The following is a 143,012-nucleotide window of genomic DNA, read 5'->3' as shown; positions in this document are numbered from 1 at the left end:
CTTCGCCAGGGCGATGTCTGCTCGCCTTGGTGCCGTGCTGGACCACATGATCCACCCCGACCAGTCATACACGGTCCCGGGCCGGACAATCCACGATAACATCCATCTGGTCCGGGACCTCATCCATTGTTCCCAGGAGGCTGGTCTGTCGGTCGCCTTCCTATCCCTCGACCAAGAGAAGGCGTTCGACAGGGTGGATCACGACTATCTGCTCGGAACTCTGCGCGCTTTCGGGTTCGGGATGCATTTCGTCGCGCGGATCCGACTTTTGTACGCCGCCGCGGAGTGTCTGAGTAAGGTTAACGGGTCCTTGACGGCGCCCCTTCGCTTTAGGAGTGGGGTGCGCCAGGGATGCCCCATGTCCGGCCAGTTATACGCCGTTTGCGTGGAGCCTTTCCCGCGCCTCTTGCGGACGAGGTTGATGGGACTGGCACTGCAAGGGCCGGGCGTGGAGGTCGTCCTCTCGGCTTACGCCGATGACGTGCTCCTCGCGGTAGAGGATCCCGCTGACCTGCGGAGGATGCGTGAGTGCCAGGAGATTTACTCGGCCGCGTCCTCCGCCAGGATCAACTGGGAGAAATGTTCCGGACTCCTGGTGGGTCAGTGGCGGGTAGACTCCCTGCCGGAGGAGCTCAGGCCTTTTGCCTGGAGCACGACCCATCTCCTCTATCTGGGAGTCTACCTTAGCCCCGACGAGGGAGCCTGGCCGGCGAACTAGCAGGAGCTGGAGGCCAAGGTCGCCGCTCGCCTAGGGCGCTGGACAGGACTGCTCCGAGTGCTGTCCTACAGGGGTCGAGCGCTAGTCATAAACCAGCTGGTGGCCGCAATGCTGTGGTACCGGCTGGTCACTTTGACCCCTCCCCCTGCGTTTGTCGCCAAGATACAGAAGAAGCTGGTGGACTTCTTCTGGAACAACAGGAAGCACTGGGTCTCTGCCGCGGTCTTGAGTCTCCCGCTTGAGGAGGGCGGTCAGTCGTTGGTGTGCGTCAGCGCCCAGCTCGCGACTTTCCGTCTTCAGACCCTGCAGAGATACCTTTACGTCGAGCCCCCTCCTAGGTAGTGCGCTCTGGCGAGGTATTTCTTCCGCCAGCAGCTCGACCTCAATTATGACACGCAGCTCCTGTTTGTGAACTTGGGGGTGCCAGGACCGCCCTCCGGGAGCTGCCTGTCTTTTACAGGGAACTCATCAGGGTCTGGAACAAAGTCTCCACCAAGCGCAGCTCTCCGCCGGCTGGAGTGGCTGCCGTCCTGCAGGAACCGCTGCTCGGGAATCCGTACCTCCACGGCCGAGGCTTTATGTGGCGGTCGGAAGAGAGGGCTGTGGCTGGTGAGGTGACCAGGGTCAGGGACCTGCTCGATGGCGGAGGAGCGGGCTGGATGGCGCCAGACACGCTGGCGCGGCGCCTAAATTCTGCCAACGTCCGTCACGCGGCCGATGCCATCGAGTCGCTAAAAACAGCTCTGGGCCCTGACTCCGTTAGGTGCATCGAGGAGGCTCAAGCACGTGGGGAGATCCCGTCCGAACTGACCCCCGTCCGGACGGAATTCCTCATCGGCGCCAAACCCCGGAACCTCCCTCGGGGGCCGGCGCCTCACAACTTGAGCCGCCTCGGGGAAATCCCCTCCGTGCCTTTCAGTTCCGCGCGGAGGGGTTTCCTGTACGGGCTGCTCCTGCACACCCTCAACTTTGCCATCCTCGCCGGCCGTCCGGACACGCCATGGCGTACCATCTTGCCGTCCGGAGGAGGCGGGGGTCCCCGATGGAGGGCACTCTACGCAGGGGTCCTCCCACTATTCATCGGGGACTTGGCCTGGAGGGTGGTGCACGGAGCAGTGCCGTGCAACAAATTTTTAAGCCGGTTCACGGACTCCCAGGCCGCCTGCAATTTCTGCGGTCTGGAGGAGTCCGTGTTCCATGTTTTTATTGAATGCACAAGGTTGCAGCCCCTGTTCCACTATTTGAAGGGGCTGTTCCTGAAATTCTGGCTGCACTTCAGTCCCACTCTCCTGATCTTTGGGCACCCTGTGCGGAGGGGAGCGGGTAGGTCCGAAGGCCTCCTCGTAGGACTGCTCCTGGGCACGGCCAAGGGTGCCATCAGCCGGTCCAGGCAGCGGGCGGTCGAGGGGGTCGTTCAACCTGACTGCCTGCCTCTCTTCCGCTCTTACATCCGGTCCAGGGTGTCCTTGGAGATGGAGCACACGGTGTCCACCGGTACGCTCACGGCCTTCCGCGAGAGGTGGGCACCGGAGGGACTGGAGTGCATCATCACGCCCGGCAACCAAATTTTAATTTGATTTTACGTTTTAAAGTTTAATTTGTTTTAATTGCCGGTGCTTTTAGTGTCCCCCTCCCCTTTTATAGGGGGCACTGGGAAAATTTGATTTTAGCGTTAAAAAAAAAAAAAAAAAAAAAAGGGCCTTGAAAATGTCTGCTGTGTCACCCAGGTCGGGTGGCATGGTCTTAATGTTTTATGTTTTGCAGGTAAACTCAAAAGAGTTTCATGCACAAGGAACCAATCGTGGAGCTGTGGAGGCGTGTCCTGCACATTTGGAGCTGTGAGCAGTGAGTGGAGCTGCTAGCAACTTGAGCTCCTGCCTGGAGAGCCCTGAGACCAGCCCAGGAAGAGAAGGAGGGAAGGGGCTTCAACACCAACTTCGATCCACAGGGAGAGGAGGAGAACAGAAAACATTTAACATCTTTTTACCATTCTGCAAGGAGTTGGAGAGAGGGGGAAAAGACCAAAACAACATCCAGTGTGGAAGGAGGGAGACTCTACATTTCAACAGGTGGGTGTTGGTGCATTTCCCAAAAAGACTTTGTTGTATCGGTGGGGGGAGGAAAGAAGACCACTGAGGGCCGGAACATCGCGGGGGGTGTGTGTGTGTGTGGCAGTGTGTGTGGGGGCCGTGCTTACAACTAGGCCCCCCCCCACAATTGGAACCCCCCCCCCACCCCCCCACATTTGCCTAGCCTGGGATAGCTGGAGCTACCAGGCTGAAGATTTTCATTAATCACCCTGTTAAAGATCGTTTAGGAGTGTGTGCCTGGTGGCTCTAGCTACCCCAGGTGAAGACGTCTTCTCCCCCCACCTGAAGACCACCCCAAAGACTTTTTGTTTTGCCATCTGGGGAGTGCACCCACCCACAGCTGCGAGGGGAGACCTGCCCTCGCAGTCCCCCCCCCCTTCCCACCCCCCTCTCTCTTTCTCTGTTACTCTGTTTCTCCCCTCTCTCTCTGAGGCCTCTTTCTTCCAAATTAATAAAAAAAGAAACAATTAAGACAACTGAGCAGAGGGAGCAAGGCCCCTCCCCAATTGCCAACTAGGGGAGAGGTACCTCATTAAGGGCTCCTCTGCTCAGTTTATATACGAGGCCTAATTAAGACCATTAAGGCCTGTGACTTTGGGGTGGGTGTGGCCCTTAAAGGGACCCCGTGATGGCGACCCCATCCACGCCGGTGGCAGGGCCAGCAAGGACGTATGCGCAGGCGGTGTCCACGTCCACGGCACCTCCTGCGCCACCCGCTGCCCTGCCACCTTTTACACTTATAAGCAGGAAACACGGGGTCAAGAGCTACACTCACCCCACAATGACCATCGAGGAGTGCGTGCGGGCGATGGCTGGGGTAGTCGGCCCCTCGGCCATTGTCGCAGCCTCCAAGATGTCTGGGAAGGCCGTGTTCTTCCTGGGGTCGGAGCGGGCGGTGTCCCTGGCCCTTGAAAAGGGGCTCACGGTGGGCGGGACGTTCCTGCCGGTGGACCGTCTCGAGGCCACCGCGCAGAGGGTCATCGTGTCAAACGTCCCGCCCTTTGTTTCCGCTGAGCTCCTCCTCCCTCACCGACAACAACTGGGGGAGGTAAGGTCAGGGATCAACCCCATACCGCTCGGCCTCAGGGAGAACAGCCTGCGCCACGTGTTCTCCTTCCGCCGCCAGCTCTTTGTCCGGCTGGCGCGGGAGGAGACGACGGAGGGATCTTTTAATGTGGTGCACGAGGGGACTGCCTACCGCGTCTTCTGGACGTCGGACGGCGTGCGGTGCCATGCCTGCAAGGAGGTGGGGCACGTTCGCATGAACTGGCCGCCTCCAAGGCTGCCAAACCACCGAAGGCGGCCAAGGCTGGCGCCGCCGCCACCCCTCCCCCTAGCTGCGTCCGCGTGCCGGGAGCCATGGGTGCGCGGGCATCGTCGGAGGCCTTTGTTTTCAGGGCCTCCGGCGGGGGGGAGGGAGAGCGTCCGACCGGAAGGAAGGCGCGGAAGAAGAGAAAACATCCAGAGGCGGGTCCCCTCGGTGCGCCAGACAATTTGACCACCGCGCTCAGCCCAACCCAGTCACCGGCGAGCGCGGGGTGCCCCGAGCCCGTGCCCGGGCCCTTGAATAACACCACAGAGGGGCCCGGGCGCGGGCAAGAAAAGGAAAAGGGGGGGGCGGAGCGGGAGGCCTCGGCAGACATGGGGGTCTCCCTGCCTCCGCGCGCCCCCAGGAACAAAAGGAGGCGCGGCTCCGATGAGGCGGAGGGGGAACAACATCCCTCCGCGGAGGAGTCGGTGCCCGCCGCGTGTCCCGCGTCCCCCACCAGCGCTCCCAAATTGCGCTGCAGGCGCGAAGAGTCTGTCCCCGGGGAGGGTGAGGCAGTCGAGGCTGCCCAGCCGCTGCCTCCTGGGGATGGAGTGGAAGATCTGCCTGTCATGGGGGGCGTGGGGCCAGCGGAAGAATGCATTGCCGCCGGGCCGGGCGTCCCGGGGACTGAGGCGGGCGGGGCCGAAAAGGCCGAACCTGAGCCCGCCCAGCCAATACCCAACTTCCCCCGGGAGTCGCTCGACCCGGCAGAAACACGAACTGATTTTAATGAAACTGTAGATGCTGGGCCGGGGGGTGGCAGTGGGGAGGGGGAGGAACACCCACCCTCGCCCCTTACTTTGGAGCTGGTGCACTTGGGGAGCCTGGGGATTTCCCATGGCCGGGTCTCTCCTTGTTCCCCGGTTTCTGGGGCGGAGGGGGAACCCCTTCCGCTGTCATTTCCCGGCCCAGCACCATTTTTAAAAGAGCCCAGTGGGGACTCCTCTGCCGACGATCCTGGGGGTGGGATCGGGGCAGTGCCAGGGCCGGTTGGAGCGGCCGGTTCATTTGCCGTACCTTGTGCGGTCGATGGGCTGGCTGCTGGCGGCCACCTCCCGGAGGAGGACGGCGACTCGGTGGGGGACGCGGGTGAAGACCTAGAGACCACCGCCAGTGAGGCGGTGGATCTGCTCGCGGCCGCCGCTGAGGCCCTCCTCATTCCTGCAAAGGAACTCCGGGACTTTTTGGCCCAGAGCCGGGGTCGCCGCGACCAAGCCCGACTGGCCCTGGAAAAATGGTCCGAGCCAGAGCTGATCAAGGGGTCCGTCCGCGCCGCCGTTAAAACCTTGGCCGCGGGCGGGCCCTTGACAAAGGAGCAGCACCTTGAGCTGCGCGAGCTCGAGGGACTCCTCGCTGGGCTGCGGAGGGAGCGGAGTTCAACAAAAGACTCCGCTCCCTCCCCCACAATAGGTTAAGGTAGATGTTGCACTATGCTTTTGCCATGAAGATAACCATAGCCAGCCTCAACATCAACGGCGGCAGAGGGGCACGCCGTAGATTTGACAATTTTTCGCTCCTGCGGGAGGGGAAATATGCGGTGTGCTTCCTGCAAGAAACCCACACCGTTCCGACAGACGAAGCCACGTGGCTCCTGGAATGGCAAGGAGAGGTCCGCATGAGCCACCTCACCGCCATTTCTAGTGGGGTGGCCATCTTGCTGGGCCCGCATTTTCAGCCGGAGATCTTGGGGGTCGAGGAGCCCGTGCCAGGCCGCTTGCTGCACGTAACGGTTCGCCTGGGGGACGTGCCGCTCCATCTCGTGAACGTGTACGCCCCTCATCCCGGCCCGCAGCAGACGCGCTTCTTTGAAGAGGTGTCCGCTCTTCTTGGCTCCGTCGACGTCGGCGACTGCATTGTCCTCGGGGGGGATTTTAACTGCACCCTCGAGGCGAGGGACCGCTCCGGTGTCCCGCAGTGCATGACGGCGATGGAGAAGTTGAGGGACCTGGTCGGGTCCTTCGACTTGGTGGACGTCTGGCGAAATCTCCACCCCGACTCCAGCGCCTTTACTTGGGTGAGGCCTGGAGTTGGATGGTCTAGAGTCGACCGCCTTTACGTGTCTCGGGCGTATGTTACCTGCGTCCCGGCGGCCTCCATGCGGCCGGTGCCGTGTTCAGACCACCACCTGGTGTGGGCGGAGCTCGCTTCACTCTGCGCGAGGACGGGGTCCGCGTACTGGCACTTTAACAACCGGTTGCTGGAGGACGTGAGGTTCCAGGACTCGTTCCATCGATTCTGGTCCGACTGGAGAAGGAAGCAGGGGGGCTTCCCCTCCTTGAGGCTATGGTGGGACGTGGGCAAGGCTCAAGTCCGCGTCTTCTGTCAAGAGTACGCGAGGGGGTCGACCAAGAGGTGGGCGGCCAGAATCGGGCGCCGAGAAAAAGAGGTGCTCGACCTGGAAGCCCGTCTCGGTCAAGTCGTCCAGGACCCGGCCCTGCGGACGGTGTACGAAGCGAAGAAGGCCGCGCTGAAGGACCTGCAGCTCGTCGGGTCCCGAGGCGCGTTCGTGAGGTCGCGGATCCGGTTCCTGCGGGATCTGGACCGCGGCTCCCCCTTCTTCTACTCGCTGGAAAAAAGGCAGAGTGTCCGTAAGCAGCTCTTGACGCTGCTGGCCGACGACGGCTCTCTCGTCTCGGATCCGGAGGGCGTCAACAACAGGGTCCGTGAATATTACGGGGCTCTGTTCTCTCCGGATCCGTCCAGCGAGGAAGCGCATAGAGTTTTGTGGGAGGACCTGCCGAAGGTCAGCCCGGAGGGCGCCGAAAATCTGGAAGCTCCGCTAAGCCTGGCGGAGCTGACCGGTGCCCTCGCCCGGCTCTCGAGGGGAAAATCCCCGGGGCTGGACGGGCTGACCGTGGAGTTCCACAGGGCGTTCTGGGACGTCCTGGGGAGCGACTACGCACGGGTCCTGGGGGAAAGTCTGGCGACCGGGGAGATGCCCCTCTCTTGGCGCAGGGCAGTCATCGTCCTGCTGCCTAAGAAGGGCGATCTCCGCCTCCTTAAGAACTGGCGCCCGGTCTCCCTCCTCAGCACGGACTACAAAATCTTCGCCAGGGCGATGTCTGCTCGCCTTGGTGCCGTGCTGGACCACATGATCCACCCCGACCAGTCCTACACGGTCCCGGGCCGGACATTCCACGATAACATCCATCTGGTCCGGGACCTCATCCATTGTTCCCAGGAGGCTGGTCTGTCGGTCGCCTTCCTATCCCTCGACCAAGAGAAGGCGTTCGACAGGGTGGATCACGACTATCTGCTCGGAACTCTGCGCGCTTTCGGGTTCGGGACGCATTTCGTCGCCCAGATCCGACTTTTGTACGCCGCCGCGGAGTGTCTGATTAAGGTTAACGGGTCCTTGACGGCGCCCCTTCGCTTTAGGAGAGGGGTGCGCCAGGGATGCCCCATGTCCGGCCAGTTATACGCCGTTTGCGTGGAGCCTTTCCTGCGCCTCTTGCGGACGAGGTTGACGGGACTGGCTCTGCAAGGGCCGGGCGTGGAGGTCGTCCTCTCGGCTTACGTCGATGACGTGCTCCTCGCGGTAGAGTATCCCGCTGACCTGCGGAGGATGCGTGAGTGCCAGGAGATTTACTCGGCCGCGTCCTCCGCCAGGATCAACTGGGAGAAATGTTCCGGACTCCTGGTGGGTCATTGGCGGGTGGACTCCCTGCCGGAGGAGCTCAGGCCTTTTGCCTGGAGCACGACCCATCTCCTCTATCTGGGAGTCTACCTTAGCCCCGACGAGGGAGCCTGGCCGGCGAACTGGCAGTAGCTGGAGGCCAAGGTCGCCGCTCGCCTAGGGCGCTGGACAGGACTGCTCCGAGTGCTGTCCTACAGGGGTCGAGCGCTAGTCATAAACCAGCTGGTGGCCGCAATGTTGTGGTACCGGCTGGTCACTTTGACCCCTCCCCCTGCGTTTGTCGCCAAGATACAGAAGAAGCTGGTGGACTTCTTCTGGAACAACAGGAAGCACTGGGTCTCTGCCGCGGTCTTGAGTCTCCCGCTTGAGGAGGGCGGTCAGTCGTTGGTGTGCGTCAGCGCCCAGCTCGCGACTTTCCGCCTTCAGACCCTGCAGAGATACCTTTACGTCGAGCCCCCTCCTAGGTGGTGCGCTCTGGCGAGGTATTTCTTCCGCCAGCAGCTCGACCTCAATTATGACACGCAGCTCCTGTTTGTGAACTTGGGGGGTGCCAGGACCGCCCTCCGGGAGCTGCCTGTCTTTTACAGGGAACTCATCAGGGTCTGGAACAAAATCTCCACCAAGCGCAGCTCTCCGCCGGCTGGAGTGGCGGCCGTCCTGCAGGAGCCGCTGCTCGGGAATCCGTACCTCCACGGCCGAGGTTTCATGTGGCGGTCGGATGAGAGGGCTGTGGCTGGTGAGGTGACCAGGGTCAGGGACCTGCTCGATGGCGGAGGAGCGGGCTGGATGGCGCCAGACACGCTGGCGCGGCGCCTAAATTCTGCCAACGTCCGCCACGCGGCCGATGCCATCGAGTCGCTAAAAACAGCTCTGGGCCCTGACTCCGTTAGGTGCATCGAGGAGGCTCAAGCACGTGGGGAGATCCCGTCCGAACTGACCCCCGTCCGGACGGAATTCCTCATCGGCGCCAAACCCCGGAACCTCCCTCGGGGACCGGCGCCTCACAACTTGAGCCGCCTCGGGGAAATCCCCTCCGTGCCTTTCAGTTCCGCGCGGAGGGGTTTCCTGTACGGGCTGCTCCTGCACACCCTCAACTTTGCCATCCTCGCCGGCCGTCCGGACACGCCATGGCGTACCATCTTGCCGTCCGGAGGAGGCGGGGGTCCCCGATGGAGGGCACTCTACGCAGGGGTCCTCCCACTAGTCATCGGGGACTTGGCCTGGAGGGTGGTGCACGGAGCAGTGCCGTGCAACAAATTTTTAAGCCGGTTCACGGACTCCCAGGCTGCCTGCAATTTCTGCGGTCTGGAGGAGTCCGTGTTCCATGTTTTTATTGAATGCACAAGGTTGCAGCCCCTGTTCCACTATTTGAAGGGGCTGCTCCTGAAATTCTGGCTGCACTTCAGTCCCACTCTCCTGATCTTTGGGCACCCTGTGCGGAGGGGAGCGGGTAGGTCCGAAGGCCTCCTCGTAGGACTGCTCCTGGGCACGGCCAAGGGTGCCATCAGCCGGTCCAGGCAGCGGGCGGTCGAGGGGGTCGTTCAACCTGACTGCCTGCCTCTCTTCCGCTCTTACATCCGGTCCAGGGTGTCCTTGGAGATGGAGCACGCGGTGTCCACCGGTACGCTCGCGGCCTTCCGCGAGAGGTGGGCACCGGAGGGACTGGAGTGCATCATCACGCCCGGCAACCAAATTTTAATTTGATTTTACGTTTTTAAGTTTAATTTGTTTTAATTGCCGGTGCTTTTAGTGTCCCCCTTCCCTTTTATAGGGGGCACTGGGGAAAATTTGATTTTAGCGCCCCAAAAAAAAAACAAAAAAAAATAATTTAAAAAAAAAAAGGGGCCTTGAAAATGTCTGCTGTGTCACCCAGGTCGGGTGGCATGGTCTTAATGTTTTATGTTTTGCAGGTAAACTCAAAAGAGTTTCATGCACAAGGAACCAATCGTGGAGTTGTGGAGGCGTGTCCTGCACATTTGGAGCTGTGAGCAGTGAGTGGAGCTGCTAGCAACTTGAGCTCCTGCCTGGAGAGCCCTGAGACCAGCCCAGGAAGAGAAGGAAGGAAGGGGTTTCAACACCAACTTTTATCCAGAGGGAGAGGAGGAGAACAGAAAACTTTAACAACTTTTACCATTCTGCAAAGAGTTGGAGAGAGGGGGAAAAGACCAAAACAACATCCAGTGTGGAAGGAGGGAGACTCTACATCTTCTACAGGTGGGTGTGGGTGCATTTCCCAAAAAGACTTTGTTGTATCGGTGGGGGGAGGAAAGAAGACCACTGAGGGCCGGAACATCGCGGGGGGTGTGTGTGTGTGTGGTAGTGTGTGTGGGGGCCTTGCTTACAACTGGGCCCCCCCCACAATTGGAACCCCCCCCACCCCCCCCCCCCAATTGCCTAGCCTGGGATAGCTGGAGCTACCAGGCTGAAGATTGTTGTTTTTCTTAATCACCCAATTAAAGATCGTTAGGAGTGCCTGGTGGCTCCAGCTACCCCAGGTGAAGACATCTTCTCCCCCCACCTGAAGACCACCCCAAAGACTTTTGTGTTTTGCCATCTGGGGAGTGCACCCACCCACAACTGCGAGGGGAGACCTGCCCTCGCAGCCCCCCCCCCTTCCCACCCCCCTCTCTCTTTCTCCGTTACCCTCTGTTTATCCCCTCTCTCTCTGAGGCCCCTTTCTTCCTAATTTTAAAAAACAAAACCCAATTAAGACAACTGAGCAGAGGGAGCAAGGCCTCTCCCCAATTGTCAACGAGGGGAGAGGTGCCTCGTTAAGGGCTCCTCTGCTCAGTTAATATACGAGGCCATTAAAGACCATTAAGGCCTGTGACTTTGGGGTGGGTGTAGCCCTTAAAGGGACCCCGTGATGGCGACCCCATCCACGCCGGTGGCAGGGCCAGCAAGGACGTATGCGCAGGTGGCAACCGCTTCCACGGCACCTCCTGCGCCACCCGCTGCCCTGCCACCTTTCAGACTCATTACTAAAAAACACGGGGTCAAGAGCTACACTCACCCCACAATGACCATCGAGGAGTGCGTGCGGGCGATGGCTGGGGTAGTCGGCCCCTCTGCCATTGTCGCAGCCTCCAAGATGTCTGGGAAGGCCGTGTTCTTCCTGGGGTCGGAGCGGGCGGTGTCCCTGGCCCTTGAAAAGGGACTCACGGTGGGCGGGACGTTCCTGCCGGTGGATCCTCTCGAGGCCACCGCGCAGAGGGTCATCATTTCAAACGTCCCGCCCTTTGTTCCCGCTGAGCTCCTCCTCCCTCACCTACACCAACTGGGGGAGGTAAGGTCGGGGATCAACCCCATACCGCTCGGCCTCAGGGAGAACAGCCTGCGCCACGTGTTCTCCTTCCGTGGCCAGCTCTTTGTCCGGCTGGCGCGGGAGGACACGACGGAGGGGAATTTTAATGTGGTGCACGAGGGGACTGCCTACCGCGTCTTCTGGACGTCGGACGGCGTGCGGTGCCATGCCTGCAGGGAGGTGGGGCATGTTCGTAAGAACTGCCCCGCCTCCAAGGCCGCCAAACCACCGAAGGCGGCCAAGGCTGGCGCCGCCGCCACCCCTCCCCCTAGTTGCGTCCGCGTGCCGGGAGCCATGGGTGCGCGGGCATCGTCGGAGGCCTTTGTTTTCAGGGCCTCCGGCGGGGGGGAGGGAGAGCGTCCGACCGGAAAGAAGGCGCGGAAGAAGGCAAAACATCTAGAGGCGGGTCCCCTCGGTGCGCCAGATAATTTGACCACCGCGCTCAGCCCAACCCAGTCACCGGCGAGCGCGTGGTGCCCCGAGCCCGTGCCCGAGCCAATGAATAACACCACAGAGGGGCCCGGGCGCGGGAAAGGAAAGGAAAAGGGGGGGGCGGAGCGGGAGGCCTCGGCAGACATGGGGGTCTCCCTGCCTCCGCGCACCTCCAGGAACAAAAGGAGGCGCGGCTCCGATGAGGCGGAGGGGGAACAACATCCCTCCGCGGAGGAGTCGGTGCCCGCCGCATGTCCCGCGTCCCCCACCAGCGCTCCCAAATTGCGCTGCAGGCGCGAAGAGTCTGTCCCCGGAGAGGGTGAGGCAGTCGAGGCTGCCCAGCCGCTGCCTCCTGGGGATGGAGTGGAAGATCTGCCTGTCGTGGGGGGCGTGGGGCCAGCGGAAGAATGCATTGCCGCCGGGCCGGGCGTCCCGGGGACTGAGGCGGGCGGGGCCGAAAAGGCCGAACCTGAGCCCGCCCAGCCAATACCCAACTTCCCCCGGGAGTCGCTCGACCCGGCAGAAACACAAACTGATTTTAATGAAACTGTAGATGCTGGGCCGGGGGGTGGCAGCGGGGAGGGGGAGGAACACCCACCCTCGCCTCTTACTTTGGAGCTGGAGCACTTGGGGAGCCTGGGGATCTCCTATGGCCGGGTCTCTCCTTGTTCTCCGGTTCCTGGGGCGGAGGGGGAACCCCTTCCGCTGTCATTTCCCGACCCAGCACCATTTTTAAAAGAGCCCAGTGGGGACTCCTCTGCCGACGATCCTGGGGGTGGGATCGGGGCAGTGCCAGGGCCGGTTGGAGCGGCCGGTTCATTTGCTGTACCTTGTGCGGTCGATGGGCCGGCTGCTGGCGGCCACCTCCCGGAGGAGGACGGGGACTCGGTGGGGGACGCGGGTGAAGACCTAGAGACCACCGCCAGTGAGGCGGTGGATCCGCTCGCGGCCGCCGCTGAGGCCCTCCTCATTCCTGCAAAGGAACTCCGGGACTTTTTGGCCCAGAGCCGGGGTCGCCGCGACCAAGCCCGACTGGCCCTGGAAAAATGGTCCGAGCCGGAGCTGATCAAGGGGTCCGTCCGCGCCGCCGTTAAAACCTTGGCCGCGGGCGGGCCCTTGACAAAGGAGCAGCACCTTGAGCTGCGCGAGCTCGAGGGACTCCTCGCTGGGCTGCGGAGGGAGCGGAGTTCAACAAAAGACTCCGCTCCCTCCCCCACAATAGGTTAAGGTAGAGGTTGCACTATGCTTTTGCCATGAAGATAACCATAGCCAGCCTCAACATCAACGGCGGCAGAGGGTCACGCCGTAGATTTGACAATTTTTCGCTCCTGCGGGAGGGGAAATATGCGGTGTGCTTCCTGCAAGAAACCCACACCGTTCCGGGAGACGAAGCCACGTGGCTCCTGGAATGGCAAGGAGAGGTCCGCATGAGCCACCTCACCGCCATTTCTAGTGGGGTGGCCATCTTGCTGGGCCCGCATTTTCAGCCGGAGATCTTGGGGGTCGAGGAGCCCGTGCCAGGCCGCTTGCTGCACGTAACGGTTCGCCTGGGGGACGTGCCGCTCCATCTCGTGAACGTGTACGCCCCTCATCCCGGCCCGCAGCAGACGCGCTTCTTTGAAGAGGTGTCCGCTCATCTTGGCTCCGTCGACGTCGGCGACTGCATTGTCCTCGGGGGGGATTTTAACTGCACCCTCGAGGCGAGGGACCGCTCCGGTGCCCCGCAGTGCATGACGGCGATGGAGAAGTTGAGGGACCTGGTCGGGTCCTTCGACTTGGTGGACGTCTGGCGAAATCTCCACCCCGACTCCAGCGCCTTTACTTGGGTGAGGCCTGGAGTTGGATGGTCTAGAGTCGACCGCCTTTATGTGTCTCGGGCGTACGTTTCCTGCGTCCCGGCGGCCTCCATGCGGCCGGTGCCGTGTTCGGACCACCACCTGGTGTGGGCGGAGCTCGCTTCGCTCCGCGCGAGGACGGGGTCCGCGTACTGGCACTTTAACAACCGGCTGCTGGAGGACATGCGGTTCCAGGACTCGTTCCGTCGATTCTGGTCCGACTGGAGAAGGAAGCAGGGGGGCTTCCCCTCCTTGAGGCTATGGTGGGACGTGGGCAAGGCTCACGTCCGCGTCTTCTGTCAAGAGTACGCGAGGGGGTCGACCAAGAGGAGGGCGGCCAGAGTCGGGCGCCTAGAAAAAGAGGTGCTCGACCTGGAAGCCCGTCTCGGTCAAGTCGTCCAGGACCCGGCCCTGCGGACGGTGTACGAAGCGAAGAAGGCCGCGCTGAAGGACCTGCAGCTCGTCGGGTCCCGAGGCGCGTTCGTGAGGTCGCGGATCCGGTTCCTGCGGGATCTGGACCGCGGCTCCCCCTTCTTCTACTCGCTGGAAAAAAGGCAGAGTGTCCGTAAGCAGCTCTTGACGCTGCTGGCCGACGACGGCTCTCTCATCTCGGATCCGGAGGGCGTCAACAACAGGGTCCGTGAATATTACGGGGCTCTGTTCTCTCCGCATCCGTCCAGCGAGGAAGCGCATAGAGTTTTGTGGGAGGACCTGCCGAAGGTCAGCCCGGAGGGCGCCGAAAATCTGGAAGCTCCGCTAAGCCTGGCGGAGCTGACCGGTGCCCTCGCCCGGCTCTCAAGGGGAAAATCCCCGGGGCTGGACGGGCTGACCGTGGAGTTCCACAGGGCGTTCTGGGACGTCCTGGGGAGCGACTACGCACGGGTCCTGGGGGAAAGTCTGGCGACCGGGGAGATGCCCCTCTCTTGGCGCAGGGCAGTCATCGTCCTGCTGCCTAAGAAGGGCGATCTCCGCCTCCTTAAGAACTGGCGCCCGGTCTCCCTCCTCAGCACGGACTACAAAATCTTCGCCAGGGCGATGTCTGCTCGCCTTGGTGCCGTGCTGGACCACATGATCCACCCCGACCAGTCCTACACGGTCCCGGGCCGGACATTCCACGATAACATCCATCTGGTCCGGGACCTCATCCATTGTTCCCAGGAGGCTGGTCTGTCGGTCGCCTTCCTATCCCTCGACCAAGAGAAGGCGTTCGACAGGGTGGATCACGACTATCTGCTCGGAACTCTGCGCGCTTTCGGGTTCGGGACGCATTTCGTCGCCCGGATCCGACTTTTGTACGCCGCCGCGGAGTGTCTGATTAAGGTTAACGGGTCCTTGACGGCGCCCCTTCGCTTTAGGAGAGGGGTGCGCCAGGGATGCCCCATGTCCGGCCAGTTATACGCCGTTTGCATGGAGCCTTTCCTGCGCCTCTTGCGGACGAGGTTGACGGGACTGGCTCTGCAAGGGCCGGGCGTGGAGGTCGTCCTCTCGGCTTACGCCGATGACGTGCTCCTCGCGATAGAGGATCCCGCTGACCTGCGGAGGATGCGTGAGTGCCAGGAGATTTACTCGGCCGCGTCCTCCGCCAGGATCAACTGGGAGAAATGTTCCGGACTCCTGGTGGGTCATTGGCGGGTGGACTCCCTGCCGGAGGAGCTCAGGCCTTTTGCCTGGAGCACGACCCATCTCCTCTATCTGGGAGTCTACCTTAGCCCCGACGAGGGAGCCTGGCCGGCGAACTGGCAGTAGCTGGAGGCCAAGGTCGCCGCTCGCCTAGGGCGCTGGACAGGACTGCTCCGAGTGCTGTCCTACAGGGGTCGAGCGCTAGTCATAAACCAGCTGGTGGCCGCAATGTTGTGGTACCGGCTGGTCACTTTGACCCCTCCCCCTGCGTTTGTCGCCAAGATACAGAAGAAGATGGTGGACTTCTTCTGGAACAACAGGAAGCACTGGGTCTCTGCCGCGGTCTTGAGTCTCCCGCTTGAGGAGGGCGGTCAGTCGTTGGTGTGCGTCAGCGCCCAGCTCGCGACTTTCCGTCTTCAGACCCTGCAGAGATACCTTTACGTCGAGCCCCCTCCTAGGTGGTGCGCTCTGGCGAGGTATTTCTTCCGCCAGCAGCTCGACCTCAATTATGACACGCAGCTCCTGTTTGTGAACTTTGGGGGTGCCAGGACCGCCCTCCGGGAGCTGCCTGTCTTTTACAGGGAACTCATCAGGGTCTGGAACAAAGTCTCCACCAAGCGCAGCTCTCCACCGGCTGGAGTGGCGGCCGTCCTGCAGGAGCCGCTGCTCGGGAATCCGTACCTCCACAGCCGAGGTTTCATGTGGCGGTCGGAAGAGAGGGCTGTGGCTGGTGAGGTGACCAGGGTCAGGGACCTGCTCGATGGCGGAGGAGCGGGCTGGATGGCGCCAGACACGCTGGCGCGGCGCCTAAACTCTGCCAACGTCCGCCACGCGGCCGATGCCATCGAGTCGCTCAAAACAGCTCTGGCCCCTGACTCCGTTAGGTGCATCGAGGAGGCTCAAGCACGTGGGGAGATCCCGTCCGAACTGACCCCCGTCCGGACGGAATTCCTCATCGGCGCCAAACCCCGGAACCTCCCTCGGGGGCCGGCGCCGCACAACTTGAGCCGCCTCGGGGAAATCTCCTCCGTGCCTTTCAGTTCCGCGCGGAGGGGTTTCCTGTACGGGCTGCTCCTGCACACCCTCAACTTTGCCATCCTGGCCGGCCGTCCGGACACGCCATGGCGTACCATCTTGCCGTCCGGAGGAGGCGGGGGTCCGCGATGGAGGGCACTCTACGCAGGGGTCCTCCCACTATTCATCGGGGACTTGGCCTGGAGGGTGGTGCACGGAGCAGTGCCGTGCAACAAATTTTTAAGCCGGTTCACGGACTCCCAGGCCGGCTGCAATTTCTGCGGTCTAGAGGAGTCCGTGTTCCATGTTTTTATTGAGTGCGCAAGGTTGCAGCCCCTGTTCCATTATTTGACGGGGCTGCTCCTGAAATTCTGACTGCACTTCAGTCCCACTCTCCTGATCTTTGGGCACCCTGTGCGGAGGGGAGCGGGTAGGTCCGAGGGCCTCCTCGTAGGACTGCTCCTGGGCACGGCCAAGGGTGCCATCAGCCGGTCCAGGCAGCGGGCGGTCGAGGGGGTCGTTCAACCTGACTGCCTGCCTCTCTTCCGCTCTTACATCCGGTCCAGGGTGTCCTTGGAGATGGAGCACGCGGTGTCCACCGGTACGCTCGCGGCCTTCCGCGAGAGGTGGGCACCGGAGGGACTGGAGTGCATCATCACGCCCGGCAACCAAATTTTAATTTGATTTTACGTTTTAAAGTTAATTTGTTTTAATTGCCGGTGCTTTTAGTGTCCCCTTCCCTTTTATAGGGGGCACTGGGGAAAAATTGTGATTTTAGTGCCCAAAAAAGAAAAACACAAAAAAAAAACAAAAAAAAGGGGGGAAAAAAAAAAAGGGCCTTGTAAATGTCTGGAGTGTCACCCAGGTCGGGTGGCACCGTTTAATGTTTTATGTTTTGCAGGTGAACTCCAAAAAGAGTTTCATGCACAAGGAACCAATGGTAGAGCAGTGGAGGCGTGTCCTGCTCAGTTGGAGCTGTGAGCAGTGAGGAGAGCAGCTAGCAACTTGTGCTCCTGCCTGGAGAGCCCTGAGACCAGCCCAGGAAGAGAAGGAAGGAAGGGGCTTCACTACCACTTTTACCCAGAGGGAGAGGAGGAGAAAAGAAAACATTTCAACTTTTTTTTACCATTCTGCAAGGAGTTGGAGAGAGGGGGAAAAACCAACAACATCCAGTGTGGAAGGAGGGAGACTCTACATCTTCTACAGGTGGGTGTGGGTGCATTTCCCAAAAAGACTTTGTTGTATTGGTGGGGGGAGGAAAGAAGACCACTGAGGGCCGGAACATCGCGGGGGGTGTGTGTGTGTGTGGTAGTGTGCGTGGGGGCCGTGCTTACAACTAGGCCCCCCCCACAATTGGAACCTCCCCACCCCCCACATTTGCCTAGCCTGGGATAGCTGGAGCTACCAGGCTGAAGATTTACCCAATTAACATCGTTAGGAGTGCGTGCCTGGTGGCTCTAGCTACCCCAGGTGAAGACATCTTCTCCCCCCACCTGAAGACCAACCCAAAGACTGTGCTTGTGTGTTTTGCCATCTGGAGAGTGCACCCACCCACAGCTGCGAGGGGAGACCTGCCCTCGCAGTCCCCCCGCCGCTTCCCACCCCCCTCTCTCTTTCTCTGCTACTCTGTTTCTCCCCTCTCTTTCTGAGGCCTCTTTCTTCCAAATTAATAAAAAAAAAAACAATTAAGACAACTGAGCAGAGGGAGCAAGTCCCCTCCCCAATTACCAACTAGGGGAGAGGTGCCTCGTTAAGGGCTCCTCTGCTCAGTTAATATACGAGGCCTAATTAAGAACATTAAGGCCTGTGACTTTGGGGTGGGTGTAGCCCTTAAAGGGACCCCGTGATGGCGACCCCATCCACGCCGGTGGCAGGGCCAGCAAGGACGTATGCGCAGGTGGCAACCGCTTCCACGGCACCTCCTGCGCCACCCGCTGCCCTGCCAACTTTCAGACTTATAACCAGGAAACACGGGGTCAAGAGCTGCACTCACCCCACAATGAGCATCGAGGAGTGCGTGCGGGCGATGGCTGGGGTAGTCGGCCCCTCGGCCATTGTCGCAGACTCCAAGATGTCTGGGAAGGCTGTGTTCTTCCTGGGGTCGGAGCGAGCGGTGTCCCTGGCCCTCGAAAGGGGGCTCACGGTGGGCGGGACGTTCCTGCCGGTGGATCCTCTCGAGGCCACCGCGCAGAGGGTCATCGTGTCGAACGTCCCGCCCTTTGTTCCCACTGGGCTCCTCCTCCCTCACCTACACCAACTGGGGGAGGTAAGGTCGGGGATCAACCACATACCGCTCGGCCTCAGGGAGAGCAGCTTGCGCCACGTGTTCTCCTTCCGCCGCCAGCTCTTTGTCCGGCTGGCGCGGGAGGAGACGACGGAGGGAAGTTTTAATGTGGTGCACGAGGGGACTGCCTACCGCGTCTTTTGGACGTCGGACGGCGTGCGGTGCCATGCCTGAAAGGAGGTGGGGCACGTTCGTAAGAACTGCCCCGCCTCCAAGGCCGCCAAACCACCGAAGGCTGCCAAGGCTGGCGCCGCCGCCACCCCTCCCCCTAGTTGCGTCCGCATGCCGGGAGCCGTAGGTGCGCGGGCATCGTCGGAGGCCTTTGTTTTCAGGGCCTCCGGCGGGGGGGAGGGAGAGCGTCCGACCGTTAAGAAGGCGCGGAAGAAGGCAAAACATCAAGAGGCGGGTCCCCTCAGTGCGCCAGATAATTTGACCACCGCGCTCAGCCCAACCCCGTCACCGGCGAGCGCGGGGTGCCCCGAGCCCGTGCCCGAGCCCTTGAACAACACCACAGAGGGGCCCGGGCGCGGGCAAGAAAAGAAAAAGGGGGGGGCGGAGCGGGAGGCCTCGGCAGACATAGAGGTCTCCCTGCCTCAGCGCACCTCCAGCAACAAAAGGAGGCGCCGCTCCGTTGAGGCGGAGGGGGAACAACATCCCTCCGCGGAGGAGTCGGTGCCCGCCGCGTGTCCCGCGTCCCCCACCAGCGCCCCCAAGCAGCGCCGTAGGCGGGAGGAGTCTGTCCCCGGGGAGGGTGAGACAGTCGAGGCTGCCCAGCCTCTGCCTCCCGGGGATGGCATGGAAGATCTGCCTGTCGTGGGGGGCGTGGGGACAGCGGAGGAATGCATTGCCGCCGGGCCGGGCGTCCCGGGGACTGAGGCGGGTGGGGCCGAAAAGGCCGAACCTGAGCCCGCCCAGCCAATACACAACTTCCCCCGGGAGTCGCTCGACCCGGCAGAAACACAATTTATTGATTTTAATGAAACTGTAGATGCTGGGCCGGGGGGTGGCAGCGGGGAGGGTGAGGAACACCCACCCTCGCCTCTTGCTGTGGAGCTGGGGCACTTGGAGAGCCTGGGGATTTCCTATGGCCGGGTCTCTCCTTGTTCCCCGGTTCCTGGGGCGGAGGGGGAACCCCTTCCGCTGTCATTTCCCGACCCAGCACCATTTTTAAAAGAGCCCAGTGGGGACTCCTCTGCCGACGATCCTGGGGGTGGGATCGGGGCAGAGCCAGGGCCGGTTGGAGCGGCCGGTTCATTTGCCGTACCTTGTGCGGTCGATGGGCCGGCTGCTGGCGGCCACCTCCCGGAGGAGGACGGGGACTCGGTGGGGGACGCGGGTGAAGACCTAGAGACCACCGCCAGCGAGGCGGTGGATCTGCTCGCGGCCGCCGCCGAGGCCATCCTCATTCCTGCAAAGGAACTCCGGGACATTTTGGCCCAGAGCCGCGGTCGCTGCAACCAAGCCCGACTGGCCCTGGAAAAATGGTCCGAGCCAGAGCTGATCAAGGGGTCCGTCCGCACCGCCGTCAAAACCTTGGCCGCGGGCGGGCCTTTGACAAAGGCGCAACACCTTGAGCTGCGCGAGCTCGAGGGACTCCTCGCTGGGCTGCGGAGGGAGCGGAGTTCAATAAAAGACTCCGCTCCCTCCCCCACAATAGGTTAAGGTAGAGGTTGCACTATGCTTTTGCCATGAAGATAACCATAGCCAGCCTCAACATCAACGGCGGCAGAGGGGCACGCCGTAGATTTGACAATTTTTCGCTCCTGCGGGAGGGGAAATATGCGGTGTGCTTCCTGCAAGAAACCCACACCGTTCCGGGAGACGAAGCCATGTGGCTCCTGGAATGGCAAGGAGAGGTCCGCATGAGCCACCTCACCTCCATTTCTAGTGGGGTGGCCATCTTGCTGGGCCCGCATTTTCAGCCGGAGATATTGGGGGTCGAGGAGCCCGTGCCAGGCCGCTTGCTGCACGTAACGGTTCGCCTGGGGGACGTGCCCCTCCATCTCGTGAACGTGTACGCCCCTCATCCCGGCCCGCAGCAAACGCGCTTCTTTGAAGAGGTGTCCGCTCTTCTTGGCTCCGTCGACGTCGGCGACTGCATTGTCCTCGGGGGGGATTTTAACTGCACCCTCGAGGCGAGGGACCGCTCCGGTGCCCCGCAGAGCATGACGGCGATGGAGAAGTTGAGGGACCTGGTCGGGTCCTTCGACTTGGTGGACGTCTGGCGAAATCTCCACCCCGACTCCAGCGCCTATACTTGGGTGAGGCCTGGAGTTGGATGGTCTAGAGTCGATGCCTTTACGTGTCTCGGGCGTACGTTTCCTGCGTCCCGGCGGCCTCCATGCGGCCGGTGCCATGTTCGGACCACCACCTGGTGTGGGCGGAGCTCGCTTCGCTCCGCGCGAGGACGGGGTCCGCGTACTGGCACTTTAACAACCGGCTGCTGGAGGACGTGCGGTTCCAGGACTCGTTCCGTCGATTCTGGTCCGACTGGAGAAGGAAGCAGGGGGGCTTCCCCTCCTTGAGGCTATGGTGGGACGTGGGCAAGGCTCACGTCCGCGTCTTCTGTCAAGAGTACGCGAGGGGGTCGACCAAGAGGCGGGCGGCCAGAGTCGGGCGCCTAGAAAAAGAGGTGCTCGACCTGGTAGCCCGTCTCGGTCAAGTCGTCCAGGACCCGGCCCTGCGGACGGTGTACGAAGCGAAGAAGGCCGCGCTGAAGGACCTGCAGCTCGTCGGGTCCCGAGGCGCGTTCGTGAGGTCGCGGATCCGGTTCCTGCGGGATCTGGACCGCGGCTCCCCCTTCTTCTACTCGCTGGAAAAAAGGCAGAGTGTCCGTAAGCAGCTCTTGACGCTGCTGGCCGACGACGGCTCTCTCGTCTCGGATCCGGAGGGCGTCAACAACAGGGTCCGTGAATATTACGGGGCTCTATTCTCTCCGGATCCGTCCAGCGAGGAAGCGCGTAGAGTTTTGTGGGAGGACCTGCCGAAGGTCAGCCCGGAGGGCGCCGAAAATCTGGAAGCTCCGCTAAGCCTGGCGGAGCTGACCGGTGCCCTCGCCCGGCTCTCGAGGAGAAAATCCCCGGGGCTGGACGGGCTGACCGTGGAGTTCCACAGGGCGTTCTGGGACGTCCTGGGGAGCGACTACGCGCGGGTCCTGGGGGAAAGTCTGGCGACCGGGGAGATGCCCCTCTCTTGGCGCAGGGCAGTCATCGTCCTGCTGCCTAAGAAGGGCGATCTCCACCTCCTTAAGAACTGGCGCCCGGTCTCCCTCCTCAGCACGGACTACAAAATCTTCGCCAGGGCGATGTCTGCTCGCCTTGGTGCCGTGCTGGACCACATGATCCACCCCGACCAGTCATACACGGTCCCGGGCCGGACAATCCACGATAACATCCATCTGGTCCGGGACCTCATCCATTGTTCCCAGGAGGCTGGTCTGTCGGTCGCCTTCCTATCCCTCGACCAAGAGAAGGCGTTCGACAGGGTGGATCACGACTATCTGCTCGGAACTCTGCGCGCTTTCGGGTTCGGGACGCATTTCGTCGCCCAGATCCGACTTTTGTACGCCGCCGCGGAGTGTCTGATTAAGGTTAACGGGTCCTTGACGGCGCCCCTTCGCTTTAGGAGAGGGGTGCGCCAGGGATGCCCCATGTCCGGCCAGTTATATGCTGTTTGCGTGGAGCCTTTCCTGCGCCTCTTGCGGACGAGGTTGACGGGACTGGCTCTGCAAGGGCCGGGCGTGGAGGTCGTCCTCTCGGCTTACGCCGATGACGTGCTCCTCGCGGTAGAGGATCCCGCTGACCTGCGGAGGATGCGTGAGTGCCAGGAGATTTACTCGGCAGCGTCCTCCGCCAGGATCAACTGGGAGAAATGTTCCGGACTCCTGGTGGGTCAGTGGCGGGTGGACTCCCTGCCGGAGGAGCTCAGGCCTTTTGCCTGGAGCACGACCCATCTCCTCTATCTGGGAGTCTACCTTAGCCCCGACGAGGGAGCCTGGCCGGCGAACTGGCAGGAGCTGGAGGCCAAGGTCGCCGCTCGCCTAGGGCGCTGGACAGGACTGCTCCGAGTGCTGTCCTACAGGGGTCGAGCGCTAGTCATAAACCAGCTGGTGGCCGCAATGCTGTGACCCCTCCCCCTGCGTTTGTCGCCAAGATACAGAAGAAGCTGGTGGACTTCTTCTGGAACAACAGGCAGCACTGGGTCTCTGCTGCGGTCTTGAGTCTCCCGCTTGAGGAGGGCGGTCAGTCGTTGGTGCGCGTCAGCGCCCAGCTCGCGACTTTCCGTCTTCAGACCCTGCAGAGATACCTTTACGTCGAACCCCTCCTAGGTGGTGTGCTCTGGCGAGGTATTTCTTCCGCCAGCAGCTCGACCTCAATTATGACACGCAGCTCCTGTTTGTGAACTTGGGGGGTGCCAGGACCGCCCTCCGGGAGCTGCCTGTCTTTTACAGGGAACTCATCAGGGTCTGGAACAAAGTTTCCACCAAGCGCAGCTCTCCGCCGGCTGGAGTGGCGGCCGTCCTGCAGGAACCGCTGCTCGGGAATCCGTACCTCCACGGCCGAGGCTTTATGTGGCGGTCGGAAGAGAGGGCTGTGGCTGGTGAGGTGACCAGGGTCAGGGACCTGCTCGATGGCGGAGGAGCGGGCTGGATGGCGCCAGACACGCTGGCGCGGCGCCTAAATTCTGCCAACGTCCGCCACGCGGCCGATGCCATCGAGTCGCTAAAAACAGCTCTGGGCCCTGACTCCATTAGGTGCATCGAGGAGGCTCAGGCACGTGGGGAGATCCCGTCCGAACTGACCCCCGTCCGGACGGAATTCCTCATCGGTGCCAAACCCCGGAACCTCCCTCGGGGGCCGGCGCCTCACAACTTGAGCCGCCTCGGGGAAATCCCCTCCGTGCCTTTCAGTTCCGCGCGGAGGGGTTTCCTGTACGGGCTGCTCCTGCACACCCTCAACTTTGCCATCCTCGCCGGCCATCCGGACACACCATGGCGTACCGTCTTGCCGTCCGGAGGAGGCGGGGGTCCCCGATGGAGGGCACTCTACGCAGGGGTCCTCCCACTATTCATCAGGGACTTGGCCTGGAGGGTGGTGCACGGAGCAGTGCCGTGCAATAAATTTTTAAGCCGGTTCACGGACTCCCAGGCCGCCTGCAATTTCTGCGGTCTGGAGGAATAAGTGTTCCATGTTTTTATTGAATGCACAAGGTTGCAGCCCCTGTTCCACTATTTGAAGGGGCTGCTCCTGAAATTCTGGCTGCACTTCAGTCCCACTCTCCTGATCTTTGGGGAGCGGGTAGGTCCGAAGGCCTCCTCGTAGGACTGCTCCTGGGCACGGCCAAGGGTGCCATCAGCCGGTCCAGGCAGCGGGCGGTCGAGGGGGTGGTTCAACCTGACTGCCTGCCTCTCTTCCGCTCTTACATCCGGTCCAGGGTGTCCTTGGAGATGGAGCACACGGTGTCCACCGGTACGCTCGCGGTCTTCCACGAGTGGTGGGCACCGGAGGGACTGGAGTGCATCATCACGCCCGGCAACCAAATTTTAATTTGATTTTACGTTTTTTAAGTTTAATTTGTTTTAATTGCCGGTGCTTTTAGTGTCCCCCTCTCCTTTTATAGGGGGCACTGGAAAAAAGGAAAAATTTGATTTTAGTGCCCCAAAAAAAAAAAAAAAAAAGGGCCTTGTGTGTGTCATCCAGGTCGGGTGGCACGGATACATGTTTTATGTTTTCGCAGGTAAACTCAAAAGAGTTTCATGCACAAGGAACCAATGGTAGAGCAGTGGAGGCGTGTCCTGCTCAGTTGGAGCTGTAAGCAGTGAGGAGAGCAGCTAGCAACTTTTGCTCCTGCCTGAGAGAGCCCTGAGACCAGCCCAGGAAGAGAAGGAAGAAAGGGGCTTCACCTTCAACTTTTATCCAGAGGGAGAGGAGGAGAACAGAAAACATTTAACATCTTTTTACCATTCTGCAAGGAGTTGGAGAGAGGGGGAAAAGACAAACAACATCCAGTGTGGAAGGAGGGAGACTCTACATTTCAACAGGTGGGTGTTGGTGCATTTCCCAAAAAGACTTTGTTGTATCGGTGGGGGGAGGAAAGAAGACCACTGAGGGCCGGAGCATCGCGGGGGGTGTGTGTGTGTGTGGAAGTGTGCGTGGGGGCCGTGCTTACAACTAGGCCCCCCCCACAATTGGAACCCCCCCCACCCCCCACATTTGCCTAGCCTGGGATAGCTGGAGCTACCAGGCTGAAGATAGTTTTCTTAATCACCCAATTAAAGATCGTTAGTAGTGTGTGCCTGGTGGCTCCAGCTACCCCAGGTGTAGACATCTTCTCCCCCCACCTGAAGACCGCCCCAAAGACTTTGTGTTTTGCCATCTGGGGAGTGCACCCACCCACAGCTGCGAGGGGAGACCTGCCCTTGCAGCCCCCTCCCCTTCCCACCCCCATCTCTCTCTCTCCGTTACCCTCTGTTTCTCCCCTCTCTCTCTGAGAACCCTTTCCTTCCTAATTTCTAAAAAAAAAACAATTAAGACAACTGAGCAGAGGGAGCAAGGCCTCTCCCCAATTGCCAACGAGGGGAGAGGTGCCTCGTTAAGGGCTCCTCTGCTCAGTTAATATACGAGGCCATTAAAGACCATTAAGGCCTGTGACTTTGGGGTGGGTGTAGCCCTTAAAGGGACCCCGTGATGGCGACCCCATCCACGCCGGTGGCAGGGCCAGCAAGGACGTATGCGCAGGCGGTGTCCACATCCACGGCACCTCCTGCGCCACCCGCTGCCCTGCCACCATTTAGATTAATTACTAAAAAACACGGGGTCAAGAGCTACACTCACCCCACAATGAGCATCGAGGAGTGCGTGCGGGCGATGGCTGGGGTAGTCGGCCCCTCGGCCATTGTCGCAGCCTCCAAGATGTCTGGGAAGGCCGTGTTCTTCCTGGGGTCGTGGCGGGCGGTGTCCCTGGCCCTTGAAAAGGGGCTCACGGTGGGCGGGACGTTCCTGCTGGTGGACACTCTCGAGGCCACCGCGCAGAGTGTCATCATTTCAAACGTCCCGCCCTTTGTTCCCGCTGAGCTCCTCCTCCCTCACCTACACCAACTGGGGGAGGTAAGGTCGGGGATCAACCCCATACCGCTCGGCCTCAGGGAGAACAGCCTGCGCCACGTGTTCTCCTTCCGCCGCCAGCTCTTTGTCCGGCTGGCGCGGGAGGAGACGACGGAGGGGAACTTTAATGTGGTGCACGAGGGGACTGACTACCGCGTCTTTTGGACGTCGGACGGCGTGCGGTGCCATGCCTGCAGGGAGGTGGGGCACGTTCGCAAGAACTGCCCCGCCTCCAAGGCCGCCAAACCACCGAAGGCGGCCAAGGCTGGCGCCGCCGCCACCCCTCCCCCTAGTTGCGTCCGCGTGCCGGGAGCCATCGGTGCGCGGGCATCGTCGGAGGCCTTTGTTTTCAGGGCCTCCGGCGGGGGGGAGGGAGAGCGTCCGAGCGGAAAGAAGGCGCGGAAGAAGGAGAAACATCTAGAGGCGGGTCCCCTCGGTGCGCCGGAAAGTTTGACCACCGCGCTCAGCCCAACCCAGTCACCGGCGAGCGCGGGGTGCCCCGAGCCCGTGCCCGGGCCCTTGAATAACACAACAGAGGGGCCCAGGTGCGGGCAAGAAAAGAAAAAGTGGGGGCGGAGCGGGAGGCCTCGGCAGACATGGGGATCTCCCTGCCTCCGCGCGCCCCCAGGAACAAAAGGAGGCACGGCTCCGATGAGACGGAGGGGGAACAACATCCCTCCGTGGAGGAGTTGGTGCCCGCCGCGTGTCCCGCGTCCCCAACCAGCGCCCCCAAGCAGCGCCGTAGGCGGGAGGAGTCTGTCCCCGGGGAGGGTGAAACAGTTGAGGCTGCCCAGCCTCTGCCTCCCGGGGATGGAGTGCAAGATCTGCCTGTCGTGGGGGGCGTGGGGACCGCGGAGGAATGCGTAGCCGCCGGGCCGGGCGTCCCGGGGACTGAGGCGGGCGAGGCCGAAAAGGCCGAACCTGAGTCCGCCCAGCCAATACCCAACTTCCCCCGGGAGTCGCTCGACCCGGCAGAAACACAAACTATTAAATATGACACTGTAAATGCTGGGCCGGGGGGTGGCAGCGGGGAGGGGGAGGAACACCCACCCTCGCCTCTTGCTGTGGAGCTGGATCACTTGGAGAGCCTGGGGATTTCCTATGGCCGGGTCTCTCCTTGTTCTCCGGTTCCTGGGGCTGGGGGTGGAACCCCTTCCGCTGTCATTTCCCGACCCAGCACCATTTTTAAAAGAGCCCAGTGGGGACTCCTCTGCCGACGATCCTGGGGGTGGGATCGGGGCAGTGCCAGGGCCGGTTGGAGCGGCCGGTTCATTTGCCGTACCTTGTGCGGTCGATGGGCTGGAGGCTGGCGGCCACCTCCCGGAGGAGGACGGGGACTCGGTGGGGGACGCGGGTGAAGACCTAGAGACCACCGCCAGCGAGGCGGTGGATCTGCTCGCGGCCGCCGCCGAGACCATCCTCATTCCTGCAAAGGAACTCCGGGACTTTTTGGCACAGAGCCGGGGTCGCCGCGACCAAGCCCGACTGGCCCTGGAAAAATGGTCCGAGCCGGAGCTGATCAAGTGGTCCGTCCGCGCAGCCGTTAAAACCTTGGCCGCGGGCGGGCCCTTGACAAAGGAGCAGCACCTTGAGCTGCGCGAGCTCGAGGGACTCCTCGCTGGGCTGCGGAGGGAGCGGAGTTCAACAAAAGTCTCCGCTCCCTCCCCCACAATAGGTTAAGGTAGAGGTTGCACTATGCTTTTGCCATGAAGATAACCATAGCCAGCCTCAACATCAACGGCGGCAGAGGGGCACGCCGTAGATTTGACAATTTTTCGCTCCTGCGGGAGGGGAAATATGCGGTGTGCTTCCTGCAAGAAACCCACACCGTTCCGGGAGACGAAGCCACGTGGCTCCTGGAATGGCAAGGAGAGGTCCGCATGAGCCACCTCACCACCATTTCTAGTGGGGTGGCCATCTTGCTGGGCCCGCATTTTCAGCCGGAGATCTTGGGGGTCGAGGAGCCCGTGCCAGGCCGCTTGCTGCACGTAACGGTTCGCCTGGGGGACGTGCCGCTCCATCTCGTGAACGTGTACGCCCCTCATCCCGGCCCGCAGCAGACGCGCTTCTCTGAAGAGGTGTCCGCTCTTCTTGGCTCCGTCGACGTCGGCGACTGCATTGTCCTCGGGGGGGATTTTAACTGCACCCTCGAGGCGAGGGACCGCTCCGGTGCCCCGCAGTGCATGACGGCGATGGAGAAGTTGAGGGACCTGGTCGGGTCCTTCGACTTGGTGGACGTCTGGCGAAATCTCCTCCCTGACTCCAGCGCCTTTACTTGGGTGAGGCCTGGAGTTGGATGGTCGAGAGTCGACCGATTTTACGTGTCTCGGGCGTACGTTTCCTGCGTCCCGGCGGCCTCCATGCGGCCGGTGCCGTGTTCGGACCACCACCTGGTGTGGGCGGAGCTCGCTTCGCTCCTCGCGAGGACGGGGTCCGCGTACTGGCACTTTAACAACCGGCTGCTGGAGGACGTGCGGTTCCAGGACTCGTTCCGTCGATTCTGGTCCGACTGGAGAAGGAAGCAGTGGGGCTTCCCCTCCTTGAGGCTATGGTGGGACGTGGGCAAGGCTCACGTCCGCGTCTTCTGTCAAGAGTACGCGAGGGGGTCGACCAAGAGGCGGGCGGCCAGAATCGGGCGCCTAGAAAAAGAGGTGCTCGACCTGGAAGCCCGTCTCGGTCAAGTCGTCCAGGACCCGGCCCTGCGGACGGTGTACGAAGCGAAGAAGGCCGCGCTGAAGGATCTGCAGCTCGTCGGGTCCCGAGGCGCGTTCATGAGGTCGCGGATCCGGTTCCTGCGGGATCTGGACCGTGGCTCCCCCTTCTTCTACTCGCTGGAAAAAAGGCAGAGTGTCCGTAAGCAGCACTTGACGCTGCTGGCCGACGACGGCTCTCTCGTCTCGGATCCGGAGGGCGTCAACAACAGGGTCCGTGAATATTACGGGGCTCTGTTCTCTCCGGATCCGTCCAGCGAGGAAGCGCGTAGAGTTTTGTGGGAGGACCTGCCGAAGGTCAGCCCGGAGGGCGCCGAAAATCTGGAAGCTCCGCTAAGCCTGGCGGAGCTGACCGGTGCCCTCGCCTGGCTCTCGAGGGGAAAATCCCCGGGGCTGGACGGGCTGACCGTGGAGTTCCACAGGGCGTTCTCGGACGTCCTGGGGAGCGAATACGCGCGGGTCCTGGGGGAAAGTCTGGCGACCGGGGAGATGCCCCTCTCTTGGCGCAGGGCAGTCATCGTCCTGCTGCCTAAGAAGAGCGATCTCCGGCTCCTTAAGAAATGGCGCCCGGTCTCCCTCCTCAGCACGGACTACAAAATCTTCGCCAGGGCGATGTCTGCTCGCCTTGGTGCCGTGCTGGACCACATGATCCACCCCGACCAGTCCTACACGGTCCCGGGCCGGACAATCCACGATAACATCCATCTGGTCCGGGACCTCATCCATTGTTCCCAGGAGGCTGGTCTGTCGGTCGCCTTCCTATCCCTCGACCAAGAGAAGGCGTTCGACAGGGTGGATCACGACTATCTACTCGGAACTCTGCGCCCTTTCGGGTTCGGGACGCATTTCGTCGCCCGGATCCGACTTTTGTACGCCGCCGCGGAGTGTCTGATTAAGGTTAACGGGTCCTTGACGGCGCCCCTTCGCTTTAGGAGAGGGGTGCGCCAGGGATGCCCCATGTCCGGCCAGTTATACGCCGTTTGCGTGGAGCCTTTCCTGCGCCTCTTGCGGACGAGGTTGACGGGACTGGCTCTGCAAGGGCCGGGCGTGGAGGTCGTCCTCTCGGCTTACGCCGATGACGTGCTCCTCGCGATAGAGGATCCCGCTGACCTGCGGAGGATGCGTGAGTGCCAGGAGATTTACTCGGCCGCGTCCTCCGCCAGGATCAACTGGGAGAAATGTTCCGGACTCCTGGTGGGTCAGTGGCGGGTGGACTCCCTGCCGGAGGAGCTCAGGCCTTTTGCCTGGAGCACGACCCATCTCCTCTATCTGGGAGTCTACCTTAGCCCCGACGAGGGAGCCTGGCCGGCGAACTGGCAGGAGCTGGAGGCCAAGGTCGCCGCTCGCCTAGGGCGCTGGACAGGACTGCTCCGAGTGCTGTCCTACAGGGGTCGAGCGCTAGTCATAAACCAGCTGGTGGCCGCAATGCTGTGGTACCGGCTGGTCACTTTGACCCCTCCCCCTGCGTTTGTCGCCAAGATACAGAAGAAGCTGGTGGACTTCTTCTGGAACAACAGGAAGCACTGGGTCTCTGCCGCGGTCTTGAGTCTCCCGCTTGAGGAGGGCGGTCAGTCGTTGGTGTGCGTCAGCGCCCAGCTCGCGACTTTCCGTCTTCAGACCCTGCAGAGATACCTTTACGTCGAGCCCCCTCCTAGGTGGTGCGCTCTGGCGAGGTATTGCTTCCGCCAGCAGCTCGACCTCAATTATGACACGCAGCTCCTGTTTGTGAACTTGGGGGATGCCAGGACCGCCCTCTGGGAGCTGCCTGTCTTTTACAGGGAACTCATCAGGGTCTGGAACAAAGTCTCCACCAAGCGCAGCTCTCCGCCGGCTGGAGTGGCGGCCGTCCTGCAGGAACCGCTGCTCGGGAATCCGTAGCTCCACGTCCGAGGCTTTATGTGGCGGTCGGAAGAGAGGGCTGTGGCTGGTGAGGTGACCAGGGTCAGGGACCTGCTCGATGGCGGAGGAGCGGGCTGGATGGCGCCAGACACGCTGGCGCGGCGCCTAAACTCTGCCAACGTCCGCCACGCGGCCGATGCCATCGAGTCGCTAAAAACAGCTCTGGGCCCTGACTCCGTTAGGTGCATCGAGCAGGCTCAAGCACGTGGGGAGATCCCGTCCGAACTGACCCCCGTCCGGACGGAATTCCTCATCGGCGCCAAACCCCGGAACCTCCCTCGGGGACCGGCGCCTCACAACTTGAGCCGCCTCGGGGAAATCCCCTCCGTGCCTTTCAGTTCCACGCGGAGGGGTTTCCTGTACGGGCTGCTCCTGCACACCCTCAACTTTGCCATCCTCGCCGGCCGTCCGGACACGCCATGGCGTAACATCTTGCCGTCCGGAGGAGGTGGGGGTCCCCGATGGAGGGCACTCTACGCAGGGGTCCTCCCACTATTCATCGGGGACTTGGCCTGGAGGGTGGTGCACGGAGCAGTGCCGTGCAACAAATTTTTAAGCCGGTTCACGGACTCCCAGTCCGCCTGCAATTTCTGCGGTCTGGAGGAGTCCGTGTTCCATGTTTTTATGGAGTGCACAAGGTTGCAGCCCCTGTTCCACTATTTGAAGGGGCTGCTCCTGAAATTCTGGCTGCACTTCAGTCCCACTCTCCTGATCTTTGGGCACCATGTGCGGAGGGGAGCGGGTAGGTCCGAAGGCCTCCTCGTAGGACTGCTCCTGGGCACGGCCAAGGGTGCCATCAGCCGGTCCAGGCAGCGGGCGGTCGAGGGGGTCGTTCAACCTGACTGCCTGCCTCTCTTCCGCTCTTACATCCGGTCCAGGGTGTCCTTGGAGATGGAGCACGCGGTGTCCACCGGTACGCTCGCAGCCTTCCGCGAGAGGTGGGCACCGGAGGGACTGGAGTGCATCATCATGCCCGGCAACCAAATTTTAATTTGATTTTACGTTTTAAAGTTTAATTTGTTTTCATTGCCGGTGCTTTTAGTGTCCCCCTCCCCTTTTATAGGGGGCACTGGGAAAATTTGATTTTAGCGCCCCAAAAAAAAACAAATAAAATAATTAAAAAAAAAAAAAAGGGGCCTTGAAAATGTCTGCTGTGTCACCCAGGTCGGGTGGTATGGTCTTAATGTTTTATGTTTTGCAGGTAAACTCAAAAAAAAAAAAAAAAAGAGTTTCATGCACAAGGAACCAATGGTAGAGCAGTGGAGGCGTGTCCTGCTCAGTTGGAGCTGTGAGCAGTGAGGAGAGCAGCTGGCAACTTTTGCTCCTGCCTGAGAGAGCCCTGAGACCAGCCCAGGAAGAGAAGGACGAAAGGGGCTTCAACACCAACTTCTATCCAGAGGGAGAGGAGGAGAACAGCAAACTTTCAAACATTTTTACCATTTCTGCAAGGAGTTGGAGAGAGGGGGAAAAGACAAACAACATCCAGTGTGGAAGGAGGGAGACTCTACATTTCAACAGGTGGGTGTTGGTGCATTTCCCAAAAAGACTTTGTTGTATCGGTGGGGGGAGGAAAGAAGACCACTGAGGGCCGGAACATCGCGGGGGATGTGTGTGTGTGTGGTAGCGTGCGTGGGGGCCTTGCTTACAACTAGACCCCCCCCACAAATTAGAACCCCCCCCACATTTGCCTAGCCTGGGATAGCTGGAGCTACCAGGCTGAAGATTTACCCAATAAACATCGTTAGCAGTGCGTGCCTGGTGGCTCTAGCTACCCCAGGTGAAGATGTCTTCTCCCCCCACCTGAAGACCAACCCAAAGACTGTGCTTGTGTGTTTTGCCATCTGGGGAGTGCACCCACCCACAGCTGCGAGGGGAGACCTGCCCTCGCGCCCCCCCCACCTTCCCACCCCCCTCTCTCTTTCTCTGCTACTCTGTTTCTCCCCTCTCTCTCTGAGGCCTCTTTCTTCCAAATTAATAAAAAAAAAACAATTAAGACAACTGAGCAGAGGGAGCAAGGCCTCTCCCCAATTGCCAACGAGGGGAGAGGTGCCTCGTTAAGGGCTCCTCTGCTCAGTTTATATACGAGGCCTAATTAAGACCATTAAGGCCTGTGACTTTGGGGTGGGTGTAGCCCTTAAAGGGACCCCGTGATGGCGACCCCATCCACGCCGGTGGCAGGGCCAGCAAGGACGTATGCGCAGGCGGTGTCCACATCCACGGCACCTCCTGCGCCACCCGCTGCCCTGCCACCTTTTACACTTATAACCAGGAAACACGGGGTCAAGAGCTACACTCACCCCACAATGAGCATCGAGGAGTGCGTGCGGGCGATGGCTGGGGTAGTCGGCCCCTCGGCCATTGTCGCAGCCTCCAAGATGTCTGGGAAGGCCGTGTTCTTCCTGGGGTCGGAGCGGGCGGTGTCCCTGGCCCTTGAAAAGGGGCTCACGGTGGGCGGGACGTTCCTGCCGGTGGACCCTCTCGAGGCCACCGCGCAGAGGATCATCGTGTCAAACGTCCCGCCCTTTGTTTCCGCTGAGCTCCTCCTCCCTCACCTACAAGAACTGGGGGAGGTAAGGTCAGGGATCAACCCCATACCGCTCGGCCTCAGGGAGAACAGCCTGCGCCACGTGTTCTCCTTCCTGCGCCAGCTCTTTGTCCGGCTGGCACGGGAGGAGACGACGGAGGGATCATTTAATGTGGTGCACGAGGGGACTGCCTACCGCGTCTTCTGGACGTCGGACGGCGTGCGGTGCCATGCCTGCAAGGAGGTGGGGCACGTTCGCAAGAACTGCCCCGCCTCCAAGGCCGCCAAACCGACGAAGGCGGCCAAGGCTGGCGCCGCCGCCACCCCTCCCCCTAGCTGCGTCCGCGTGCCGGGAGCCATAGGTGCGCGGGCATCGTCGGAGGCCTTTGTTTTCAGGGCCTCCGGCGGGGGGGAGGGAGAGCGTCCGACCGGAAGGAAGGCGCGGAAGAAGACAAAACATCCAGAGGCGGGTCCCCTCGGTGCGCCAGAAAATTTGACCACCGCGCTCAGCCCAACCAAGTCACCGGCGAGCGCGTGGTGCCCCGAGCCCGTGCCCGGGCCCTTGAATAACACCACAGAGGGGCCCAGGCGCGGGCAAGAAAAGGAAAAGGGGGGGGCGGAGCGGGAGGCCTCGGCAGACATGGGGGTCTCCCTGCCTCCGCGCGCCCCCAGGAACAAAAGGAGGCGCGGCTCCGATGAGGCGGAGGGGGAACAACATCCCTCCGCGGAGGAGTCGGTGCCCGCCGCATGTCCCGCGTCCCCCACCAGCGCTCCCTAATTGCGCTGCAGGCGCGAAGAGTCTGTCCCCGGGGAGGGTGAGGCAGTCGACGCTGCCCAGCCGCTGCCTCCTGAGGATGGCATGGAAGATCTGCCTGTCGTGGGGGGCGTGGGGACCGCGGAGGAATGCGTAGCCGCCGGGCCGGGCGTCCCGAGGACTGAGGCGGGCGAGGCCGAAAAGGCCGAACCTGAGCCCGCCCAGCCAATACCCAACTTCCCCCGGGAGTCGCTCGACCCGGCAGAAACAGAATTTAGTGATTTTAATGACACTGTAGATGCTGGGCCGGGGGGTGGCAGCGGGGAGGGGGAGGAACACCCACCCTCGCCTCTTACTTTGGAGCTGGAGCACTTGGGGAGCCTGGGGATCTCCTATGGCCGGGTCTCTCCTTGTTCTCCGGTTCCTGGGGCGGAGGGGGAACCCCTTCCGCTGTCATTTCCCGGCCCAGCACCATTTTTAAAAGAGCCCAGTGGGGACTCCTCTGCCGACGGTCCTGGGGGTGGGATCGGGGCAGAGCCAGGGCCGGTTGGAGCGGCCGGTTCATTTGCCGTACCTTGTGCGGTCGATGGGCCGGCTGCTGGAGGCCACCTCCCGGAGGAGGACGGGGACTCGGTGGGGGACGCGGGAGAAGACCTAGAGACCACCGCCAGGGAGGCGGTGGATCTGCTCGCGGCCGCCGCTGAGGCCCTCCTCATTCGTGCAAAGGAACTCCGGGACTTTTTGACCCAGAGCCGGGGTCGCCGCGACCAAGCCCGACTGGCCCTGGAAAAATGGTCCGAGCCGGAGCTGATCAAGGGGTCCGTCCGCGCCGCCGTTAAAACCTTGGCCGCGGGCGGGCCCTTGACAAAGGAGCAGCACCTTGAGCTGCGCGAGTTCGAGGGACTCCTCGCTGGGCTGCGGAGGGAGCGGAGTTCAACAAAAGACTCCGCTCCCTCCCCCACAATAGGTTAAGGTAGAGGTTGCACTATGCTTTTGCCATGAAGATAACCATAGCCAGCCTCAACATCAACGGCGGCAGAGGGGCACGCCGTAGATTTGACAATTTTTCGCTCCTGCGGGAGGGGAAATATGCGGTGTGCTTCCTGCAAGAAACCCACACCGTTCCGGGAGACGAAGCCACGTGGATCCTGGAATGGCAAGGAGAGGTCCGCATGAGCCACCTCACCGCCATTTCTAGTGGGGTGGCCATCTTGCTGGGCCCGCATTTTCAGCCGGAGATCTTGGGGGTCGAGGGGCCCGTGCCAGGCCGCTTGCTGCACGTAACGGTTCGCCTGGGGGACGTGCCGCTCCATCTCGTGAACGTGTACGCCCCTCATCCCGGCCCGCAGCAAACGCGCTTCTTTGAAGAGGTGTCCGCTCTTCTTGGCTCCGTCGACGTCGGCGACTGCATTGTCCTCGGGGGGGATTTTAACTGCACCCTCGAGGCGAGGGACCGCTCCGGTGCCCCGCAGTGCATGACGGCGACGGAGAAGTTGAGGGACCTGGTCGGGTCCTTCGACTTGGTGGACGTCTGGCGAAATCTCCACCCCGACTCCAGCGCCTTTACTTGGGTGAGGCCTGGAGTAGAATGGTCTAGAGTCGACCGCCTTTACGTGTCTCGGGCGTACGTTTCCTGCGTCCCGGCGGCCTCCATGCGGCCGGTGCCGTGTTCGGACCACCACCTGGTGTGGGCGGAGTTCGCTTCGCTCCGCGCGAGGACGGGGTCCGCGTACTGGCACTTTAACAACCAGCTGCTGGAGGACGTGCGGTTCCAGGACTCGTTCCGTCGATTCTGGTCCGACTGGAGAAGGAAGCAGGGGGGCTTCCCCTCCTTGAGGCTATGGTGGGACGTGGGCAAGGCTCACGTCCGCGTCTTCTGTCAAGAGTACGCGAGGGGGTCGACCAAGAGGCGGGCGGCCAGAGTCGGGCACCTAGAAAAAGAGGTGCTCGACCTGGAAGCCCGTCTCGGTCAAGTCGTCCAGGACCCGGCCCTGCGGACGGTGTACGAAGCGAAGAAGGCCGCGCTGAAGGACCTGCAGCTCGTCGGGTCCCGAGGCGCGTTCGTGAGGTCGCGGATCCGGTTCCTGCGGGATCTGGACCGCGGCTCCCCCTTCTTCTACTCGCTGGAAAAAAGGCAGAGTGTCCGTAAGCAGCTCTTGACGCTGCTGGCCGACGACGGCTCTCTCGTCTCGGATCCGGAGGGCGTCAACAACAGGGTCCGTGAATATTACGGGGCTCTGTTCTCTCCGGATCCGTCCAGCGAGGAAGCGCGTAGAGTTTTGTGGGAGGACCTGCCGAAGGTCAGCCCAGAGGGCGCCGAAAATCTGGAAGCTCCGCTAAGCCTGGCGGAGCTGACCGGTGCCCTCGCCCGGCTCTCGAGGGGAAAATCCCCGGGGCTGGACGGGCTGACCGTGGAGTTCCACAGGGCGTTCTGGGACGTCCTGGGGAGCGACTACGCGCGGGTCCTGGGGGAAAGTCTGGCGACCGGGGAGATGCCCCTCTCTTGGCGCAGGGCAGTCATCGTCCTGTTGCCTAAGAAGGGCGATCTCCGCCTCCTTAAGAACTGGCGCCCGGTCTCCCTCCTCAGCACGGACTACAAAATCTTCGCCAGGGCGATGTCTGCTCGCCTTGGTGCCGTGCTGGACCACATGATCCACACCGACCAGTCCTACACGGTCCCGGGCCGGACAATCCACGATAACATCCATCTGGTCCGGGACCTCATCCATTGTTCCCAGGAGGCTGGTCTGTCGGTCGCCTTCCTATCCCTCGACCAAGAGAAGGCGTTCGACAGGGCGGATCACGACTATCTGCTCGGAACTCTGCGCGCTTTCGGGTTCGGGACGCATTTCGTCGCCCGGATCCGACTTTTGTACGCCGCCGCAGAGTGTCTGATTAAGGTTAACGGGTCCTTGACGGCGCCCCTTCGCTTTAGGAGAGGGGTGCGCCAGGGATGCCCCATGTCCGGCCAGTTATATGCTGTTTGCGTGGAGCCTTTCCTGCGCCTCTTGCGGACGAGGTTGACGGGACTGGCTCTGCAAGGGCCGGGCGTGGAGGTCGTCCTCTCGGCTTACGCCGATGACGTGCTCCTCGCGGTAGAGGATCCCGCTGACCTGCGGAGGATGCGTGAGTGCCAGGAGATTTACTCGGCCGCGTCCTCCGCCAGGATCAACTGGGAGAAATGTTCCGGACTCCTGGTGGGTCAGTGGCGGGTGGACTCCCTGCCGGAGGAGCTCAGGCCTTTTGCCTGGAGCACGACCCATCTCCTCTATCTGGGAGTCTACCTTAGCCCCGACGAGGGAGCCTGGCCGGCGAACTGGCAGGAGCTGGAGGCCAAGGTCGCCGCTCGCCTAGGGCGCTGGACAGGACTGCTCCGAGTGCTGTCCTACAGAAGTCGAGCGCTAGTCATAAACCAGCTGGTGGCCGCAATGTTGTGGTACCGGCTGGTCACTTTGACCCCTCCCCCTGCGTTTGTTGCCAAGGTACAGAAGAAGCTGGTGGACTTCTTCTGGAACAACAGGAAGCACTGGGTCTCTGCCGCGGTCCTGAGTCTCCCGCTTGAGGAGGGCGGTCAGTCGTTGGTGTGCGTCAGCGCCCAGCTCGCGACTTTCCGTCTTCAGACCCTGCAGAGATACCTTTACGTCGAGCCCCCTCCTAGGTGGTGTGCTCTGGCGAGGTATTTTTTCCGCCAGCAGCTCGACCTCAATTATGACACGCAGCTCCTGTTTGTGAACTTGGGGGGTGCCAGGACCGCCCTCCGGGAGCTGCCTGTCTTTAACAGGGAACTCATCAGGGTCTGGAACAAAGTCTCCACCAAGCGCAGCTCTCCGCCGGCTGGAGTGGCGGCCGTCCTGCAGGAACCGCTGCTCGGGAATCCGTACCTCCACGGCCGAGGCTTTATGTGGCGGTCGGAAGAGAGGGCTGTGGCTGGTGAGGTGACCAGGGTCAGGGACCTGCTCGATGGCGGAGGACCGGGCTGGATGGCGCCAGACACGCTGGCGCGGCGCCTAAATTCTGCCAACGTCCGCCACTCGGCCGATGCCATCGAGTCGCTAAAAACAGCTCTGGGCCCTGACTCCGTTAGGTGCATCGAGGAGGCTCAAGCACGTGGGGAGATCCCGTCCGAACTGACCCCCGTCCGGACGGAATTCCTCATCGGCGCCAAACCCCGGAACCTCCCTCGGGGGCCGGCGCCTCACAACTTGAGCCGCCTCGGGGAAATCCCCTCCGTGCCTTTCTGTTCCGCGCGGAGGGGTTTCCTGTACGGGCTGCTCCTGCACACCCTCAACTTTGCCATGCTCGCCGGCCGTCCGGACACGCCATGGCGTATCATCTTGCCGTCCGGAGGAGGCGGGGGTCCCCGATGGAGGGCACTCTACGCAGGGGTCCTCCCACTATTCATCGGGGACTTGGCCTGGAGGGTGGTGCACGGAGCAGTGCCGTGCAATACATTTTTAAGCCGGTTCACGGACTCCCAGGCCGCCTGCAATTTCTGCGGTCTGGACGAGTCCGTGTTCCATGTTTTTATTGAATGCACAAGGTTGCAGCCCCTGTTCCATTATTTGAAGGGGCTGCTCCTGAAATTCTGGCTGCACTTCAGTCCCACTCTCCTGATCTTTGGGCACCCTGTGCGGAGGGGAGCGGGTAGGTCCGAAGGCCTCCTCGTAGGACTGCTCCTGGGCACGGCCAAGGGGGCCATCAGCCGGTCCAGGCAGCGGGCGGTCGAGGGGGTCGTTCAACCTGACTGCCTGCCTCTCTTCCGCTCTTACATCCGGTCCAGGGTGTCCTTGGAGATGGAGCACGCGGTGTCCACCGGTACGCTCGCGGCCTTCATCACGCCCGGCAACCAAATTTTAATTTGATTTACGTTTTAAAGTTTAATTTGTTTTAATTGCCGGTGCTTTTAGTGTCCCCCTCTCCTTTTATAGGGGGCACTGGAAAAAGGAAAAATTTGATTTTAGTGCCCAAAAAAAAAAAAAAACTCAAAAAAAACCCCAAAAAAACAAAAAAAGGGCCTTGTAAATATCTTGTGTGTGTCATCCAGGTCGGGTGGCACGGATACATGTTTTATGTTTTGCAGGTTAACTCAAAAGAGTTTCATGCACAAGGAACCAATGGTAGAGCAGTGGAGGCGTGTCCTGCTCAGTAGGAGCTGAGCTGCAGAGAGGAGAGCAGCTAGCAACTTGACCTCCTGCCTGGAGAGCCCTGAGACCAGCCCAGGAAGAGAAGGAAGAAAGGGGCTTCAACACCAACTTTTATCCAGAGGGAGAGGAGGAAAAAGCAGAAAACTTTGAACAACTTTACCATTCTGCAAAGAGTTGGAGAGAGGGGGAAAAGACCAACAACATCCAGTGTGGAAGGAGGGAGACTCTACATTTCAACAGGTGGGTGTTGGTGCATTTCCCAAAAAGACTTTGTTGTATCGGTGGGGGGAGGAAAGAAGACCACTGAGGGCCGGAACATCGCGGGGGGTGTGTGTGTGTGTGGTAGTGTGTGTGGGGGCCGTGCTTACAACTAGGCCCCCCCCCACAATTGGAACCCCCCCCACCCCCCCACATTTGCCTAGCCTGGGATAGCTGGAGCTACCAGGCTGAAGTTTCTTTAAAATCACCAATTAACATCATTAGGAGTGTGTGCCTGGTGGCTCTAGCTACCCCAGGTGAAGACGTCTTCTCCCCCCACCTGAACATCAACCCAAAGACTGTGCTTGTGTGTTTTGCCATCTGGGGAGTGCACCCACCCACAGCTGCGAGGGGAGACCTGCCCTCGCAGTCCCCCCCCCCTTCCCACCCCCCTCTCTCTTTCTCCGTTACCCTCTGTTTCTCCCCTCTCTCTCTGAGAACCCTTTTCTTCCTAATTTAAAAAAAAAACAATTAAGACAACTGAGCAGAGGGAGCAAGGCCTCTCCCCAATTGCCAACGAGGGGAGAGGTGCCTCGTTAAGGGCTCCTCTGCTCAGTTAAATATACGAGGCCATTAAAGACCATTAAGGCCTGTGACTTTGGGGTGGGTGTAGCCCTTAAAGGGACCCCGTGATGCCGACCCCATCCACGCCGGTGGCAGGGCCAGCGAAGACGTATGCGCAGGTGGCAACCGCTTCCACGGCACCTCCTGCGCCACCCGCTGCCCTGCCACCTTTCAGATTAATTACCAAAAAACACGGGGTCAAGAGCTACACTCACCCCACAATGAGCATTGAGGAGTGCGTGCGGGCGATGGCTGGGGTAGTCGGCCCCTCGGCCATTGTCGCAGCCTCCAAGATGTCTGGGAAGGCCGTGTTCTTCCTGGGGTCGGAGCGGGCGGTGTCCCTGGCCCTCGAAAAGGGGCTCACGGTGGGCGGGACGTTCCTGCCGGTGGACCCTCTCGAGGCCACCGCGCAGAGCGTCATCATATCGAACCTCCCGCCCTTTGTTCCCGCTGAGCTCCTCCTCCCTCACCTACACCAACTGGGGGAGGTAAGGTCGGGGATCAACCCCATACCGCTCGGCCTCAGGGAGAGCAGCCTGCGCCACGTGTTCTCCTTCCGTCGCCAGCTCTTTGTCCGGCTGGCGCAGGAGGAGACGACGGAGGGGAACTTTAATGTGGTGCACGAGGGGACTGCCTACCGCATCTTTTGGACGTCGGACGGCGTGCGGTGACATGCCTGCAGGGAGGTGGGGCATGTTCATAACAACAGCCCCGCCTCCAAGGCCGCCAAACCACCGAAGGCGGCCAAGGCTGGCGCCGCCGTCACCCCTCCCTCTAGTTGCGTCCGCGTGCCGGGAGCCGTAGGTGCGCGGGCATCGTCGGAGGCCTTTGTTTTCAGGGCCTCCGGCGGGGGGGAGGGAGAGCGTCCGGCCGGAAAGAAGGCGCGGAAGAAGGCAAAACATCAAGAGGCGGGTCCCCTCGGTGCGCCAGATAATTTGACCACCGCGCTCAGCCCAACCCCGTCACCGGCGAGCGCGGGGTGCCCCGAGCCCGTGCCCGAGCCCTTGAATAACACCACAGAGGGGCCCGGGCGCGGGAAAGGAAAGGAAAAGGGTGGGGCGGTGCGGGAGGCCTCGGCAGACATGGGGGTCTCCCTGCCTCCGCGCGCCCCCAGGAACAAAAGGAGGCGCGGCTCCGATGAGGCGGAGGGGGAACAATATCCCTCCGCGGAGGAGTCGGTGCCCGCCGCGTGTCCCGCGTCCCCCACCAGCGCTCCCAAATTGCGCTGCAGGCGCGAAGAGTCTGTCCCCGGGGAGGGTGAGGCAGTCGAGGCTGCCCAGCCGCTGCCTCCTGGGGATGGAGTGGAAGATCTGCCTGTCGTGGGGGGCGTGGGGCCAGCGGAAGAATGCATTGCCGCCGGGACGGGCGTCCCGGGGACTGAGGCGGGCGGGGCCGAAAAGGCCGAACCTGAGCCCGCCCAGCCAATACCCAACTTCCCCCGGGAGTCGCTCAACCCGGCAGAAACACGAACTGATTTTAATGAAACTGTAGATGCTGGGCCGGGGGGTGGCAGCGGGGAGGGGGAGGAACACCCACCCTCGCCCCTTACTTTGGAGCTGGTGCACTTGGGGAGCCTGGGGATTTCCTGTGGCCGGGTCTCTCCTTGTTCCCCGGTTCCTGGGGCGGAGGGGGAACCCCTTCCGCTGTCATTTTCCGACCCAGCACCATTTTTAAAAGAGCCCAGTGGGGACTCCTCTGCCGACGATCCTGGGGGTGGGATCGGGGCAGTGCCAGGGCCGGTTGGAGCGGCCGGTTCATTTGCCGTACCTTGTGCGGTCGATGGGCCGGCTGCTGGCGGCCACCTCCCGGAGGAGGACGGGGACTCGGTGGGCGACGCGGGTGAAGACCGAGAGACCACCGCCAGCGAGGCGGTGGATCTGCTCGCCGCCGCCGCCGAGACCATCCTCATTCCTGCACGGGAACTCCGGGACCTTTTGGCCCAGAGCAGGGGTCGCTGCAACCATGCCCGACTGGCCCTGGAAAAATGGTCCAAGTCAGAGCTGATCAAGGGGTCCGTCCGCGCCACCGTCAAAATCTTGGCCGCGGGCGGGCCTTTGACAAAGGCGCAACACCTTGAGCTGCGCGAGCTCGAGGGACTCCTCGCTGGGCTGCGGAGGGAGCGGAGTTCAACAAAAGACTCCGCTCCCTCCCCCACAAGAGGTTCAGGTAGAGGTTGCACTGTGCTTTTGCCATGAAGATAACCATAGCCAGCCTCAACATCAACGGCGGCAGAGTGGCACGCCGTAGATTTGACAATTTTTCGCTCCTGCGGGAGGGGAAATATGCGGTGTGCTTCCTGCAAGAAACCCACACCGTTCCGGGAGACGAAGCCACGTGGCTCCTGGAATGGCAAGGAGAGGTCCGCATGAGCCACCTCACCGCCATTTCTAGTGGGGTGGCCATCTTGCTGGGCCCGCATTTTCAGCCGGAGATCTTGGAAGTCGAGGAGCCCGTGCCAGGCCACTTGCTGCACGTAACGGTTCGCCTGGGGGACGTGCCCCTCCATCTCGTGAACGTGTAAGCCCCTCAGCCCGGCCCGCAGCAAACGCGCTTCTTTGAAGAGGTGTCCGCTCTTCTTGGCTCCGTCGACGTCGGCGACTGCATTGTCCTCGGGGGGGATTTTAACTGAACCCTCGAGGCGAGGGACCGCTCCGGTGCCCCGCAGTGCATGACGGCGATGGAGAAGTTGAGGGACCTGGTCGTGTCCTTCGACTTGGTGGACGTCTGGCGAAATCTCCACCACGACTCCAGCGCCTTTACTTGGGTGAGGCCTGGAGTAGAATGGTCTAGAGTCGACCGCCTTTACGTGTCTCGGGCGTACGTTTCCTGCGTCCCGGCGGCCTCCATGCGGCCGGTGCCGTGTTCGGACCACCACCTGGTGTGGGCGGAGCTCGCTTCGCTCCGCGCGAGGACGGGGTCCGCGTACTGGCACTTTAACAACTGGCTGCTGGAGGACGTGCGGTTCCAGGACTTGTTCCGTCGATTCTGGTCCGACTGGAGAATGAAGCAGGGGGGCTTCCCCTCCTTGAGGCTATGGTGGGACGTGGGCATGGCTCACGTCCGCGTGTTCTGTCAAGAGTACGCGAGGGGGTCGACCAAGAGGCGGGCGGCCAGAGTCGGGCGCCTAGAAAAAGAGGTGCTCGACCTGGAAGCCCGTCTCGGTCAAGTCGTCCAGGACCCGGCCCTGCGGACGGTGTACGAAGCGAAGAAGGCCGCGCTGAAGGACCTGCAGCTCGGCGGGTCCCGAGGCGCGTTCGTGAGGTCGCGGATCCGGTTCCTGCGGGATCTGGACCGCGGCTCCCCCTTCTTCTACTCGCTGGAAAAAATGCAGAGTGTCCGTAAGCAGCTCTTGACGCTGCTGGCCGATGACGGCTCTCTCGTCTCGGATCCGGAGGGCGTCAACAACAGGGTCCGTGAATATTACGGGGCTCTGTTCTCTCCGGATCCGTCCAGCGAGGAAGCGCGTAGAGTTTTGTGGGAGGACCTGCCGAAGGTCAGCCCGGAGGGCGCCGAAAATCTGGAAGCTCCGCTAAGCCTGGCGGAGCTGAGCGGTGCCCTCGCCCGGCTCTCGAGGGGAAAATCCCCGGGGCTGGACGGGCTGACCGTGGAGTTCCACAGGGCGTTCTGGGATGTCCTGGGGGGCGACTACGCGCGGGTCCTGGGGGAAAGTCTGGCGACCGGGGAGATGCCCCTCTCTTGGCGCAGGGCAGTCATCGTCCTGCTGCCTAAGAAGCGCGATCTCCGCCTCCTTAAGAACTGGCACCCGGTCTCCCTCCTCAGCACGGACTACAAAATCTTCGCCAGGGCGATGTCTGCTCGCCTTGGTGCCGTGCTTGACCACATGATCCACCCCGACCAGTCATACACGGTCCCGGGCCGGACAATCCACGATAACATCCATCTGGTCCGGGACCTCATCCATTGTTCCCAGGAGGCTGGTCTGTCGGTCGCCTTCCTATCCCTCGACCAAGAGAAGGCGTTCGACAGGGCGGATCACGACTATCTGCTCGGAACTCTGCGCGCTTTCGGGTTCGGGACGCATTTCGTCGCCCGGATCCGACTTTTGTACGCCGCCGCGGAGTGTCTGATTAAGGTTAACGGGTCCTTGACGGCGCCCCTTCGCTTTAGGAGAGGGGTGCGCCAGGGATGCCCCATGTCCGGCCAGTTATATGCTGTTTGCGTGGAGCCTTTCCTGCGCCTCTTGCGGACGAGGTTGACGGGACTGGCTCTGCAAGGGCCGGGCGTGGAGGTCGTCCTCTCGGCTTACGCCGATGACGTGCTCCTCGCGGTAGAGGATCCCGCTGACCTGCGGAGGATGCGTGAGTGCCAGGAGATTTACTCGGCCGCGTCCTCCGCCAGGATCAACTGGGAGAAATGTTCCGGACTCCTGGTGGGTCAGTGGCGGGTGGACTCCCTGCCGGAGGAGCTCAGGCCTTTTGCCTGGAGCACGACCCATCTCCTCTATCTGGGAGTCTACCTTAGCCCCGACGAGGGAGCCTGGCCGGCGAACTGGCAGGACCTGGAGGCCAAGGTCGCCGCTCGCCTAGGGCGCTGGACAGGACTGCTCCGAGTGCTGTCCTACAGGGGTCGAGCGCTAGTCATAAACCAGCTGGTGGCCGCAATGTTGTGGTACCGGCTGGTTACTTTGACCCCTCCCCCTGCGTTTGTCGCCAAGATACAGAAGAAGCTGGTGGACTTCTTCTGGAACAAAAAGGAAGCACTGGGTCTCTGCTGCGGTCTTGAGTCTCCCACTTGAGGAGGGCGGTCAGTCGTTGGTGTGCGTCAGCGCCCAGCTCGCGACATTCCGTCTTCAGACCCTGCAGAGATACCTTTACGTCGAGCCCCCTCCTAGGTGGTGCGCTCTGGCGAGGTATTTCTTCCGCCAGCAGCGCGACCTCAATTATGACACGCAGCTCCTGTTTGTGAACTTGGGGGGTGCCAGGACCGCCCTCCGGGAGCTGCCTGTCTTTTACAGGGAACTCATCAGGGTCTGGAACAAAGTCTCCACCAAGCGCAGCTCTCCGCCGGCTGGAGTTGCGGCCGTCCTGCAGGAACCGCTGCTCGGGAATCCGTACCTCCACGGCCGAGGCTTTATGTGGCGGTCGGAAGAGAGGGCTGTGGCTGGTGAGGTGACCAGGATCAGGGACCTGCTCGATGGAGGAGGAGCGGGCTGGATGGCGCCAGACACGCTGGCGCGGCGCCTAAGTTCTGCCAACGTCCGCCACGTGGCCGATGCCATCGAGTCGATAAAAACAGCTCTGGGCCCTGACTCCGTTAGGTGCATCGAGGAGGCTCAAGCACGTGGGGAGATCCCGTCCGAACTGACCCCCGTCCGGACGTAATTCCTCATCGGCGCCAAACCCCGGAACCTCCCTCAGGGGCCGGCGCCTCACAACTTGAGCCGCCTCGGGGAAATCCCCTCCGTGCCTTTCAGTTCCGCGCGGAGGGGTTTCCTGTACGGGCTGCTCCTGCACACCCTCAACTTTGCCATCCTCGCCGGCCGTCCGGACACGCCATGGCGTACCATCTTGCCGTTCGGAGGAGGCGGGGGCCCCAGATGGAGGGCACTCTACGCAGGGGTCCTCCCACTATTCATCGGGGATTTGGCCTGGAGGGTGGTGCAAGGAGCAGTGCCGTGCAACAAATTTTTAAGCCGGTTCACGGACTCCCAGGCCACCTGCAATCTCTGCGGTCTGGAGGAGTCCGTGTTCCATGTTTTTATTGAGTGCACGAGGTTGCAGCCCCTGTTCCATTATTTGAAGGGGCTGCTCCTGAAATTCTGGCTGCACTTCAGTCCCACTCTCCTGGTCTTTGGGCACCCTGTGCGGAGGGGAGCGGGTAGGTCCGAGGGCCTCCTCGTAGGACTGCTCCTGGGCACGGCCAAGGGTGCCATCAGCCGGTCCAGGCAGCGGGCGATCGAGGGGGTCGTTCAACCTGACTGCCTGCCTCTCTTCCGCTCTTACATCCGGTCCAGGGTGTCCTTGGAGATGGAGCACGCGGTGTCCACCGGTACGCTCGCGGCCTTCCGCGAGAGGTGGGCACCGGAGGGACTGGAGTGCATCATCACGCCCGGCAACCAAATTTTAATTTGATTTTACATTTTAAAGTTTAATTTGTTTTCATTGCCGGTGCTTTTAGTGTCCCCCTTTCCTTTTATAGGGGGCACTGGGGAAAATTGTGATTTTAGTGCCCAAAAAAAAACCAAAAAAAGAAAAACACAAAGAAAAAACAAAAAAAAGGGGGGAAAAAAAAAGGGCCTTGTAAATGTCTGGAGTGTCACCCAGGTCGGGTGGCACCGTTTAATGTTTTATGTTTTCGCAGGTAAACTCAAAAGAGTTTCATGCACAAGGACCCCCAGGTCCCTCTGCACCGCAGCATGTTGCAATTTCTCCCCATTCAAATAATATTCACTTTTACTGTTTTGTTTTTCCCCCTAAGGTGGATGACCTCACATTTTCTGACATTGTATTCCATCTGCCAAATCTTAGCCCATTCGCTTAACCGATTTAAATCTCTTTGCAGCCTCTCTGTGTCCTCTGCACAACCCGCTTTCCCACTAATCTTTGTGTCATCCGCAAATTTTGTTCCACTGCACTCTGTCCCCTCTTCCATGTCATCTATGTATATTGTTAACAGTTGTGGTCCCAGCACCGATCCCTGTGTCGCACCACTAACCACCGATTTCCAACCCAAAAAGGACCCATTTATCCCGACTCTCTGCTTTCTGTTCGCCAGCCAATTCTCTATCCATGCTAATACATTTCCTCTGACTCCGCATACCTTTATCTTCTGCAGTAACCTTTTGTGTGGCACCTTATCGATTGCCTTTTGGAAATCTAAATACACCACATCCATCGGTACACCTCTATCCATCATGCTCGTTATATCCTCAAAGAATTCCAGTAAATTAGTTAAACATGATTTCCTCTTCATGAATCCATGTTGCGTCGGCTTGATTGCACTATTCCTATTTAGATGTCCCGCTATTTCTTCCTTAATGATAGCTTCAAGCATTTTCCCCACTACAGATGTTAAACTAACCGGCCTATGGTTACCTGCCTTTTGTCTGCCCCCTTTTTTTTAAACAGAGTCGTTACATTAGCTGCTTTCCAATCCGCTGGTACCTCCCCAGAGTCCAGAGAATTTTAGTAGATTATAACGAATGTATCTGCTATAACTTCCGCCATCTCTTTTAATATCCTGGGATGCATTTCATCCGGACCAGGGGACTTGTCTACCTCGAGTCCCATTAGCCTGTCCAGCACTACCCCCCTCATGACAGTGATTATCTCAAGGTCCTCCCTTCCCACATTCCCATGACCAGCAATTTTTAGCATGGTTTTTGTGTCTTCCACTGTGAAGACCGAAGCAAAATAATTGTTTGAGGTCTCAGCCATTTCCACATTTCCCATTATTAAATCCCCTTCTCATCTTCTAAGGGACTAACATTTACTTTCGTCACTCTTTTCCATTTTATATAATCGGTAAAAGCTATAACTATCTATTTTTATGTTTTGTGCAAGTTTACTTTCGTACTCTATCTTTCCTTTCTTTATTGCTTTCTTAGTAATTCTTTGCTGTCGTTTAAAATTTTCGCAATCTTCTAGTTTCCCACTAACCTTGGCCACCTTATACGCATTAGTTTTTAATTTGATAATCTCCCTTATTTCCCTGTTTATCCACGGCTGGTTATCCCTTCTCTTAGCGGCTTTCTTTTTCACTGGAATATATTTTTGTTGAGCACTATGAAAGAGCTCCTTAAAAGTCCTCCACTGTTCCTCAATTGTGCCACCGTTTAGTCTCTGTTCCCAGTCTACTTTAGCCAACTCTGCCCTCATCCCACTGTAGTCCCCTTTGTTTAAGCATAATACGCTCGTTTGAGGCACTACTTCCTCACCCTCAATCTGTATTACAAATTCAGCCATACTGTGATCACTCATTTCGAGAGGATCTTTTACTTGGAGATCGTTTATTATTCCTGTCTCATTTAACAGGACCAGATCCAAGATAGCTTGCTCCCTTGTAGGTTCTGTAACATACTTCTATTTTTTGTGTGTTTATTTATTTATTGATTGATTGTGGTCCATTTTTCATTTTGCTTTCTGGGTTGCAAGAGATCTCTTGAGACCCCAGTTTAAGTTCACGAAAGAGATTGTGAGCTTTCTCCGAGTTATGACTGCACATACATGCAAGTTGAGTTGCAGTCAGTCGGAGGATGAGGGTATATCACCAGGAGCAGATCGACACAGTGAGAAAGAACCGATTCGTCGAACTTTTTATTTGTTATTGATTGATTGCTTTTTATATAGAAACATAGAAAATAGATGCAGGAGTAGGCCATTCGGCCCTTCGAGCCTGCACCACCATTCAATAAGATCATGGCCGATCATTCACCTCAGTACCCCTTTCCTGCTTTCTCTCCATACCCTTTGATTCCTTTAGCCGTAAGGGCCCTATCTAACTCCCTCTTGAATATATGCAATGAACTGACATCAACAGCTCTTTGCGGTAGGGAATTCCACAGGTTAACAACACTCGAGTGAAGAAGTTTCTCCTCATCTCAGTCCTAAATGGCTTACCCCTTATCCTTAGACTATAACCCCTGGTTCTGGACTTCCCCAACATTGGGAACATTCTTCCTGCATCTAACTTGTCCAGTCCCGTCAGAATTTTATGTTTCTATGAGATCCCCTCTCATCCTTCTAAACTCCAGTGAATACAGGCCCAGTCGATCCAATCTCTCCTCATGTCAGTCCTGCGATCCCGGGAATCAGTCTGGTGAACCTTCGCTGCACTCCCTCAATAGCAAGAATGTCCTTCCCCAGATTAGAAGACCAAAACTGAACACAATATTCCAGGTGAGGCTTCACCAAGGCCCTGTACAACTGCAGTAAGACCTCCCTGCTCCGATACTCAAATCCCCTCGCTGTGAAGGCCAACATACCATTTGCCTTCTTCTCCGCCGGCTGTACCTGCATGCTAATTTTCAATGACCATGACACCCAGGTTTCGTTGCAGCTCCCCTTTTCCTAATCTGTTGCCATTCAGATAATATTCTGCCTTTGTGTTTTTGCCACTAAAGTGGATAACCTCACATTTATCCACATTATACTGCATCTGCCATGCGTTTGCCCACTCACCTAACCTGTCGAAGTCAAGCTGCAACCATTTGCGTCCTCCTCACAGCTCACACCGCCACCCTGCATGGTGTCATCTGCAAACTTCATCTAAATCGTTAATGTATATTGTAAATAGCTGGGGTCCCAGCACGGAGCCCTGCGGCACCCCACTAGTCATTGCCTGCCATTCTGAAAAGGACTTGTTTATCCCGACTCTCTGCTTCCTATCTGCCAACCAGTTCTCTATCCACGTCAGTACATTACCCACAGTACCATGTGCTTTAATTTTGCACACCAGTCTCTTGTGTGGGACCTTGTCAAAAGCCTTTTAAAAATCCAAATACACCACATCCACTGGTTCTCCCTTGTCCACTCTACCAGTTACATCCTCAAAAAATTGAGGATTTGTCAAGCATGATTTCCTCTTCATAAATCCATGGACCGATCCTGTCACTGCTTTCCAAATGCACTGCTATTTCATCTTTAACAATTGATTCCAACATTGTCCCCACTACTGATGTCAGGCTAACCGGTCTATAATTACCCATTTTCTCTCTCCTTTTTTCAAAAGTGGTGTTACATTAGCTACCCACCAAGTCCATAGGAACTGATCCAGAGTCGATAGACTGTTGGAAAATGATGACCAATACATCCACTATTTCTAGGACCACTTCCTTAAGTACTCTGGGATGCAGACTTTAAGGCCCCAGGGATTTATTGGCCTTCAATCCTATCAATTACTTTGGTCTTGGTGCTTTAGATGCAGGGTTCCTTCTATTTTTTGTATTTGTTAATTAATGGCTTATTATTCTTGTGCTTTGTTTAGTGCTTTGTAAATCTTGGTGCTAGATGCAGGTTATCTCAGCTTCCTTGTATTTTTTATTTGTTATTGAATGTTTATTTCTGTGCTTTGTTTAGTGCTTGGTGCTTTCTTAACTCTCCACAAGGTTTTTTTATGCTGCCAGATATGCTGGCCTAAGTTAGTTTGGAGTAACTATTAGCTGTTCAAATTGGCTTCATGACATCACTGCAGTGCCTAGCAACCAACCTCCCTGAGCCCTGCTCATTATGGGCAAGGTTTAGTGTTTGATGGGACAGTGTAGAGGGAGCTTTACTCTGTATCTAACCCTTGCTATGTCTGATGAAACAGTGTAGAACATAAGAACAAATGAACATAAGAAATAGGAGCAGGAGCAGGCCATACTCCAGCCTGCTTCACAACCCAACATGATCATGGCTGATCCGATCATGGACTCAGGACCACTTCCCTGACTTCTACCCATAACCCTTTAATCCTTTATTGGTTAATAAACTGTCGATCTCTGTCTTAAATTTATTCAATGACCCAGCTTCCACAGCTCTCTGAGGCAGCAAATTCCACAGATTTACAACCCTCCAAGAGAAGAAACTGCCACCAAAGCAAGTATATCCTTTCGTAAAAATGGAAACCAAAACTGCACACAGTATTCCAGGTGTACCCTCACCAATGCCCTGTATAACTGCAGCAAGACTTCCCTGCTTTTATACTCCATCCCCTTTGCAATAAATGCCAAGATTTCATTGGCTTTCCTGATCACTTGTTGTACCTGCAAACTAACCTTCGCAATTTTTCTCCATTTAATTAATAACTTGCTCTTTGAATTTTTCTGCCAAAGCACATGACCTCATACTTTCCAACATTATACTCCATCTACCAAATTTTTGCACACTCATTTAGCCTGTCTATGTCCTTTTGCAGATTGTTTGTGTCCTCCTCACACATTGCTTTTCCTCCTATCTTTGTATCGTTAGCAAATGTGGCTACGTTACCCTCGGCCCTTTCTTCCACATCGTTAATATACATTGTAAATAGTCGGGGTCCCAGCACTGATCCCTGCGACACCCCACTAGTTACTGATTGCCAACCAGAGAATGAACCATTTATCCTCACTCTGTTTTCTGTTAGTTAGCCAATCCTTTATCCATGCTAATATATTACCCCCAACTTCATGATATTTTATCTTGTGCATAACCTTTTATGTGACACCTTGTCAAATGCTTTCTGGAAGTTCAAATACACCATACTCACTGGTTCCCCTTTATCCACCCTGTTTGTTACATCCTTAAAGAAATCCAACAAGTTTGTCAAACATGACTTCCCCTTCATAAATCCATGGTGACTCTGCCTGACTGAACTGTGTTTTTTGTAAATGTCCTGCTACTGCTTCCTTAATAATGGACTCCAACATTTTCCCAACCACAGATGTTCGGCTAACTGGTCTATAGTTTCCTGCTTTTTGTCTGCCTTCTTTTTTAAATGGATGGGTTACATTTGCAGTTTTCCAATCTCTGGGACCTCCCCAGAATCCAGGGAATTATGGTAAATTACAACCAATGCATCCACTATCCCTGCCGTTACATCTCTTAAGACCCTAGTATACAAGCCATCAGGTCCAGGGGATTTATCCGCCTTTAGTCCCATTATCTTGATAACACAATCACAATCACTAAGAAGGAGGTGCTTAAGTTCCTCCCCCGCCTATAGCCCCTTGACTGTCCACTGTTGGGATGTTGTTAGTGTCCTCTACCGTAAAGACTGATACAAAATATTTGTTCAGTGTTTCTGCCATCTCCATGTTCCCCATTACTAATTCCCGGTCTCGTCCTCTAAGGTATCAACATTTACTTCAGCCACTCTTTTCCTTTTTATATACCTGTAGAAACTCTTGCTATCTGTTTTTATATTTCGTGCTAGTTTACTTTCATAGTCTATCTTCCCTTTCTTAATTTTTTTAGTCTTTCTTTGCTGGCTTTTAAAAGCTTCCCAATCTTCTGTCCTCCCACTAGTTTTGACCACTTTGTATGCCCTTGTTTTTAATTGGATACCGTCCTTTATTTCTTCAGTTAGCCACGGATGGCTATCTTTTCTTTTACACCCTTTTCTCCTCACTGGAATATATTTTTCTTGAGAGTTGTGAAATTGTCCTTAAATGTACGCCACTGTTCATCAACCTTCCTACACTTTAATCTATTTTCCCAGTCCACTTTACCCAACTCTGCCCTCATACATAGATAATCTCCTTTATTTAAGATTAGTACGCTGGTTAGAGATCCAACCTTCTCATCCACCATCTGAATTTCAAATTTAGATCATGCTATGATCACTCATTCCAAGGGGATCCTTTACTAGAAGATTGTTTATTCATCCTGTCTCATTACACGGGACCAGATCTAAGATAGCCTGCCTCCTGGTTGGTTCCGTTACATAATGCTCAAGGAAGCCATCCCTTATGCACTCTATGAACTCCTTCTCAAGGCTACCCTGACCAATTTGATTTGTCCAATCAATATGGAGGTTAAAATCACCCATGATTATTGTTGTTAACTTTTTACAAGCCCCCACTATTTCCTGATTTATACTCCAACCAACACATTTGCTACTGTTAGGGGGGCTATAGACTACGCCCACCAGTGACTTTTTCCCTTTATTATTCCTTATCTCCACCCAAACTGGTTCAACATCCTGATCATTTGAGCCAATATTGTTTCTCATTATTGCAGTGATTCCATCCTTTATCAATAGAGCTGCCCACCTCATTTTCCTTTCTGTCTAGACTTCTGCATTGTCAATTGCCCCTGAATATTTAATTCCCAGTGCTGGTCACCTTGCAACCACGTCTCTGTAATGCCGATCAGATCATACCCATTTGTATCAATTTGTGCCGTCAACTCATCTATTTTGTTACGAATGCTTCGTGCATTTAGACAAAGTGCCTTTAAGTTTGTTTTATTGCACTTTTTTCCTGCTTGTTTCCTCTCTCCTTCAAACTCACTTTCTTTAATTTTGCTTTCTAATTCCAGCTTTACTCCCCTCCCAACTGAATCTATTTTCAGATTCCCATCCCCCTGCTAAGCTTGTTTAAACTCTCCCCAACAGCACTAGCAACCCCCACCCCCGTGAGGATATTGGTCCCGGCTCTGTTGAGATGCAACCCGTCCGGCTTGTACCGGTCCCACCTCCCACAGAAGCGGTCCTAATGCCTCAGGAAACTAAAGCCCTCCCTCCTGCACCATCTCTCCAGCCACGTATTCATCTGCTCTATCCTCCTATTTCTGTACTCACTAGCTCGTGGCATTGGGAGTAATCCGGAGATTACAAGCTTTGAGGTCCTGCTTTTTAATCTCTCTCCTAGCTCTCTAAACTCTGCCTGCAGGACCTCACACTTCTTTCTACCCGTGTCATTGGTCCGGATGTGGACCACAACCTCCGGCTGTTCAGCCTCTTCCCCCAGAATGCCCTGCAGCCGCTCAGTGACATCCTTGACTCTGGCACCAGAGAGGCAACATACCATCCTGGAGTCACATCTGTGGCCGCAGAAACACCTGTCTGCTCCCCTGACTATTGAATCCCCTACCACTATAGCTCTTCCATTCTTCTTCCTCCCCCCCGTACAGCTGAGACACCCGTGGTGCTGTGAATGTGGCTCTGGCTCACTCCCCAGAGCCAGCATCGCCCTCAGCGGTACTCAGAACAGAGTTCCAGTTGGCGAGCGAGATGGACTCAGGGAACTCCTGCACTACCTGCCTAGTCCTCCTCTTCTGTCCAGGGTTCACCCAATCCCTATCTGCCTGCACATTCCTAAGCTGCGGGGTGACCACCTCTAGAAACGTGATATCCTCGTAGCTGTCAGTCTCATGGAGTCTCAGTGACTCCAGCTGTCGCTCAAGCTCCAAAACGCGGAGCTGGAGTTGGTGCAGCTGGAGACACCTCCTGCAAATGTGGTCGTCCCGGCTGTGTGAAGCTCCCAGGATTTCCCACATGCCACAGGATGTGTAATCCACGGGACTGAGCTGTCCTGTCATCCCTCGAGTTACACTCGCAGCTATCAAGTAGAACTAAACTCTGAACCTTAGAGAAATACACTCAGCAACTACTCAGCAATCCGCTGATTTAACTAACCTTTATTTGCAGACTAAATACCAACTTAACAGAGAAAAAAACCTTCATGGGACGAGAAGGAGGGGAACAAGTGAGTATAGAACTGAACCCAGCCAGAGTCAGCACCTTCAGGGGTGAGGAACCAGTGAGTGTAGAACTGAACCCAGCCAGAGTCAGTAGCTTCAGGGGAGGGGAACCAGTGAGTGTAGAACTGAACCCAGCCAGATTCAGTACCTTCAGGGGAGGGGAACCAGTGAGTGTAGAACTGAACCCAGCCAGAGTCAGTACCTTCAGGGGAGGGGAACCAGTGAGTGTCGAACTGAACCCAGCCAGAATTGGTGGTGAAAACTGGGATTAGAGGAGAAACAGTTTAGAATTGTGTGTTGATTTGCATTTCAGCACAGCAGGCGGGACAATGTGTGGGACAGGGATTTACAGCTTTGGAAGAACAAGAGAGGAAAGAATATTCCATGGAAAGTAGATGTGTCTATCCTGAATTTGTGTCTTGTACTGGCAGTGATGAGTTTTGTTATCTCCTTTTACAGCCTATTAGAAGGGGAGATTTTCAGACAGGAAACACAAACCAAACATCGTGTCAAGATCTGACGGAGTCAATCCATTCATCAGGACCCGAATATCATCGGCTTTTGAAAGTGGAAGGAGAAATGTTTGTCTGTCCTGCCTGTGCGAAAACATTTCAAACATCAGTGTGACTGGAAAAGCACCGAGACACACACACCCGAGTGAGTGTTCCAGTGCACTGCCTGTGGAAAGAGCTTTAACCAGTTAGACAGCCTGAAGAAACATCGCACCATTCATAGCGGGGAGAAACTGTAAACGTGTTGTGTGTGTGGGCGAGGCTTCAACTGATCGTCCAACCGGGAGAGTCACAAGGATACCCGTACCATGGAGAAACCGTGGGAATGTGGGGACTGTGGGAAGGTATTTAGATCGCCTTCTGTGCTGGAAAATCATCGACGCATTCACACTGGGAAGAGGCCGTTCACCTGCACCATGTGTGGGAAGGGATTCACTGGGTCATCCCACCTGCTGACACATCAGCGAGTTCACAAGTGACTGCAGGGGTTGGAATCTGCTGTTAATGCTGCTGTTAATCACATTCTGACTGAACCATGTTCATTCTGATAGTTGGGGTGTGTTTCTGCTGATGTTAATAACTCTACAACTGGGCTGGACTTTTTTATATTCTGGATATATTGCTGATTGTGTTCTCAGGGCTGCAGTGTCCATTTCAGAAACGCTGTGTGTTATCTTTTTCCCTTAATTCAGCGAATCTCAACAGAAATTCAGTTTGCAATAAAATTATGCATTTTTACTTTAATCCTACATTGATCTTTGGTACAAAATCTCCAATAGTGTCAAACTTTCCATTGAATATAATCTCCAATTAGAAAGAGCTTGCTGACAATGCTTACTGACTTGCACATTACACACAGTGGCCCCTCCATTATACACGAGAAAGAAGGGGAATGGGAATTGGTGCGGAATTAGTGTCCCCAAATGTTGCCCCTCCCGTCTGGTGTAACAATCCCCTCGGCACAGGAATGGAGACAAGTCCAGACCAAAACTGTGCGCAGTACTCCAGGTGTGGTCTTACCAACGCCCTGTACAGTTGTAGCAGGACTTCTCTACATTTAAACTCCATCCCCCTTGCAATAAAGGCCAGCATTCCATTTGCCTTCCTGATTATTTGCTGTACCTGCATGCTAACCTTTTGAGTTTCTTGTACAAGAACTCCCAGATCCCTCCGTACTGCAGCATTTTGTAATAGTCTCCATTTAAATAATTTGTGTTTTTATTTTTCCTATCAAAGGGGATAACCTGACGTTTTACCACATTATAGTCCAGCTGCCAGATTTTTCCCCACTCACTGAGCCTGTCTATATCCTTTTGTAGATTTGTTGCATCCTCCTCACAACTTGCTTTCCCACCTATCTTTGTATCAGCAAATTTGGCTGCGTTACTCTCAGTCCCTTCATCCAAGTCATTAATATAAATTGTAAATAGTTGAGGCCCCAGCACTGATCCCTGTGTCACCCCACTAGTTACAGTTTGGCAAATCTAAAAATGACCCATTTATCCTGACTTTCTGTTTTATGTTAGTTAGCCAATCCTCTATCCATGCTAATATATTACCCCCACCTCCGTGAGCTCTTAGCTTCCGCAGTAATCTTTTGTGTGGCAACTTATGAAATGCTTTCTGGAAATCCACATATACGACATCAACTGGTTCTACTTCATCCACTCTGCTCGTTACATCCTCAAACAACTCCAGCAAATTTGTCAAACATGATTTCCCTTTCATAAAACCATGCTGACTCTGCTTGACTGCAATATGATTTTCTAAATGTCCTGCTCCTACTTCCTTAATGATGGACTCCAGTATTTTCCCAATGACAGATGGTAGACTAACTGGTCTACAGTTTCCTGCTCTCTGTCTCACTCCTTTCTTCAACAGGGATGTTACATTTGCTGTTTTCCAGTCGGCTGGGACCTCTCCAGAATTCAGGGAATATTGGTAGATTACAACCAGTGCATCCACTATCTCTGCAGCCACTTCTCTGAATACCCTGGGATGCATGTCATCAGATCCAGGGGACTTGTCCACCTTTAGTCCCATTAGTTTGCTGAGTACTTTATCTCTAGTGATAGTGACTGTTTTAAGTTCCCACCCACCCTACAATAGCTCCTTGAATAACAACTGTTGGGATGTTTTTAGTGTCCTCTACCGTGAACACAGATACAAAATATGTGTTCAAAATCTCTGCCATTTCCATGTTTCCCATTATTAATTGTCCAGTCCCATCCTCGAAGGGACCAGCATTTACGTTAGATACTCGTTTTCTTTTTACATCCCTGTAGAAGCTCTTGCTGTCTGTTTTTATATTTCTTGCAGTTTGCTCTGATCTGCTTTCTTCTCCGTCTTTATCATTTTTTTAGTCGTCCTTTGCTGGTTTCTAAAAATTTTCCAATCCTCTGGCCTTCCACTGTCCTGCACAACATTGTATGCTTTTTTTTCAATTTGATACCATCCTTTACTTCCTTAGTTAGCCAGGGATGGTTCATCCATCTCTTAGTATCTTTATTTCTCACTTGAATAAATCTTTGCTGAGATTATGAAATGTCTCCTTAAATGTTTGCCACTGCGTTTCTACAGTCTTACCCTTGAACATATTTTCCCAGTCCACTTGGTGTCAGTGACAAGGGTTGGTTTATATCACATGGGAGGAGATTGGTGTCAGTGACTGTGGGGTTGGGTCAACCTTCTTTGACCTGACCAAGGCCTTTGACACTGTCAACCGTGAGGGATTATGGAGTGTACTCTTCAAATTCAGCTGTCCTCAAAAATTTTCACCATCCTCCACTTGCTTGGTGATAACATGCAAGCTGTGATCCTGAGCAATGGATCCACCACAGACCCAATTCATGTACGGACCGGGGTGAAGCAAGGCTGTGTCACTGCACCCACACTCTTCTCGATCTTCCTTGCTGCATTGCTACATCTCACCGTCAGTAAGCTTCCCGCTGGAGTGGAGATAATCTACAGAATAAATGGGAAACTGTTCCACCTCCATCACCTTCAGACCAGATCCAAGGTCGTGCCATCCTCTGTCATCGAATTACAGTATGCAGATGATGCTTGTGTCTGCGCTCACTCAGAGGACGAGCTCCAAACCATCGTCAACACATTCACCATAGTGTCTGAGAGCATAGGCCTGACACTAAACATCTCCGAAAAACAAAGGTGCTCTATCAAACTAGCCCCGCCACACAGCACTGCCCTTCCAAGGAACCACGGGTGGCTCAGCTGCACAGGGGGGAGGGACAAAGAATAAAATAGCTGTAGTAATAGGGGATTCTGTAGTAGGAGAACAGAGAGGCGTTTCTGCGGACGCAGACGTGACTCCAGAATGGTGTGGTGCCAAGCTCAAGGATGTGACAGAGCAGACACAGGGAATTCTGGGGGGGTGGGGAGAGGGTAAACAGCTAGAGGTCATGGACCATATCAGGACCAGCACCATAGATAGAAAGAGGGATGAGGTCCTACAGGCAAAATTTAGGGAGCTAGGAAGAAAATTAAAGAGTAGGACCTCAAAGGTAGTAATCTCCAGATCACTACCAGTGCCACGTGCTAATGCGTACAAGAATAGAAGGACAGAGAGAATGAACACGTGGCTGGAGAGTTGGTGTAGGAGGGAGGGCTTTAAATTCTTGAGGGATTGGGACCACTTCTGGGGGAGATGGGACATGTACAAACCGGACGGGTTGCACCTCAACAGTGCCAGGACCAATATCCTCGCGGGAAGCTTTGCTAGTGCTGTTGGGGAGAGTTTAAACTAGCTTGGCAGGGGGATGGGCACCTGAGAACACATTCAATAGGGAAGGAAGTAAAGCAGAAATTGGATAGCATGAATTTAGAAAGCAAATCAGTAAAACAGAGGAAACAAGGAGGTCGTCCTGTGCTAAATGGTATATACTTTAATGCAAGGAGTGTAGCGAGTAAGCCAGATGAGCTAAGAGCACAGGTAGATACTTGGGAGTATGACATTATAGCCATTACAGAGACATGGCTTAAAGAGGGGCAGGTTTGGCAGATCAATATTCCTGGTTACAGGATTTTTTGACAAGACAGAGAGGGGGGTAAAAAGGGTGTCACAGTATTGATTAAATAAACTATTACAGCGGTGAGGAGGGATATTTTGGAGAGATCATCAAATAAGGCCATATGGGTCGAATGTAAAAATAAAAAAGGGGCAATCGCACTGCTGGCTGTGTATTATAGACCCCCAAACAGAGGGAGGGAGATAGCGGAATAAATATGTCGGCAAATTGCTGTGAAATCCAAAAACGATAGGGCAGTAATAGTAGGGGATTTTAACTATCCTAATATTGATTGGGACAAATTTAGTGTGAAGGGTATAGAGGGTGCGGAATTCTTAAACTGCATTCAAGAGAACTTGTCAGAGGGGGCGGTTTTGGATTTCGTTTTGGGGAATGAAGCTGGGCAGGTTGAAGAGGTATTAGTGGGAGAGCACTTAGGTGCCAGTGACCATAATTCAGTCAGATTCAAGTTAGTTCTGGATAAGGACAAGGATAGGCCTCGAATAAAAGTCCCAAATTGTGGAAAAGCTAACTTTGCTAAGTTGAGGGGTGATTTGGCCACAGTGGACTGGAAATTGTTTAACAGGGGTTGACACATACTTACCCGATGGGCCGACTCAGGATCCACCCCTCAAGCACCGCGATTGATTGCAGAACACGCTGCTCCCTGGGCCATCCGGCCTCTGAGCTCTCTTCCTGTTGGTTCCCAGGGCAATCAATCACCACTCGCCAACATTACACTGACAGATTAAGTTGAGATGCTCGGAGGAAGAAATAAAATGAGGCCGTGAATCTGAGTTAAGAAATAAAATTAGAAAAGCATGATTAAATGAATGAGGAGAGGCAATATAAACTAAAGAGTACAATCCTAAAGGGGATGCATGAACAGTGAGATCTGCGGGTATATGTGCACAAATCGCTGAAGGTGGCAGGACAGGTTGAGAAAGCAGTTAGAAATGCTTACTGGATCCTGGGCATCACAGAGTACAAAAGCAAGGAAGTTATGATGAACCATTGTAAAACACTGGTTCGGCCTCAACTGGATCATTGTGTCCAATTCTGGGCACCGCACATTAGGATGTGAAGGCCTTCGAGAGGGTGCAGAAAATATTGACAAGAATGATTCATGAGATGAGGGACTTCGGTTACGTGGATTGACTGGAGAAGCTGGAGTTGTTCTCCTGGGAGCAGAGAAGGTTGAGAGGAGAATTGATAGAGGTGTTCAAATTCATGAGGGGTCCGGACAGAGTAGATAGAGAGATACTGTTCCCATTGGTGGGGGGGTCGAGAACCAGAGGAGACAGATTTAAGGTGATTGGTAGATGAACCAAAAGCAACATAAGAAAAATCTATTTTATGCAGCGAGTGTTTAGGATCCGGAAAGCACGGCCTGAAAGGCTGGTGGAGACAGACTCAATCACAGCTTTCAAAAGGAAGGTGGATAAGTATCTGAAAGAAAACATTTGCAGGGGGAAAGGGCGGGGCAGTGGGACTAGCTGTGAGCCGGTAAGGGCTCGACGGGCCGAATGGCCTTCCGTGCTGTAACCATTCTTTGATTGTGTGAGCAGAACCACTCTGTTCCCTGACTCAATCTAAAGCCTTCCTGATTGTGAGCACCTCTGTTAAAACTGTCTATCTCCGCCTTAAATATATTCAATGACCCAGCCTCCACAGCTTTCTGGGGCAGAGATTTCTGCAGATTTACAGCACTCAAGAGAAGAAATTCCTCCTCATCTCAGTTTTAAATGGGCGGCCCCTTCTTTTAAGACAATGTCCCCTAGTAATCGGTTTCTCCATGTGGAAACATCCTCTCTGCATCCACCTTGTCGAGCCCCCTCCTTATCTTATAAATTTCAATAAGATCACCCCTCTTTCTTCTAAACTCCAATGTGTACAGGCCCAACCTACTTAACCTATCCTCATAAGTCAACCCCTTCATCTCCAAAATCAACTTGCATTCACTGGTTCCACTCTGTCCCTTCCCCTGAAGGTGCTGACTCTGGCTGGGTTCAGTTCTACACTCACTGGTTCCCCTCCCCTGAAGGTACTGAGTCTGGCTGGGTTCAGTTCTACACTCACTGGTTCCCCTCCCCTGAAGGTACTGACTCTGGCTGGGTTCAGTTCTACACTCACTGGTTTCCCTCCCCTGAAGGTACTGACTCTGGCTGGGTTCAGTTCTACACTCACTGGTTCTCCTCCCTTGAAGGTGCTGACTCTGGCTGGGTTCAGTTCTACACTCACTGACTCCCCTCCCCTGAAGTTCCTGACTCTGGCTGGGTTCAGTTCTACACTCACTGGTTCCCCTCCCCTGAAGTTGCTGACTCTGGCTGGGTTCAGTTCTACACTCACTGGTTCCCCTCCCCTGAAGGTGTTGACTCTGGCTGGGTTCAGTTCTACACTCACTGGTTCCCCTCCCCTGAAGGTGCTGACTCTGGCTGGGTTCAGTTCTACACTCACTGGTTCCCCTCCCCTGAAGGTACTGACTCTGGCTGGGTTCAGTTCTACACTCACTGGTTCCCCTCCCCTGAAGGTACTGACTCTGGCTGGGTTCAGTTCTACACTCACTGGTTCCCCTCCTCTGAAGGTCCTGACTCTGGCTGGGTTCAGTTCTACACTCACTGGTTCCCCTCCCGTGAAGGTACTGACTCTGGCTGGGTTCAGTTCTACACTCACTGGTTCCCCTCCCCTGAAGGTACTGACTCTGGCTGGGTTCAGTTTCAGACACTGACATCATTCGCATTGTTCCTGCAGCAAAATGGCCGCGCATGCGCTATGCTACTCACTGAATGAACAAGGCGGAGCGCTGAAGCTGCCTTCCTGTACGAAGATGGCCGCCGTTAGCCTGGGCCTGTGACCGGGAGAAAACCCCGAAGCTGCAACCGCCGATATTCCGGTGATTATTCCGGGCTTGCGGCGAGCACCGGTTGTTTATGAAGCCTCCCCAGCTCCTGGCTGGTCCATTACTCCCCTCCGTCCCGCTGAAAAGGACACTTCTGAGGAGCCTGTCCAAAACACATCTTGTCCGCCATTACAGGTGTCGCGCATGCTCCAAACACAGCCAGGGTCCGCGCCTGCGCACTGACCTCCGTTAAACTTGGTGCGGCACATTCTCCCCCGCGGGGCATGCTGGATACATAAGACCATGAGAAATAGGAGCAGGAGTGGGCCACCCGGACCCCTGAGCCTGCTCTCCATTCAATAACATTTGACTGGACAGTCGAGGGGGAGCGTCACTCTATCTCACCCGTGCTGCACCTGCCCTGAGAGTCTTTGATGGGACAGTGTACAGGGAGATTAACTCTATCTAACCAATGCAGTACCTAACCTGGGAGAGTTTGGGACAGGCTGGAGGGAGATTTAATCTTTATGTAACCCGTGCTTTTGAATGTCTGGTGAGACCATGTAGAGGGACCTTTACTCTGCATCTAACCTGCGTTGCAAGTTCCCTGGAAATAGTTGATGGGACAATGTGTATTTAATTGTGTATTTCACCTGTGTTGTCCTGCCATGGGAGTGTTTGATAGGTCAGCTTACAGGGTGCTTTAAATTGTGACTAACCCTTGCTGTACCTGACCTGGGATTCTTTAGGACAGTGCAGGAGGAGCTTTACTCTATATGTAACCCGTGCTGTATCTGCCGTTGGACTGTGTAGAGAGAGATTTACTCGGTATTTAAATGGTGCTGTACTTCACCTCAGAGTGTTTGATGGGACAGTGTAGGGGGAGCTTTACTCTGTATCTTACCCGTGATGTACCTGCCCTAGTTGTGTTTGATGGGGCAATGTAGACGAAGCTTTACTTTGAATCTGAGTCGGGATAAATGGGCCATTTTCCAGTTGGCAAACAGTGATTAGTGGGGTGCTACAGTGATCGGTGCTCAGTCCTCAACTATTTACAATCTATATTAATGACTTGGATGAAGGGACCGAGTGTAATGTAGTAACGATTGCTGATGATCCAAAGATGGATTGGAAAACAGATAAGATAATGAGAGGGCTCGACAAGGTGAATGCAGAGAAGATATTTGCACTCATAGGGGAAACTAAAACTCGGGGACCCAGTCTCAGAATAAGAGGTCGCTCATTTAAAACTGAGATGAGGAGAAATTTCTTCTCTCAAGGGTTATAAATCTATGGAATTTCTGCCTTAGAGAGCTGGGTCATTGAATATATTAAAGGCAGAGATAGACAGATTTTTGAGCGACAAGAGAATAAGGTGTATGGGGAGCAGGCAGGAAAGTAGAGCTGAACTCAAGATCAATCAGCCATAATCTTATTAAATGGCGGAGCAGTCTCGAGGGGCAAGTGGCCTACTCCTGCTCCTATTTATTATATTATCATCGACCCTGTTCTATCCTTCCCTGGGAGTGTGTGATGGGACAATGTAGACGGAGCTTTACTCTGTATCTAACGTGTGCTGTACGTGCCTCAGAATTTTTGTTGGGGTATTGTAGAGGGAGAGATTACTCTGTATTTATCGCATGCTGTACCTGCCCTCGGAGTGTGTGATGGGACATTGTAGACGGAGCTTTATTCTGTATCTAACCCCGTATTGTACCTGCCCTTGGAATGTCTGGTGGGACAGTGTCGAGGGAGCTTTACTCAGTATCTAAGCAAGGCAAGTCTCTCATTCCTTAGATAAGGAGACCATAACTGTGCACAGTGCTCCAAGTGTGGTCTCATCAAGGCTCTGTACAATTGTAGAGAGAGATTAGAGAGAGAATTACACTGTATCTAAATTATGCTGTACCTGCCCTTGGAATGTTTATTCGGACAGTGCAGAGGGAGCTTTACTTATTATCTAACCAATGCAGTACCTGCCCTGGGAATGTCCGGTGGAACAGTATAGAGGGATACTTAGTCTATATCTAATCCATGCTGTACTTGCCCTGGGATGGTTGGGACAGAGTAGTGGAAGATGCACCCCATGTCTAACCCCGTGCTGTACCTGCCCTGGGAGTGTTTGATGTTACAGTGCAGAGCGAGATTTACTCTGTATCTAACCCCGTGCTGTACCTACCCTGGTGCTGTTTGATGGAACAGTGTAGAGGGAGCTTTTCTCTGTATCTAACCCATGTTGTACCTGCCCTGGGAGTGTTTGGGATATTGTAGACTGAGATTTAATCTGTATCAACCCTAGTAGTGTTTGGGACAAGATGGAGTGAGATTTACTCTGTATCTAACCCCTGCATTATTGTTCGTCCTGACATCAGTCGCAGCAAAAATGCTGAAATCTACTATTAAGCACGTTGTAAGTACTAACAGGATTGGGCAGAATCAGCACGGATTTATTTAGGGAAATTGTACTTGACAAATCTGTTCGCATTTTTGAGGCTTTAACTAGCAGGATAGATCAGGGCGAACCACTGGACGTGGTCTATTTAGATTTACAGAAGGCATTCGATGAGGTGCCACACAAGAGGTTATAAAATAAAATTAGGGCTCATGGGATTGAAGGTAATATACGAGCAAGGATTAAGGATTGGTTAACGGATAGAAAACAGAGAGTAGGAATAAACGGGTGATTTCTGGGTTGGCAGGCTGTAACTGGTGGGGTGATGCAAGGATCGGTGCTTGGGCCCCAGCTATTCACAATCTATATCAATAATTTGGATGAGGGGACCAAATGTAATATATCGAAGTTTGCTGAGGTTGCAAAACTAGTTGGCAATGTAATTTGTGAGGAGGATGAAAATAGGTTTCAAGGGGATATATACAGGCTCAGTGAGTGGGCAAGAACATGGTAAATGGAATATAATGTGAAGAAATGTTAAGTTAGACACTGACAGTAAAAATAGAAAGGCAGAGTATTGTTTTTTTAATTGTGAGATTGGGAAACATTGTGTTCAGAGGGACCTGGGTGTTCTTGTACACAAATCGCCAAAAGTTAATATGCAGGTGCAGCAAGCAATTTAGAAAGCAAATGGTATATTGGCCTTTATTACAATGAGATTTGAATATTTACGTCTTATTGCAATTATACAGGGCCCTGGTGAGACCACACCAGGAGTATTGTGTACTGTTTCGTTCTCCTTACCTGAGGAAAGATAAACTAGCTGTAGAGGGAGTGCAATGAAGATTCACCAGACTGATTCCTGGGATGGGGGGATTGTCTTATGAGAGATTGAATAGACTCGGCCTACATTCTCCAGCGTTTAGAAGAATGAGAGGTGAGAGGCGACACCCACAGTCCATGAACACATTTTTAAAAAGGGATGTGCGGTGTTTAACTTTGATAAAGGACGCCAGCCAAATTATTAGAGACACTCCCTGTCCTTCAGGACATGTGTTCAGGGGAGAAGCTGATGGTTTTATCTGATCATCTTTGGGTTAAATGTTGTGCTCATCGAGCTGAGCACCTCGTGCCAGCATCAAACACTCTCCAGTCGGGCACAGCTCGGGTTATATACAGAGTGAACTCATCGGTCGCTACCCGGCATAGATACTGAGGGACAGGCAGTGTCCGGGACACTGACATTTCTCACTCAATAAGGTATAAATTGATCCTGTACTTCTCCCCATTAATCCTGCGCTCCACACGGCTCGAATCCTGCTCCTGTTCCCTTCCTGTAACAGCACTGCGATCAACCCAGCCCATAATGAGCAGGGCTCAGGGAGGGTGGTTGCTCCGCGCTGCAGTGATGTCATAAAGCAGGGCCATTCAGGCCAGCTGGTCGTCTCCTTGCCCTTTAAAGGTGGAGAGCTGGGACATCCTGTCTCCATACACAAACCACTGTTCATACTGAGAATCCCCGGGGAAGGCCCAAGGCCCAAGGCCCAGAGTGTGGAACACAACCAAAGGGGAAAGAGGAGGAGAGAAGGAGAGGTAAATCAAGGAGTGAGGACTGAGAGCCACCAAGCTTCAGTTTTAAAGCCTGGAGACTTCAGGAGGGATCAGTGAGTTCTGTAGTTTCAGGATCCAGGGAGAGAACATGGAGCAGATGGGGAGACTGGTGTGGATTCCAGCACAGTGAGGATGTAGTGGGAGGGAGATTGTGACGGGCCGTGTATTAAGGGTGCAGGAGGGACAAGAGAGGAAAGGTCAGAGGAGCAATTACTGCAGCCGTGTCCATCAATAGTGAGAGAGAGAAGGTGGGGGTCAGTGTGTGCCCTGGACAGGCCGGGAAACTATTTGTTTGCTGTGACCAGCTTTCTTTCTGTCACAAATAGCGTCCTGTAGCCCAGTGACACAAACAGCCAATTAAACTCCAGCCAATGTCCTTTGGTCGGGTGAGGTCTCCCTTTGTGAAACACGGCTGTTGTTAAAGCTTCTCATTCTGACTCGCTCACAGTGAGACAGTATCCACTGTCCCTTTTATTCCATGGGCTTCATCTTTGCTGGTATTGGTAACACGCCCGGTATCACTAAACACAAAACCCAGCCTGTCAATCACTTTCAGCTACTGGACTTAGCGTGTGCCCCACAGCATCTCTCTCACCTTCGATGTGTGAATAGGGCATCACACCTGCAAAGCTTGTTTAAGTTTGTATCCATGGAGCAAATTTATTTGAGAAAAGACTGTAGGAAGATGAGACACATTTCAGGTGCCAATGTGCTGCTGGTTTGCCCGGCATTTTGCCTGCCATGAGAAATAACTGAACATTTCTCCCAGTGTAACCTTTGCTGTAATGAAATGTGTCTTTTAATAAGCCTCATGTCCTTGCTCATGTCTGCTGCAATTGTGTAGAAAGAGGATGTGTGAAGTGATGGTGTTTGTATGGAGATGTGAAACGAGGAAATGGTATTGGCGTGTGGCAGTGACACAGCCTTGTGGTCACAGGCAGAACCATGCACCGATATCCTTGTCGTTATGGTTTGAGCAGGGTCAGTTCATGAATGCTCAAGCTAAGAGGTGCCAGGGATCGGGAGCAGCGGCAGTAAATAAAATCTAAATGCAAATTCCGATGTAGTTTATCTTCATTTATTCCTATTATAATAGCTTTTGCTGAATGTGGCCTATGCCAAGTGCCAGGATATTGGATCAGGCCCACCACAGAAAATGAGTTTGACATCTTGAGGTCGATAATGTCAACCGGATTCCGCCATCCACCAACCGAACAACTTCTTCACAAACTCAAGCTAGTTTGTAAGATGTGACCATGTTTACCAGAATCCATGTTCAGTATCTGTAATGGCCCCTTCCCTTTCCCCATGATGGAAAACAACAGCTCTCAGGATCCCTTCTAGCACCTTCCTGGTGATCAAGGTCACGTTGATGGGCCTTCAGTTCCTGAGCTCTGACTTGTGGCCAATTTGGAAAATGGGAACTACATGTGCTATCTTCCAATCTCAGGGAACAACCCATGACTCTACTGAGCTGTTGGAGATATGGGCAAGTGGCTGACAGAGCACCCGTCCCATCTCTTTAAACATCCTTGGGTGGATATCATCCGCACCTTACACGGTCAAGATTAACCCGCACGGTGACTTTGCTGACTGTGAAGAGAGATGAGAAAGACCAAAGTGCCATTTGCCCCTCTCAGTGTGACCCTGAAGGACTGTGTCGAGGCTGAAGTTCTCCCCCATACGATCTTCCCCCAGATTGTCCTCACTGAGCTCCAGCCAGGTGATGCTAAACACACGGGTGGGAAAGACAAAAATCTACAGCAATGTGTTGAAAGCAACACGAATTTATTTGTCTATATCCCAAATATTAAACTCCAGTCCAGTTACCAGAGTTATTAACATCAGCGGAAACAAACCCCAACTGTCAGAATGAACATGGTTCAGTCGGGATGTGATTAACAGCAGCAATAACAGCAGATACCAACCCCTGCAGTCACTTGTGAACTTGCTGGTGTATCAGTAGGTGCAATGACTGAATGAATCCCTTCCCACACTCCGGGTGGAGTAGCGGCGAGAGATCAGGGCTGAGAGATTGGGGCCCACAAGAGGCGAGAGTTTGGGGTGGAGAGATTGTGGCCTACGAGAGGCACGAATTCGGGGCCCGGAAGAGGCAAGGGCCCAGGGACAGCATGGGCCAGACCACACTGTGATCTATGGGCATTAGGATTATGTGCACCAGGTCTGTGCAGCAGAGCTTGGTCTCCAGTCGTCTTGTTTAACACTTGCCACTGGACCAAGACCTCGCTCTGTCCAGCCCGTGTGGTGGCTGGCGTACAACGGACACACACATTAAAAGAATGCATGCACAGGCATCTCCCACCCTTCAATATGTAGTTCGGGACCTGGAATATCAGATCTCATATCGAAACATCTGTGAACTCATCCCTTTTTGGTGTGGAAGTGGGTCATCCTCGATTCAACAGACTGTCTAATACTATACTGCACAGGAGGCCAGGGATTGACTTCCGCATCCAGCACCCACCCTGATACAGAGCGACTGGGAACTGCTGGGCCTGCTGTATAAATGCAACCAGTTGTTTTCATGGTTTGGGTGAGGCGCTGCCCCCGGTGTTTACTGGGGCCGAGCCCGGTTCTCTGACTCGGGGCGGGGGAGGGGGCCACACTCGGTGTTGCCCGGGGCCTGAGGGCCGCGCTCGGTGCTGCCCGGGGCCTGAGAGCAGCACTCGGTGTTGCCCGGGGCCTGAGAGCCACACTCGCTGTTGCCCGCGACCTGAGGGCCACACTTGGTGTTGTCTGGGGCCTGAGAGCCGCACTCGGTGTTGCCCGGGACCTGAGAGCCGCACTCGGTTTTGCCCGGGGCCTGAGAGCAGCACTCGGTGTTGCCTGGGGCCTGAGAGCCACACTCGCTGTTGCCCGCGACCTGAGGGCCACACTTGGTGTTGTCTGGGGCCTGAGAGCCGCACTCGGTGTTGCCCGGGGCCTGAGGGCCGCACTCGGTGTTGCCCTGCGCCGTGCTCGCTCCGCTCTGTCCCTGGGAGCCTCTCCGCACAGGGAGGTGCTCTCTGGGAACCAGTCCTTCACACGCGTTGCCTCCCTGCTGATGGAGATTGGGTGTATTCCCCCGGGCGGAGCACTCTGGGTACAATCATTCGCTATTGTCAGGGAGTGGTACAGCACAGAAGGCCATGCGACCCATCGTGTCTGTGCCAGTTCTTCAGTGGAGCTGTTCAATGAGTCTCACTGCTCTCCTCTTTACCGATAGCTCGGTATATTCTTCCCGGCAAGTATTTATCCAATTCCCTTTTAAAAGTTACGATTGAATCTGCTTCCACCACCCTTTCGGATAGTGCATTCTGGATCATAACAATTCGCTGGGTAAAAAATGATCCCACATTTCAACTCTCGTTATTTTGCCAATCATCGGAAGTCTGACTCCTCTGGTTACCTTCCCTAATGCCGCTGGAAAGAATTTCCATATTTACTCTTTCTTCTAAATCATTCATAATTTTGTACATCTCTGTCAAATCTCCTTTTACCCTTTTTTGCTCTCTGGAGAAAACTTCACCAGGCTCTCCACATCACGGAAGTCCCACATCCCTGGCACCGCTACTTCCGCACCTTCTCTAAAAGCTTGGCATCATTCCGAAAGTTTGGAGCCCAAACTTGAACACAATTCTCCAGCTGAGGCCGACCCAGTTTTTTTATAAAGGTTTGGCAAACTAAACATCAAATGCTGATATTTCTCTGATGGGGTTTAAAGGGCGAGGTCCATCCAGTCAGTTGGATGTGTCAATGAGACTGCGATCTGAAATAAGCGCATTTGGAGTGGAGAGCCAGGGACATGCTGTGTAACTGGGCGCAAACAGTCCTGCACTCCCCCCACATCACTTGTTTCCCATTTGGCATGAAAGGAACGTGATAGTTGCAACAATTCATTTGATTTGATTTCAAATAGTTTAGTATAGAAATTGAATTATGTTTCTATGATTTTTTTGCCCCAACTCAGGTTCAAGGCCTCAATTTTTCGCTTCGACTGTGTACTGTCACAGGATTCCAATTCTGCGACTGTACATTGCAATTCCAACCCTGGGACTGTATATTGGGATTCTAACCCTGGGAGTGTATGTGGGCATTCTAACCCTGGGGGAGAGTACATAGGGATTCTAACCCTGGCACTGTACATGGGGATTCTAACCCTGGGACTGTACATGGGGATTCTAACCCTGGGACTGTACATGGGGATTCTAACCCTGAGAGAGTACATGGGGATTCTAAACTTGGCACTGTACATGGGGATTCTAAGTCTGGCCCTGTACATGGGGATTCTAAACCTGGCACTGTAAATGGGGATTCAAAACCTGGCACTGTACACGGGGATTCTAACCATGGAACTGTATATCGTGTCCAGGCATTCGGGCCCCCTATGGAGCCGACCAGGCCTCTACTTCCCCGCAGTGCTCCAGGTGTGGTCTAGCCAGGGCTTTGTGCAGCTGCAGAAGGCTGGCAGTGCCCATGGAATAGTATCAAGGGAGGTAGCTTAGTCGTGACTTTCATTTTAAACTTTAAATCAACTTGGGAAACTTATAAATAACTTGGGAAAACTTTTTTAAAACTCCAGAAGAAAAATTAAAACTTCTGAAAAAACTTTTAACCAACATGGAAGAACTTTCAGGAATTCTTTTCTTTAAAATTTTTTTTATTGAGGAATTGAATACAGTACCCCAATCTAACGAGAAAATAGTTTGGTGTGTTTTATTAGCATCATTTTCAGTCATTTGAAACCAGATTACACACGACGATGCCTGGCAAGCAGGTGTGCCTCCGACCAGGTGACCTGGACGTCAGCCTCCCGCCTCCCCCCAGAGGCGAGATTTCATCCTTCCATTTATGTATTTATTTGTCTATATGCCAAATATTAAACTCCAGTCCAGTTACAGGAGTTATCATCAGCAGAAACAAACTCCAATTGTCAGAATGTACATGGTTCAGTCAGGATGTGATTAACAGCAGATTCCACCCCTGCAGTCAGTTGTGAACTCGCTGGTGTGCCAGCAGGGTGGATGACTGAGTGAATCCCTTCCCACACTCAGAGCAGGTGAACGGCCTCTCCCCAGTGTGAACTCGCTGGTGTCTCAGCAGGCCGGATGACCGAAAGAATCCTTTCCCACACACGGAGCAGGTGAATGGCCTCTCCCCAGTGTGAATGCGTCGATGAATTTCCAGTTCTGATGGCGACCTGAATCCCTTCCCACAGTCCCCACATTTCCACGGTTTCTCCATGGTGCGGGTATCCTTGTGACTGTCCATGGTTGGATGATCAGTTGAAGCCTCGCCCACACACACAACATGTTTACAGTTTCTCCGCGCTGTGAATGGTGCGATGTTTCTTCAAGCTGTGTAACTGGTTGAAGCTCTTTCCACAGGCAGTGCACTGGAACACTCACTCGGGTGTGTGTGTGTCTCGGTGCTTTTCCAGTCACATTGATATTTAAAATATTGTCCCACAGGCAGGACAGACAAATATTTCTCGTTCCGCTTTCAAAGACCGATGATATTCAGGTCCTGATGAATCGATTGACTCTGTCAGATCTTGACGCGATGTTTGGTTTCTGTTTCCTGTCTGAAAATCTCCCCTTCTAATATGCTGTAAAAGGAAATAACAAAACTCATCACTGTCAGTGCAAGACACAAATTCAGGATAGACACATCTCGGGGCCAGGTTTCGACAGGAGTGGCTCCGATTGTTTTGGAGTATCCAATAAATCACAATTCTCCACGTTTAGTTTGTTCCACTTTCAGTCAGTTAGTTCAGTTTCTTTTTCCAGCCACTGACGCCCGTTTTGGCCAGTTAAGCAAGTTTAGACAGCGAAAAGTTACTCAAAACTAATTTAGGCCTGAGTCAGTGCTCACTTTTGTACGCTCAGAAAAACCTTGTGGAGACTTTAGAAATCAGGCGCCGGTAGCCAGAGATGGCGGGTGGGGGAGGGGTTGTGGAGGGAAGGGAAGTTCGAGGATTTTCCAAAGCATTAAATACTTCACTTTTAAAAATAAAGAACCATCATCAATAATAAATGATCAATAACTCAATCAATAAATAACATTTAAAAATAAATTAAAAATCAATCAATAAATAAAAAAATAAAAGTTGCTACCTCACCTACTGCAGCACCTATCCGTTCAGGAGCACTGCGAGCCCTCCAGCAGCACACACAGCCCTGCCTGCCTCCTTACATTTTCAAGGTTGAAGAGTTCAGGCGGGGCGTGCCACTGGGGAAGAGTTTGGGCAGGGCCCGCCACCGGGAAGGAGTTTGGGTGGGGCCCGCCGCCGGGGAGGTGGTCGGGTGGGGACCCGTCGGAGAGATGGTCAGACGGCCCCATCACGGAGCTGGTGTTTGGGCGGGCCGACAGGGAGGCCTTGACGTAAGAGCAGTGGCAGTGATACGAGGCCCGAGGACAGGCAGCGGCGAGGTGAGGGACGGTGAGGCAAGGCGAGGGGCGGCAAGGCGAGGCTCAGGCAGGCAGGCAGGCTACTCGGCCCGGGCTAGGGGAAGTGAACATCGCGTCGTTCCTTCGGCCAGTAATAGGATCGCCCACAGCCACGACACGCTGGGAGGGCCAGGAGCTACTGTGTACACACGCAGACCCCACTGCACACACAGGCAGCTGCCGACACTCTTTTTGGCGCATGGCTGTAGCTCCGCCCCCCGCTGCTTCTCTTGTGCTCAGCCCAAAGCAGGCCAGATCACCATGGAGAATCCCGAGGTAAGTATAAGGCTCACTTTTCCTTCGAGAAAGTCGGCGGACCTCTCGGAGGTGCACCGTTTTATGGGTCAGTCGAAACTTGGCCTCCTAGTTTCCATGGAACATTCTGTCCTCTCTTGTTCTTACAAAGCTGTAAATCCCTGTCCCACACATTGTCTCTCCTGCTGCGCTGAAATCCAAATCAACACACAATTCTAAACTGTTTCTCCTCCACTCCCAGTTTTCACCACCAATCCTGACTGGGTTCAGAAATACACTCACTGGTACACTACCTTCTCCTATAGGAGTGGACTCTGGCTGGGTTCAGTTCTACACTCACTGGTTCCCCTCCCCTGAAGGTGCTGACTCTGGCTGGGTTCAGTTCTACACTCACTGGTTCCCCTCCCTCTCCTCCCCTGAAGGTACTGACTCTGGCTGGGTTCAGTTCTACACTCACTGGTTCCCCTCCCCTGAAGGTACTGACTCTGGCTGGGTTCAGTTCTACACTCACTGGTTCCCCTCCCCTGAAGGTACTGACTCTGGCTGGGTTCAGTTCTACACTCACTGGTTCCCCTCCCTCTCCTCCCATGAAGGTGCTGACTCTGGCTGGGTTCAGTTCTACATTCACCAGTTTCTCTCCAATATATGTCCCATGTGCCCGATCTCCATGTGTGAACCTCGACAGTGAGTGTCGACAGGCTATTCCACTGTCCTCACCTGAGGCCTCACACATGCATTTCCCAGCAGGATCACTGGACCCTCCTCACAATGGCTCAGTTTCTAAACAATAAGGTGATAAGTGGTTATGGGGAGCGGGCAGGGAACAGAAGAACATAAGAAATAGGAGCAGGAGTAGGCTATACGCCCCTCGAGCCTGCTCCGCCATTCAATAAGATCATGACTGATCTGATCATGGACTCAGCTCCACTTACCGGCCTGCTCCCCATAATCTCTTATCGTTTAAGAAACTGTCGATTTCTGTCTTAATTTTATTCAATGTCCCAGCTTCCACAGCTCTCTGAGGCAGCAAATTGCACAGATTTACAACCGTTTGATAGAAGAAATTTCTCCTCATCTCTGTTTTAAATGGGCGGCCCCATATTCGAAGATTATGCCCTCTAGTTCTAGTCTCACCTATCAGTAGAAACATCCTCTCTGCATCCACCTTGTCAAAACCCCTCATAATCTTATACATTTCGATAAGATTACCTCTCATTCTTCTGAATTCCAATGAGTAGCGGCCCAACCGACTCAACCTCATAGGTCAACCCAGTCATCCCCGGAATCAACCTAGTGAACCTTCTCTGAACTGCCTCCAAAGCAAGTATATCCTTACCTAAATATGGAAATCAAAACTGCACGCAGTAGTCCAGCTGTGGCCTCACCAATACCTTATATAGCTGTAGCAAGACTTCCCTGCTTGTATACTCCATCCCCTTTGCAATAAAAGCCAAGATACCATTGGCGTTCCTGATCACTTGCTGTACCTGCATACTATTCTTTTGTGTTTCATGCAGAAGTACCTCCAGGTCCCGCTGTACTGCAGCACTTCGCAATCTTTCTCCATTTAAATAATAACTTGTTCTTTGATTTTTTTTTCTGCCAAAGTACATGACCTCACACTTTCCAACATTATACTCCATCTGACAAATTTTTCCCCACTCACTTAGCCTGTTTATGTCCTTTTGCAGATTTTTTGTGTGCTCACACATTGCTTTTCCTCCCATCTTTGTATCGTCAGCAAACCTGGCTACGTTACACTCAGTCCCTTCTTCCACGTCGTTAATATTGATTGTAAATAGTTGGGGTCCCAGCACTGATCCCTGCGGCACCCCACGAGTTACGAGTTGCCAACCCGAGAATGAACCATTTATCCCGACTCTCTGTTTTCTGTCAGTTAGCCAATCCTCAATCCATGCTAATATATTGCCTCCAACCTCCTCAACATTTCCTCATTAGTCCATCCCCTCATCTCCAGAATCAACCTCGTAAACCTTCTCTGAACTGCCTCCCCTCTCCACCGCTGAAGATGCTGAATCTATCTGGTTTCAGTTATGCACTCACTGGTTCCCCTGCCCTGAAGGTGCTAACTCTGGCTGGGATCCATTTTGCACTCACTGGTACCCCTCCCTCCCATCTGCCACTCCCCTTAGGGTGCTGACTCTTGCTGGGTTCAGATATAGACTCTCTCGTTCCACTCTCATTCCCTGAAGGTGTAGAATCTGGCTGCGATCAGTTCGACAATCACTCATTTCCCACCCACCCATCTCTCTCCTCCCCTGAAGGTACTGACTCTGGCTGGGTTCAATTCCACACTCACTGGTTCCTCTCCCCTGAAGGTACTGACTCTGGCTGGGTTCAGTTCTACACTCACTGGTTCCTCTCCCCTGAAGGTACTGACTCTGGCTGGGTTCAGTTCTACACTCACTGGTTCCCCTCCCCTGAAGGTACTGACTCTGGCTGGGTTCAGTTCTACACTCACTGGTTCCCCTCCCCTGAAGGTACTGACTCTGGCTGGGTTCAGTTCAACACTCACTGGTTCCCCTCCCTCTCCTCCCATGAAGGTGCTGACTCTGGCTGGGTTCAGTTCTACATTCACCAGTTTCTCTCCAATATATGTCCCATGTGCCCGATCTCCATGTGTGAACCTCGATAGTGAGTGTCGACAGGCTATTCCACTGTCCTCACCTGAGGCCTCACACATGCATTTCCCAGCAGGATCACTGGACCCTCCTCACAATGGCTCAGTTTCTAAACAATAAGGTGATAAGTGGTTATGGGGAGCGGGCAGGGAACAGAAGAACATAAGAAATAGGAGCAGGAGTAGGCTATAGCGCCCCTCGAGCCTGCTCCGCCATTCAATCAGATCATGACTGATCTGATCATGGACTCAGCTCCACTTACCGGCCTGCTCCCCATAATCTCTTATCGTTTAAGAAACTGTCGATTTCTGTCTTAATTTTGTTCAATGTCCCAGCTTCCACAGCTCTCTGAGGCAGCAAATTGCACAGATTTACAACCGTTTGATAGAAGATATTTCTCCTCATCTCTGTTTTAAATGGGCGGCCCCATATTCGAAGATTATGCCCTCTAGTTCTAGTCTCACCTATCAGTAGAAACATCCTCTCTGCATCCACCTTGTCAAAACCCCTCATAATCTTATACATTTCGATAAGATTACCTCTCATTCTTCTGAATTCCAATGAGTAGAGGCCCAACCGACTCAACCTCATAGGTCAACCCCGTCATCCCCGGAATCAACCTAGTGAACCTTCTCTGAACTGCCTCCAAAGCAAGTATATCCTTACCTAAATATGGAAATCAAAACTGCACGCAGTAGTCCAGCTGTGGCCTCACCAATACCTTATATAGCTGTAGCAAGACTTCCCTGCTTGTATACTCCATCCCCTTTGCAATAAAAGCCAAGATACCATTGGCGTTCCTGATCACTTGCTGTACCTGCATACTATTCTTTTGTGTTTCATGCAGAAGTACCTCCAGGTCCCGCTGTACTGCAGCACTTCGCAATCTTTCTCCATTTAAATAATAACTTGTTCTTTGATTTTTTTTTCTGCCAAAGTACATGACCTCACACTTTCCAACATTATACTCCATCTGACAAATTTTTCCCCACTCACTTAGCCTGTTTATGTCCTTTTGCAGATTTTTTGTGTGCTCACACATTGCTTTTCCTCCCTTCTTTGTATCGTCAGCAAACCTGGCTACGTTACACTCAGTCCCTTCTTCCACGTCGTTAATATTGATTGTAAATAGTTGGGGTCCCAGCACTGATCCCTGCGGCACCCCACGAGTTACGAGTTGCCAACCCGAGAATGAACCATTTATCCCGACTCTCTGTTTTCTGTCAGTTAGCCAATCCTCAATCCATGCTAATATATTGCCTCCAACCTCCTCAACATTTCCTCATTAGTCCATCCCCTCATCTCCAGAATCAACCTCGTAAACCTTCTCTGAACTGCCTCCCCTCTCCACCGCTGAAGATGCTGAATCTATCTGGTTTCAGTTATGCACTCACTGGTTCCCCTGCCCTGAAGGTGCTAACTCTGGCTGGGATCCATTTTGCACTCACTGGTACCCCTCCCTCCCATCTGCCACTCCCCTTAGGGTGCTGACTCTTGCTGGGTTCAGATATAGACTCTCTGTTTCCCTCTCATTCCCTGAAGGTGTAGAATCTGGCTGCGATCAGTTCGACAATCACTCATTTCCCTCCCACCCATCTCTCTCCTCCCCTGAAGGTACTGACTCTGGCTGGGTTCAATTCCACACTCACTGGTTCCTCTCCCCTGAAGGTACTGACTCTGGCTGGGTTCAGTTCTACACTCACTGGTTCCTCTCCCCTGAAGGTACTGACTCTGGCTGGGTTCAGTTCTACACTCACTGGTTTCCCTCCCCTGAAGGTACTAACTCTGGCTGGGTTCAATTCCACACTCACTGATTCCTCTCCCCTGAAGGTACTGACTCTGGCTGGGTTCAGTTCTACACTCACTGGTTCCCTTCCCCTGAAAGTACTGACTCTGGCTGGGTCCAGTTCTGCACTCACTGGTTCCCCTCCCCTGAAGGTGCTGACTCTGGCTGGGTTCAGTTCTACACTCACTGGTTCCCCTCTCCTCCCCTGAAGATGCTGACTCTGTCTGGTTTCAGTTCTGCACTCACTGGGTAACATACGATATAGGAGCAGCAGTAAGCCATGCGGCCCCTCGAGCCTGCTCCGCCATTTAATACCATCATGGCTGATCCGATCATGGACTCAGGTCCCCTTCCCTGCCCACTCCCCATAACCCCTTATTGTTTAAGAAAGTGTCTATTTCTGTCTGAAATTTATACAATGTCCCAGCTTCCACACCTCTCAGAGGCAGTGAATTCCACACATCCACAACCCTCAGAAGAAATTTCTCCTCATCTCAGTTTTAAATGGAGGCCCCTTATTCGAAGATTATGCCCTCTAGTTCTAGTCTCCCCCATCAGTGAAACATCCTCTCTGCATCCACCTTGTCACGCCCCCTCATAATCTTATATGTTTCGATAAGATCACTTTTCTATCTTCTGAATTACAATGAGCAGAGGCCCAACATATTCAACCTTTCCTCAGAAGTCAACCCCCTCATCTCCAGAATCAACTTTGTGAACCTTCTCTGAACTGCCTCCAAAGCAAGTATATCCTTTCGTAAATATGGAAACCAAAACTGCACGCAATATTCCAAGTGTGGCCTCACCAATACCCTGTACAACTGTAGCAAGACTTCCCAGCTTTTATACTCCATCCCCTTTGTAATAATGGCCAAGATTCCATTGGCCTTCCTGATCACTTGCTGTACCTGCATACTGATCTTTTGTGTTTCATGCACAAGTCCCCCCAGGTCCCGCTGTACAGTAGCACTTGGAAATCTTTCTCCATTTTAAATAATAATTTGATATGTGATTGTTTTTTCTGCTAAAGTGCATGACCTCACACTTTCCAACATTATACTCCATCTGCCAAGTTTTTGCCAACTCACTTAGCCTGTCAATGTGGTTTTGCATATTTTGTGTGTCCTCCTCACACATTGCATTTCCTCCCATCTTTGTATCATCAGCAAATGTGGCTACACTACACTCGATCCCGTCTTCCAAGTCGTTAATATAGATTGTAAATAGTTGGGTCCCAGCACTGATCCCTGCGGCAACCCGCTAGTTACTGATTGCCAAACTGAGAATGAACCATTTATCCCGACTCAATATTTCCTTATAAGTCAACCCTCTCATCTCCGGAATCAACCTCCTCTCAACTGCCTCTCCTTTCTTCCCCTGAAGTTGCTGAATCTATCTGGTTTCAGTTCTGCACTCATTGGTTCCCCTCCCCTGATGGTGCTGACTCTGGCTGGGTTCAGTTCTACACTCACTGAATCCCCTCCCCTGAAGGTACTGACTCTGGGTGGGTTCAGTTCCACACTCACTGGTTCCCCTCCCCTGAAGGTACTGACTCTGGCTGGGTTCAGTTCTACACTCACTGGTTCCCCTCCCCTGAAGGTGCTGATTCTGCCTGGGTCCAGTTGTATACTCACTGGTTCCCCTCCCTCCCATCTGCCCCGTCCCTGAAGGCACTAACTCCGGCTGTTTTCAATTCCACACTCACTGTTTCCCCTCCCTCCCCTCTCCAGCAGGCAGAGTTTAGGGAGCTAGGAGAGAGATTAAAAAGCAGGACCTCAAAGGGTAGTAATCTCCGAATTCCTCCCGATGTCACGAGCTAGTGACTACAGAAACAGGCGGATAGAGCAGATGAATGGCTGGCTGGAGAGATAGTGCAGGCGGGAGGGCTTTACTTTCCTGAGGCACTGGGACCGCTTCTGGGGGAGGTGGGACATGGACAAACCAGATGGGTTGCACCTCAACAGAGCCGGGACCAATATCCTCACGGTGGGGTGTGCTCGTGCTTTTGGGGAAGGGTTAAACTAGCTTGGCAGGGGGATGGGAACCTGAAAATAGATTCAGTAGGGAGGGGAGTAAAGCTGGAATTAGAAAGCAAAAATAAAGAAAGTGAGTTTGAAGGAGAGAGGAGACTAGCAGGAAAAAAGTGTAAAAAAACACTTTGTCTCAATGCACATAGCATTTGAAACAAAATAGTTGAGTTGACGGCACAAATAGATACAAATGGGTATGACCTGATAGCCATTACAGAGGCGTGGTTGCAAGGTGACCAGGTCTGGGAATTAAATATTTAGCGGTACTGGACAGTCCGGAAGGACAGAAAGAAAGGAAAAGGACGTGGAGTAGCTCTATTGATAAAGGATGGAATCACTGCAATAGTAAGAAACGATATTGGCTCAAATGATCAGGATGTTGAAACGGTTTGGGTGGAGATAAGGAACAATAAGTGGAAAAAGTCACTGGTGGATGTCGACTATAGGCACCGTAACAATAGCTACTCTGTTGGTCAGCGCATAAACCAGGAAATAGTGGGGGCTTGTAAAAAGGGAACAGCAATAATCATGGGTGATTTTAACCTCCATATTGAATGGACAAATCAAATTGGTCAGGGTAGCCTTGAGGAGGAGTTCATAGAGTGCATAAGGGACGGGTTCCTTCAGCAGTATGTAACGGAACCAACCAGGGGGCAGGCCATCTTAGATCTGGTCCTGTGTAATGAGTCAAGATTACTAAACAATCTCCTAGTAAAGGATCTCTTGGAATGAGTGATCATAGCATGATCTGAATTTGAAATTTAGATGGTGGGTGAGAAAGTTGGATCTCTAACCAGCGTACTAATCTTAAATAAAGGAGACTATGCAGGTATGAGGGCAGAGTTGGGTAAAGTGGACTGGGAAAATAGATTTAAGTGTAGGACGGTTGATGAACAGTGGTGTACATTTAAGGAGATATTGATTGCACAACTCTCAAGAAAAATATATTCCAGTGAGGAGGAAAGGGTGTAAAAGAAAAGATAGCCATTCGTGGCTAACTCAAGAAATAAAGGACGGTATCCAATTAAAAACAAGGGCATACAAAGTGGCCAAAACTCGTGGGAGGACAGAAGACTGGGAAGCTTTTAAAAGCCAGCAAAGAATGACTAAACAAATGATTAAGAAAGGGAAGATAGACTATGAAAGTAAACTAGCACAAAATATAAAAACAGATAGCAAGAGTTTCTACAGGTATATAAAAAGGAAAAGAGTGGCTAAAGTAAATGTTGGTCCCTGAGAGGACGAGATCGGGGAATTAGTAATGGGGAACATGGAGATGGCAGAAACAGTGAACAAATATATTCTATCAGTCTTTACGGCCGAGGACGCTAACAATATCCCAATAGTGGACAGTCAAGGGGCTACAGGGGGGAGGAACTTAACACAATCACTAAGAAGGTGGTACTCAGTAAGATAACGGGACTAAAGGCGGATAAATCCCCTGGAGCTGATGGCTTGCATCCTAGGGTCTTAAGAGAAGTCGCAGCAGGGACAGTGGATGCATTGGTTGTAATTTACCAAAATTCCCTGGATTCTGGGGAGGTCCCAGTGATTGGAAAACTGCAAATGTAATGTCCTTATTTAAAAAAGGAGGCAGAAAAAAAGCAGGAAACTATAGACCAGTTAGCCTAACATCTGTGGTTGGGAAAATGTTGGATTCCATCATTAAAGAAGCAGTAGCAGGATATTTGGAAAAGCAAAATTTGGTCAGGCAGAGTCAGCATGGATTTATGAAGGGGAAGGCATGTTTGACAAATTTGCTGGAATTCTTTGAGGATGTAACAAACAGGGTGGATAAAGGGGAACCAGTGAGTGTGGTGTATTTGGACTTCCAGAAGACATTTGACAAATGCCACGTAAAAGTTCACAGGGTTGGGGGTAATATATCAGCAAGGATAGAGGATTGGCTAACTAACAGAAAACAGAGAGTCGGATAAATGGTTCATTCTCTGGTTGGCAACCAGTAACTAGTGGGTTGCTGCAGGGATCAGTGCTGGGACCCCAACTATTTACATTCTATATTCAAGAACTTGGAAGAAGGGACTGAATGTAATGTTGCCGAGTTTGCTGACGATACAAAGGATGGGAGGAAAAGCAATACGTGAGTACACATAAAATCTGCAAAAGGACATAGACAGGCTAAGTGAATGGGAAAAAATTTGGCAGATGGAGTATAATATTAGAAAGTGTGAGGTCATGCACTTTGGCAGAAAAAAAATCAAAGAGCAAGTTATTATTTAAATGGAGAAAGATTACAAAGTGCTGCAGTACAGCGGGACCTGGAGGCACTTGTGCATGAAACACAAAAGGATAGTATGCAGGTACAGCAAGTGATCAGGAAAGCGAATAGAATCTTGGCCTTCCTGATCCATGTTTCTGAAAAGATATACTTACTTTGGAGGTAGTTCAGAGAACGTTTCGGGGATGAGGGGGATGACTTATGAGGAAAGGTTGAGTAGTTTGGGCCTCTACCCATTGGAATTCAGAAGAATGAGAGGTGATCTTATCGAAACGTATAAGATTATGAGGGGGGGGGACAAGGTGGATGCAGAGAGAATGTTTCCACTGAAGGGGGAGACTCGAACTAGAGGGCATAATCTTAGAATAAGGGGCCACCCATTTAAAATTGAGATGAGGAGAAATGTCTTCTCTCAAAGGGTTGTAAATCTGTGGAATTTGCTGCCTCAGAGAGCTGTGGAAGTTGGGTCATAGAAACATAGAAAATAGTTGCAGGAGTGGGCCATTCGGTGTTTTTGTGACTGGAAGGCTGTTTCCAGTGGGGTTCTGCAGGGCTCAGTGCTGGGTTCCTTGTTTTTTCTGGTATATATCAATGACTTGGACTTCAATGTTGGGGGTATGATTAAGAAGTTTGCAGGTGAAACTAAAATAGGCTGTGTGGTTGAGAATTAAGAACAAAACTGCACACTGAAGGAAACTACAAATGTACTTTTCAGGTGGGCAGTAAAGTGGCAAATGGAATTTAATCCAGATAAGTGTGAGGTAATGCATTTGGGGAGGTCTAACAAGGCAAGGGATTACACATTAAATGCTACAACACTGAAAATTGTAGAGGAACAAAGGGACCTTGAAGTGTAGGTCCACAGATCCCTGAAAGTGGCAGGCCAGGTCGATAAGGTGGTTAAGAAGGCATATGGAATACTTGCCTTTATTAGTCGAGGCATGGAATACAAGAGCTAGGAGGTTATGCTTGAAATGGTTAGGCCGCAGTTGGAATACTGTGTGCAGTTCTGGTCATCACAATACAGGAAAGATGTGATTGTACTGGAAAGGGTACAGAGGAGATTTACAAGAATGTTGCCTGGACTGGAGAATTTTCGCGATGAGGAAAGATTGGAGATGCAGAGTCCATTTTCTTTGGATCAGAGGACACTGAGGGGAGACCTGATGAAAGTATTAAATTATAAGGGGCTTGGATAGAGTGGATAGGAAGGACCTGTTTCCTGTGGCAGAGTGGTCAATAACAAGGAGGCACAGATTTAAAGTAATTGGTTCAGAGGAGATACGAAGGGAAATTTCTTCACCCAGAGGTTTGTGGGGGTCTGGAACTCACTGCCTGAAAGGGTGGTAGAGGCAGAAACACTCAGCACATTTGAAAAATACTTGGATGTGCACTTCAACTGTCATCACCGACAGGGCTACGGACCGAGAGCTGGAGAGTGGGATTAGGCTGGATAGCTGTTTGTTGGCCGGCACGGACACAGTGGGCTGAAATGGTCTCCTGCCATGCTGTAAATTTCGATGATTTTATGATTTATGACCTAGATGAAGGGACCGAGTGTAATGTATCCAAATTTGCTGATGATACAAAACTAGGTGGGACAGTAAGCTGTGAGAACACAAGAGTCTGCAAGATATACAGAGATAGATTATGTGAGTGGGCAGTAAGGTGGCAGATGGAGTATAATGTAGGGAAATGTGAGGTTATTCACTTTGGTAGGAAAAACAGAAGAACAGAATATCTTTTAAATTATGAGAAACTTTTAAACTTTGGTGTTTGGAGAGATTTGGGGTGCCCTTGTGCAAGACACACAGAAAGTGAGCATGCATGTATGCAAGCAATAAGGAAGGCAAATGGTTTGTCCTTTATTGCAAGGGGTTAGAATATAAGAGTAAGGAGGTCTTGCTACAATTGTACAGGGTCTTGGTGAGACCACACCTGGAGTACTGGGCACAGTTTTGGTCTCCTTATCGAAGGACGGAACCACTTGCCTTGGACACTGTGCAACAAAGCTTCACAAGATTGATTCCTGGGCTGTCTTATGATGAGATAGTGTGTAGAATGGGCCTATACACTCTCAAGTTTAGAATAATGAGAGGTTATCTCATTGAAACATACAAGGTTCTGAAGGGGACTGACAGGTTAGATGCTGAGTGGTTGATTCCCCTGGCTGGACTGTCTCGAACTAGGGGGCACAGTCTCAGGATAAGTGGTAGGCCATTTAAGACAGAATTGAGGAGGATTTTCTTCATTCAGAGGGTTGGAATCTTTGGCATTCTCTCCCCCAGAGGGCTGTGGATGCTCAGTCTATTCAAGGTTGAGATTGATAGATTTTTGTATATTAAGCGAACCAAGGGATATGGAGATCAGGCGGGAAAGTGGAGTTGAGGGCGATGATCAGCCATGATCTCATTGAATTGCGGTGCAGGCTCGAGGGACCTTATGGCCTCCTCCTGCCCCTATTTCTTATGTTGATATCCAGGGGGCTCTAGATTTATTAGTCCCACCCTTTTTCTTGAAGGTAACATACTTCCTCTGAACCCTCATTATCTCCTCATTGAATGCCTCCCACTGCTCTGAGACTGATTTAACTTCAACATAAGAACATAAGATTTCAGAGCAGGAGTATGCCAATCGGCCCCTCGAGCCTGCTCTGCCATTCAATGAGATCATGGCTGATCTTCTACCTCAACTCCACTTTCCTGCACTATTCCATATCCCTTGATTCCCTAAATTTACAAAAATCTATCGATCTCTGTCTTAAATATGCTCAAAGGCAGAGCCTCCACAGCCCTCTGGGGTAGAGAATTGCAAAGATTAATGAGTAAATAAGTTTCTGCTCTTCTCAGTCCTAAATGGCCAACCCCTTATTTTGAGACTGTGACCCCTGGTTCTAGACTCCTCAGCCAGAAACATCCTCCCTGCATCTATCCTGTCACGCCTTGTAAGAATTTTGTCATTTCAATGAGATCATCTCTCATTCTTCTAAACTCTAGAGAATATGTGCCTAGGTCTACTCAATCTCTCCTCATAGGACAATCCTCCCACCACAGGAATTCAGTTTGGTGAACCTTCGTTGCCATCCTCAATGGCAAGTACATCCTTCCTTTGGTAAGCAGCCAAAACTGTACACAATACTCCAGCTGCAGTCTCACCAGGGCCCTATACAATTGCAGTAAGACATCTTTACTCCTGCACTCAAACCCTCTTGTAATAAAGGCCAACATACCATTTGCTTTCTTCGTTGCTTGCTGTACCTCCATATTAACTTTCAGTGATTCGTGTACAAGGACACACAAGGTCCCTCTGAACACCAAAGTTTCCCAATCTCTCACCGTTTCAAATAGCTGTTTCCAGTCCACTTTGGCTAAATCACATCTCAGCTTCGTAAAATTGGCTTTTCCCCAATTGAGAACTTTTATTCCTGGTCTATCTTTGTCCTTTTCCATAACTACCCTAAATCTAACTGAATTACGATCACAAGCACCAATGCTCTCCCACTGATACCCCTTCCACCTGCCCAGCTTCAGTCCCTAATACTAAGTCCAGAACTTCCCCCTCTCTTGTTGGGCTTGCTACGTACTGGCTAAAAAGTTCTGCTGGTTGCTGACCCCTCTGTGAAGGGAAATAGGTCCTTCCTCTCCACTATATCTGGGCCCCTCATAATTTTATACACCTCATTAAAGTCTCCCCTCAGCCTCCTTTGTTCCAAAGAAAACAAGCTATTAAGAGGGTTGGTGGGCTGGAAGAGGTTACAGAGATAGCGAAGGGTGAGACCCTGGAGAGAGTTGAACAAGAGAATGTGTATTTTAAAGGCTGATGCCACCAGCCATCTCGCCCAGCACAGAATGTAACTCACTACTAACAGGAAGGATGTTACTTTAACTACTACGAATGCATAATGCGGGGAAATCAATCTCTGTCCCTTTAACTAACAGTGTCATGGAAAGAGGGAAATGAATGACCTTTAAACACCTGATTATCTTGGCACTGAAGTGTCAGAAACTCATAATAGGAACTCCAGGAAAACAAAGTACTGAGCAATGTTACATTGTTTTGTTAACAAAAGAAATCTCGATTTAATTTTTAAAAGATAAATTGTTTAACAGGGGTTCACACAGACTCACCTGACAGGCCGACTCAGGATCCACCCCTCAAGCACCGCGATTGGTTGCAGAAAACGATGCTCCCTGGGCCCAACGGCCCCTGACCTCTCTTCCTGTTGGTTCCCAGGGCAATCAATCACCACTCGCCAACATTACACTGCAAGATCAAGTTGAGGGGCTTGGAGGAAGAAATAAAACAAGACCGTGAACCTGAGTGAAGAAATAAAATTGGAGAAGCATGATGAAATAAACAAGGATAGACAATATAAACTGAAGGGTACAATCCGAAAGGGAGTGCATGAACAGTGAGACCTGCGGGTACATGTGCACAAATTACTGAAGGTGGCAGGACAGGTTGAGAAAGCAGTTAAAAAAGCTTACAGGTTGCTGGGCAAGAAAGTTATGATGAACCTTTGTAAAACACTGGTTCGGTCTCAACTGGAGCATTGTGTCCAATTCTGGGCACCGCACATTAGGATGTGAAGGCCTCAGAGAGGGTGCAGAAAAGATTGACAAGAATGATTCACGAGATGAGGGACTTCGGTTACGTGGATTGACTGGAGACGCTGGGGTTGTTCTCCTTGGAGCAGAGAAGGTTGAGAGGAGAATTGATAGAAGTGTTCAAAATCATTAGGGGTGCGGACAGAGTAGATAGAGAGCTACTGTTCCCACTGGCAGAAAGGTGGAGAATCAGAGGAGATGGATTTGAGGTGAATGGCAAAAGAACCAAAGGTGACATCAGAAAATCTATTTTATGCAGCGAGCGGTTAGAATCCTGAAAGCACGGCCTGAAAGGGTGGTGGAGGAAGACTCAATCACAGCTTTCAAAAAAAAAAGTTGGATAAGTATCTGAAAGAAAACATTTGCAGGACTGGGGAAAGGGCGGGTCAGTGGGACTAGCTTGGAGCAGGCAAGGGCTCGACGGGCCGAATGGCCTTCCGTGCTGTAACCATTCTCTGATTGTGTGAGCAGAACCACTCTGTTCCCTGATACAATCTAAAGCCTTCCTGATTGTGAGCACCAGTTAAACCTGCCCTGCATCTTCACTGCTCCAAGGACAACCTGACTGCCTGCCTCTCTTCTGCTCTTACATCCGGTCCAGGGTGTCCTTGGAGATGGAGCACGCGCTGTCCACCGGTACGCTCGCGGCCTTCCGCGAGAGGTGGGCACCGGAGGGACTGGAGTGCATCATCACGCCCGGCAACCAAATTTTAATTTGATTTTATGTTTTAAAGTTTAATTTGTTTTCATTGCCGGTGCTTTTAGTGTCCCACTTCCCTTTTATAGGGGGCACTGGAAAAATTTGATTTTAGCGCCCCAAAAAAAAAAAAAAAAAAACCCAAAAAAAGGGGCCTTGAAAATGTCTGCTGTGTCACCCAGGTCGGGTGGCATGGTTTTAATGTTTTATGTTTCTGCAGGTTAACTCAAAAGAGAACCACCCCAGATGCTGCAGTCATCATCTTATTGAATGGCAGCAGGCTCGAGGGGCCAAAGGGCCGACTCATCTCCTATTTCTGATGTTCTCATGTGTTCATTTCACTGGTCCCCATCCTGCACCTGCTCCCTGCAGTAAGATGGCCGCCGCGTATGCTCCCTGCCCTGCAGCGGGACAATGGAAAGTATTGTGACGTCGAGGAAGCCCCGCCCGTGTTGCTCCCTGCTCCCCGTGGCGGGCGGACCCGTGCTGCCCAAAGATGGCGGCCAAACTCCCGGCAACCCCCGACAGTAACCAAGGCCCGTTCCGCCCGAAGGTGCCCCACCCGCCGACTCGGCGGCAAATCTCACCGCCCGCGCGTGTCCGTGAGTCCTCAGGGAGGCTGGGCGCACTGCCCGGGCTGATCATCCATCCTCCGCGGGGGGGGCAAAACGTCGTCTGTCCGCAGCTAATCTCCCACAATAGGCTGTCCCCACGTCTGCGCACAACTCCGCCTCGCCTCACCTGGGCCCCGAGCTCAAAGGCTGCGAGCGGAGCCCACCAACAAACCCCCCAAGCGCCCGCAATCAGTGGCGGGGGGCGGGGCCGCGGCACCAATCAATCACTGGTCCCTGAAGATGCTGACTCTGGCTAGGTTCAGTTCTACACTCACTGGTTCCCCTCCCCTGAAGATACTGACTCTGGCTGGGTTCAGTTCTACACTCACGGGTTCCCCTCCCCTGAAGGTGCTGACTCTGGCTGGGTTCAGTTCTACACTCACTGGTTCCCCTCCCCTGAAGGTACTGACTCTGGCTGGGTTCAGTCCTACACTCACTGGTTCCCCTCCCCTGAAGGTACTGACTCTGGCTGGGTTCAGTCCTACACTCACTGGTTCCCCTCCCCTGAAGGTACTGACTCTGGCTGGGTTCAGTTCTACACTCACTGGTTCCCCTCCCCTGAAGGTACTGACTCTGGCTGGGTTCAGTTCTGCACTCACTGGTTCCCCTCCCCTGAAGGTACTGACTCTGGCTGTGTTCAGTTCTGCACTCACTGGTTCCCCTCCCCTGAAGGTACTGACTCTGGCTGGGTTCAGTTGTACACTCACTGGTTCCCCTCCGCTGAAGGTACTGACTCTGGCTGGGTTCAGTTCCTGACACTGGCATCATTCACTTTGTTCCTGCACCAAGATGGCTGCGCATGCGCTCTGCTACTCACTGAATCAAGATGGCGGAGCGCTGAACCTGCCTTCCTGCACGAAGATGACCGCCGTTAGCCGGTGCCTGTGACAGGGCGAAAGCCCCGAAGCTGCAACCGCCGATATTCCGGTTATTATTCCGGGCATGCGGCGGGCACCGGTTCTTTATGAAGCCTCCACGACTCCCTGCTGGTCGATTATTCCCCTCCGCCCCGCCGAAATGAACAGTTCTCAGGAACCTCTGAAAAAGATGTCTCCTCCGCCATTACACGCACTGCGCATGCTCGAAACACAGCCTGGGCCCGCGCCTGCGCACTGAGCTCCTGTAGTCCGGGTGCGTCACATTCTCCCCCGCGGGGCATGCTGGGTATATAGGGCCATGAGAAACAGGAGCAGGAGTGGGCTAGTTCCGACACGGTTATATACAGAGTAAAGCTGCCTCTATGCTGTCCTAAAGAATCCCAGGGCAGGGACAGCACGGGTTAGTTACAATTTAAAGCTTGCTGTACGCTGACTCATCAAACACTCCCAGGGCAGGTACAGCACATGTTAAATACATAGCAAGGATCCATCTGCACTGTCCCACCAGGTATTCCCAGGGTATGCACAGCACAGGTTAGATACAGAATAAAGCTCCCTCTGCACTGTCCCAAGAAACAATCCCAGGGCAGGTACAGCACAACTATTTTGTTGCTGACCTGTAAATCAAATGCATCCTGATTAAAGGATGGAGGGGAACTATAACCGACAAAATAAACCAATTAAACTTTGGACGGTAAACTTAAATCAAATTAAAATTTGGTTGCTGGAGCTGATGATGCACTCCAGTCCCTCCGGTGCCGACCTCTTACAGAAGGCTGCAAGCGCACTGGTGGCAGGTACAGCACGGGTTAGATACAGAGTAAAGCTCCCTCTACACTGTCCCATCAAACACTGCCAGGATATGTACAGCACATGTTAGATACAGAGTAAAGCTCCATCAACAGTGACGCATCAAACACTCCCAGGTCAGGTACAGCACCAGTTAGATACGGAGTAAATCTCCCTCTACACTGTCCCATTAAACACTCCCAGTGCAGGTACAGCATGGGTTAGATACAGAGTGAAGCTCCGTCTACACTGTCCGATCAAACACTCCCAGGGCAAGTACAGCATAATTTAGATGCAGGGTAAACGTCTCTCTAAACAGCCAATCCCAAAATGCACAGGACAGGCACAACACAGGTTAGGTACACATCATCATCATCACAGGCAGTCCGTCAAAATCGAGGAAGACTTGCTTATACTCTAAAGGTGAGTTCTTACGTGACTAAACAATCCAGTACGGGAATTACAGTCTCTGTCACAGGTGGGACAGCCAGTCGTTGAATGACAGGGTGGGTGAGACTGGTTTGCCGCATGCTCCTACGCTTGGTTTCTGCATGCTCTCAGTGATGAGACACGAGCTGCTCAGAGCCCTCCCGGATTCACTTCCTCAACTTAGGGCGGACGTTTGTCAGGGACTCCCATGTATCAGGGGGTTGTTGAATTTTATCAAGGAGTCTTTGAGGGTGTCGTTGAAAGGTTTCCTCTGCCTACTGTAGGCTCGCTTGCCATGTAGGAGTTCCGAGTAGAGCCTTGCTTTGGGAATCTTGTGTCAGGCATGTGAACAATGTGTCGAGCCAGGGTATCCCTGGAGATTGAGCATGCAGTGTCCACCGGTAGACTCGTGGCCTTCCATGAGAGGTGAGCACCAGAGAGACTGGAGTGCATCATTCCAGAGGGAACAGAATTGTAATTTTAATTCATTTGATTTGATTTGACAAAAGTTACCTTTATGTTGAATTGTTAATTTGTGTTTTTGGTTCCCCCCCAAAAAACAAGGGGGCACTTTAATGAACGTTTATGGAGTGTGACCCCCCTCCACCCTTTAATCAGGTGGAACCTGATTATTGTTCTACTTAAAATAGTTGTGAACAATGTGGCCCACCCAATGCAGCTGGTCGAGTGTGGTCAGTGCTTCGATGATGGGGATGTTAGCCTGATCGAGGAAACACCAGGACTGGTTTGATGAGAATGACCAGGAGATGCAAGAGCTAATTAATCACAAGCACAGGGTATTTCTGAACCTAAAACTACAACCCAACTCGGGAGCAGCAAATCAGCATTACAGACGGCTTAAGGCCGAGGTCCAAGAAAAAAACCTGTGACCTAAAGCATAGATGGTGGGTGGAGAAATTAAAGGAGGCTCAGCAGCTGGCCGACAGCCATGATGTGCGAGGATTCTTCATCGCAGTCAAGGCCACCTATGGCCCAAGCACCCAAGGCACCACTCCACTGCTGGCCAAGAATGAGGAAACACTCATCAAGGACACTGAGGCCGTCAGGACTCGCTGGAAGGAGCACTTCGAAGATGTCCTGAACCAAGACTCTGCCTCTGATTCGAGTGTCCTCGACTCCATCCAGCAGCATGCTACCCGCCAACATCTCAGCAAAACCTCAGCCCTGCATGAGATAGAAAAGGCCATCCGCCAGCTCAAGAACAACAAGGCAATGGGAGCAGATGGAATCCCCACTGAGGCACTAAAGTATGGTGGAGAGGCAATATTGGCATGAATGCGTGACCTCATCTCTCTCATCTGGAAGGAGGAGAGCAGGCCTGGAGATCTCAGAGATGCAGTAATCGTGACCATCTTTAACAAAGGAGACAAGTCCGACTGTGGCAATTACAGATAAGTCTCCCTGTTACCAGCCACTGGGAAAGTCATCGCTAGAATCCTCCTCAACCGTCTTCCCCTGTGGCTGAGGAGCTCCTCCTGGAGTCACAATGTGGATTTCGTTCTCTACGGAGTACAACGAACATGGAGTAGATACAGATTAAAGCTCCCTCTACACTGTCCCATCAGACATTCCCAGGGCAAGTACAACATGGGTTATGTTATGTATGCAACCTGATGAAACCAACAATCTACCGCCATCAGAGGGCATTTCTGTTGGAGTCCCAAGGGATCCCAGCATCGCTTGGGAGCATTGTATATAAGCAGGCCCCCCATGCTATACGTGCACTCTGGAGTTAGAAAAAAAGAGACCAAGATCACACATCCTCATGTCTACAGTACTCAATCACATTACTTTATTCTGGACATAACAATTGGCGACGAGATAATGAAACATCATGCAAAAATGCAGAGAACTGTTGGTATCCTGGAGGGGACGATTGGGATGTCTTCATGCAGCGACTCGACTAATACTTCATGACCAACTGGCAGGGAATGTGAATGCAGCCAAACAAAGGGTGATCCTCCTCACTCTCTGCGGGGCAACAACCTATGATCTCATGAAGAATTTTCTTGCTCCAGTGAAACCAACAACCAAATCGCATGAAGAACTGTGTACGCTGGTCCAGGAGCACCTAAATCCGAAGGAGAGCATTCTGATGGCAAGGTATCGATTTTACACATGTCAACGGTCTGAAGGCCAGGAAGTGGCGAGCTACGTCGGCGAAATAAGGCATCTTGCAGGACATTGCGAATTTGATGGATGCCTGGAGTAAATGCTAAGAGATTTTTTTGTGTTTGGCATTGGCCATGAGGATATCCTTCGCAATCTATTGACTGTTGAAACACTGCACCTAAGCAAAGCCATAATGATAGCCGAGGCATTTATGTCCACCAGCGATAACACCAAACAAATTTCGCAGCAATCAGATGTTTCGGCAAGTACTGTACACAAAGTAACATCGTTTTCAGGCAGGAATGCATATGGCAGAATGTACACGCCTGCAGCTGCATGATCTCAGATGACTCAGAGTCTGCCATCAAGCGTTAATGCGATGCAGTTAACAGCTTGTTGGCACTGCAGAGGTGATCATCGAGCCCATCAATGCAGCTTCAAACACTATGCGTGCAAAGGCTGTGGAACAATGGGACACCTCCAGCGAATGTGCAGATGAGCTGCAAACACTGCAAAGCACCACATTGCAGTGGAAGACCGATCCATGGTGGATCAAACTGAACTAGAGACTCAACCCGAGGAGGCAGATGTGTATGGGGTACACACCTTCACCACGAAATGTCCACCGATCATGTTAAATGTTGAACTGAACGGAATTCTGTATCCATAGAATTGGACATGGGTGCGAGTCAGTCCATCATGAGAAAACGGCCTTCGACAGGCCCAAGCTGAGCCCCATTCACACCAAGCTGAAAACGTGCACGAAAGAGCTGATCCCTATAATTGACAGCACAGCATATTAAAAGTCTCTTATGATGGAACAGTACACGAACTACCACTAAGGATCGTGTCAGGATATGGCCCCACACTGTTCGGCAGAAGCTGGCTGAGAAAATTACGCTGGAACTGGGATGACATCCGAGCGCTTTTATCCATCGATGACGTCTCATGTGCCCAGGTTCTGAGCAAGTTTCCATCATTGTTTGAGCCAGGGATCGGAAGTTTCTTGAGGGCGAAAGTGCAGATCCATTTGATTCCCGGTACATGACCCATCCATCACAAGGCACGGGCAGTGACATATATGATGCGAGAGAAAGTGGAGATCGAGTTAGACAGGCTGCAATGAGAGGACATCATCGCACTGGTGGAGTTCAACGAGTGGGATAGTCAGATTGTTCTGGTTTTCAAGGGTGATGTCACGGTCAGCATATGCGGGACTATAAATTAACTATTAAGCATTTTTCGCTGCAGGACCAGTACCAGCAACCCAAGGCAGACAATCTATTTGCGACACTGGCAGGAGGAAAGATATTTACCAAGTTTGACCTGACCTCGGCCTACATGACGCAGGAGTTGGCGGAATATTAAAAAGGCCTCACCTGCATCAACACGCACCAAGGTCTGTTCATCGACATTAGATGCCCGTTTGGAATTCGATCGATCGCGGCTATTTTTCAAAGGGACATGGAGAGTCTGCTAAAGTCGGTGCTGCACATCGTGGTTTTCCAGGATGATATACTGGTCACAGGTCGGGACACCATCGAGCACATGCAGAACGTGGAAGAGGTTCCAAATCGGCTAGATCATGTGGGACTCAGGTTGACACGCTCTAAGTGTGCTTTCCGGGCGCCAAATGTCGAGTTCTTAGGCAGAAGAATCGTGGCAGATGGCACCAGGCGCACTGACGCCAAGACAGAGGCCATCAAGAACGCACCGAGACCACAGAACGTGACGGAGCTGCGGTCGTTCCTGGGCTCCTCAATTATTTTGGTAATTTCCTACTCGGGTTGAGCACCTTGCTAGAACCTCTACATATATGGCTGCACAAGGGAGATTATTAGGCATGGGGGAGATCAAAAGAGACTGCTTTTGAGAAAGCCCGAAATCTGTTATGTTCCAACAAACTGCTTGTCCTGTATGATCCATGTAAACGTTTAGTGCTAGCTTGCGATGCATCTTTGTATGGGGTCGGGCGTATGTTACAATAAGCAACCGAATTGGGAACATTGCAACCGGTCGCCTATGCGTCCAGGTGTTTGTCCAAGGCCGAAAGAACCGACAGCATGATTGAAAAAGAAGCTCTGGCATACGTTTACGGGATGAAAAAATACAGCAGTATCTGTTTGGGCTTTAGTTCGATTTAGAAACTCAACATAAGCCGCTCATATCGCTATTCACAGAGAGCAAAGGTATTAAAACCAATGCTTCTGCTCGCATCGAAAGATGGGTGCTCACGCTGTATGCATATAAGTATGTAATTCATCACTGGCCAGGCACAGAGAACTGCACTGATGCCTTCAGTCGGCTACTTTTCCCACCACCGGGGTGGAAATGGCACAGCCTGCAGAATTGCTCTTGGTGAAGGATGCATTTGAAAATGAAAAGTCACCCGTTACGGCCGCCAGATGAGAACCTGGACCAGCCAGGGTCCTTTACTGTCCCTTGTAAAAACTGTATCCTCCATGGGAGCTGGTCCAGCATCCCAGCGGAGATGCATGAAGAGATCAAGCTGTTCCAGCAGCGTAAAGACGAAATGTCCATACAGGTGGCCCGATATCGACTCAGATTTGGAGTCTTGCATGTGCCAATGCATCACTTGCTCGTAACTGAGCAATGCACCCAGGGCACTCAAGTTTGTGGTCATGGCCCTCCAAACCGTGGTCTAGGATCCACGCTGACTTTGCTGGCCCATTTCTAGGCAAAATGTTCTTCGTTCTTGTGGATTTTTATTCCAACTGGATTGAGTGTGTACTAATGTCTGTAAGCACGTCCACTGCCACCCTCGAAAACCTACGAGCCACGCACGGCCAGCCTGATGTCCTTGTCAGCGACAACGGGTCGTGCTTCACCAGCGCTGAATCCAAGGAATTCATGACACACAATGGGATCAAGCACATCACAACTGCCCCGTTCAAGCCCGCATCCAATGACCAGACAGAATGTGCAGTCCAAACCATCAAACAAAGCTTGAAACACCTGTCAAAAGAATCCCTGCAGACCCACCTGTCCCGAGTCCTGCTCAGCCACTGCACCAGACACCATTCTTTCACCGGGGTTCCCCAGCTGAGCTGCTCCTGAAAAGGGTGCTCAAAACAAGGCTTTCTCTCGTTCACCCTGATCTCCATGATCAAGTCGAGGGCAGGCGGCATCAATAAAGCATGTACCGTGATCGCACAAATTTGTAACGCAATATTGAAGTCAATGACCCTGTATTTGTACTCAACTATGGACATGGTCCCAAATAGCTTGCTGGCACTGTCATAGACAAAGAAGGGAGGAGGGTGTTTCAGGTCAAACTCGCAAATGGAATAACTTGCAGAAAGCATTTGGACCAAACCAAACTGCGATTCACAGACAGCCACAAGCAACCAACTTCGACCCTCCGACGCACACACAAGTGGCAGCCAACATCATGGTAGACCACGAAGCTGAACTCATCATCCCCAGCAGCCCAGCAAGGTCATCTGCGCAGCAGTCCAGCGAAGAACCAACCAACTCACCTGCACCTGTATTTGTACTGAGACGATCGACTCAGGAGCGAAAAGCCCCAGATCATCTCAGCTTGCAAATAAGTATACGATTGACTTTGGGAGGGAGTGATGTTATGTGTGCAATTTATGTAACCAGAATTCTACCACCACAATAGGCCGTATCTGTTGGAGTCCCAAGGGATCCCAGCGTCCCTTGGGAGCACTGTATATAAGCAGACCTTCCATGTTGTACGTGCACTCTGAAGTTAGAATAAAGAGACAGGTCACAATTACTCACGTCTACAGTACTCAATCACATTACTTTTTCTGAACTGAACAGGTTAAATATAGAATAAAACTCACTCTATACTGTTACACCAAACGTTTCCAGTGCAAGTACAGCACAGGTTCGACACAGACTACATCTCCCTCTAACTTGTCTCAGCCATTCCAGGGCCGATACAGATCTGTTAGATCTAGAGAAAATATCCCTCTATTCTGTTCCAGCGGATATTCGCGGTACAGGTGCAGCACGGGTGAGATACAGAGTAAAGCTCCCTCTACACTGTCCCACTGTAATAAAAAGGCAAGCATGAAAGCTCGGTGCCTCAAAGTAGACTGGAAACACAGCTGAGTGGCACAATTGAGGATCAGTGGAGGACTTTTAAGGAGCTATTTCATAGTGCTCAGCAAAATTATATTCCAGTGAAAAAGAAGGGCGGAAAGAGAAGGGATAACCAGCCATGGATAACCAAGGAAATAAAGGAGAGTATCAAATTAAAAACCAATGCTTATAAGGTGGCCAAGGTTAGTGGGAAACTAGAAGATTGGGAACAGTTTAAACGACAGCAAAGAATGACTAAGAAAGCAATAAATAAAGGAAAGATAGATTACGAAAGTAAACTTGCACAAAACATATAAACGGATAGTAAAAGCTTTTACCGATATATAAAACGGAAAAGAGTGACTAAAGTAAATGTTGGTCCATTCGAAGATGAGAAGGGGATTTAATAATGGGAAATGTGGAAATGGCTGAGACCTGAAACAATTATTTTGCTTCGGTTTTCACAGTGGAAGACACAAAAACCATGCCAAAAATTGCTGGTCACGGGAATGTGGGAAGGGAGGACCTTGAGATAATCTCTATCACTAAGAGGGTAGTGCTGGACAGGCTAATGGGACTCAAGATAGACAAGTCCCCTGGTCCTGATGAAATGCATCCCAGGATATTAAAAGAGATGGCGGAAGTTACAGCAGGTGTATTCGTTATAATCTACCAAAATTCTCTGGGCTCTGGGGAGGTACCAGCGGATTGGAAAGCAGCAAATGTAACGCCTCTGTTTAAGAAAGGGGGCAGAGAAAAGGCAGGTAACTATAGGCCGGTTAATTTAACATCTGTAGTGGGGAAAATGCTTGAAGCTATCATTAAGGAAGAAATAGCGGGACATCTAGACAGGAATAGTGCAATCAAGCAGATGCAACATGGATTCATGAAGGGGAAATCATGTTTAACTAATCTTCTATAATTATTTGGGGATATAACGGGCATGGTGGATAGAGGTGTACCGATGGATGTGGTATATTTAAATTTCCAAAAGGATAAGGTGCCACACAAAAGGTGACTGCAGAAGATAGAGGTACACGGAGTCAGAGGAAATGTATTCGCATGGATCAAGAATTGGCTGGCGAACAGAAAGCAGAGAGTCGGGATAAATGGGTCCTTTTCGGGTTGGAAATCTGTGGTTAGTGGTGTGCCACATGGATCGGTGCTGGGATCACAACTGTTTACAATATACATAGATGGCCTGGAAGAGTGGACAGAGTGTAGTGTAACAAAATTTGCAGATGACACAAAGATTAGTGGGAAAGCGGGTTGTGTAGACGACACAGAGAGGCTGCAAAGAGATTTAGATAGGTTTAGCGAATGGACTAAGGTTTGGCAGATGGAATACAATGTCGGAAAATGTGAGGTCATCCATCTTGGGAAAAAAAACAGTAAAAGGGAATATTATTTGAATGGGGAGAAATTACAACATGCTACGGTGCAAAGGGACCTGGGGGTCCATGTGCATGAATCCCCAAAAAGTTAGTTTGCAGGTGCAGCAGGTAATCAGGAAGGCGAATGGAATGTTGGCCTTCATTGCGAGAGGGATGGAGTACAAAAGCAGGGAGGTCATGCTGCAACTGTATCGAGTATTGGTGAGGCCGTACCAGGAGTACAGCGTGCAGTTTTGGTCACCTTACTTAAGGAAGGATATACTAGCTTTGGAGGGGGTACAGAGACGATTCACTCGGCTGATTCCAGAGATGAGGGGTTTACCTTATGATGATAGATTGAGTAGACTCGGTCTTTACTCGTTGGAGTTCAGAAGGATGAGGGATGATCTTATATAAACATTTAAAATCATGAAAGGGATAGACAAGATAGAGGCAGAGAGGTTGTTCCACTGGTCGGGGAGACGAGAACTAGGGGGCACAGCCTCAAAATACCGGGGAGCCAATTTAAAACCGAGTTGAGAAGGAATTGTTTCTCACAGAGGTTTGTGAATCTGTGGAAGTCTTTGCCCAAGGAAGCAGTTGAGGCTAGCTCATTGAATGTATTCAAATCACAGATAGATAGATTTTTAACCAATGAGGGAATTAAGAGTTATGGGGAGCGGGCGGGTAAGTGGAGCTGAGTCCACGGCCAGATCAGCCATGATCTTGTTAAATGGCGGAGCAGGCTCGAGGGGCTAGATGGTCTACTCCTGTTCCTAATTCTTATGTTCTTATGTTCTTATCAAACACTCCCAGAACAGATACAGCGTGAGTTGGAGACAGAGTAAAGTTTCCTCTTCACTGTCTCATTAACCATTCCCTGGGCAGGTACAACCAAGCTCATGGTCTACAGGGCTATCGTAATACCCGCCCTCCTGTATGTCTCAGAGGCATGGACAATGTACAGTAGACACTTTTTCTCGCTGGAGATATATCACCAACAATGTCCCTGCAAAATCCTACAAATCACCTGGCAGTACAGGCACACCAACATCAGCGTCCTAGACCAGGCTAACGTCCCCAACATTGAAGCACTGACCACACTCGATTAGCTCCGCTACGCAGACCACATAGTTCACATGCCAGACACGAGACTCCCAAAGCAAGTGGTCGATGCGGAACATCTTCACGGAAAATGAGCCAAAGGTGGGCAGCGGATACGTTACAAGGACACCCTCAAAGCCTCCCTGATAAAGTGTGAGATCACCACTGATATCCCTGGCCAGGGAGTCCCTGGCCAAAGACCACCCTAAGTGAAGGAAGTGTATCCGGGAGTTTAATCGCCAAGAGCATGCAGAAAACAAGTGCAAGCAGAGGAAAGAGCGTGCTGCAAATCGGTCCCACCCACCCCTTCCTTCAACAACTATCTGTCCCACCTGCGACAGAGTCTGTGGCTCTCGTATTAGACTGTTCAGCCCCAATTAACTCACTTCAGGTGTGGAAGCAAGTCTTCATCGATTCTGAGGGACTGCCTATGATGATGATGATGATAACACAGGTTAGATGCAGAGTAAAACTCCCTCTATAATGTCTCACCAGACATTCCCAGGCAGATACAGCTTTGTTTATTGAAGGTTAGATCTCCCTCTTGCCTGTCCCAAACACTCCCAGGGTATGTACAACATTGGTTAGATACAGAGTTAATCTCCCTCTACACTGTCCCATCAAACACTCACACAATAGGCACAGCAGGGGTTAGTCAGAGAGTAAAGCTCCCCATGGACTGATCCATCAAATACTCGCATCGCAGTTACGTCATGAATTAGATAGAGAGTACAACTCTTGCAACACTGCCCCATCAAACACTCCCAGCGCAGCTATAGCACGGGTTACTTACAATGTAAAGCTCCCCCAACACTATCCATCAAACACACCCAGGGGAGGAACAACACGGTTTAGATACTGAGTAAAGCTCACCCTACACTCTCCTATCAAACACTCCGTGGAAAGATGCAACACGGAGTAGATGGAGAGAAAAGCTTGCTCTACACTATCCAATCAAGAACTGCCAGGGCAGGTACAGCACGGGTTAGACAGAAATGTTTAGGCTGGGTTTTCCAGAACTTGGGGCCTTGGCAACAGAAGGCACAGCCACCAAAGCCATCAATGGTTGAACAATTATAATCAGGAATGCTCAGGAAGACAGATATCTCATGGGTGGGCGGGGGGGGGGGCGGTGTGGTGCTGGTTGGGGCTGGAGCAGTTTACAGAGCTAGGGAGGGGCGAGGCCATGGAGAGTTTTGAAAATGTATTAGAATTTTGAAAGCAAGGCGTTGCTGAACGAGAAGCCAATATAGTTCAGCGAGCACAGGGCTGATGGGTGAGCTGGACTTGGTGAGAGTTAGGGCATGGGCAACCGAATTTTGGATCAACTCAAGTTTATGCAGGTGAGAATGTGGCAGGAATGCGTTGGAATAGTCAAGTCCAGAAGTAACAAAGGCAGGGATGACGGGTCAGCAGCGGATGAGCTGAGGCAACGGCGATGTTACAGAGGTGGAAATATGTATTCATAATTATGCTGTGGATATGTGGTCAAAAACATACTTCAGGGTTAAGTATGGCACCAAGGTTGCAAACAGTCCGGTTCAGGCACAGACACAAGTTGGGGAGAGGGATTGAGTCGGTGGCTAGAGAGCTGAGTTTGTGGCAATGACAATTACAAATATCAGAATATTTCACAGGCTATCACGTGCAAAATGTGTGGATGCATTTTAAAATTCAATCGGTTGAAAAACCAGGTTACAGAAAGTTACGGATTTCAAATCTTATGCAAGACAGTTCAATAAAGGGGCGGTTCAAAGGATTTCAGCTGAGTTTAAACTGCAGTTCAGTCTATTACAACGACAACTCGTGTACTCAAACGGAACAAGTTTGGGGTTTGATATAATAGAAGGTGAACTAGGTGAGAAGTGATGTAAGTTAGATTCAGAAAAAGCACTAAAATGGAACAGTCGGTAACAGAACATCAATTAGTCTCCTCTGATCATGGAGCAATCAAAAAGTCGACACACTGTTTTTGAAACGAAGATAATTTGTTCAACATTTATACAAGATATTAATCTCCAGCCCATATATAGGGGTTATTAAGATAATCGGAAACAAACAAGAGCAGCCAGAATGAACATGGTTCAGTGCCCAAAGCAATCCCAGTAAATCCTGTTCCATTTACAAATGCAGCTTTTCTCCTCAGACCATTTAAAACTAAGATGAGGAGGAATTTCTTCTCTCAGAGGGTTGTAATCTGTGGAATTCTCTGCCCCAGAGAGCTGTGGAGGCTGGGTCATTGAATATATTTAAGGCTGAGGTAGACAGGTTTAACAGAGTTGTTCACAATCAGGAAGGCTTTAGATTGAGTCAGGGAACAGAGTAGTTCTGCTCACACAATCAAAGAATGGTTACAGCACGAAAGGCCATTCGGCTCGTCGAGCCCTTGCGGGCTCCCAACCAGTCTCACTGCCCCGCCCTTTCCCACCGGTCCTGCAAATGTTTTCTTTCAGATACTTATCCAATTCCCTTTTTAAAGCTGTGATTGAGTCTGCCTCCACCACCCTTTCAGGCGGTGCATTCCAGATCCTAACGACTCACTGCATAAAATAGATTTTTCTTCCATTGTCTTTGGTTCTTCTTCTCATCCACTTTAAATCCGTCTCCTCTGGTTCTCGACCCCTCCACCAATGGGAACAGTATCTCTCAATCTACTCTGTCCAGACCCCTCATGATTTTGAACACCTCGATCAATTCTCCTCGCAACCTTCTCTGCTCCAAGGAGAACAACCCCAGCTTCTCCAGTCAATCCACGGAACTGAAGTCCCTATTCTCGTGAATCATTCTTGTCAATCTTTTCTGCACCCTCTCTAAGGCCATCACATCCGAATCTGCGGTGCCCAGAATTGGACACAATGATCCAGTTGAGACCGAACCAGTGTTTTACAAAGGATCATCATAACCTCCTTGCTTTTGTACTCTGTGATGCCCAGGATCCTGCAAGCTTTTTTAACTGCTTTCCCAACCTGTCCTGCCACCTTCACCGATTTGTCCACATATACCCGCAGGTCTCACTGTTCATGCATCCCCTTTAGGATTGTACCCATTCGTTTATATTGTCTCTCCTTGTTCATTTAATCATGCTTTTCTAATTTTATTTCTTAACTCTGATTCACGGCCTCATTTTATTTCTTCCTCCGAACCCCACAACTTAATCTGGCAGCGTAATGTTGGCGAGTGGTGATTGATTGCCCTGGGAACCAACAGGAAGAGATGTCAGAGGCCGGAGGGCAGAGGGTGCAGCGTGTTCTGCAACAAATCACGGTGCTTGAGTGGTGGATCCTGAGTCGGCCCATCGGGTGAGTATGTTTCAACATCTGTTAAACAATTTATCTTTAAAAGTTAAATTGAGATTTCCTTTGTCAACAAAACAGTTTAACATCTGTCAGTATTTTATTTCCATTTATGAGTTCCTATTATGAGTTTCAGACACTTCAGTTCCAAGTTTACCAGGTATTTAAAGGTCATTCATTCCCTCTTTTCATGTCGCTGTTAGTTAAAGGGAAAGAGATTGATTTCCTCTCATTATGCATTTGCAGTAGTAAAAGTAACATCCTTCCTGTTGGTAGTGATTTACATTCTGTGCTGGGCGAGATGACTGGTGGCATCAACCTTTAAAATACACATTCTCGTGTTCAAATCTCTCCAGGTTCTCACCCATCCCTATCTCTGTAACCTTCTCCAGCCCACCAATCCTCTTAACAGTTTGTTTTCTTTGGAACAGAGGAGGCTGAGGGCAGACGTTAATGAGGTGTAGAAAATTATGAGGGACCTAGATAGAGTGGATAGGAAGGACCTATTTCCCTTCGCAGAGGGGTCAGCAACTAGCTGAACCTTTTAGCCAGTATGTAGCAAGCCCAGCAAGAGAGGGGGAAGTTCTGGACTTTGTATTAGGGATTGAAGCTGGGCAGGTGGAAGGGGTATCAGTGGGAGAGCATTGGTGCTATTGATCGTAATTCTCTTAGATTTAGGGTAGTTATGGAAAAGGACAAAGATAGACCAGGAATAAAAGTTCTCAATTGGGGGAAAGCCAATTTTACTGAACTGAGATGTGGTTTAGCCAAAGTGGACTGGAAACAGCTACTTGAAATGGTGAGAGATTGGGAAATGTTGGTGTTCAGAGGGACCTTGGTGTCCTTGTACACGAATCACTGAAAGTTAACATGCAGGCACAGCAAGCAATTAAGAAAACAAATGGTATGTCGGCCTTTATTACAAGAGGAGTTGAGGATAATAGTAAACATAAGAACAGGAACATAAGAAATAGGAACTGGAGTAGGCCATACGGCCCCTCGAGCCTGCTCCGCCATTCAATGAGATCATGGCTGATCTGATCATAACTCAGCTCCACTTACCCGCGAGCACTCCATAACCCCTTATCCCCTTATCATTTAAAAAACTATTTCTGTCTCAAGTTTATTCAATATCCCAGCTTCCACAGTTCTCTGAGGCAGCGAGTTCGACAGGTTTACAACCGTCTGAGAGAAGAAATTCCTCCTCATCTGTTTTAAATGGGCAGCCCCTTCTTCTAAGATCATGCCCTCTAGTTCCAGTCTCCCCCCATCTTATACGTTTCGATAAGATCACCTCTCATTCTTCTGAATTCCAATGAGTAGAGGCCAAAACTACTCAACCTTTCCTCATAATTCAACCTGCTGATCCCTTATATCAACCTAGTGAACCTTCTCTGAACTGCCTCCAAAGCAATTATATTCTTTCCTAAATATGGAAACCAAAACTGCATTCAGTATTCCAGGTGTGGCCTCACCAAAACCTTCTATAGCTGCAGCAAGACTTCCCCGCTTTTATACTCCATCCCCTTTGCAAAAAAGGTCAAAAAACAATTGGCCTTCCTGATCACTTGCTGTACCTGCATACTATCCTTTAGTGTTTCATGCACAAGTAACCCCAGGGCCTGCTGTTTTGCGGCACATTGCAATCTTTCTCCATTTAAATAATAACTTGCTCCGAGACATCTTACTGCAATTATATAGGACCCTGCTGAGACGACACCTGGAGTATTGTGTACAGTTATGATTGCTTACCTAAGGAAGGATGTACTTACCATTGAGGATGGCAACGAAGGTTCGCCAGACTGATACCTGGGATGGAGGGATTGTCCTGTGAGGAGAGATTGAGTAGACTAGGCCTATATTCTGTAGAGGTTAGAAGAATGAGAGGTGATCTCATTTTAAAACATAAAAATTCTTACAGGGTTTGACAGTATAGATCAGGGGTGTCAAACATACGGCCCGCGGGCCGAACACGGTCCCGCAAGCCTCTTCCTCCGGCCCACCACGTGTTTTAATTTATATGAACCCTCCCCTCCCCCCCGCCCCGATCTTTTGCTTGCTGACTGGAACACAACTTGAATTTGACGGCCGTCACGGAACAGGAGGAGGGTGGCGGAGGCACGGGAAAGGTCAGTCGGTGTACACGGGGAGCAATTCTGGGACAACGAGGGCACTCACATGGACTGTCAATGGGAGATAAGTTTTGAGTGAGGCAGTGAGTAGATAAACACCAAGAGAGAGGGGGAGGAGTGTCGCTGGAACTCCAGGTGATGTAACAGATGATGGGGGTTAGTGCAGGGTAGGTAGTGAGGGGGTTGTGTTCTTGCACTTCTCCCCCCTCCTCAGCCCCAGTGAGGCGCTGATTTTAAAATTCTCAGCTTCCTGTTCAAACCCCTCGATGGCCCCGCCCCTCCCTATCTCTGTAACCTCCTCCAGCCCCTACAACTTTCCCTCTCTCTGTAACCTTCTCCAGTCCCGACACCCCTCCCTATCTCTGTAACCTCCTCCAGCCCCTACAACTTTCCCTCTCTCTGTAACCTTCTCCAGTCCCGACACCCCTCCCTATCTCTGTAACCTCCTCCAGCCCCTACTACCTCCCTATCTCTGTAACCTCCTCCAGTCCCTACAACCCTACCTATCTCTGTAACCTCCTCCAGACCCTACACCCGTCCCTATCTCTGTAACATCCTCCAGCCCTACACCCCTCCCTATCTCTCTAACCTCCTTGAGCCCCTACACCTCTCCCTATCTTTGTAACCTCCTCCAGCCCTACACCTTTCCCTATCTATGTAACCTCCTCCAGCCCTACACCCCTCCCTCTCTCTCTAACCTCTTCGAGCCCCTCCACCTCTCCCGATCTCGCTAACGTTGTTAGGGTTAACTTAACCCACCACTAGGATTCTGTTAGCCTTAAAGTAAATGCAGGTTTTATTAATACAAGCCGGCAGGGAAGCTATCCTTGAAGGAATGCTCGAAGATAGAGCCAGAGACATATTACTTTATACAGTTTCAGATTATAGCATTAAGTAAATACGTAAGTTCGAATTAATACATGCTGATTGATTAATACATGATTGGAACAGCGCTTCCTCCAATCTGGCTTCTATATGCCTTAATTGGCAATTCCAAATACATGTTGTTATGATTCTTTTTAATTAACTCTTATCTTGCTATACAATTCAAATTCTATGTTATCTGTGTCTGTGCCCAGCTCCCAAGGCCTTTGGTCTATGAATTGGAACATCTGCTCCTCTGTGGAAGGCATCCCACACATGGTTCCCACAGTCTGAAAACAGGCTGTGGGATCCATTTTAAAAACCTCTTAACTCCATTTTAAAACATCGCAATTGTTATTATTAATTGTAATTTCAATTTGTAATCTGCCCTTTCAGTCCCTCCTGTTGATCCCTGATTATTTCTAAATAATCAGCTGACCACATATATGTTCTGAGCCATCTGCTGGAAATGGTGATATCAAGTCCATATTCCTGGGATCGCTCATAGTTCCATCTTTTGCGGAATCTTTACACACTACCCCTGACCATTCCCCTGGGATATTGGCACGCCATTTATATTTCTTTTTGTACATACAGTGCATAAGCTCGGGGGTCTTGGTTGTTTCCCTAACGCGTTACAAAATCATTCGCCTCCCTATCATGCCTACATTACATAATTAACAAGGCTGTTTGATGTTCGGCTAGAACCACGTGGTTGTATATCTCTCTGATCTGACACATCAGATATAGTTGGATCACGATACATGTCCCTTCCAGTACCATTATTATCTCAATTAAATGCCACATCAATTTGAGGACTGCGTAGGCTTCAGGTGACCAGACCTTAAAAGTATCCCACCATGAACAACAATCTTCCTTTCCCTGCCTTATCCTAACCTGATTCCTCTGTCTCCCGCCTCGGTTTCGTTGATCAGGCGATAGGATTGGGACACTCACGACTCAGATCAGGTGTTCATGCCGTTTTGTTTTGTTTGATTAACCCTCTTTGGATCTAGCAAAGGCTTTCTGCGTTCTTGGTTACGGGCCTTGGCCAACCTCTTCTTCCTGCATCTCTTGTATCTGCCTGTGCAGTCTCCCAGGAGCATCAACACCACTATCAGCTGCACTAGGACTAACACATGGGATATAATTCGAATCCCTATCTTGTAACTTTACTCGGGTAAGCCTCGCCTGTCTTTGCACTTGTTACATAACATCACCAACCAACTCAAGGCTATTACTATCTTTACTGCCACTAGGGTATGGGAAAGGATCCTTATCCAGGGATGTATAATCTCAAGTACCAAGGCGGGTTTTTCAGGTTATCCTTTATTTCACTGTCCAGTTCTTCAGCTTTCTCCTTCAGCTCTTAATATATTTTAATGTTATTTCTTGAGCTCAGTTAAATCTTCAAGTAACAGGTGAATTGATTGTGCTTGCTCTTCCATGTAAACATCCATGCCTTGCTTAATCTCATCACTTATATTTCATGTCATTGTCTTCCTGGCATGTCATGTTTGCTCTTCCCACTGCCACCGACAGTCTTGGAGTAACGTAAGTTCCCAGGCTAGTTACCACACAATATTCTCCTCGCCCATGATAGGTGTAATGTGTGGGTTCGGTTCGGGCAGGGTTTATTCCCATGACACATCCTTCCGTAGTATTGTCAAACCCGCAGCTATCCTTGCTCCCGTCTCCCACTGGGTGAGGGCATATAGTTAGACTCCCTTCTCTCCGGCACATGGATAAAGATATTCCCCTTATATTTCCATTCTTTTTGATCTCATACTGGTCCATCGCGGATGCACTCTTCCCCTCGTATTATGTTTGTTTCCCCTCACATCCTCCTGTAACCGCATACACCCTTGTCATTCCTTTCAAAAAGGGCCACATTACAGCAAAAGTCTAAAGGGACAAAGTGTGTTAAAAAGACAAGCCTGAAGGCTCTGTGCCTCCATGTGAGGAATATTCGTAATAAGGTGGACGAATTAACTGCACAGGCACCAATTAATGAATATGATATAATTGGCACCACGGAGACATGGCTGTCCTAAGGCTGTGTCCCCTGGTTCTGGACTTCCCCAAAATCGGGAACAAGCTACCCGCATCTAACCTGTCCCGTCCCGCCAGAATCCTTATGTTTCTATGAAATCCCCTCTCATCCTTCTCAACTCCAATATATAAAAATCCAGTTGATCCAGTCTCTCCTCATATGATAGTCCGGCCATCCCGGGAATCAGTCTGGTGAACCTTCGCTGCACTCCCTCAATAGCAAGAACGTCCTTCCTCAGATTATGAGACCAAAACTGAACACAATATTCCATGTGAGGCCTCACCAAGGCCCTGTACAACTGCAGTAAGAATATGTTGAATCTGCATTTTACTGTAACTCTATGACATTCTGAACCGATAAAGAAATGGAATCGTGAAATGTATCTGTGTCTCTCAGTCTCTGCCTCACTCTCTACCTCTGTCTCTTTAGAGATCTGTGCATGTGTTTGCGTGTTTGAGTCTTTGTGTCCCTCACGCTGCCTCACTCTGACTCACTCTGTCTTTCCCTGTTTTTCTGTTTGTCTCGATCTCTCAATCTGCCCGTGTCTTTCTCACAGTGTCCAGTTCTGATCCAAAGGGATTATCTCAGTCTCTCCGTCTGACTGTCTCTCTCTTTCCCATCATTACTGTCTGTCTATGTCTCTGCCTGTCTGTTTCTCTTTGCCTGTCTCTGTTCGACCCTGTCTCTAACCTGTTGAGTATTTCCATCATTTTCTGTTTTTATCTCTGTCTCTCGCTCTCACCTCTCACTATCTCTCTCTCTCTCTCTTTGACGCTCCCTTTTTCCATGTCTTTGTCTTTGTCTCTGGCTTTCCTGTACTCTTTGCCTCCCTCTCTTTATGGAGCACACACACACACATATCTGTGTATGTGTGTGTTTGAGTCTTTGTTTCACTCAGTCTGCCTATCCCTCTCAGTCTCACACTTGCTCTCTCTCTATTTCTCTAGCTCGCTGTCTGTCTCTCCCTGTTCCTGTTTTTGTATCTGTCTCTCAATGTGTCTGTCTCTTTCTCATGGTGTCTAGTTCTTTTCACAGCTCGATTCCTGCTGTCTCAAAATCTACACCCGTCAGTACCTCGTTAGTATAGTCGTGAGTATCCCCACCTGTCATGCGGGAGGAAGCATTTTCGAAATGTAGAATTGTACTTCTGTTATTCGGTATAGATTCATATTAAAAGTTCCAGAGCAACATAGAAGAGTAAAAATACAGCAAGACGATATTGGCTCTTCCAGATTTTTAGGAAACGGAGACTTTTTCAGGACTCTGTGGTGTTCTGATGCAGAGAGATGGATGATTGAGTTATATCTTAGTAACATTTAAAAACACACAGACGCAGTAATCGTGGCCGAGTGGTTAAGGTGATGGACTAGATATCCATTGGAGTTTACCCGCGCAGGTTCGAATCCTGCCGACTACGGATTCCAGCATTTTTCATTCAATTTCAGACTTTAACCAGGTCCCTGCAAAACGGATCCTGAGTTGGATGGAATAACGTCCCACACCTTTCAACACTGACATGTTATTCTCATTTTCATTAATCTGCAATATTTACGATACATACGGATAGAAAAACGCAAAAATCAGCTAAATTAGCGACAGTGATTCAGCCTGTCTATCCCTCTATATGTCTAAGGCACTCTGTGTATGTCCATTGGTGCATCTATATTTTTGGTTATGTATGCGTGTGTGTCTCTGTGTCTGTCTATCTGTGTGTGTGTCTCTGTGTCTGTCTATCTGTGTATATGTCTCTGTGTATGCGCAACTGTCTGCGGATATCATCACCATGAATTTGGTATGTCCTGGAACTTTAAAAAAAGATTTGGGGAAAATAATACGGTTGTGACATTTGATATCGGCTTTGCTTCAGCGACAGCATTTTCGACTTCAAGTCCCACTCCTGAGACTTGAGCATATAATCTTGGTTGAGACTCAAGTGCAGTACTTGGGGAATTTTGCATTGTTGAAGATGTTGACTTTCGGATGAAATGTTAAATTGAAGCTCCATCTGCTCTCTCGGGTGAATGTGAATGTTCCGACAGCATTATTCGATAAAGAGTACTGAGTTGCCCCCATGTCACTTTTATATAAATATTCTGAAATGCTCACTGAAAACCTGTGTGTATGCGTGTGTCTGTGAGGGTGGAGCTCAAGCCCAGATTCTCACAGAGACAGAATGTGAAGGTTCACAAGTCCAGAATGGCCGAGTGTATAAGTCGTTGCATTTAAGATCCAATGGGTTTATATTTACGTGGGTTCGAACCCCACTCCTGGTAACTCTTGAATTTAACACCGATTTTCTCCCATCCTGCTCAGTGATACCCTCTGTCACATTCTCAACTGACCAAGAAATGGGATTGTGAAGTGCCTCTCACTCTATGTCTTTAGAGAGCTCTGTATATCTTTACGTGTTTGAGTCTCTGACTCAATGTGTCTGAGGACCAACAAGCTGAATTCAGGGAGCTAGGAGTTAAATTAAAAAGTAGGATTTCAAAGGTCGCAAACTCATAATTGCTACCAGCGCCACCTGCTAGTCAGAGCAGCAATCGCAGGATATCTCAGATGAATACGTGGCTTGAAGTGTGGTGCAGATGGGAGGGATTCAAGTTCTGGGACTTTGGAACCGGTTCTGCGGGAGGTGGGACCAGAACGAAACCGGACGGTCTGCACCTGGGCAGGACCAGAACCAATGTTCAAGGGGGAGTGCATGCTAGTGTTTCTGGGGAGGGTTTAAAGTAATATGGCAGGGCGACGGGAGACAGAGGGAAGTAGAATGGGCGCAGAAGTGAAAGAATAAAGGTAAAGGTGGAGGGCAGAGAAACCCACGGCAAAAATCAAATAGGGCCACTTTACAGCAAAATTCTAAAGGGTCAACGTGTGTTAAAATAACAAGCCTGGAGGCTCTGTGCCTCATTGCGAGGAGTATTCGTAATAAGCTGGACGAATTAACTGCACAAGCAGCAATTACTGAATATGAAATAATTGACATCACGGAGACATGGCTCCAGGGTGACCAAGGCTGGGAATTCAACATTCAGGAAGCATAGACAGAAATGAAAAGGTGGTAGGGTAGCGTTGCTGGTTAAAGAGGAAATTAGGGCAATAGTGAGGAAATTAAGGCAATAGTAAGGAACGACATTAGCTTGGATGATGTGGAATATGAATGGGTGGAGCTGCGGAATACCAAAGGGAAGAAAACGCAAGTGGAGTTGTGTACAGATCAGCAGACAGTAGTAGTGAGGTTGGGGACAGCATCAAACAAGAAATTAGGGATGCGTGCCATAAAGATACAGCTGTTATCAAGGGCGACTTTACTTTACATGTAGATTGGGCTAACCAAACAGGTAGCAATATGGTGGAGGTGTATTTCCTCGAGCGTATTCGGGATGGTTTTCTCACTCAGTATATCGAGGGATCATCTAGTGAGCTGGCCATCCTAGACTGGGTGATGTGTAATGAGAAAGGACCAATTAGCAATCTTGTTATGCGAGGCCCCTTGGGAAAGAGTGACCATAATAAGGTAGAATTCTTTATTAAGGTGGCGAGTGACACAGTTAATTGAGAGACTAGGGTCCTGAATTTAAGGAAAGATAACTTCGATGGTATGAGGCGTGAATTTGCTAGAATAGACTGGCGAATGATACTTAAAGGGTTGAAGGTGGATAGGCCATGGCAAACATTTAAAGATCAAATGGATGAACTTCAACAATTGTATTTCCCTGTCTGGAGTAAAAATAAAATGGGGAATGTGGCTCAACCGTGGCTAACAAAGGAAATTAAGGATAGTGTTAAATCCAGGGAAGAGGCATATAAATTGGCCAGAAAAAGCTTCAACCTGAGGACTGGAAGGAATTTAGAATTCGGCAGAGGAGGACAAAGGGTTTAATTAGGAGGGGGAACATAGATTATGAGAGGAATCTTGCTGGGAACATAATAAAGTTCGATAGATATGTGAAGACAAAAAGATTAGAGAAGACAAACGTAGGTCCCTTGCAATCAGATTCAGGTGAATTTATAATGGGGAAGAAGGCAATTGTAGACCAGTTGAACAATCACTTTGGTTCTGTCTTCACGAAGGAAGAAACGCATAACCTTCCAGAAATACGAGGGCACCAAGGATCTAGCGAGAAGGAGGAACTGAAGGAAATCCTTATCAGTCAGGTAATTGTGTTCGGGAAATTGATGGGATTGAAGGCCGATAAATCCCCGGGGCCTGATAGTCTGCATTGGAAAGTACTTAAGGAAGTGGCCCTAGAAATAGCGGATGATCATTTTCGAACAGTCTATCGACTCTAGATCAGTTCATATGAACTGAAGGGTAAATAATGTAACACCACATTTTAAAAAAGGAGGGAGATAGAAAGCGGATAATTACAGACCGGTTAGCCTGACATCAGTAGTGGGGAAAATGTACGAATCAATTTATTAAAGATGAAATAGCAGCGCATTTGGAAAGCAGTGACAGGATCGGTCCAAGCTGCATGAATATATGAATGGGAAATCAAGCTCGACAAAACTTCTGGAATTATTTGAGGATGTAGCTAGTATAATGGACAAGGGCAACCAGTGGATGTGGTGTATTTGGACTTTCAAAAGGCTTTCAACCAGGTCCCACTCACGTATTGGTGTGCAAAGTTAAAGCACATGGTATTGGGGGTAATGTACTGACGTGGATAGAGAACTGGTTGGCAGACAGAAAGCAGAGAGTCGGGATAAACGGTCCTTTTCAGAAAAGCAGGCAGTGACTAGTGGGGTGCCACAGCGCTCAGTGCTGGGATCCCAGCTATTTACAATATACATTAATAATTTAGATGAAGGAATTGAGTGTAATATCTTCAAGTTTGCAGATGATACTAACAGGGTGGCGGTGTGAGCTGTGAGGAGGATGCTAAGAGGCTGCAGGGTGACTTGGACCGGTTAGGTGAGAGGGCAAATGCATGGCAGATGCAGTATAATGTGGATAAATATGAGGTTATCCACTTTAGTGGCAAAAACACGAAGGCAGAATATTATCTGTATGGCAGCAGATTTGGAAAACGGGAGCTGCAACGAGACCAGGGTGTCATGGTACATCAGTCATTGAAAGCTGGCATGCAGTTCCAGCAGGCAGTGAAGAAGGCAAATGGTATGTTTGCCTTCATAGCTAGGGGATTTGCGTATCGGCGCAGGGAGGTCTTACTGCAGTTGTACAGGACCTTTGTGAGACCTCACCTGGAATATTGTGTTCAGTTTTGGTCTCGTAATCTGAGGAAGGTCTTTCTTGCTATTGAGGGAGTGCAGCAAAGGTTTACCTGACTGATTCCCGGGATGGCAGGACTGACATATGAGGAGAGATTGAATAGACTGTGTCTCTGTGTCTGTCTATCTGTATATATGTCTCTGTGTATGTGCAACTGTCTGTGGAAATCATCACCGTGAACTTGGTATGTCCTGGAACTTAAAAAAAAAGACTTGGGGAAAGTAATACGGCTGTGAACTTTTGTCTCAGCTTTGGTTCAGTGGCAGCATTCTCGACTGAATCAGGAGTTTGTGTGTTCAAGTCGCACTCCTGAGACTTGAGCATATAATCTTTGCTAACACTCAACTGCAGGACTTGGGGAATTTTGCATTGTTGAAGCTGTTGACATTCGGATGAAATGTTAAATTGAAGCTCCGTCTGCGCACTCGGGTGGATGTGAGAGGTCCCAGAGCATTACTTCAAAAAGATTAGGAGAGTTGCCCCCGTGTCAATATTGCTAAAAATGATCGGAAATGGTCCCTGAAACCCGATGTGCATGTGTGTGGCTGTGGGGGTGGAGATGAAGCCCAGATTCTCACAGAGACAGAATCCAATTGCTGACGGCACCAGGATGGCCGAGAGGTTAAGGCGTTGGGCTGGTGATCCAATGGGTTTTTACGCTCGTGGGTTCGTATCCCACTCCTGGTGATTGCTTAATTAAACAAAGATTTTTTTCCCATCCTGCTCAGTGATACCCGAATTTCATCTGTTGCATTTGCATTTTTCTGTAACTCGGTGACACTCTGAGCAGATAATGAAATGAAATTGTGCAATGTATCTGTGTCGCTAAGTCTCTGCCTCTCTCTCCCTTTAGAGAGCTGTGTATGTGTTTGTGTATTTGAATCTTTGTCTCTCTCAGTCTGCCTCTCTCTGATTCACTCTGTCTGTCCCTTTTACTTTGTTTGTCTCTGTCTCTCAATCTGTCTCTTTCTCACGATGTCAAGTTCTGTTCCAAAGGGATTCTCTCAGACTATCTGTCTGACTGTCTCTCTCTTTCCATCATCTCTGTCTGTCCATGTCTTTGCCTGTCTCTATTACTCCCTGCCTCTAACCTGATGAGTATTTCCATCATTTTCTGTTTTTGCCTCTTTGTCTCTCTCTCTATCTGTCTTTTTCTCTATCTGTCTCCCTCTTTGTCTCTCTCTTTGTCCCTGGCTTTTTCTTTTCATTCCATCACTATTTGCCTCCCTCTCTTTTTGGAGCACGCAAACACATCTATGTGTATGTATGTTTTCAAGTCTTTGTCTCACTCAGTCTGACCCTCCGTCTCAGTCTCAAACTTTCTGTCTCTCTCTGTCTCTATCTCACTTTCTGTCACTCCCTGTTTCCCTGTTTGTCTCTGTTTCTCAATGTGTCTCTCTCTTTCTCACGGTGTCCAGTTCTGTTCCAATCGGATTCTCCCAGTCTCTCTTTCTGACTGTCTCACTCTTTCCCATCATCTCTGTCTGTCTATGTCTCTGCCTGTCTGTCTCTCTTTGTCTGTCTCTGTTAGTCCCTGTCTCTAACCTGATAAGAGTTTCCATCATTTTCTGCTTTTGTCTCTATCTCTCTCTCTCTATCTGTATCTCTCCTTGTCACTGTATTTATCATTGTCTTTCTCTCATTCTATCCCTCTCTCTCTTAATAGATCACACACACAGACCTCTGTATATGTATGTGTTTGAGTCTTTTTCTCACTCAGTCTGCCTCTCCTTCTCAGTCTCACACTTTCTGTCTCTCGTTGTCTCTATCTCGCTGTCTGTCTCTCCCTGTTTGTCGGTTTGCCTCTGTGTCTCAATGTGTCTGTCGACTTTTCATGGTGTCCAGTTCTATTCACAACTCGATTCCTGCTCTGACAGAACTGATGCTCGTCAGTTTCTCGTTTGTATAGTATTGAGTATCCCCGCCGGTCATGAGGAGTCCGGGGATCAATTCCCCGACGGGGAGGCAGTTGTTTCAAAATGTTGAATTTTACTTCTGTTTCTTGGAAGAGATTCATATTAAAAAGTTCCAGAGCAATATAGAACTGTAAAAATACAGGTAGAGGAGATTGCCTCTTCCTGATTTTGAGCAAACGGAGACTTTTTCATGATTCTTGGGCCGTCTGCTGCACAGAGATGGATGACTGAGTTGTTTCTGCGTAACGTTCAAGGAGGCAGAAATGCATTAGTCGTGGCCGAGTGGTTAAGGCGATGAACTCGAAATCCATTGAGTTTTCCCCATGCAGTTTCGAATCCTGCAGACTTCGATACCCAGCATTTTTCATTGCATTTAACAATTTAACCATGTCTCTCGAAAACTGATCCTGAGATCGGTGGAATAACATCCCACACCTTTCAACACTGACTTCTCTTTCTGATTTTTATTAATCTGCAATATTAAAGATACATACGGATAGAAAAACGCAAAAAGCTGTCAAAGTTTCTACAGTGATTCAGACTGCCTATCCTTCTATATGTCTAAGGCATCGGGGCATCTCCGTTGGTGCGTGTAACTGTCTGTGGAAATCACCACCATGAATTTGGTATGTCCTGGAACTTATAAAAAAGAATTGGGAAATGTAATACTGTTGTGAACTTTGGTATCGGCTTTGTTGCAGTGGCAGCAGTCTCGACTGAATCAGGAGTTTGTGTGTTCAATTCCCACTCCTGAGACTTAAGCATATAATCTTGGCCTACACTCTAGTGCAGCACTTGGGGAATTTTGCATTGTTGAAGCTGTTGACGTTCGGATGAAATGTTAAATTGAAGCTCCGTCTGCACCCTCGTATGGATGTGAAACATCCCAGAGCATGACTCGAAAAAGAATAGGAGAGTTGCCCCCGTGTCAATATTACTAAAAATGTTCGTAAATGCTCACTGAAAAACGATGTGTATGTGTGTGTCTGTGGGAGTGGGGTTGAATCCAGATTCTCGCAGAGACAGAATCCAGATTGTGACAGGACCAGGATGGCCGCGTGGTTAAGGCGGTGGCTTTAAAATTCAATGTACTTTTCCCGCGTGGGTTTGTACCCCACTCCTGGTATCTCTTTAATTTAACACGGATTTCCTCGCATTCCGATCAGTGATACCGGATTTTCATCTGTTGAATCTGCAATTTTCTGTACCTATGTGACACTCTGAGCCGATAATGAAATGAAATTGTGAAATGTATCTGTGTCGCTCGGTCTCTGCCTCTCTCTCTCTTTCGAGAGCTGTGTATGCGTTTGTATGTTTGAGTCTTTGTCTCAATCTATCTGTCCCTGTTTCTCGATTTGTCTCTGTCTCTCAATCTGTCTCTTTCTCACGGTGTCCACGTCTGTCCCAATGGGATTCTCTCAGACTCTTTGTCTGACTGGCTCTCTCTTTCCAATCATTTCTGTCTGACCATGTCTTTGCCTGCCTCTGTTCGTCCCTGTCTCTAACCTGATAAGTATTTCCATCATTTTCATTTTTTGTCTCTATCTCTCTCTCGCTATCTGTCTCTCTCCTTGTCACTGTCTTTATCATTGTCTTTCTCTCACTCTTTCCCTCTCTTTCTTTATAAATCACACACACACACATCTCTGTATATGTTTGTATTTGAGTCTTTTTCTCACTCAGTCTGCCTCAGACTCATACTTTCTGTCTCTCGTTGTCTCTATCTCGTTGTCTGTCTCTCCCTGTTTGTCGGATTGTCTCTGTCTCTCAATACGTCGGTCGGCTTCTCATGGTGTCCAGTTCTGTTCCCATCTCGATTCCAGGTCTGACAGAGACACTAACTGTCAGTTCCTCGTTAGTATAGTGGTGAGTATCCCTGCTGGTTATGCGGGAGACTGGGGTTCAATTCGCCGACGAGGAGGCAGTTGTTTCAAATATACAAAGTTTTACTTTTGTTTCTTGGTATCGACTCATGTTAAAAAGTTCCAGAGTATATAGAACATTAAAAATACAGCAAGATCAGATTGCTACTTCCAGATTTTTAGCAAACGGAGACTGTTTCAGGATTCTGTGAACGTCTGCTGCACAGAAATGGATGACTGAGTTTTATCTGAGTAACATTTAAAGAGGCAGCAGACCAGTAGTTGTGGCCGAGTGGTTAAGACGATGGACTGAAAATCCATTGGGGTTTCCCCGTGCAGATTTGATTCCGGCCGACTGCGTTTCTCAGCATATTTCATTCTGTTTGATAATTTAACCAGGTTCATGCAAAACTGATTCTGAGATAGATGGAACAAAAGCCAGCCAAAGTAGCGACAGTGAACCTGCCTGTCTATCCATCTATTTGTATAAGGCACTCTGTGTATATCTTGATCTGGGTGTCATGGTACATCAGTCATTGAAAGTTGGCACGCAGGTGCAGCAGGCGGTGAAGCAGGCAAATGGCATGTTCGCCTTCATAGCTGGGTGATTTGAGTACAGGAGCAGGGAGGTCTGACTGCAGTTGTACAGAGCCTTGGTGGGGTCACACCTGGAATATTGTGTTTAGTTTTGTTCTCACAATCTGAGGAAGGACGTCCTTGCTATTGAGGGAGTACAGCGAAGATTCACCAGCTTGTTCCCGGGATAGTAGGACTGACATATGAGGAGAGACTGGATCAACTGGGCTGGTATCCACTGGAGTTTAGAAGAATGAGAGGCGCTCCCATAGAAATATATAAAATTCTGACGAGATTGGACAGGTTAGAGGCGGGTAGAATGTTCCCATTGCTGTGGAATTCGAGAACCAAGGATGACAGTGTAAGATTAAGTGGTAAGTTATTTAGGACCGAAATGAGGAGAAACTTCTTCACTCTGGCATTCTCTACCGCAGAAAGTTGTTGAGGCCAGATCGTTAGATATATTCAAAACGGAGTTAGATATGGCCCTTACGGCTAAAGGGATCAAGGGGTATGGAGAGAAAGCAGGAAAGGGGTACTGAGGTTGAATGATCAGCCATGATCTTATTGAATGATGGTGCAGGCTCGAAGGGCCGAATGGCCTACTCCTGCAACTAATTTATTTGTTTCTATCTTTCTATATTGATGCGTGTATATTTTTGGTTATTGTGTGTGTGTGTGTCTGTGTATGTCTGTCTGTATGCATGTCTCTGTGTATGTGCAACTGTCTATGGAAATCATCACCATGAATTTGGTGCGTCCTGGAAATTTTAAAAAGCTTCGGGAAAATAATACGGTTGTGATCTTTGGTATCGGCTTTTTTTCAGTGGCTCCATTCTCGACTGAATCAGGAGGTTGTGTGTGTCAGTCGCACTCCTGAGACTTGAGCACGTCATCTTGGCTGACACTCAAATGCAGTGCTTGGGGAATTTTGCATTGTTGAAGCTGTTGACATTCGGATGAAATGTTAAATTGAAGCTTCATCTGCACACTCGTGTGGATGTGAAAGGTCCCATAGCCTTCTCATGGTGTCCAGTTCTATTCACAGCTCGAATATTGCTTTGACAAAACCCATGCGCATCAATACCTCGTGGGAAAGTGGTGAATATCCCCATCTGTCACACGGGAGACCACGGTTCAATTCCCTAACGGGGAGGCTGCATTTTACAAAAGGCAGAATTTTGCTTCTGTTTCTTGGTATAGATTCATTTTAAAAAGTTCCAGGGCAATATAGAGCAGCAAAAATACAGCCTCTTCCAGATTTTTAGCAAACGGTGACTTTTTCACGAGTCTGTGGCCGTCTGCTGCACAGAGATGGATGGTTGAGTTTTAACTGAGTAACTTTAAAAAAGGCAGCGAGCCAGTAGTCGTGGCCCATTGGTTAAGGCCATAGACTAAAAATCCTTTCGGGTTTCCCTGCATAGATTTGAATCCTGCCGACTCCGTTTCTCAGCATATTTCATTCTGTTTGACAATTTAACCAGGTCCCTGCAAAACACATTCTGAGATAAACGGAACAACGTCCCACACCTTTCAATGCCGCCGCTATTTTCTTTCTTTCATTAATCTGCAATATTCACGATACATACGGATAGAAAATCGCAAAAATCAGCCAAAGTTGCGACAGTGATTCAGCCAGTCTATCCCTCGAGATGTCTAAGGCATGTGTGCATGTCCGTTGGTGCGTGTAAATTTTTGTGTGTGTGTCTCTGTGTATGTCTATCTGTAAAAATGTCTATGTGTATGTGCAACTGTCTGTGGAAATCATCACCATGAATTTGGTATGTCCTGGAACTTAAAAAAAAATAATTGGGAAAGTAATATGGCTGTGAACTTTTGTCTCAGCTTTGGTTCAGTGGCAGCATTCTTGACTGAATCAGGAGTTTGTGTGTTCAAGTCGCACTCCTGAGACTTGAGCATAAAATCTTGGCTAACACTCAACTGCAGCATTTGGGGAATTTTGCATTGTTGAAACTGTTGACTTTCGGATGAAATCTTAAATTGAAGCTCCGTCTGCGCAATCGGGTGGTTGTGAGAGGTCCCAGAGCATTGCTCGAAAAAGAATAGGAGAGTTGTCCCCGTATCAATATTCCGAAAAATGTTCGGAAATACTCCCTGAAACCCGATGTGTTTGTGTGTGTCTGTGGAGGTGGAGTTGAAGCCCAGATTCTCACATAGACAGAATCTAATCGCTGACAGCACCAGAATGGCCGAGTGGTTAAGGCGTTGGGCTTAAGATCCAATGGGTTTATACCCGCGTGGGTTCGAACCCCACTCCTGGTAATTACTTAATTAAACAGTAATTTTTCCCTTTCTGCTCAGTGATAACTGATTTTGATCTGTTGCATTTGCATTTTTCTGTAGCTCATTGACAATCTGAGCAGATAATGAAATGAAATTATGAAATGTATCTGTATCGCTCAGTCTCTGCCTCTCGCTCTGTCTTTAGAGAGCTGTATATGTATTTGTGTGTTTGAGTCTTTGTCTCTCTCAGTCTGCCTCTCTCTGATTCACTCTGTCTGTCCCTGTTTCTCTGTTTGTCTCTGTCTCTCAATCTGTCTCCTTCACACGGTATCCAGTTCTGTTCCAATGGGATTCTGTCATACTCTCTATCTGACTGTCTCGTTCTTTTCCATCATCTCTGTCTTTGCCTGTCTCTGCTCGTCCCTGTCTCTAACCTGATGAGTATTTCCATCATTTTCTATTTTTGTCTCGATGTCTCTCTCTCTCTATTTATCTTTCTCTCTATCTGTCTCCCTCTTTGTCTCTCTCCTTGTCCCTGTCTTTCTCTCACTCTTTCCCTCCCTCTCTTTATAAATCAGACAAACACATCTCTGTATATGTATGTGTTTGAGTCTTTGCCTCACTCAGTCTGACCCTAACTCTCAGTCTCAAACTTTCTGTCTCTCTCTGTCTCTACCTCGCTGTCAGTTTCTCCCTGTTTTGCTGTTTGACTCTCTGTCTCTCAATGTGCCTGTCTCTTTCTCACGGTGTCCAGTTGTGTTCCAATGGGATTCTCTCAGTCTCTGTCTGACTGTTTCACTCTTTCCCATCATCTCTGTCTATCTATGTCTCTGCCTGCCTGTCTCTTTTTGCCTGTCGCTGTTACTTCCTGTCTCTAACCTGCTGAGAATTTCCAACATTTTCCTTTTATTTCTTTGTCTCTCTGTCTATCTGTCGCTCTCTCTCTCCATCTGTCTCTCTCCTTGTCACTTTCTTTATGATTGTCTTTCTCTCACTCTTTCCCTCTTTCACTTTATAGATCACACACACAGATCTCTTTAGATGTATGTGTTTGAGAGTCTTTTTCTCACTCAGTCTGCTTCTCGTTTTCAGTCTCACACATGCTGTCTCTCATTGTCTCGATCTCGCTGTCTGTCTCTCCCTGTTTGTCGGTTTGTCGCTGTCTCGCAATGTGTCTGTCGACTTCTAATAGTGTTCAGTTCTATTCACAGCTCGAATATTGCTTTGACAAAATCCATGCGCATCAATTTCTCGTGGGAAAGTGGTGAATAACCCCGCCTGTCACACGGGAGACCACGGTTCAATTCCCTAACGGGGAGGCTGCATTTTACAAAAGGCAGAATTTTGCTTCTGTTTCTTGGTATAGATTCATTTTAAAAAGTTCCAGGGCAATATAGAGCAGCAAAAATACAGCCTCTTCCAGATTTTTAGCAAACGGTGACTTTTTCACGAGTCTGTGGCCGTCTGCTGCACAGAGATGGATGGTTGAGTTTTAACTGAGTAACATTAAAAAGGGCAGCGAGCCAGTAGTCGTGGCCCATTGGTTAAGGCCATAGACTAAAAATCCATTCGGGTTTCCCTGCATAGATTTGAATCCTGCCGACTCCGTTTCTCAGCATATTTCATTCTGTTTGACAATTTAACCAGGTCCCTGCAAAACTGATTCTGAGATAGACGGAACAACGTCCCACACCTTTCAATGCCGCCGCTATTTTCTTTCTTTCATTAATCTGCAATATTCACGATACATACGGATAGAAAATCGCAAAAATCAGCCAAAGTTGCGACAGTGATTCAGCCTGTCTATCCCTCGAGATGTCTAAGGCATCTGTGCATGTCCGTTGGTGCGTGTAAATTTTTGTGTGTGTGTCTCTGTGTCTGTCTATCTGTAAAAATGTCTATGTGTATGTGCAACTGTCTGTGGAAATCATCACCATGAATTTGGTATGTCCTGGAACTTAAAAAAAAATAATTGGGAAAGTAATATGGCTGTGAACTTTTGTCTCAGCTTTGGTTCAGTGGCAGCATTCTTGACTGAATCAGGAGTTTGTGTGTTCAAGTCGCACTCTTGAGACTTGAGCATATAATCTTGGCTAACACTCAACTGCAGCATTTGGGGAATTTTGCATTGTTGAAACTGTTGACTTTCGGATGAAATGTTAAATTGAAGCTCCGTCTACGCACTTGGGTGGTTGTGAGAGTTCACAGAGCATTACTCGAAAAAGAAGAGAAGAGTTGCCCCCGTGTCAATATTCCGAAAAATGTTCGCAAATACTCCCTGAAACCCGATGTGTTTGTGTGTGTCTGTGGAGGTGGAGTTGAAGCCCAGATTCTCACATAGACAGAATCCAATCGCTGACGGCACCAGGATGGCCGAGTGGTTAAGGCGTTGGGCTTAAGATCCAATGGGTTTATACCCGCGTGGGTTCGAACCCCACTCCTGGTAATTACTTAATTAAACAGTGATTTTTCCCATTCTGCTCAGTGAAAACTGATTTTCACCTGTTGCATTTGCATTTTTCTGCAGCTCATTGACAATCTGAGCAGATAATGAAATGAAATTGTGAAATGTATCTGTATCGCTCAGTCTCTGCCTCTCGCTCTGTCTTCAGAGAGCTGTATATGTATTTGTGTGTTTGAGTCTTTGTCTCTCTCAGTCTGCCTCTCTCTGATTCACTCTGTCTGTCCCTGTTTCTCTGTTTGTTTCTGTCTCTCAATCTGTCTCCTTCACACGGTATCCAGTTCTGTTCCAATGGGATTCTGTCATACTCTCTGTCTGACTGTCTCGTTCTTTCCCATCATCTCTGTCTTTGCCTGTCTCTGCTCGTCCCTGTCTCTAACCTGATGAGTATTTCCATAATTTTCTATTTTTGTCTCGATGTCTCTCTCTCTCTATTGATCTTTCTCTCTATCTGTCTCCCTCTTTGTCTATCTCCTTGTCCCTGTCTTTCTCTCACTCTTTCCCTCCCTCTCTTTATAAATCAGACAAACACATCTCTGTATATGTATGTGTTTGAGTCTTTGCCTCACTCAGTCTGACCCTAACTCTCAGTCTCAAACTTTCTGTCTCTCTCTGTCTCTACCTCGCTGTCAGTTTCTCCCTGTTTTGCTGTTTGACTCTCTGTCTCTCAATGTGCCTGTCTCTTTCTCACGGTGTCCAGTTGTGTTCCAATGGGATTCTCTCAGTCTCTGTCTGACTGTTTCACTCTTTCCCATCATCTCTGTCTATCTATGTCTCTGCCTGCCTGTCTCTTTTTGCCTGTCGCTGTTACTTCCTGTCTCTAACCTGCTGAGAATTTCCAACATTTTCCTTTTATTTCTTTGTCTCTCTGTCTATCTGTCGCTCTCTCTCTCCATCTGTCTCTCTCCTTGTCACTTTCTTTATGATTGTCTTTCTCTCACTCTTTCCCTCTTTCACTTTATAGATCACACACACAGATCTCTTTAGATGTATGTGTTTGAGAGTCTTTTTCTCACTCAGTCTGCTTCTCGTTTTCAGTCTCACACATGCTGTCTCTCATTGTCTCGATCTCGCTGTCTGTCTCTCCCTGTTTGTCGGTTTGTCGCTGTCTCGCAATGTGTCTGTCGACTTCTAATAGTGTTCAGTTCTATTCACAGCTCGAATATTGCTTTGACAAAATCCATGCGCATCAATTTCTCGTGGGAAAGTGGTGAATAACCCCGCCTGTCACACGGGAGACCACGGTTCAATTCCCTAACGGGGAGGCTGCATTTTACAAAAGGCAGAATTTTGCTTCTGTTTCTTGGTATAGATTCATTTTAAAAAGTTCCAGGGCAATATAGAGCAGCAAAAATACAGCCTCTTCCAGATTTTTAGCAAACGGTGACTTTTTCACGAGTCTGTGGCCGTCTGCTGCACAGAGATGGATGGTTGAGTTTTAACTGAGTAACATTAAAAAGGGCAGCGAGCCAGTAGTCGTGGCCCATTGGTTAAGGCCATAGACTAAAAATCCATTCGGGTTTCCCTGCATAGATTTGAATCCTGCCGACTCCGTTTCTCAGCATATTTCATTCTGTTTGACAATTTAACCAGGTCCCTGCAAAACTGATTCTGAGATAGACGGAACAACGTCCCACACCTTTCAATGCCGCCGCTATTTTCTTTCTTTCATTAATCTGCAATATTCACGATACATACGGATAGAAAATCGCAAAAATCAGCCAAAGTTGCGACAGTGATTCAGCCTGTCTATCCCTCGAGATGTCTAAGGCATCTGTGCATGTCCGTTGGTGCGTGTAAATTTTTGTGTGTGTGTCTCTGTGTCTGTCTATCTGTAAAAATGTCTATGTGTATGTGCAACTGTCTGTGGAAATCATCACCATGAATTTGGTATGTCCTGGAACTTAAAAAAAAATAATTGGGAAAGTAATATGGCTGTGAACTTTTGTCTCAGCTTTGGTTCAGTGGCAGCATTCTTGACTGAATCAGGAGTTTGTGTGTTCAAGTCGCACTCTTGAGACTTGAGCATATAATCTTGGCTAACACTCAACTGCAGCATTTGGGGAATTTTGCATTGTTGAAACTGTTGACTTTCGGATGAAATGTTAAATTGAAGCTCCGTCTACGCACTTGGGTGGTTGTGAGAGTTCCCAGAGCATTACTCGAAAAAGAAGAGAAGAGTTGCCCCCGTGTCAATATTCCGAAAAATGTTCGCAAATACTCCCTGAAACCCGATGTGTTTGTGTGTGTCTGTGGAGGTGGAGTTGAAGCCCAGATTCTCACATAGACAGAATCCAATCGCTGACGGCACCAGGATGGCCGAGTGGTTAAGGCGTTGGGCTTAAGATCCAATGGGTTTATACCCGCGTGGGTTCGAACCCCACTCCTGGTAATTACTTAATTAAACAGTGATTTTTCCCATTCTGCTCAGTGAGAACTGATTTTCACCTGTTGCATTTGCATTTTTCTGCAGCTCATTGACAATCTGAGCAGATAATGAAATGAAATTGTGAAATGTATCTGTATCGCTCAGTCTCTGCCTCTCGCTCTGTCTTCAGAGAGCTGTATATGTATTTGTGTGTTTGAGTCTTTGTCTCTCTCAGTCTGCCTCTCTCTGATTCACTCTGTCTGTCCCTGTTTCTCTGTTTGTTTCTGTCTCTCAATCTGTCTCCTTCACACGGTATCCAGTTCTGTTCCAATGGGATTCTGTCATACTCTCTGTCTGACTGTCTCGTTCTTTCCCATCATCTCTGTCTTTGCCTGTCTCTGCTCGTCCCTGTCTCTAACCTGATGAGTATTTCCATAATTTTCTATTTTTGTCTCGATGTCTCTCTCTCTCTATTGATCTTTCTCTCTATCTGTCTCCCTCTTTGTCTCTCTCCTTGTCCCTGTCTTTCTCTCACTCTTTCCCTCCCTCTCTTTATAAATCAGACAAACACGTCTCTGTATATGTATGTGTTTGAGTCTTTGCCTCACTCAGTCTGATCCTAACTCTCAGTCTCAAACTTTCTGTCTCTCTCTGTCTCTACCTCGCTGTCAGTTTCTCCCTGTTTTGCTGTTTGCCTCTCTGTCTCTCAATGTGCCTGTCTCTTTCTCACGATGTCCAGTTGTGTTCCAATGGGATTCTCTCAGTCTCTCTCTGACTGTTTCACTCTTTCCCGTCATCTCTGTCTATCTATGTCTCTGCCTGCCTGTCTCTCTTTGCCTGTCGCTGGTACTTCCTGTCTCTAACCTGCTGAGAATTACCAACATTTTCTTTTTATTTCTTTGTCTCTCTGTCTATCTGTCGCTCTCTCTCCATCTGTCTCTCTCCTTGTCACTTTCTTTATGATTGTCTTTCTCTCACTCTTTTCCTCTTTCTCTTTATAGATCACACACACAGATCTCTTTAGATGTATGTGTTTGAGAGTCTTTTTCTCACTCAGTCTGCCTCTCGTTTTCAGTCTCACACTTGCTGTCCCTCATTGTCTCGATCTCGCTGTCTGTCTCTCCCTGTTTGTCGGTTTGTCTCTGTCTCGCAATGTGTCTGTCGACTTCTAATGGTGTCCAGTTCTATTCACAGCTCGAATATTGCTTTGACAAAACCCATGCGCATCAATTTCTCGTGGGAAAGTGATGAATATCCCCGCCTGTCACACGGGAGACCACTGTTCAATTCCCTAACGGGGAGGCTGCATTTTACAAAAGGCAGAATTTTGCTTCTGTTTCTTGGTATAGATACATTTTAAAAAATTCCAGGGCAATATAGTGCAGCAAAAATACAGCCTCTTCCAGATTTTTAGCAAACGGTGACTTTTTCACTATTCTGTGGCCGTCTGCTGCATAGAGATGGATGGTTGAGTTTTAACTGAGTAACATTAAAAAAGGCAGCGAGCCAGTAGTCGTGGCCCATTGGTTAAGGCCATAGACTAAAAATCCATTCGGGTTTCCCTGCATAGATTTGAATCCTGCCGACTCCGTTTCTCAGCATATTTCATTCTGTTTGACAATTTAACCAGGTCCCTGCAAAACTGATTCTGAGATAGACGGAACAAAGTCCCACACCTTTCAATGCCGCTGCTATTTTCTTTCTTTCATTAATCTGCAATATTCACGATACATACGGATAGAAAATCGCAAAAATCAGCCAAAGTTGCGACAGTGATTCAGCCTGTCTATCCCTCGAGATGTCTAAGGCATCTGTGCATGTCCGTTGGTGCGTGTAAATTTTTGTGTGTGTGTCTCTGTGTCTGTCTATCTGTAAAAATGTCTATGTGTATGTGCAACTGTCTGTGGAAATCATCACCATGAATTTGGTATGTCCTGGAACTTAAAAAAAAATAATTGGGAAAGTAATATGGCTGTGAACTTTTGTCTCAGCTTTGGTTCAGTGGCAGCATTCTTGACTGAATCAGGAGTTTATGTGTTCAAGTCGCACTCTTGAGACTTGAGCAGATAATCTTGGCTAACACTCAACTGCAGCATTTGGGGAATTTTGCATTGTTGAAACTGTTGACTTTCGGATGAAATGTTAAATTGAAGCTCCGTCTACGCACTTGGGTGGTTGTGAGAGTTCCCAGAGCATTACTCGAAAAAGAAGAGAAGAGTTGCCCCCGTGTCAATATTCCGAAAAATGTTCGCAAATACTCCCTGAAACCCGATGTGTTTGTGTGTGTCTGTGGAGGTGGAGTTGAAGCCCAGATTCTCACATAGACAGAATCCAATCGCTGACGGCACCAGGATGGCCGAGTGGTTAAGGCGTTGGGCTTAAGATCCAATGGGTTTATACCCGCGTGGGTTCGAACCCCACTCCTGGTAATTACTTAATTAAACAGTGATTTTTCCCATTCTGCTCAGTGATAACTGATTTTCACCTGTTGCATTTGCATTTTTCTGCAGCTCATTGACAATCTGAGCAGATAATGAAATGAAATTGTGAAATGTATCTGTATCGCTCAGTCTCTGCCTCTCGCTCTGTCTTCAGAGAGCTGTATATGTATTTGTGTGTTTGAGTCTTTGTCTCTCTCAGTCTGCCTCTCTCTGATTCACTCTGTCTGTCCCTGTTTCTCTGTTTGTCTCTGTCTCTCAATCTGTCTCCTTCACACGGTATCCAGTTCTGTTCCAATGGGATTCTGTCATACTCTCTGTCTGACTGCCTCGTTCTTTCCCATCATCTCTGTCTTTGCCTGTCTCTGCTCGTCCCTGTCTCTAACCTGATGAGTATTTCCATAATTTTCTATTTTTGTCTCGATGTCTCTCTCTCTCTATTGATCTTTCTCTCTATCTGTCTCCCTCTTTGTCTCTCTCCTTGTCCCTGTCTTTCTCTCACTCTTTCCCTCCCTCTCTTTATAAATCAGACAAACACATCTCTGTATATGTATGTGTTTGAGTCTTTGCCTCACTCAGTCTGATCCTAACTCTCAGTCTCAAACTTTCTGTCTCTCTCTGTCTCTACCTCGCTGTCAGTTTCTCCCTGTTTTGCTGTTTGCCTCTCTGTCTCTCAATGAGCCTGTCTCTTTCTCACGGTGTCCAGTTGTGTTCCAATGGGATTCTCTCAGTCTCTGTCTGACTGTTTCACTCTTTCCCGTCATCTCTGTCTATCTATGTCTCTGCCTGCCTGTCTCTCTTTGCCTGTCGCTGGTACTTCCTGTCTCTAACCTGCTGAGAATTTCCAACATTTTCTTTTTATTTCTTTGTCTCTCTGTCTATCTGTCGCTCTCTCTCCATCTGTCTCTCTCCTTGTCACTTTCTTTATGATTGTCTTTCTCTCACTCTTTCCCTCTTTCTCTTTATAGATCACACACACAGATCTCTTTAGATGTATGTGTTTGAGAGTCTTTTTCTCACTCAGTCTGCCTCTCGTTTTCAGTCTCACACTTGCTGTCTCTCATTGTCTCGATCTCGCTGTCTGTCTCTCCCTGTTTGTCGGTTTGTCTCTGTCTCGCAATGTGTCTGTCGACTTCTCATGGTGTCCAGTTCTATTCACAGCTCGAATATTGCTTTAACAAAACCCATGCGCATCAATTTCTCGTGGGAAAGTGGTGAATATTCCCGCCTGTCACACGGGAGACCGCTGTTCAATTCCCTAACGGGGAGGCTGCATTTTACAAAAGGCAGAATTTTGATTCTGTTTCTTGGTATAGATACATTTTAAAAAGTTCCAGGGCAATATAGTGCAGCAAAAATACAGCCTCTTACAGATTTTTAGCAAACGGTGACTTTTTCACTATTCTGTGGCCGTCTGCTGCACAGAGATGGATGGTTGAGTTATAACTGAGTAACATTAAAAAAGGCAGCGAGCCAGTAGTCGTGGCCCATTGGTTAAGGCCATAGACTAAAAATCCATTCGGGTTTCCCTGCATAGATTTGAATCCTGCCGACTCCGTTTCTCAGCATATTTCATTCTGTTTGACAATTTAACCAGGTCCCTGCAAAACTGATTCTGAGATAGACGGAACAACGTCCCACACCTTTCAATGCCGCCGCTATTTTCTTTCTTTCATTAATCTGCAATATTCACGATACATACGGATAGAAAATCGCAGAAATCAGCCAAAGTTGCGACAGTGATTCAGCCTGTCTATCCCTCGAGATGTCTAAGGCATCTGTGCATGTCCGTTGGTGCGTGTAAATTTTTGTGTGTGTGTCTCTGTGTCTGTCTATCTGTAAAAATGTCTATGTGTATGTGCAACTGTCTGTGGAAATCATCACCATGAATTTGGTATGTCCTGGAACTTAAAAAAAATAATTGGGAAAGTAATATGGCTGTGAACTTTTGTCTCAGCTTTGGTTCAGTGGCAGCATTCTTGACTGAATCAGGAGTTTGTGTGTTCAAGTCGCACTCTTGAGACTTGAGCATATAATCTTGGCTAACACTCAACTGCAGCATTTGGGGAATTTTGCATTGTTGAAACTGTTGACTTTCGGATGAAATGTTAAATTGAAGCTCCGTCTACGCACTCGGGTGGTTGTGAGAGGTCCCAGAGCATTACTCGAAAAAGAATAGGAGAGTTGCCCCCGTGTCAATATTCCGAAAAATGTTCGCAAATACTCCCTGAAACCCGATGTGTTTGTGTGTGTCTGTGGAGGTGGAGTTGAAGCCCAGATTCTCACATAGACAGAATCCAATCGCTGACGGCACCAGGATGGCTGAGTGGTTAAGGCGTTGGGCTTAAGATCCAATGGGTTTATACCCGCGTGGGTTCGAACCCCACTCCTGGTAATTACTTAATTAAACAGTGATATCTCCCATTCTGCTCAGTGATAACTGATTATCATCTGTTGCATTTGCATTTTTCTGCAGCTCGGCGACAATCTGAGCAGATAATGAAATGAAATTGTGAAATGTATCTGTATCGCTCAGTCTCTGCCTCTCGCTCTGTCTTTAGAGAGCTGTATATGTATTTGTGTGTTTGAGTCTTTGACTCTCTCAGTCTGCCTCTCTCTGATTCACTCTGTCTGTCCCTGTTTCTCTGTTTGTCTCTGTCTCTCAATCTGTCTCCTTCACACGGTATCCAGTTCTGTTCCAATGGGATTCTGTCATACTCTCTGTCTGACTGCCTCGTTCTTTCCCATCATCTCTGTCTTTGCCTGTCTCTGCTCGTCCCTGTCTCTAACCTGATGAGTATTTCCATCATTTTCTGTTGTCTCGATGTCTCTCTCTCTCTATTTATCTTTCTCTCTATCTGTCTCCCTCTTTGTCGCTCTCCTTGTCCCTGTCTTTCTCTCACTCTTTCCCTCCCTCTCTTCATAAATCACACAAACACATCTCTGTATATGTATGTGTTTGAGTCTTTGCCTCACTCAGTCTGACCCTAACTCTCAGTCTCAAACTTTCTGTCTCTCTCTGTCTCTACCTCGCTGTCAGTTTCTCCCTGTTTTGCTGTTTGTCTCTGTCTCTCAATGTGCCTGTCTCTTTCTCACGGTGTCCAGTTGTGTTCCAATTGGGATTCATTCAGTCTCTGTCTGACTGTCTCACTCTTTCCCATCATCTCTGTCTATCTATGTCTCTGCCTGCCTGTGTCTCTTTGCCTGTCGCTGGTACTTCCTGTCTCTAACGTGCTGAGAATTTCCAACATTTTCTTTTTATTTCTTTGTCTCTCTGTCTATCTGTCGCTCTCTCTCTCCATCTGTCTCTCTCCTTGTCACTTTCTTTATGATTGTCTTTCTATCACTCTTTCCCTCTTTCTCTTTATAGATCACACACACAGATCTCTTTAGATGTATGTGTTTGAGAGTCTTTTTCTCACTCAGTCTGCCTCTCATTTTCAGTCTCACACTTGCTGTCTCTCGTTGTCTCGATCTCGCTGTCTGTCTCTCCCTGTTTGTCGGTTTGTCTCTGTCTCGCAATGTGTCTGTCGACTTCTCATGGTGTCCAGTTCTATTCACAGCTCGAATATTGCTTTTGACAAAATCCATGCGCATCAATTCCTCGTGGGAAAGTGGTGAATATCCCCACCTTCACACGGGAGACCACTGTTCAATTCCCTAACGGGGAGGCTGCATTTTACAAAAGGCAGAATTTTGCTTCTGTTTCTTGGTATAGATACATTTTAAAAAGTTCCAGGGCAATATTGTGCAGCAAAAATACAGCCTCTTCCAGATTTTTAGCAAACGGTGACTTTTTCACTATTCTGTGGCCGTCTGCTGCACAGAGATGGATGGTTGAGTTTTAACTGAGTAACATTAAAAAAGGCAGCGAGCCAGTAGTCGTGGCCCATTGGTTAAGGCCATAGACTAAAAATCCATTCGGGTTTCTCTGCATAGATTTGAATCCTGCCGACTCCGTTTCTCAGCATATTTCATTCTGTTTGACAATTTAACCAGGTCCCTGCAAAACTGATTCTGAGATAGACGGAACAACGTCCCACACCTTTCAATGCCGCCGCTATTTTCTTTCTTTCATTAATCTGCAATATTCACGATACATACGGATAGAAAATCGCAAAAATCAGCCAAAGTTGCGACAATGTTTCAGCCTGTCTATCCCTCGAGATGTCTAAGGCATCGGTGCATGTCCGTTGGTGCGTGTAAATTTTTGTGTGTGTGTCTCTGTGTCTGTCTATCTGTAAAAATGTCTATGTGTATGTGCAACTGTCTGTGGAAATCATCACCATGAATTTGGTATGTCCTGGAACTTAAAAAAAAGAATTGGGAAAGTAATATGGCTGTGAACTTTTGTCTCAGATTTGGTTCAGTGGCAGCATTCTTGACTGAATCAGGAGTTTGTGTGTTCAAGTCGCACTCTTGAGACTTGAGCATATAATCTTGGCTAACACTCAACTGCAGCATTTGGGGAATTTTGCATTGTTGAAACTGTTGACTTTCGGATGAAATGTTAAATTGAAGCTCCGTCTACGCACTCGGGTGGTTGTGAGAGGTCCCAGAGCATTACTCGAAAAAGAATAGGAGAGTTGCCCCCGTGTCAATATTCCGAAAAATGTTCGCAAAACTCCCTGAAACCCGATGTGTTTGTGTGTGTCTGTGGAGGTGGAGTTGAAGCCCAGATTCTCACATAGACAGAATCCAATCGCTGACGGCACCAGGATGGCCGCGTGGTTAAGGCGTTGGGCTTAAGATCCAATGGGTTTATACCCGCGAGTGTTCGAGCCCCACTCCTGGTAATTACTTTATTAAACAGTGATTTCTCCCATTGTGCTCAGTGATAACTGATTTTCATCTGTTGCATTTGCATTTTTCTGCAGCTCGGTGACAATCTGAGCAGATAATGAAATGAAATTGTGAAATGTATCTGTATCGCTCAGTCTCTGCCTCTCGCTCTGTCTTTAGAGAGCTGTATATGTATTTGTGTGTTTGAGTCTTTGTCTCTCTCAGTCTGCCTCTCTCTGATTCACTCTGTCTGTCCCTGTTTCTCTGTTTGTCTCTGTCTCTCAATCTGTCTCCTTCACACGGTATCCAGTTCTGTTCCAATGGGATTCTGTCATACTCTCTGTCTGACTGTCTCGTTCTTTCCCATCATCTCTGCCTTTGCCTGTCTCTGCTCGTCCCTGTCTCTAACCTGATGAGTATTTCCATCATTTTCTGTTGTTGTCTCGATGTCTCTCTCTCTCTATTTATCTTTCTCTCTATCTGTCTCCCTCTTTGTCGCTCTCCTTGTCCCTGTCTTTCTCTCACTCTTTCCCTCCCTCTCTTCATAAATCACACAAACACATCTCTGTATATGTATGTGTTAATCTTTGCCTCACTCAGTCTGACCCTAACTCTCAGTCTCAAACTTTCTGTCTCTCTCTGTCTCTACCTCGCTGTCAGTTTCTCCCTGTTTTGCTGTTTGCCTCTCTGTCTCTCAATGTGCCTGTCTCTTTCTCACGGTGTCCAGTTGTGTTCCAATGGGATTCTCTCAGTCTCTGTCTGACTGTCTCACTCTTTCCCATCATCTCTGTCTATCTATGTCTCTTTCTGCCTGTCTCTCTTTGCCTGTCGCTGGTACTTCCTGTCTCTAACCTGCTGAGAATTTCCAACATTTTCTTTTTATTTCTTTGTCTCTCTGTCTATCTGTCGCTCTCTCTCCATCTGTCTCTCTCCTTGTCACTTTCTTTATGATTGTCTTTCTCACACTCTTTCTCTCTTTCTCTTTATAGATCACACACACAGATCTCTTTAGATGTATGTGTTTGAGAGTCTTTTTCTCACTCAGTCTGCCTCTCATTTTCAGTCTCACACTTGCTGTCTCTCGTTGTCTCGATCTCGCTGTCTGTCTCTCCCTGTTTGTCGGTTTGTCTCTGTCTCGCAATGTGTCTGTCGACTTCTCATGGTGTCCAGTTCTATTCTCAGCTCGAATATTGCTTTGACAAAACCCACGCGCATCAATTCCTCGTGGGAAAGTGGTGAATATCCCCGCCTCTCACACGGGACACCACGGTTCAGTTCCCTAACGGGAAGCCTGCATTTTACAAGAGGCAGAATTTTGCTTCTGTTTCTTGGTATAGATTCATATTAAAAAGTTCCAGAGCAATATAGAGCAGCAAAAATACAGCCTCTTCCAGATTTTTAGCAAACGGTGACTTTTTCACGATTCTGTGGCCGTCTGCTGCACAGAGATGATTGGTTGAGTTTTAACTGAGTAACATTTAAAAAGGCAGCGAACCAGTAGACGTGGCCCATTGGTTAAGGCCATAGACGAAAAATCAATTCGGGTTTCCCCGCATAGATTTGAATCCTGCCGACTCCGTTTCTCAGCATATTTCATTCTGTTTGACAATTTAACGAGGGCCCTGCAAACCTGATTCTGAGATAGACGGAACAACGTCCCACACCTTTCAATGCCGCCGCTGTTTTCTTTCTTTCATTAATCTGCAATATTCACGAGACATACGGATAGAAAATCGCAAAAATCAGCCAAAGTTACGACAGTGATTCAGCCTGTCGATCCCTCGAGATGTCTAAGGCATCTGTGCATGTCCGTTGGTGCGTGTAAATTTGTGTGTGCGTGTCTCTGTGTCTGTCTCTCTATAAAAATGTCTATGTGTATGTGCAACTGTCTGTGGAAATCATCACCATGAATTTGGTATGTCCTGGAACTTAAAAAAAAGACTTGGGGAAAGTAATATGGCTGTGAACTTTTGTCTCAGCTTTGGTTCAGTGGCAGCATTCTTGACTGAATCAGGAGTTTGTGTGTTCAAGTCGCACTCCTGAGACTTGAGCATATAATCTTGGCTAACACTCAACTGCAGCATTTGGGGAATTTTGCATTGTTGAAACTGTTGACTTTCGGATGAAATGTTAAATTGCAGCTCCGTCTGCGCACTCGGGTGGTTGTGAGAGGTCCTTGAGCATTACTCGAAAAAGAATAGGAGAGTTGCCCCCGTGTCAATATTCCGAAAAATGTTCGGAAATGCTCCCTGAAACCCGATGTGTTTGTGTGTGTCTGTGGAGGTGGAGTTGAAGCCCAGATTCTCACATAGACAGAATCCAATCGCTGACGGCACCAGGATGGCCGAGTGGTTAAGGCGTTGGACTTAAGATCCAATGGGTTTATACCTGCGTGGGTTCGAACCCCACTCCTGGTAATTACTTAATTAAACAGTGATATCTCCCATTCTGCTCAGTGATAACTGATTTTCATCTGTTGCATTTGCATTTTTCTGCAGCTCGGTGACAATCTGAGCAGATAATGAAATGAAATTGTGAAATGTATCTGTATCGCTCTGTCTTTCGAGAGCTGTATATGTATCTGTGTGTTTGAGTCTTTGTCTCTCTCAGTCTGCCTCTCTCTGATTCACTCTGTCTGTCCCTGTTTCTCTGTTTGTCTCTGTCTCTCAATCTGTCTCCTTCACACTGTATCCAGTTCTGTTCCAATGGGATTCTGTCATACTCTCTGTCTGACTGTCTCGTTCTTTCCCATCATCTATGTCTGTCCATGGCTTTGCCTGTCTCTGCTCGTCCCTGTCTCTAACCTGATGAATATTTCCATCATTTTCTGTTTTTGTCTCGATGTCTCTCTCTCTATTTATCTTTCTCTCTATCTGTCTCCCTCTTTGTCTCTCTCCTTGTCCCTGTTTTTCTCTCACTCTTTCCCTCCCTCTCTTTATAAATCACACAAACACATCTCTGTATATGTATGTGTTTGAGTCTTTGCCTCACTCAGTCTGACCCTCCCTCTCAGTCTCAAACTTTCTGTCTCTCTCTGTCTCTACCTCGCTGTCTGTTTCTCCCTGTTTCGCTGTTTGTCTCTGTCTCTCAATGTGCCTGTCTCTTTCTCACGGTGTCCAATGTGTTCCAATGGGATTCTATCAGTCTCTCTGTCTGACTGTCTCACTCTTTCCCATCATCTCTGTCTATCTATGTCTATGCCTGCCTGTCTCTCTTTGCCTGTCGCTGTTAGTTCCTGTCTCTAACCTGCTGAGAATTTCCAACATTTTCTTTTTGTATCTTTGTCTCTCTGTCTATCTGTCGCTCTCTCTCCATCTGTCTCTCTCCTTGTCACTGTCTTTATCATTGTCTTTCTCTCACTCTTTCCCTCTTTCTCTTTATATATCACAAACACAGATCTCTTTAGATGTATGTGTTTGAGAGTCTTTTTCTCATTCAGTCTGCCTCTCGTTATCAGTCTCACACTTGCTGTCTCTCGTTGTCTCGATCTCGCTGTCGATCTCTTCAAGTTTGTCGGTTTGTATCTGTCTCTCAATCTGTCTGTCGACTTCTCATGATGTCCAGTTCTATTCACAGCTCTAATATTGCTTTGACAAAACCCATTCGCATCAATTCCTTGTGGGAAAGTGGTGAATATCCCCGCCTCTCACACGGGACACCACGGTTCAATTCCCTAACGGGGAGGCTGCATTTTACAAAAGGCAGAATTTTGCTTCTGTTTCTTGGTATAGATTCATATAAAAAAGTTCCAGAGCAATATAGAGCAGCAAAAATACAGCCTCTTCCAGATTTTTAGCAAACGGTGACTTTTTCACGATTCTGTGGCCGTCTGCTGCACAGAGATGGATGGTTGAGTTTTAACTGAGTAACATTTAAAAAGACAGCGAGCCAGTCGTCGTGGCCCAGTTGTTAAGGCCATAGATTAAAAATCCATTCGGGTTTCCCCGCATAGATTTGAATCCTGCCGACTCCGTTTCTCAGCATATTTCATTCTGTTTGACAATTTAACCAGGTCCCTGCAAAACTGATTCTGAGATAGACGGAACAACGTCCCACACCTTTCAATACCGCCGCTGTTTTCTTTCTTTCATTAATCTGCAATATTCACGATACATACGGATAGTAAATCACAAAAATCAGCCAAAGTTGCGACAGTGATTCAGTCTGTCTATCCCTCGAGATGTCTAAGGCATCTGTGCATGTCCGTTGGTGCGTGTAAATTTTTGTGTGTGTGTCTCTGTGTCTGTCTATCTATAAAAATGTCTATGTGTATGTGCAACTGTCTGTGGAAATCATCACCATGAATTTGGTATGTCCTGGAACTTAAAAAAAAGACTTGGGGAAAGAAATATGGCTGTGAACCTTTGTCTCAGCTTTGGTTCAGTGGCAGCATTCTTGACTGAATCAGGAGGAATCATTTTTGATGCAGCGTGTTGTTGTGATCTGGAATGCAATGCTTGAAAGGGTGGTGGAGGCAGATTCAATAGTAACTTTCTAAAGGGAATTCGATAAGTACTCTAAGGTGGAAATAGCACGGTTCCGAGAGGAGAACAGGCGATAGCTCTGTCAAAGAGCCTGCACAGGCACGATGGGCCGAATGGTTTACTTCTGTGCTGTATCATTCTCTGCTTGGCCCTCGGCCTCCTACTTCAGATTGGAGCAACCCCTTGGTCATTTTACTGGAGCCGGTCAACCAGTGGCTCATTTGCTCCTCCATGATGTTTCCGTGTAACTCCTAATCCCATCTTCAAACCGGGAGCCAAAATCCAAATTTAACCCGACCGTTTATCATCCCTTGTGGCATGGTCCACATCCACCACCTCTGAAATGATTCACAACATTTAACGTGTCTTTTACAATCTGCTTCTTGTTGCATGTCCGATTCTGAATGGGTGGCTCCCATTAAACACTCCGTCACCACCTATCCCGCAGGCTATAAGCTCATCCCCGACTGTCACTTAGTGGCTCCCATTAAACGCTCCCTCAACACGTTTCACGCAGGTTCTAGACAGACCCCGGCTCTCACTGAGTGGCTCCCATTAAACGCTCCCTCTCCAACTATGCCGCAGGTTATAAGCTCACCCCCGGCTGTCACTGAATGACTCACATTAAAGGCTCCCTCACCACCTATCCAATGAGTTATAGACTCACCCCCAGCTCTCACTGAGTGGCTCACACTAAACGCTCCCTCACTACCTATCCCACAAGTTATGGACTAACACCCGGCGCTCACTGACTGGCTCACACTAAACGCTCCCTCACTACCTATCCCTCAAGTTATGGACTCACCCCTGGCTGTCATTGAGTGGCTCCCATTAAACACTCCCTCACCACCTATCCCACAGGTTATGGACTCACCCACGGCTCTCACGGAGTGGCTCACACAATACTCTCCATCACCTTCTATCCCACAGGTTATGGACTCACCCCCAGCTCTCATTAAGTGGCTCTCATTAAACGCTCCCTCACCACCTATCCCGCAGTTTATAGGCTCACCCCCGGCTCTCAAGGAGTAGCTTACACTATACGCTCCCTCACCACCTATCCCGCAGTTTATAGGCTCATCCCCGGCTCTCAAGAAGTGCTTACACTATACGCTCCCTGACCACCTATGCCACAAGTTACAGACTCACCCCCGGTTCTCACTGAGTGGTTCCCATTAAACACTCCCTCACCACCTATCCCGTAGGTTATAGACTCATCCCTGGCTGTCATTGAGTAGCTCCCATTAAACGCTCCCTCACCATCTAACCCACAGGTTATGGACACACCCCCGGCTGTCACTGAGTGGCTCATGTTAAACGCTCCCTGAACACGTATCACGCATATTATAGACTGACCACGGCTCTCACTGAGTGGCTCCCATTAAACGCACCCTCATCAAGTATTCATCAGGTTATAAACTCACCACCGGCGGTCACTGAATGGCTCCCATTAAACGTGCCCTTACCACCTATCCAATGGGTTATAGACTCACCCCCAGCTCTCACTGACTGGCTGAGACTAAACGCTCCCTCACCACCTATCCCGCAGTTTATAGACTCACCTCAGCTCTCATGGAGTGGCTCACACTATATGCTCCCTCACCACCTATCCCACAGTTTATAGGCTCACCCCCGGCTCTCACTGAGTGGTTCCCATTAAACGCTCCCTCACCACCTGTCCAATGGGTTATAGACTCACCACCAGCTCTCACTGAGTGGCTCACACTAAATGCTCCCTCACCACTTGTCCCGCATTTTATAGACTCACCCCCGGCACTCATTGAGTGACTCCCATTAAACTCTCCCTCACCACCTATCCCGCAGTTTATAGACTCACCTCGGCTCTCATGGAGTGGCTCACACTATACGCTCCCTCACCAGCTATCCCACAGTTTATAGGCTCACCCCCGGCTCTCACTGAGTGCTTCACATTAAATGCACCCTCACCACCAATCCCACAGATTATGTACTCGCACCCGACGCTCACTGACTGGCTCCCATTAAACGCTCCCTCACCACCTATCCCACAGGTTATGGACTCACCCCCGGCTCTCACTGAGTGGCTCCGATTAAACACTCTCTCACCACTTATCGCGCAATTTATATACTCACCCCCAGCTCTCAAGACGTGGCTCACACTATACGCTCCCTCACCTTCTATCTCACAGGTTATGGACTCACCTCTGGCTCTCACTGAGTGGATCCCATACAACGCTCCCTCACCACTTATCCTGCAGTTTATAGGCTCAACCCAGCTGTCACTGACAGGTTCTCTGCAGTGCCGCCATTACAGTGATACTGGATACCATGACACTGTCTAATGGTCAAGGAACAACTGGACCGAGTGCTGGGAGTTGTGCCCTGACCAACATTTGTCCCTCAAACAATATCACAAAGGTGCAGTTTGCTGGTCAATGATCTCATTGCCTTTTTTAACCACCCATTAGCAGAATGGCTGCTCCATTAACCAGATAGCAACAATCGTAATATGGAGTCATTCCATATGGGAATTTTACGATTGTCCTGAGGTGTAAATAGGAGTCGATCGCACTCTTTCTACCATCAATTTTCAAGGTGACATTATGTTTAGCTTGTCATATTTAATGTTGGGATAAATTATTCATTAACTATTAGTTTATGTCTGTTCTTTACTATGGTCAGTTTCGCTCTCCTTCTCTTTTTGTGCCGAGTTCAGGCGATTATAGCTTCAAGTCTATCGAGCAAAACGCTTTACCTGCGATTCCATATTGTTCCGTATTTAGTAAAGCTCTGCTGATCTGGCAAATTGATTGGTTTCCATCAACTGATCAGGTAATGAACTCAGAAACCAAGTCCAGTCAAACTAAGACTTTGAATGGCTATGGAGGCTGGGTCACTGAAGATAATTAAGGCGGAGATAAACAGATTTTTGAGCGATAAGTGAAAGAAGGTTTCGGGGGGTTGGGCAAGGAAGTGGAGCTGATCCATGATCAAATCAGCCATGATCTTATTAAATGGCGGAGCAGGCCCGGGGGAGGGGGGTGCGGTGGGAGGCAAATTGCCTACTCCTGCTCCTATTTCATATATGCTTATGTTCTTATGATGGTAGTCTGATGTGTAATTTCCATTTTGCTCCTTTTTGCAGCGAACATCGCGGCGATTGTGATCCTGTCCCGAGGAAGGTGCGGTCTCTCCAGGTGTATCACTCGGTACCTGGTGTTCATGGCGGTGACCGATCTCCTGGTCATTATCACCGCTGTGATATTGAATAGAATTGGTGGTATCTATTTCCGGAATAGCATTCTGTCCACCACACCAGCGTGCAGCATCAGCACTGTGCTCATTTATTCATCAAGAGACAGTTCTGTCTGGTTAACGGTCGCGTTCACCTTTGATCGATTTGTGGCCATTTGTTGCCAGAAGCTGAAAACAAAATACTGCACCGAGACAACGGCGGCTGTGGTGATAGGAGCGGTCTGTGCCCTGAGTTCTTTGAAAAACATCCCTTTCTACTTCACGTATGAGCCATTATTTACTATTAATAAGGTGGCCTGGTACTGCAACATAAAACTTACTTTTTATGTTTCACCCGCTTGGACAGCGTTTGCCTGGCTGGACCGTATACTAACCCCGTGTGCACCGTTCCTCCTGATGTTACTGCTCAATGCTGTGACCGTCAGATACATTCTAGGGGCTAGTAGGGTTCGCAGGAGACTCCGGGCCCAAAACAATGGAGCGAGTCAGAGTGATCCAGAGATGGAGAGCCGGCGAAAGTCCATAATTTTACTCTTCACCATCTCGGGAAGTTTCATCCTGTTGTGGTTGACGTATGTTATCAATTTTCTCTGTGTCCGAATTGAAAACAATAATTATTTCAATGACCCCAAATTTATTCTGCAGGAAAGTGGAAACATGCTTCAGCTCCTAAGCTGCTGCACTAACACGTTTATTTATACAGTGACTCAGAGTAACTTCAGACAGCAGTTAAAGAACGCGCTGAAATATCCATTGAATCTAGTTGTTAAATTACTTCTATAACGAAACTAGCTATTCCAGCACTCAACCTCCATTAAGCTCTGCACTGTAGTCTTTCGTTCCAATTCTCCAAACCCGCTGGTCATTCCTATTCTCCACAGTGGAAACATACACTTTATCACCCAATTTAATGTTGTAAACTGATTTATTTTATTTCCAAGTGACCCGTCATGTCCTATGGATGCTGACACTTACCTTAGTGCAGTAAGTCAGTTGTATCTTTAGGAATAACTTGGTTTTTGAGGTGGATGCACTCAGCCGTGGTAGCCCTCTTGCACCTCAGTTAGAAGAATGTGGGTTCAAGTCCCATTACAGGCTGACCCGCCAGTGCAGTACTGATGGAATGCTTCTTTGTCAGATGGTGCTGTCTTTCAAGTGAGACTTTAAACCGAGGTTCCGTCTTCCCTCTCAGGTGGATGCCAAGGATCTGAGTGTATTATTTTCAAGAAGTGAGTAAATGTTCTGCCGATGCCCTGACCAATGCTTATCGCTCAACAAATATCACCAAAACTGATTATCTGCGCCTGTATTTATTTCTCGGTAGGTGGAACTTTGCTGAGTGCAAATCCGCTGCCACGTTTCCCTGCATTACAACAGTGACTACACTTCAATATAAAGCACCTTGGAACCTCCCTGGGTGTGAAGCTCCATGGAACCTTCTTGGGAGTACATCGCCTTGGATCCTCCCTGGGAGTAAAACACTTTGGAACCTTCCTGGGTGTAAAAATTTTTGGATCCTCCCTGGGTCTGAAATACTTTGGAACCTCCCTGGGAGAAAAACAATTTGGAACCTCCCTGGATGTAAAACACTTTGGAACCTCACTGGGTGTAAAGCTCCAGTGAACCTCCCTGGGTGTAAATCGCCTTCGAACCTCCTTGGGTGTAAAACATTTTGAAACCTCCCTGTGGGTGTCAAACACTTTGGAACCACCCCCCATCCCGGGTGTAATGCTCTTTGGAACCTCCCTGGGTGTAAAACACTTTGGAACCTCCCTATGTGTAAAACACTTTGGAACCTCCCTGGGAGTAAAACACTTTGGAACCTCCCTGGGTGTAAAACACTTTGGAACCTCCCTGGGTGTAAAACACTTTGGAACCTCCCTGGGTGTAATACTCTTTGGAACCTCCCTGGGTGTAATGCCCTTTGGAACCTCCCTGGGTGTAATGCACTTTGGAACCTCCCTGGGTGTAATGTTCTTTGGAACCTCCCTGGTTGTAAAACACTTTGGAACCTCTCTGCATGAAAACACTTTGGAACCACCCTTGGTGTAAAACACTTTGGAACTTGCCTGGCTGTGAAACACTTTGGAACCTCCGGGTGTAAAACACTTTGGAACCTTGCTGGGTGTAAATATCTTTGGAAACTCCCTGGGTATAAATCTCTTTGGAAGCTCCCTGCGTGTAAAACACTTTCGATCCTCCCTGGGGATACATCTCTTTGGAAACTCCCTGGGTGTGAAGCACTTTGGAACCTCACTGGGTATGAAACACTTTGGAACCTCCCTGAGTGTAAATATCTTTGGAAACTCCCTGGGTGTAAATATCTTTGGAACATCTCTGGGTGTAAAGCACTTTGGAACCTCCCTCGCTGTAAAGCTCCATTGAACCTCCCTGGGTGTAAAGCCATTTGGAACCTTTCTAGGTGTAAAGCACTTTGGAACGTCTCTGGGTGTAAAGCCCTTTGGAACCTCCCTGGGTGTAAAGCGCTTTGGAACCTCCCTGGTTGTAAAGTTCTTTGGTACCTTCCTGCATGTCACACTCTTTTGGTCAACCCTCGCTGCAACGCCCTTTGGAGCCTCCCGATAGGTTGGACAGACAAGTTCATTACTGCTCCCAGATGAGAACAGCTTCGTTGTTCTATCCTCCTAGTGCCCACCGCTCAGCCGCAGTCCTTTGTCCGTACAGCTGAGATTGGACATTGCATCAGGAAAGGGAAAAAGATTGAAACTGCAGCGAGTGAGTTGTGTCCCGAAAATGGAATACTGTTACTTTGCCTCTAGCAGAGATAAGCTATAATTTTATTATCCCTCTTTCGTTCTCCTTTTTACCAAATTTGCTGTCTCCACTTTAAACACAAGTAGCTGTATCCATTAATGAGAGAGCTACAGGCCCGAATCTTAAACATAACACTGCCAGCTCACTTGGATGTACAAAATGGCCCTCGTTGTTTTCACTTGGAATAGCCTAAACGGGCAAGGAATAATTGCTCCATTACTGATACAGTAAATATAAGAAAATATATTCTCCATCGTTAGTTCTAGCGAAATTGAAAGAATGTTTGTACAATATTTCGCTAGAAATCTCCGAAAAATAAAACTGTAAAGTGTCTACACACAAAAGTGGGACTACATCTCGGTCGCAGCTTTTTCGTAATGTTGTTCTGTTGCATTAATCGTTGATTAATGTAAACAGCACGCACTTTTACATCGCAATCTCTGCCTGTTGTAATTTGAAGAACAACTCTTCAGTCTTACATGTGATGAACCTCCCCTATCCATTCCAGCTGCCTCTGTTCCAATGAAATGATAAGAATGTATACACTGAGACTGTGAAATAGGAACGTGAAGGGTAAGTGTTAGAGAAAACATGGTGATGTACTGGGCCAACTGATTACCAGGCACTGACTGGCACTTCTTCAATGTATAAATATACACTGTGAACTTTATGGCTTTAAAGGAATGTTTGCAATTCACCAAATCAACACGTTTCTCTTCCGTGTGCTATTCGCTGATACCAAAAAATAAATGCTTCGTGTTATTCTGGCTAATATATCATTCCTCTTGCGCGGTGCACAACAACAATAAATTACATTTATTCAGCGCCTTTAACATAGTAAAGAATCTCAAGGCACTTCACAGGATCTTTATCGAACAAAATGTGACAACGAGTCACTTAAGGAGATATTAGCGCAGGTGATCAAAAGTTTGGACAAAGAGGTAGGGTATAAAGAGTGTGTTAAAGAAGGAGAAGGCGTCAGAGAGGCGTAGATGTTTAGGGAGGGAATTAGAAAGCTTATGCCTTTTCAGCTGAAGGTACAGCTGTCAAAGGTTGAGCGATTAAGAACACAAGAAATAGGAGATAGCATAGGCCATTTGGCCCGTCGAGCCTGCTCCGCCATTTATTAAGATCATGGCTGATCTGATCACGGAATCAATTCCACTTCCTTGATCGCTCCCCATCACCCTTTACACCCTAATCACTCAAAAAGCTGCCTATCTCCGCTTAAAGATATTCAGTGACCCAGCCTCCACAGCTTTCCTTGGCAGAGAAATCCAGAGATGTAAGACACACTGAGAGAAAAATTCCTCCTTATTTCCGCTCTGAATGGGCGACCCCTTATTTTAAAACTATGCCCCCTAGCTCTTGAATAACCCACGAGGGGAAAAATCCTCTCTGCATCTACCGTGACGAGCCCTCTCAGTATCTTGTATGTTTCAATAAGATCAACTCTCATTCTTCTAAACGCCAAGGAGTATATGCCCAACTTGCTCAACCTTTCTTCACAAGTCAACCTGTTCATCTCAAGAAGCAACCTAGTGAACCATCTCTGAATAGCCTCCAATGCAAGTATATCCCTGCTTGTATAATGAGACCAAATTCGTACACAGTACTCTAGGAGTGTTCTCACCAATACTTTACACAGATTTGTAGGACTTGTCTGCTTTTATACTCTTTACACCTTGCAATAAAGGTTAACATTCCATTTGCCTTCCCAATTATTTGCTGTATCTGCATACCAAATTTTTATGTTTCATGCACACGGACCCCAGTTCACTCTGTACTGCAGCATTTCGCAATTATTCTCCATTTAAATAATAATTTGCTTTTTTATGTTTCCTGCCAGATTTTCTGTGTCCTCCTCACAATTTGCTTTCCCACCCATCATTGTATCATTAGCAAACTTGACAACATTACATGGACCCTTCATCCAAATAATTATTATAGATTGTAAATAGTTGAGACACTTGCACCGCAGTCTTTATCATTTGCCAACCGGAAAATGTTGCATTATTCCAGACTCTATGTTTTCTGTTCGGTAGCCAGTCCGCTATCCATGGTAATATATTTCCCCAAACCCCGTGCACTCTTATCTTGTGCAGTAACCCTTTATGTGGCACTTTATAGACTGCCTTCTGGAAATCCAAACACATCACATCCACTGGTTCCCCCTTTTATATCCTCAAACAACTCCAGAAAATTTGTCGAACATGATTTCCCTTTCATAAAACACAGCTGACTCTGCTTGACTTTATTATTGGTTTCCAAATGTCCTGCTATTGCTTGCTTAATAATGAACTCCAGCAATTATCCAACGACAGATATTAGTCTAACTGGTCTATAGTTTCCTGCTTTCTATCTGCCTCCTTTTCAAATAGGGGTGTTGCATTTGCGGTTTTCCAATCCACCGAGCCCTCTACAAACTCCAGGATATTTTACTAGATTAGAACCAATGCATCCAGTATCTCCGCAGCAACTTCTGTTAAGATTCTAGGATGCAGGCCACTAGGTCCAGATGACTTGTCCATCTTTAGTCGCCATATTTTACCGAGTGCTTTTACTTTAGTGATAAGGATAGTTTAAAGTTCCTCCCTCCCTATACCCCCTTGATTATTTTTATTGCGATGTTTTTATTCTACCATAAAAACCGATACAAAATATGTATTCAAAGTATTAGCCACTTCCCTGTTCCCCATTATGTTTTCACCAGTCTCATCATGTAAGGGACCAATATTTACTTTTGCTACTCTCGTCCTTTGTTTATACCTGTTGAAGCTCTTACTATCTGTTTGTTTATATTTCTTGCTAATTTACTCTCATAATCTATCTTTCCTCTCTGAGTTTTTTTTTTAGTCATCCTTTGCTGTTAAAAAAAATTCCCAATCCTCTGGCCTCCCAGTTACCGGAGATATTCAAGAGGCCAGAACTGGAGCAGCGCAGAGATCTCGTAGGAGTGTCGGGTTGGAGGAGACTACAGATGTCGGGAGAGGCGAGACCGTAGAGGGATTGGAAAACAAGAATTAATGTTATAAAATCGAGCATTTATCAGACGAGGAGCCAACGTGGGTCAGCGAGCACAGGGATGATTGGTAAGCAGGATTTATAGCGAATTAAGCCATGGACAGCAGAGTCTTGGATGATCTAAAGTTTACGGTGGGGTAGAATGTAGGTAAGCTGCAAGGAGTGCATTGCAAAGTCAAGTCTAGATGTCAAAAAGCAATGGCTCATGTTTTCAGCAGCAGCTGAGCTGAGGCAGAGATAGATTTTGCGAAGTTATGGAGTTCGGAGTAGGCGGTCGTGGTGATGGATCAGTAATGTGGTAGGGTGCACATCCAATGTTCAATTATGGCACCAAGATTATGATCAGTCTCGTTCAGGCTCAGAAAGTTACTAGGTAGATTCAGTAATTAGGGAACGGGGTTTGTGCCAGAGACCAAAGACAATGATATTTAGTACTGGATGTAGCACAGGCTGTTTGACAAATCTGAG

General features: G+C 50.6%; 1 protein-coding gene and 7 non-coding genes across 8 annotated transcripts; all 8 read left to right on the top strand.

Annotated features, from left to right (window-relative positions):
- The first annotated feature begins 71,351 nt into the window (after nt 1–71,351).
- LOC139254656 (probable G-protein coupled receptor 139) lies at nt 71,352–137,528 on the top strand. Its single transcript, XM_070873785.1, has 3 exons — nt 71,352–71,428; nt 132,467–132,543; nt 136,636–137,528. The coding sequence occupies exons 1-3, from the start codon at nt 71,352–71,354 to the stop codon at nt 137,526–137,528; spliced, it is 1,047 nt and encodes a 348-aa protein (XP_070729886.1).
- On the top strand, nt 110,985–111,067 carry trnat-ggu (transfer RNA threonine (anticodon GGU)). The gene has a single exon. It is a non-coding gene; the product is annotated as a tRNA-Thr (tRNA).
- trnal-uaa (transfer RNA leucine (anticodon UAA)) lies at nt 116,935–117,017 on the top strand. The gene has a single exon. It is a non-coding gene; the product is annotated as a tRNA-Leu (tRNA).
- Nucleotides 119,342–119,424, top strand: trnal-uaa (transfer RNA leucine (anticodon UAA)). The gene has a single exon. It is a non-coding gene; the product is annotated as a tRNA-Leu (tRNA).
- trnal-uaa (transfer RNA leucine (anticodon UAA)) lies at nt 121,749–121,831 on the top strand. The gene has a single exon. It is a non-coding gene; the product is annotated as a tRNA-Leu (tRNA).
- On the top strand, nt 124,154–124,236 carry trnal-uaa (transfer RNA leucine (anticodon UAA)). Its single transcript has one exon. It is a non-coding gene; the product is annotated as a tRNA-Leu (tRNA).
- trnal-uaa (transfer RNA leucine (anticodon UAA)) lies at nt 126,558–126,640 on the top strand. The gene has a single exon. It is a non-coding gene; the product is annotated as a tRNA-Leu (tRNA).
- Nucleotides 131,362–131,444, top strand: trnal-uaa (transfer RNA leucine (anticodon UAA)). Its single transcript has one exon. It is a non-coding gene; the product is annotated as a tRNA-Leu (tRNA).
- Nucleotides 137,529–143,012: the final 5,484 nt, after the last annotated feature.

This window comes from Pristiophorus japonicus, unplaced genomic scaffold (assembly GCF_044704955.1).
Source record: "Pristiophorus japonicus isolate sPriJap1 unplaced genomic scaffold, sPriJap1.hap1 HAP1_SCAFFOLD_571, whole genome shotgun sequence".
In the NCBI taxonomy this organism is placed as follows: domain Eukaryota; kingdom Metazoa; phylum Chordata; class Chondrichthyes; family Pristiophoridae; genus Pristiophorus; species Pristiophorus japonicus.
Note: the sequence above shows the minus strand (reverse complement) of the source record. Positions and strands in the feature narration are given on the sequence as shown.

Bases quoted from the DNA above. Each gene is read 5' to 3' on its own strand.
- LOC139254656 (XM_070873785.1), top strand. From the start codon at position 71,352: ATGGCTGTAGCTCCGCCCCCCGCTGCTTCTCTTGTGCTCAGCCCAAAG. The intron at 71,429-132,466 runs GTAAGTATAAGG...TTTCTCATTCAG, and splicing joins TCACCATGGAGAATCCCGAG to TCTGCCTCTCGTTATCAGTC. The intron at 132,544-136,635 runs GTTTGTATCTGT...TCCTTTTTGCAG, and splicing joins CGATCTCTTCAAGTTTGTCG to CGAACATCGCGGCGATTGTG.